This window comes from Pagrus major, chromosome 24 (genome assembly GCF_040436345.1).
Source record: "Pagrus major chromosome 24, Pma_NU_1.0".
Lineage (NCBI taxonomy): Eukaryota > Metazoa > Chordata > Actinopteri > Spariformes > Sparidae > Pagrus > Pagrus major.
Window position 1 is genome coordinate 3,612,364 of NC_133238.1, and position 144,179 is coordinate 3,756,542.

General features: G+C 39.3%; 6 protein-coding genes across 16 annotated transcripts in view; 3 read left to right on the top strand and 3 right to left on the bottom strand.

Moving 5' to 3' along the window:
- The first annotated feature begins 16,496 nt into the window (after window positions 1-16,496).
- Window positions 16,497-26,403, top strand: cep70 (centrosomal protein 70). Its single transcript, XM_073462463.1, has 17 exons — window positions 16,497-16,576; window positions 16,890-16,910; window positions 17,296-17,395; window positions 17,723-17,846; window positions 20,239-20,419; window positions 20,719-20,894; window positions 21,207-21,266; window positions 21,358-21,454; window positions 21,533-21,621; window positions 21,705-21,782; window positions 22,977-23,064; window positions 23,216-23,368; window positions 23,460-23,612; window positions 23,861-24,029; window positions 24,145-24,253; window positions 24,342-24,421; window positions 24,768-26,403. Exons 2-17 carry the CDS (start codon window positions 16,902-16,904, stop codon window positions 24,827-24,829), a joined length of 1,728 nt encoding a protein of 575 aa, XP_073318564.1. The 5' UTR covers window positions 16,497-16,576; window positions 16,890-16,901; the 3' UTR covers window positions 24,830-26,403.
- A 1,371-nt stretch (window positions 26,404-27,774) lies between these two features.
- LOC140992211 (ankyrin repeat domain-containing protein SOWAHC-like) lies at window positions 27,775-29,945 on the top strand. The gene has a single exon (XM_073462499.1). It carries the CDS (start codon window positions 27,897-27,899, stop codon window positions 29,712-29,714), a length of 1,818 nt encoding a protein of 605 aa, XP_073318600.1. The 5' UTR covers window positions 27,775-27,896; the 3' UTR covers window positions 29,715-29,945.
- Window positions 29,946-46,270: 16,325 nt separating this feature from the next.
- Window positions 46,271-118,990, bottom strand: LOC140992056 (voltage-dependent L-type calcium channel subunit beta-4-like). Of its 8 annotated transcripts, none has more exons than XM_073462286.1 (15): window positions 118,928-118,990; window positions 112,659-112,742; window positions 75,471-75,536; window positions 75,366-75,416; window positions 75,070-75,192; window positions 74,804-74,931; window positions 60,882-60,958; window positions 60,398-60,417; window positions 57,836-57,916; window positions 55,279-55,337; window positions 54,687-54,796; window positions 52,953-53,104; window positions 51,780-51,875; window positions 50,771-50,956; window positions 46,271-46,531 (listed from the first exon to the last, which is right to left on the bottom strand). In XM_073462286.1, exons 1-15 carry the CDS (start codon window positions 118,988-118,990, stop codon window positions 46,271-46,273), a joined length of 1,557 nt encoding a protein of 518 aa, XP_073318387.1. The 8 variants fall into 8 exon arrangements, with proteins under 8 accessions (XP_073318387.1, XP_073318385.1, XP_073318386.1 ...); XM_073462284.1 differs by having other exon boundaries at window positions 60,882-60,964; window positions 74,807-74,931; window positions 75,366-75,407; window positions 75,459-75,536; XM_073462285.1 differs by having other exon boundaries at window positions 75,366-75,407; window positions 75,459-75,536.
- Window positions 118,991-122,666: 3,676 nt separating this feature from the next.
- On the bottom strand, window positions 122,667-126,997 carry harbi1 (harbinger transposase derived 1). The gene is made up of 7 exons (XM_073462203.1): window positions 126,940-126,997; window positions 125,758-125,923; window positions 125,471-125,673; window positions 125,273-125,360; window positions 124,963-125,170; window positions 124,693-124,868; window positions 122,667-124,250 (listed from the first exon to the last, which is right to left on the bottom strand). The coding sequence occupies exons 1-7, from the start codon at window positions 126,957-126,959 to the stop codon at window positions 124,050-124,052; spliced, it is 1,062 nt and encodes a 353-aa protein (XP_073318304.1). The 5' UTR covers window positions 126,960-126,997; the 3' UTR covers window positions 122,667-124,049.
- Window positions 126,998-127,178: 181 nt separating this feature from the next.
- Window positions 127,179-139,378, top strand: atg13 (ATG13 autophagy related 13 homolog (S. cerevisiae)). 4 transcript variants are annotated; one of them, XM_073462349.1, is made up of 18 exons: window positions 127,248-127,329; window positions 128,152-128,232; window positions 128,691-128,771; window positions 128,929-129,048; window positions 129,329-129,375; window positions 129,621-129,761; window positions 130,029-130,069; window positions 130,277-130,373; window positions 130,889-130,996; window positions 132,132-132,225; window positions 132,415-132,513; window positions 133,464-133,547; window positions 135,522-135,631; window positions 135,801-135,942; window positions 136,120-136,197; window positions 136,336-136,443; window positions 136,912-137,040; window positions 137,143-137,303. In XM_073462349.1, exons 2-18 carry the CDS (start codon window positions 128,164-128,166, stop codon window positions 137,218-137,220), a joined length of 1,626 nt encoding a protein of 541 aa, XP_073318450.1. In that variant the 5' UTR covers window positions 127,248-127,329; window positions 128,152-128,163; the 3' UTR covers window positions 137,221-137,303. The 4 variants fall into 4 exon arrangements, with proteins under 4 accessions (XP_073318452.1, XP_073318451.1, XP_073318450.1 ...); XM_073462348.1 differs by having other exon boundaries at window positions 127,266-127,354; XM_073462351.1 differs by lacking the exon at window positions 132,415-132,513 and having other exon boundaries at window positions 127,179-127,329; window positions 137,143-139,378.
- A 2,590-nt stretch (window positions 139,379-141,968) lies between these two features.
- Window positions 141,969-144,179, bottom strand: part of kpnb3 (karyopherin (importin) beta 3) — a 21,302-nt gene continuing 19,091 nt past the window's right edge. Inside the window, exons 25-26 of the mRNA XM_073462347.1 lie at window positions 144,113-144,179; window positions 141,969-143,095 (exon numbers count right to left, since the gene is read on the bottom strand). The exon at window positions 144,113-144,179 is cut by the window's right edge and continues 75 nt beyond it. Coding sequence (XP_073318448.1) covers window positions 143,009-143,095; window positions 144,113-144,179 — 154 coding nt within the window. The 3' untranslated portion in view covers window positions 141,969-143,008. The remainder of the gene's footprint in view (window positions 143,096-144,112) is intronic.

Here is a 144,179-nt window from a genome sequence, read left to right on the forward strand (position 1 = left end):
GACTAAAAACTCACTCAATGAATGAAGCTTCTCTTACTGAGCCCACTGAAGATGCTGCATGGAGTGACAGGCCAGTTTTCCTCAGGGAGCAGGTCGCAATTGCCTTAGAGGTAGCCAATTTCAGGGGAGAGATATACGGGGCAAGAGGGTAGAAAGATGAGGCCAGAAGAGAACGAGATGCTGCGCTACAGAACTAGTCTAAGGAGTGATTGTCTGTGAATGCTGCTCAAGGAGAAGACAGTGCATGCAGGGCCATGACTGAGCACCACAGTGAAGTGAAGGCTACATCACTACCTTTGTTCAGTTCATCAAGTCACCACCTAAGGTTGATTGTCTACTGAGGACCAGCTTTTCCTGTGTCAAGCTACGCCAGAATACATCAGCTGCTTTGCTGAGCCAAAAACTGGACCAACGACAGTCTACCATCCATAACGTATTCCAACTGCAAAGATCACCTTTCTTATTCACTGGCCTGACAGGGAGTGCACGACACAAACCATACCACCAGTGATGAAGGCCAAAAATGTCCATTATTGATTGCTTTGATATCAGAATTGAACATCCAAAGGCCCTTAAAGCAGGTAAAGGCTCAAAAAACTTTATTTCTTATTTCTTATGAAAATCATTTCTAATTACATGACCAGGTTGTTTTTGAATGCTATGTTTTGTTTTAACTTTTTTCTACAGAGTAAAATCTTACTCCAATTAAAAGAAGTGGACTACAGTAAAACATTGTATTACATGTAGCTTGACAGAACAGCCAAGGGTTTAGAAATTCGTGAGGTCCAGATTTTTTCTTTTTCTATTTAAAAAAAAAACAACAACATTTATGGAGCTGTGTTTTTTTTATGGAGCTGTTATCTGTTAATACCTGTTACGACTCTGTTGTCTTATACTTTAGTGAAAAAGAAAACCACAGTCACGTTTTCCTCATCTCTGTTATACATTCAGTCTCTCCCACACAGTTAGCTCTCTTATTGAGAGATTACTATTACTATTACTTTGCAATAACAAGTAGGCCTACTCAAGTAGGTAGTGATCAAAATACACCGCCTGGCAAAAACAAAAGTCACCACCTGGATTTAACTAAGCAAATAGCATTCAAGCATTCAATAATTACTGCAGTGATTAATATGTTTCAGCTGACAACAAGTTATTTAACCCTTACTGATGCAGTGAGTTTCTTAAACAACCATGTTGGAATACAGTTACTCTGTTTCAGAAGGGTCAAATTATTGGCCTGCATCAAGCAAGGAAAACAATTAAGGAGATTGCTACATCTACTAAAGTTGGATTCAGAACTGTCTGACGCATTATTAAAACCTGGAACGATAGTGGTGAACCATCATATTCGAGGAAGAAATGTGGCCAGAAAAAAATCTTGAATGATCGTGAATGGAAGTCGCTTAAAAGTTTGATGAAATCAAATGGTAAAAAATCAACAGTGGAGAGCCTCTCCACATGCACAATGTGAAGAGAACTTGAGGGATTGGGACTAAACAGCTGTGTAGCATTAAGAAAACCAATTATCAGTGAGGCTAATCGAAAAAAAAGGCTTCAGTTTGCTATGGAGCATAAAGATTGGACTAGCAATGGAAAAAGGTCATGTGGTCTGATGAGTCCAGATTTACCCTGTTTCAGAGCAATGGGCGCAGCAGGGTAAGAAGAGAGGTGGATGAAGTGATGCACCCATAATGTGCGAATGCCTACTGTACAAGCCTGTGGGGGCAGTGTTATGATCTGGGGTTGATTCAGTTGGTCAGGTCTAGCTTCAGCAACGTTATGTGCCCAAAAAATGAGGTCAGCTGACTCCCTGAATATACTGAATGACCAGATTTTTCCATCAATGGGTTTTTTCTTCCAAGATGGCATGGGCATATTCCAAGATGACAATGCCACTATTCATCGGGCTCAAATTGTGAAAGAAGGGTTCAGGGAGCATGAGACATCATTTTCATACATAGATTGGCCACCAGAGTCCGGACCTTAACCCCACTGAGATTATTTGGGATGTGCTGGAGAAGACTTCAGCAGCAGCTGACTTTCTCATCATCTTGGCAAAAAATTAATGCAACTATAGACGGAAATAAGCTTATCAAAATGATGCCACGGTGCATGCATGAGTGTGTGGCTTTTTTTTGGCTAGATGTGAATCTGACTGATCTGATTATTTTAACCACAGGTGATCTTCGATGGGTAAAGGTAAACAGGTGAACAGACGTCTGTATTTATTTGTGATGAAATGACAAATTATCATCTGATTAGATCAAATGCCACAAATACATCAGGACAATATTCCCAGTTTGTATCTCTCAAGTGTGAATGAAATATTACATTATTATTAACATCTATTAGGTTATACTGATATTGTTTGCTTGTTGTCTCTTATATTATATTACGATCTGGAAAATAAATAAGCAAATTGTGTGTATGTGCATAATAGATCGTGTCTGTTATGCCAAAAAAATATATATTGTTATGTTTTAAGGTTACACGAGAGATGAGGACCCAAATGCAGACACACATTTGAGGCAGGAGTGGGGGAAACAAAAAGCGAGCTTTATTGACCAAAGCCGAAATACAAAACACAAGGAATACAGATAACCAAAATGAGTCACGAAGACAAAAACAAAGTAGCAACAAAAAGCTAACACAAAGTGCAAACAAAAGCAAAGTACAAATCAAAAGAGAAACAAGAAACCAAAACCAGAAACATACCAAATGGGAGAACACAAGGAGACACTGGAGGAAAACACTGGAGGCCTCACACGGGAAGACAGACCAAGACGGAGGATGACGGACAAAGACAGACACAGGCTAACACAGGCTAAGTCAGGCGAAGTCGGAAACGGGAACGGGACATCACGGATGGGAAACGAAATGTCACAGACAGAAACGGAACAAACTGATGAAGACATGAGGGAGAACAAAGACTATATACACGGACGCACTAACGAGGGGATCAGCAACAGGTGGAGTGAGGAAGGAAGAGGAACAGGTGAGGGAACGAACGGAAAAACACTAGAAGGAGGGAAAAACACACAAGAGGAACTGAAAAGCACAATGCGACACACAAGGCCGGGCCGGGACCCACTGGAGGCCGGCAGCAAAGGCTGGGACCCTCTGGAAACTTTAGACTCGGTTTAACGTTTACCTTCAGTTGAAGAGGTTTAACTTTTACAATGCCTTTTTGAGATGGATTAAGCAAAATAATCAAGGTCCAACTTGAAGAGACAGACTCAACCCACTTGAGTTTTATGATGATTGTAACGTGGGCTGGTGAAAGGGTAGGTTATGGTCAGCTTTAGTGCTGGTAGCTCTGGTTAGCTCAAAGACATAGCAGGCAACAAGTGGGGTTTTCCACACGGCACTTTTATTACACTGTACTGACCATGCCAGGTCTCTACGGCACTATTTATTACATGCATACATGCACGGACGAACACAGGCCGAGGATCCTACACCAAACACATTACAACATAAAATAAAATAACATAAAGGGGAGTCTTTACTCCGTGGGTGGTATCTTTACTCCTGGAGGAGCAGAAGTATACCTGGTCTTCTTCTTGGTACAGGGTACCTTCCCCATTAAACAAAAGGAGGCGGCACCTAGTGGCGTTACATTCAATAACTCTGACTGTTACATGATGATGATGATGAATTTTTGGTTCACCTGGTAATCTTTACCAACAATGCTCCAACACCTGGTGGCAATGAGATTTTATGCTACTAGTTGTTTTTAGAGGGTGGATGGGGACCTGTTTAGCCTACACAACTGAATTGGTTGCCAGATTGTCAGAGAAATTCTCAAATGTCCCTTCTTATTTTGATATATTCAAAAACCTTTGTTGGACACGGCAACCCCACGGCCGAAGGAATGAACTGGAGGAGTTGTTTTGATTCCGGCTGTGTATTGGTTTGTTTGGACACAGTTTGTGGTTTGTTGCTGCCGCTTGTCAATTGGTGACGGAAGTTGTTGTGATGTTGTGTTTTGTCCGTGGCTGGGTCCGCGTTAAATTGTTTGTCGGTGGCTGTGGGCCGGGTGCCGTGGATTCACGTGTTGCTGAAGGAAATAATGGGTTGTCTGCTTCGAACATGATTCATGATATTGCGGTGCTGTGGTATAAACTCTCTTGTGGCTGGATGCTTTAATTTGTTTATTGTGCTGTGATGACTGCTATGCTGTGAAACGCAAATATGAGTGAAATTGAGAATGGCTCTGATCAAGATGAAATTAAACCAAGTGCATCTGAAGACAGCATTTAAAGAAAGACCAACAATCCAAGAGACCGCTTGCACTTCCTCAAGCAGTACACCAGGGGCTGGCCAAGGGAACCGGTAAAAAGCTGTCAGCATATGGCCCGTGAAAGAGGTCATGCCCAGGCCAAAGCTCTATGACAACAGCATTTTGGGAATGAACAAAAAATTGCTTTAGTTTATATGGACAAGGTTCTTTCATGGCCATCAATAAAATCTGACAACACAACAGCTCTACAAGTATACAGTCTCTTCCTGAGAGGATGCTGTAATGCAATGGAAGAAGTCAAGTACATGGATGAGTTGGACATGCCTGCCAATATGCGATCAGTCATCAAGAAACTGCCATACAAGCTAAGGGACAGATGGAGAGCCGTAGCCTGAGTTACAGGAAAGGAACAATTGCAGGGCTACATTTGCAGATATCGTCTGCTTTATTGAAAAGCAAGTAAAACTTGCAACTGATCAGGTGTTTGGTGACATAAAGGATACTTCTGTGCCTCCAACAGGAAAAGAGACAGGAAGATCACAATCACAGCCTCACTATGGGGTGAAGAGGAGCAGCTTTGCAACTGCTTTTTCACCTGTGGAAAAAATGGAAACCTGAAATAGAATAAAGGAAAGTGGATCATCTGGTACAAAGACATGCTTGTTTTGTGATAAAGAACATACATTGGAGTTGTGCCCTCTATTGGAGAAGAGGACACACTATAATCAATAAAAAGTATCTTAAGTGATGTTTTAAACACTCTGGTTAAGAGTTGGAGCATTGAATGAGCCAAGTGGTCCAGGTTGCATGGAGGTGATGTAATCACCTGCCATAAATCATACAGCACAGGTCAATGGGACCCTGGACTCCGTTCAAGGCCTAAATTTCCATTTTAATTTTCTGCTCAGTGGAGTTGATGTATGTGGGGACACAGTGAGTAGCCAGGCTCTTCGCTCCCTTCTATCCATTATTTAATGACGACCTTTCCTTCCTGGATCTCTGAGAACTAGACTCACACATGAGGAGACAGGTGTGTGTACGACAGCGACACCAGACATTTCCCATCAAATGATGAAAATGTCAAGACAGCATGTAGGGTGAGATGTCGAATTCATTTAATATGCTGCAGCTTTGATGTTTATTCATGTTGGTTTGGAATAATGTGTTGAACTGTTCGGTGGTTGTGTGCATTGAGGATTCTACCACTGACTGATGACTTAAAAGGGCCATTACCAGCAGTTTTGTATGTTAAAGCTGAATAACTACAATTGCAACAACTACAATGCATGTCTCTTTGGTGAGAATGAAGGGAACACTGGGAGAGAGATGTTTTTTTTAACATTCACAACATGCTGTTATATTTATTAACCAACTGTCCTGAATTTGGTTCACAAGAAGCCATGGCTGTGTACAAAATCACACCCTCATTCACTAAAGCTACTGTTTTGCTTATCCAAAAATATGTATGTTTCTCAAACTTATGCAGAGAAGGGTGTTTTGGGTAGCCACAGGTCACAGAGGCTACGTACTGCATTAACTATGCATTGTTTGGATCTGCTCATCAATCAAACTGATTGGTGAGAAAAAACATAGATATTTCTTTAAAGGAAACAAGGGAGTTGTTCGTTTTAAGAGACTTGTTGTCATGATCCTGGTTCTTGTTGTTCTTGTGTTTCCTGCTTTATTTTGAAATTTTACCCTTGTGTCTCAAGTGTTGCTTTTCAGTTCCTCCATCTCTGTGGTTTTCCCTCCTTCCTGTGTTTTTCCGTTCCTTTCACTCCACCTGTATCTGATCCCCTTGTTATTGTGTCTGTATATAGTCTTTGTTCTCCCTCATGTCTTTGTCAGTTCGTCTTTGTTTGTTCCCCCAATCCTGCCTCCCGTGTGTTGTCTGCATTTGGGTCCTCACCTTGTTTAACCATAATTGTAACACTTATTTTTTCTTTTGTATATTTAATATTGCTCTTGATGAGAGCAAAACTTCCAGCAATCCTTGGTTATCGGCATTCATGCTATACAGTTATTGGTGTGCAGGCAGCAATGGATAATACACTATAATTCACAAGAGGAAAAGGCATTGGGGTTACAAATGTATTAAGGAACATATTAGTGTATGGGTACGCTCTGTTGTCTGTTGTTCCAGCTAGATTGTCACTGAAAATGTCCTGGAAAATGATTTCTAGAAAAAGATGGGAACCCTGGTTATACTTCACTACAAGTGCAAGTACAAATGACACAGCTGGTTTGAATGTTAATGATAATGTGGATCATTGTATGATTAACATCTGATATGAAGTGAAGTCAATTGTAAGATGTATTATGCAGACAATGATGTCTCATGTTTAATCTCTACAGTCTGCTTCAATTCACCAGCTCACCATTTGTGTCGCCAATTCCCCTTGCCTCCAAAATGTTCATACACATGGGTGACACCACGTTTCCACATACATAGGTGTACGGAGGCAAGTCAACCAGAAGTCCATTCATTCCTATGGCAAACGGTGTGATATCCAGTGTGCCTGTGAAGCACTTTTTTTTAACCCTTGTGGGTGAGGTGGAGGTTATAAAACACATTGTCATTCACTAGTCCTCTCGCAGTGCAAAGACAGTAAAAGACTGTGCATCCATCATGCAGCATTACGCATGAGTGGCACTGCAGTATTTATATTTTTACTAGAGATCAGACTGACTGCTTCACTTACCAAAATGATCTTGACCATCTGTGTTATAGGTTTGCTACGTAAACACTATTTATTAAGTTTTGTTACGTGAACTCGGCCTGCATTACAATTAGGGACTCATAATGAGGATATGGAGTGTTATGATTGTGTGAGAGCTGCTAATGGCTATAGTTTCAGACTTTGATAATTTATACAATCCATGCGTGTGTGGCCAAAATGGAGGGGAGAGAGAAAATTGCCTGACAACGCCACCTGGGGAATTGCACCCCAGTGTAGTGTCTGAGTGTTTCTTATACCTTCTGAGCTCTGAGTGACAGGACAGGATCAAATGCTTTCCTTTAAGTATATTTGGGAAGGAGACAATGGCTGTGTCCAAATTCAGGGGCTGCAGCCTTCAAGGACGCGGCCTTTGCGGCCCACGAGGGCCGGGTCCTTCGGAGAGACCTTGAAGGCCTCGTCCACCGCTGTTAAATGGGACGGTCCAGCCTTCGGAGTATTTCCTGGTTGCGTCACCAGGTGTTCATGCATTAAAGTCTGTTTTGGTTCAAATCTATCAAACGTGTACATTTATTTGTGTGTGTACAATGTGTCAAATCTGAATTGAATTATCAACATTACAAAATAAACATTAACCCATTGGTGAATAACAACTATGTTTACCATAGCATTACCAGCTTCACGTATTTTAACTGAAAGTTAAACTTTGGAGGTTTTATAGTCTCTTGAAGTTTAACATATCTGGCGTTGGATGTTCAAATGAGTAAAAACCGAGTATAAACCCATTACTTAAATTTAAATGTCATGTCTGCGCCAGTTGATGTCGCCATTTTCTCTTGCTTCCTCTTCTGTTTCGGGACTGAGCAGCGGTGCGCAAAGGATCTTGGGATATGTGAGGCCGCGAAGGACAGTAGCGGTGTGTCCTCCTAAACGAGGGTGGGGAAGGCTGCATGTGTGGGCTGCATGTGGAGCAGCCTTCGAATTTGGACAGCCTTCGCACAGCGTTGTGACGTAATTGGCCTTCAAATGCACCCTTCGTGGGCTGCAGCCCCTGAATTTGGACACAGCCACAGTAGAGGTCTCATGTTCAGGATAACAACACATTAGTTCTGTAGTGTGCTTCAGAGAATAGCTAAAGGAAGAGGCCCACACCAAGGACTGAGGAATTCAGAGGTTCAATGTATACATTTCCATCTAAGGATAGGAAGAGGTTCAGGGTTGATTTAATGTACACATTTCCATTTAAGTATATAGAGACTAACATCAACATAGTCACGCACACACCTCCATGTACACATATTCCCTTGAAAGAGAGATGTTATGCAGACCCATCCTTTTCTAATAGGATAGATGGGCCCTCAGTTCCCCAAAAAGGAAACAATTAGAGAAACAGGCGGACCTGAGCGAATAGACTCTAAAAAGACACACACACCAGAGAACGGGGGTGATTTTGGTTGATCTCCTAAGACTGATGGTCAGAGAGGAGTTCTGATAGAGCAGAGGGCAAAGTATTTTGGGCATCACTTTGCCAAGATTTGAGAATACCAGGGAGTGCACACTCTGGTTCGGACGCTGGCTTGAAATCTGTTTCAATAAAGATTGCTCTGTCAAATCCACCCAGCCTTGCCTCCGCAGAATCCTTTATCAACATACTACATGCCGACACCTTTCGAGGACGACAGCCCATACACTTCACCAGGAAATACACTAACCAGTACCCTTACTAACAGGTCACACAGATTCGTTACACCAATATATAAAGAGGACGGGAGACGACTTCCAAATATAACAAAGGTTTATTGATAAAAATAATTTACTATGTTTAAAAGAACACAAAGATGCCAAGTACACGGCCTGGGTGTCGACATAGTGAACCACTGTTAATTGCGGTAAAAAAAATAAATAAATAAATAAACAAAGGGCAAGAACAGGGCTAAGGCTTAGCTTGGCGGAGGGGGGGGGGGGGGACAACTCAAACCAAAGAAAACCACTACAAACCAAACCACCACGTGCCACGCCAAATTCAGGGGAGTGAGGGGGGAACCACCACCGGGGGAGTCTGCCGCACACTACACTAGCTGCTGTCCTGGAAAACAAAGAAACAAAAATATAATCCCGCTTGTGGTGGGACACTCAGATGGATTGTACAGTTAAAACAGGAGTCCTATACAGTCCCTCCAGAAAAACGCGATTATGCGATCGCATAATTCAACGCATAATCAGCCAGAGTCCGCACATTTATGCGGGCGCATTTTTTCAAAGACGCCGCACTTTGGCCGCATAAATCGCCGATTTCTGCGCAAAATGCGCGAAATATGCGGGGCTTGCATGATTTCATAGTCCCCAAACTTAACACCAAGACTCAGCTGTGGGCGGGGACCAGGAGTAGTGATAGTCCCATTAGGTAACAAGCAAACCCAACAGCTGGATATTAAACTAAATAAACAGAAAAAAAAAATTTAACCCAAACGAATAAACCAAATAAGCAAAAAGAAAGAAATTAATCAAATCAACAGGAGTTGTGGTGGGATGGAGAACCCGAAGCTGCGTGAGCACATGGCGGAATTACTGTGCAATTTAATCAGTTCATGTAGAACATGCAGCAGCAGCAGCAGCAGAAGACGGCCCAGTAGGGGCAAGCACAAATCGTGGCAGCGGCAGCTAGCTGTGGCACTTCCGGTGGCAACGTGAGGTGCCGCGGCAGCTGTTTGCTGTGGCAACTTCCGGTGGCATCCTCAGGTGCCACTGACTTGCCGCGGCATTTACCGACCTGCCACGGCAACTACAGCTGTTTGAAGCAGCTGCCACAGGATGAAGTGACTGTGGGGCTGTTAAATGATAGTTTTTAATAAAAAATAATGATAATAAAAAGTGATTTAACCATAAAGACTTGGCACATAAGAATGTAGCATTATCAGAGCACTAAATATTTGTTGAATTTATGAATGCCAAAATCACGGGGGATGTGTGTGTAGAAACTCTCTCTCTCCTGCCACGGACTTGCCACTGTCTGTAGGGATACCCAGTGGTTCTCAAAGTGGGGAATTCATTTCCTACTGTATAATTGGCAGCCGCTGTTTGCCGCGGATTTTACGGACCTGCCGTGACAACTACAGCTGATTGAGGCAGTTGCCACTCATCCGCCATGGCTTTTACTGACCTGCTGTTTGTAATCACTGTATCTGAAATCAATAGACAGACAAGAGTTTCAACCTTGTGCTATTCATTTTTTATTATCATACATAATATGATATACATGTTTTTCACTGTATTAAGTATAAAAAAATACAATAAAAATAATTTCTCTATTGTTTAAATTTTGACTGTTTTCTTTTAATCTTTTTATACTGTCACTATTAGTTTGTCTTTATCTCTCTGTTTTTGTGTAATGCCAACCAACACCCATTACCTGATATTTGCTGATGCATATACCGAGATAATAGCAAGTTACTAATGAGCAACGGCTTCATTTTGAGTCTACTATGTCTCACCCGCAATATTTAATCTCAATAAAATGTTAACAATTTTGAAAAACATTTCATTACCATAGTATAAATAATTTTAATAGGCCTACATTTTTCAGTTTATTGACAAAATAATGGGTTTTTTTTTAAATGGTTGCCAGATTTGTGTTTACTGTATATAACATTTCTGAGAAAGAGACGCCAGGAGATACGGAGCATCAAAGGCAAGCTGAAAGTACTAAATTGCTTCTTACTATTAAATGCAATACACAGCAACAACAAAGTTGTTCTGGTTTTAAGGCTTTGCCATCACAGCTGTTCAGTGGCCAGAGCCCACTTCACTTGCTCAAAGGCGACACCTGATGGCGGAAGTTGTACATAACGTTCACAATCACGAGAACATTAGTTTGACATTATGAACCTTCAAGCTTAGATAGACACCTGTATATGTTGGCAGATTAAGTATTTCATATGCAAGCTGAATCTGGGAGGTGAATGAAGTAGATGTTTTAAATACAGAATTTAACAACTGTAAGGTCTTGAATTACACAAATGTTGATTAAAACAGTATTCTGTTTAAAATTATGCACTGCAAATGCTCAATCATTTTGAGGCATTATTTGAGAACAGTACAAATATGTAGCCTACTATATACTTTGACCACACTGAATTTTTTGTTTTCTGCAGGAAAATATTCTTTTGAGGGATTGCATGACTGCAGCTGACTGGTGCAGCAAAGAAAATTTTCAAGGCAGACTCAAACTTCCTGCTGTCCTTTCAATGGACAAAGTGGAACAAGCGGAGATCCTCAGTTCACTGCAAAATTGGGGAAATGACCATGGTGACGAGGATTCTCCAGCTGAATTCTTCACTTTTGCCTTCGAAAAAAAGAGAGGACTATAACAAATTCTGTGCAAAACTTATGGATGCAGCAAACTACAAAGTTTTTTGCCAGATTTGAGGAAACAGAGGAAGAGGCTTAAAACAACATTAATAAAAAGAGTGAACAAAAAAAGCTAAAAATAGTGTCTGCTGTTGAGACTGACAGAACAAACAGGGAAAAAAAGTTACCCACACACACAAATCTCAACCCTAGGTTTTTTGATTATTAGGGTTCAGCAGCAAAATTCTATAGCCCCCCCCCCCCCCCACCTGCTGATTTTGGCATTCATAAATTCTAACAATATTTACAGCTCTGATTGTGCTACATTTGCACAGAGAGAGAGAGAGAGAGAGAGAGAGAGAGAGAGAGAGAGAGAGATCTTTCTCCAACACTGAGCGACCGCACCAGGGCTGGGGGCCGTGGATAGCCGTCCTTTGGGATGCCCAGCTGGCGGCCCACGTCACCGAGCCCCACACAGAGCGCAGGAGGAAGAGAAAAGACACAAACTGTGGCCTCAGCAGCTATAGCAGGACAGAGAGTAGGATAACTTAACATAAGGCTAATAAGCTAGCAGACGTTAGTTATAAAAGAGCAAGCTTACCCGAGCGAAGAGAGCTTAACACCCAGCCCAAAACACCGTCTCTGTGAGGGCAGAGAGCAGACGCCACACCTCAAAATCCCCACGAAGCTGCACACAAACAGCACGGCCGACACCGCTGTAAAGCGACAACATCACGGCAGCTGTCACGCCATGATGCGCTATAAAATTAGTAGTATAGCATAAAAGTATAGCAGCACCCATGCCTACCGTACAAATCACTGCTCGGTACTAACAACCGGAGCACCAGAAAGAGCCCTCGCCAGGTGAACGCCAGGCAACAGTGTGCGCACCAGTGAAAGCATGACCAATTAAGCAGGTGGCACCACTGCGCAATCAGGCCCAGGTGATGTTAACTGAGAGTGGAGGTGGAGCAGCACTCAACCTGCCACGCGGAGGAGGTTATGGTGTACCAGCTGAGGTATATACAGTATGTACCTATCACCCACCTACATTGCAGTATGACTAACCTTCCCAGACAACTTAACAACCATTAACACATGGGCTCACCTAGCCCTAGCAACCCACATAAAGGCCGGTTGGGTCAACGACCCATAAGTGGCCCTAATGTCTCTAAAAATCTGAGTTCACAGTGTCCTTGACGACTCTGTAAGGACACTCCCACACAGAGTTTAAAAGCCTGCAACTCCCCTCCAGTTAGTTAGAACTGAAGAAGCGGTGAGAGGTGAAACATCTTCAAGACACTGAAACAAGTCCAGTTGCTTACGATATAGTTAGAATTACCATGACCGGGATGACTGGGAACCTTCGTCAATATTTGTACAGTATTCATTCTTTAATGCTATTTGATGTTACTTCGGATTTCTACAACAGCAATGATCATTTCAACGGTTAAGTACCAAACAGTCCGCTGTGTTCCGGGGGTGAATGTGATGTTGAGACAGCTGATAAAATATTGATTCATTGTAAGATTTGAGTTGAGCTTTTGTCTTTTACAACTGAAAGGGGCTTATGGAATAAGTATACTTCACTACAAGCACAAATGACACTGCTGTTGATGTTTATGATAACATGGATCTATAATTAAAGTTTGATATTCAGTGAAATCAAGCGTGAGATGCATCATTAAGTGTAGAATAATGCCTTTCACATTAGATGTCTACAATCTGGCTTCTATTTACCTCCTCACCATCGGCTTCACCAATTCCCCTTGCCTTCAAAATGTACGTACACAAAGAGTCAAAGTTGCCGTAAAAGTATTTTTTAAATCCCAATATATGCACAGAAATTACACACATTTCAAACCCTATTTGTACCTGTATATAGTACATGTTAGTTAGATCATCTTTGTGTTAAATAAAAGATTTTTGTACCTTCATGTTGTCTATTTAATACTGTACAGGAGTGACTGTTGCCAACCTCTACTCTGTCAAGAACTCCAAAATCCTTCGACCATTACAGCTGTTGTGGTAATATTGGTTGTAGTAATTAAGTTAATCATTAATCAGAGTTACAAACAGCTTAGTACCTTTTCTGAGACTGATTTGGTGAATTGGCTATCTTTTCCCTTCTTTAAGGGTGGTGCCCCGAGGTGATCTAATGTAAAATTGGATCTTATTATTTCTCATAATTAATAATTATTCCTGATAATTGTTATTGATAGCCAAATTTAACCCAAAACTCCCCATTAATGTTGCACGAAGCACTACCGTTCCAGTTTGACATAGATGGATTCTTTCACTCCTCTTTCAAACCATCTGTCTTCTCTAGACAAGATGTTTACATTGTTGTCCTCAAAGGAATGATTTTCCTCCTTCAGATGTAAGTGGACAGCAGAGTCTTGACCTGAGGAGTTGGTCCTCCTGTGTTGTGCCATTCGTTTATGTAGAGGTTGTTTTGTCTGAGCCCCAATGTAACAAATCTGTGCAGTCCTGACTGCATTGAACAGCATAAACTACATTACTCTGTTTATGCCTGGGTGTTTTGTCCTTAGGATGGACAAGTTTCTGCCTCAGTGTGTTGGTAGGTTTAAAGTGAACTGGGATATGATGTTTATTGAAGGTCCTCTGAGTTTCTCAGATGTTCCTGCAACATAAGGAATGACCACGTTGTTATGTTTTCTCATCTCCTCCTCTCTGTCTGCTCTGGATCTTTTAGAGGTTTTGACAAAGGTCCAGTTTGGGTAACCACAGGTTTTAATACGTCTAAGTATACGTTCTTGTGAAATAATTATATTTAATACCTGATCCTAACCTACCACTGGATCCCCTGTATGGATGACCTCAACAGATTTTGTATTTATTTGAAAATGAAAGAGGGAAAATGAATGAAATATCTGTAGTTCAGTCAGTGTTATTATAAACATGAATATTAATAATATGCATATTGGCATACAAGTGTGATATTTAAAGGGTGACTTCACATTACATTTTCCACATTAAAGTCTGTTAACAGGTGTTGGGGAGTATGGTGCATATGTGAAAAAAGTGTTTTGTGGCTCCAGACGAAGCTGCAAGTAATCTGAAAAATTACCCCCAGTGATGTTACTCAGTAGCATTGTGGGTGATGAAGGCTGCAGGTTTTGAAAAAGCAATCCACTGGTCTAGCATTGAACTCTTGTACACTGTGTACAATTTAATGTGAAATTACCCTTTAATCCAACAGCCAATTTATTACATGACTTAATCAGCATGGTTTCTTTATCTGTTGAACAAAAGGCAGTTCAAGTCTCTTATGTGTCAAACTGGTGTGTGAGCCCTGGTGTGACTGTTGGGTGTCCTCTGATATCATTTGATGCTTTTACTGGCTTCCACTTTACTCTGCTGTGTACTCATTTGTCTCAGACATAGTCATTTGTTTAAATTCTTTGTATTAGAAGTGTATCGTCTGTCTTTTCCCAGTTTCAGACTGGTCAGTGATTTAAACACATTTGTTTTGGTGAGATGTTGGTTTAAAGGAGACAATGCTGCATTGTAAAGAAGTTCTGAGACATATCTGCCATCTTGTGGTTAATTATGTTCAGTACAGCAGCAGTGTTCCTGGGACCTGCTCTCTGTCTTTTTAACATTCACATGAAGGAAAATTTCATTTTTATTGAATGGATACATTATTGTATAAAGCAGAATGATAGTGCTTTTCTTTCAGTACTGCTAATTAGGCTAGTGTGGAGGACTGAAACTGCCAAACTTAACAATAACTAAACAAATAATTCAACAAATAAATTATCATGCAATTAAATGCAACAACAATTATATGAGAAATAAATGTAAGCATACATTAATGTATATAATGTGATTTATTTATTTATTTACTTTCACATTTAATTTTCTATTTTATTTATTCATTTATCTATTTTTAAGTTCATTTATTTCTATATTCTTTTCTGTTTGCATTTTGCAAGGTAATACATAAATAGATGCATAAATAAATGAATGAATTGATATGTTTTTATATTGATTGATTGACTGATAATGTATTATTTTCTTGGGGGAGTAACCCCAAACCCTCCACCAAAATCATGGACATAGGTCTTCAACAAAGCTAGGGCAAACACTGACTTAAGCTACCCCTACTTCTGCCTTAATGTGCAGAGACAGTCGTGACAGAAGAACAGATTTTGTTTGTTTTGCTCTAAACATTGAAAAATGATATTTGAAAAGTCAACAGCAATGTGTTTGAACAGAAGCAATCTCTCTCCGGAAGGAAAACAAAACGCCTAAAGGAAAGGAAAGATTTAATTTATTTTAAATCACACAGCAGCAATGCCATATGCCAACACAATTGTTTCACTTTTGGGGTATAATTTAGAGTTATACTGAAATCAAGGAGTAAACTTTTGTACAGGTAAGCTTAAGGTAAGCCAACAGGGAATGTTTGAAATGTCTGTAAATTGACAGAAGCTAGTTTATGTGTATGAATATGTGTGTATGTCCCTGCAGGACACTATCACACAGCACTGGGCAGCTCCTTCAGTGATAAACTGAAGGAGAGGTATCACAGGTCCTTCCTTCCTGCTGCTGTCAGACTCTACAACCAGCACTGCTTCCAGTAGACCTCACTGTGCACTGTGCAATAAAAACTATACATAACTCATTTCTCATTTTGGTTTGCACTAACTGGGCAATTTTCATACTCATATTTATTATTTATTAATAACAATACACTGCCCACACTGTTTATATTTGTACATATTATGTAGCCTATATACGAGTCTATTTCTATTTCTGCTCTAGCTCTTCTTCACACCTTTTTATTATATTGTTTATTTTTTACTATTATTATTGTTTAGTGTTATGTTGAACTGTCCTTTGGCTGCTGTGATGCACAAATTTCCCCGTTTGCGGGACTAACAAAGGAATTCTGAGTCTGATACTGATGATATGATACAGGTGTCTGGATGGGGAATAGAGAGAGAGAGAATCAGCTATAAAGTGAATTAGTGTCATAATGTACGATTAAAGCGGAGTGTGTGTAGTGTAATGTAGGACGGACAGAAAATGCAAAATGATTCTCTTGACTGTGATGTAAGTGGACATTTTGGGTCAGATCAGATCTGACCCATAACAGTAGTGCAAACACACCGATTGGTCAAAGAAGTCAACGAGCCTCATCCCATTGGTTTAGTACGATTACGTCACGGCGCCATTGTTTGAATTGCGGAAGAGGCTTGTCGCTCACAGTAAACACTATCTGCTGCTTTGTGTTATCGGAAAACTGGACAGCTGTCAACAGACACACAAACAATTGGTAACTTACCTAGTTATTACTGCCATGTCTGTCACTTTGTAAGTCCGCTAACAGGAACAAATACACAGCTAATACGTTGCAGCGTTACCTTGTTAGCTACAGAAGCTAACCGAGCCAAGTTGAAAATGCTAACTTGGATGCGTTAGTTTATTAATTTAGTGAAATGCAACTCTCGCTCAGTAGGTTCCTTGTATGCAGAATTAACCAGAATGATCACACATTTCCTGAAATGTATTATATCGGCGCCGAATTCAGTCATTGTCAGTCATACCATAGCTGTCTGAAGACTTACACTGTGTTTTATTTCCTGCAGTGTGGTGAAGCGATGGAACTGGTAAGTCTTCATTAACAAACTAGCATTATAATCATCTAGATGCTAGAGATGTATTAGAGGTGTGTGTGTGTGTGGAGGGGAGGTGTGTCTGACAGATCAGGGGGGAGTGGATCTCCTTTCATTCATTATTGAGGTGCTGTGGTGGCAGCTCTCAGCTGTAGGCACTGTGAAACCTGATCACTAGTGGGTTTGACAGGAGGAAGGTGATCAAGGACTTTTAAGTATGGACAGCAGGACAGCAAATTTTTTACAGTCAAGAAATAAGACATATGTGTATCTGTGGACTAATGGGCAGTTCCAGGTAGAGCTCAGATTTCTTCATCAGGTTCACATTGTTTGTGATGTTTGTTGAACTCATGTGATTTCATGTCCTTGTTTTCTGCAGCAGGAGCAGGTCGAATGGGATGATGTGAATAAACTCCTGCAACGTCATGGGTTTAAATCAGTGTATTTTGCAGATCCTGTCGAGAATAAAAACCTTTCTGGTAAGAAACAATGGTCAAATTTCTTAGCAACATAAAAGTACGTTTGAGTTAAATTAATGTGTCTGAAAAAAGTAAATCATGTTGTTTGATTGAATTGCTACATTGAGCAGAATATTAAAGTCTTTTTTTGTTTTAATACAAAATTAGTTAACTTTAGTAGCTTCTGTTGCCTCCTGCCGCCTAGTTTATTCTTGTCACGATGAAATTCCAGTTTGAAGAAACGTTAGAAAATGATTGCAGATGCTTTCTTTTTTCGGAGGGGTTTGCAGATATGTTGTTTTTGGGAATGTCCGGTATAAATACTCTCATGACTCCACGTGTTCTTAGACTTGGTTCTGCTGGACAAGAAGTCAGCTGGTGAGATCAGGACGACTCTGAGGATGATGCTGACAGACTCAGAGAGAAGACAGGCGCTCATCCAGGAGCTCATCAAGTCCAACAACCAACTCAAGTCAGTCAAACAATGATGTATTTACCACAGAAATTTAGATTTTATCCCAACAGTAAAGTATTACAGTAAGCATCAGCCTCATTGAATGACAGAAGAGTAAATGGGAGGTTTTTAGAGAGTTTGGATCTCTATGTAGATCTTGATGGATGCATGCAGAAAGCTACCTTATATTGTCTTAATTGTAGTGTAGGGCCGGGGAGATTTCCAGCAGTTGATAAACTGGGATTGAAATAGTGATAAATTAGAGTGCATGTGTTGATGTGCATGCAGCCTGCTGTGATGCGTCTGTTCTAGAAGCAGCAAGTGTAATGTAACCCAAAAATAAAGTAGTTAAAAAATGAAAGCATGACATTTTCTGGGCTTTTTTCGATATGCAAATACAAATTTCAAATCTTCCCATCCTGTGTTTTTATTTTATGGCAGAGAGGAGTGACAAAGCAAATAATGAAAATAAAAGAAAATATTGACCATTTAAGACTGAATACATTAAGGAAAACCAGATACCTTAACAAACTGGAGGGGAAACCAAACATCTTATTTCATCTGGAGGAGAGTTTTATTAAAAAAATGTAATAATTTTAAAATGCATTAGAGAGTGTGATGTGAAATACAAAAGTCCTACAATGGCAGTTAGTTTAGTTTGCTGCAGCAATATTAGGATGGCATTCAGAAACCAAATGTGGTTTCATACATGTTTATTTATTTTATCTGAATTAAGCCTAAAAATCCTAAAACAATCAAGTAACTGTACAGTTACAGTCACTGGTACTAGGACGTATTTCTTATCTGGATAAATTGTTGTATTATTTATTTATTTTTATTTTTTTAAACCTCAATTAGCTTTCCAGACTGGACGTCTCGACATAGTTTAGACATGTCACAATTAGAACAAAGTTAATCTATTAAACAACAGAAAACTGTATTGTCTCATGTCTCCATCCAACACCAAAGAAATCCACCACAAAAGAGATGATTGGAAATATAGTATATGGCAGTATGTAAGATTTATGTGTTCCTCCTACAGTGAAGACTCAGACTAAAGTAAAGCAGTGGGTGAACAGCTGAGGGTCTTGACAGCGTATAAATTCCTGCAGTGTGTATTACTGTGGGTCTGTATCTATTCAATAATGTATCTGCAGTGTGTGTCAACCACCTGTCCTCCTGTCATCTAATCTGATCAACACCACACGAGAAATGCTCCTCCTGAGTCCTACAGCTCAGTGCAGGTATGAAGTCTCAGCCTCAGGCTGGGTAGGTGCCAGCAGAGTGAGAAGTGATGACAGGGAAACCAGCTGACTGTAATACTGGTCATACATCTTAAATATTGTATTTTTATGCCTGCTGTGTTTCATCAATTGTATGAAATCAGATGTTACTAGCCTCAAATATATATCTATATTTCAGAAATGACTAAAAATGAGCATTTTCCTTATGTTTATTGTCTATTTAGTAATAACAGTTAACAATACTAAAAATAACAATTTCAATAACAAAGGTCTCAACAAAAGTAGAGTTTAAAAGGTATGGGTGTTGAGTGAAGGTGTCACAAATCTCCAAATCCATAATTCAATCAAATTTTTTTTATTTATTTTATTAGTTTAAACATTTTATTTCAACACTGACAGCTATTTTAGGGTTTGACTAGCTCAAATGATATTCACTAAAAATAAAGATTCCAGAGTTCAACCAAAATTACCAGCCTTCAGTGATTCAACAATGAACAAAAGATTCAGTTTGTTCAGTTTCTCAAATCTGTCCAGAGTGAACCCTCTTCACAAATATATTAATAAAGGATCTCTGAAAAGGAGAATAAACCAACATCTCTGATGCTGCAGGCTAAAGCTAAGCCAGATGTGTCATCTTTGAAGAGATTTCTTTTGTTCCAAAGGACTTGTCGGACACATGCAAATAGGTGGGCCGATATTGTGGAATCAGCAAGTCTGTTTTTGATTTTGATGATCAAAATTGAAATCTCGTTTTGACAGAATTTTCATTTAGAATTGAAACTGTGGCACCCTCAGTGTTGAGGCTGTGCTATTAAGCTGCATTATGGAAAACAATTTTGGAGCTTGAATCATAATAGGGACTTAAAGTCAGAATATCTCGGCCACTGCTGCTTCCATTTTGACGTCTTTTTTAATCTCTTTATATTTATGGAAGTGCATCACTAAATCTCAGGTGCATCCTTTTAGATTGCTTTATAGTGAAGGTGTGCATTAAATGCATGGTTAGTCTCTCTGACCTGTTCTTTGATCAGATATGTTCTGAAATCAGTCATCATGTTGGTCACCCCCAACCTTATCTGAGTTTTTGTAGAGCAAATGTTGTGTGTCTTACAGTGTGGTAAGCACTTTGCATTTTGAGATTGAACCTTCTCTGTGTGTGTCTCTAGAGAGGAGGCTCATGAGCACATGAGCAGAGCGGCTCAGCAGTCTCAGAGGGTCACAGAGCTGGAGGAGCTACTGGATGTGGTGAAGACCAAAGTCCAGGACCTGGAGGACCGCTACCTTGGCAAGGCTGTCCAACAGCACAGCCACACTCAACAACTGCAGCAGGAGAAACAGGAAGCGCAGGTATGTTAACAAACTACCACAACAAGCCACTTCGGGCTGAGATATGCTGCTCAGAGACCACACAGTTTTACATACATGAGTGATTATCTAATAATTTAGAAATGTGGGTAAATCACTGTTGTATTTTTACCATAGCTTTCAGAAAATCAACCCTGACAGATATTTTTCAGAAGATACAGATTTTTTAATTTTTTATAATGATGTAAAAAATAGGCTAATAGATTGTGTATATTTGTTATTAATCAGTTTCAGTCGGAAAATATTTTCTTCTGAGTGAGGAAAAAAAACCTATTTTCTAGAAAGTGTGTCAGGTTCTGGAGCAGAAGCTGTCCAAACAGAGGGAGGAAGCAGCTCAGCTTGAAAAAAAACTTTATTTCACCATCAAAGAAGAAGAGCGGCGATCGGCTCGACAGAGTCAGACGTTCCAACACATCTGCAACAAAGTGATCAAGCAGGAGTCTCCTGCAGACCAGCAGTAAGAACATGACTGACTCACAGAGGCAGCCACTGTCTTTTTATTCTTTTTATTAACTGAACGGTGTAAAACATGAGCACATTGTGATTTTCACTAAAATATTAATTAGCATATTTTGTGAGCTTCCATTAGGCTATGGCGATAGGGAATATAGAAACTTAGCAGCAGCCGTTGTGTGTTTCAATACAAAAAAAAAAAATCATATTTGAATCTAGACTTTCCACAGCTTTCCGTTGCATCTCGTGGTCTTCTTCAGACAGGAAATGATCTGTTAGTTGATGGCTCCATCTCTCCTGGTTCTTGTGTCTGCAGGGTGTTGGATGTGATCGACTTCTATGAGACTAAAATGGCTCAGCTGCTGGATGAGCTCAGGTAACACATGCCGCCCAAAAACTGTAGAGATGAAACCCCCAGATGAGCACTGTTACTTCTGTCTGCACTAAGCTGTTCATTTTCACTCCAGGTCTGTCAAAGAAGCAGAAAGATTTGAAATGGCTCATCAGACAAGACTCAAGAAGGCATCCAGCAATGTTGCTCCATCTTCTAAAACTCTTCTCAAGGTTACTGACAAACATTTAGTCATTTTCAGATTGTTCGTTCCGTAAAGCAGCAGTTGATACTCTTAAATTTCCTCCAAGGCGTACCAGGACCAGCTAAAGGGAAGCAAAAGTCAAATAGAAGAGCTAAAGAGGGAGGTGGAGTGCCTGAAGCAAGAGTTGGAGGCAAGGTTTGTGTGTGTGTTCATCCATCTTGGAACAAACACATGAGCTATCATATCAGTGTTCATGCTGACTGTGTTTCTGTGTGCAGGCCAACACTCAAAGACGTAAAGTTCTACAAACACAAACTCCGCTGTTTGGAGGGGTCGAACAAATGCAACAACACAAGGTAGGAACACTGATGATGGTCACTGTACCACAGGTGTGATGAGGACACTGACAGCAAAGTCCTCTCTGTGTATCTGATGCTTACGCTGCCTTCAGGTGTGTTAAAACCATTTAAACCGTCCACTGATGTTCTACTCATGACGTTGTGAGTGAAAATGTTCTCATAACTGGAAGTTCCCTTTTGTTTTTTTGTCCAAGATTAAAAATACAATTATCAGTTTTTAAGCAAACAAGGCTATATCTGTTTTTTTCTTTCTTTGCATGTCAAAAATAAGAACACACATATTCTTTCAAAGGCTGCCCTGTCGCATAGGACCAGGCTTCAGTAGGCAGTACAGCGAAGTACTGCAGGTAGCTAGCATAAGCATTAAAGAGTGAAGACGTACATTTTAGTTGCTGTGTTGCATTCTCCAAATTTATAATTCAATTTGACTTAAAATTTCATGGTCACAATACAATTCAATTTTTGATTTGATTTGATTTTTTTTTCAGCATTGCTGTGTCGTTGTCACAGTATCAAATCTGGATTTGTAAAGAGAAATAGATCTTTCATTCCCCTACAAATCTCACTGACATTTTCAAATTCTTCTTTAAAAACAAAGGCTATATGGTTTCAGTTGTGACAAAACCACCTCTATATTGTCAAATTTAAATAATTTATTTAAATGTCATAACAATATTTCACCGTGTGTGTACACCCACCCACACAGACACACTGCAAAGTGTTTTTTGCACGTGAATAAGTCAAGCTGTTGAAGTACCCTTCCACCATCTAGTGACTCTTTGACTGAAAAAGTGAAATTAAATGCTTATTTGGACGTTTTTTTGGAATTAGAATTGAAATTGTTACACCCTTACACTTAACTGAACCATTGCTTATTTTTCTTGTAGTCATAATTTCTGAAATGTTTTAATTAGTGTAACATTCTATTATCAGTCAGCAACATTAAAACAGTTAGAAATAAAGTGTTATTGAAGGATGGATCATCTGTCTTACAAGTGCTGATAAACTGTGGCAAGGGGGCGAAAGCCAGAAAGGTTGGGAACAACTGTCCTTAAGTCTTACTAAGCATGGTGGATAGATGTTCTGTCATCAACACTGAAGCTTGGCCCTTCAGTCACTATGTGACGGGAAGACTGCCACAGAAACCTCTGAGTTCTAATCTCCAGGTATCGATCTAACTTATCTCTGCAGATTGCCGAAAGAAGGCAAGACGACTGAGATCAGTGAGAACATCAGTGATCAAACCAGAGAAGCCAGTCTGTGTGCACACTATCATCATGTTAGTATATTGTTTGATTCCACAAGGTCTGTTAAGTTTTCTTAGCTCAGTATTTTCCATCTTCTTTCACCTGGGGTCTAGTCCTTGTTGTTTTCTCAAATCTAATTTCTTAACTAAACATTACTAACAGGATTTGTCTTCTGAATTCCAGCTGTTGAATGAGATCAGTTCTGTAGTGACCAATCCCAGAGCTCCGCTTCAACTGCACAGGCAGAAAAACTGCTCTGTTGGTTTGGAGCGGGCTGAGTTTCACACCCTGGTCCCCACACTGGAGGTGTGGGCCCAGCAGCTCCACTTAGTGAAGGTAAACACCACCTGCCTGCAGGCTTCAGTGTCCAAATCTTCTACACTTGCTCTACTTTCTCAACTAGATTTCTTGTATGGAATGTTGGCAGGCTCTGCAGCAGGGTTTAAATAAACTGACTAGCAGACTGATGCCCTGGCAGTCGATTGATAATGACCATGGTGCAGCAGAAGCAGTGAAAGTGGAAGACATGATGTTGCTGGTGGACACCATGCTGGAAAACATCTCGACTGATGATGAGAAGGTAGAACGCTGCAGTACTTTTGTACTACTTGCTTAAGGTAGTGTTTACATGATTGCATTTTTTATTTTGAATGGTGCCTTGAAGGTTGTACATGAAACCTGCCACTGTCTCATATATAAGTAATTAAAAGTCACGTCTATAATGTGTAATAGCAGTTTGATGTGGTCATGAAGCATTATGAATGCATTATAAAACACTATGAATGAATGACTATAGAAGTGTTGAAAGTGTTGCTGTGTGTGTTGCAGGTGCTCAGGAGACCAACTCGATACACTCTGGGCTCCATGGTGTCCCACTTCCAGAAGCTGTTTGACGTCACCTCCCTCAGCGGAGTGTACCCACGTATGAACGAGGTCTACACCAGGCTGGGAGAGATGACCAACACCATGAGGAACCTCCGAGACGTTCTGGAGATAGGTAACCCTCAGCTAGAAGCCAAACTTCATGTGTTCTTTATTTAAACAGCAGTCCAGCAGGAATGACAGGACACTGGACTAAAAATGTTGAGTTGGTGTTGGTGCTTTTGTGTCAGACAGCAGGGTTCCTCCTGCTGAGGTCGTGAATCAGGTGGCCAGACTGGTTTCCTCCACTGAACACACTGCTGGATTCCATCAGCTGCTAGGAGAGGCTGACATTGACAGGTACACACAAACACAACACAGATATATTGTTTGAATTATTTTAGTACAGAGATACAAAAACCCAAAAATGTCCTATCACTCTTTGCAGCATCATCGTCAAAGTGAAGCAGCATGACGAGTTCTTCCCTGCTTTCCATGCCCTCACCATGGACATTTTACAGACTCTAGGTATATGACACAATAAACACACCATGATAGCTGTGCCTTCTACTAATTTTGACTTGATTTGATCTATCAGCATTTTAGTACAAAAACAGGGCCACTTCCTGTTTTAGTCTGTCAGATTGATTGAAACACTGGTTCAGCCTGAGGGGAAGCTACGCCTTAAAACTCACCTAACAAGAATGGGTTTATTTTGGAGGGATCAGTTTCCATTGTAACTAAGGTCAGACTTATTTAAACCTCCTCTCTGAAAAAGAGTTACTGAAAGTGTGTGTGTGTGTGTGTGTGTGTGTGTGTGTGTGTGTGTGTGTGTGTGTGTGTGTGTGTGTGTGTGTGTGTGTGTGTTTTTCAGGAGTGAGTCACCTGGACGACATCCTTCCAGCTCTGAAGTCGTTGAAACAAACAGCACAGTGACACGTTGCTCTGACTGAACTGACTGCTGTGGGGTTTTTTTTATGTGATGATTGTGGAGTGATTTTGTTTCTGATTCAAACCGAATATTTGGTCAAAGCTTCACAATGAAGAGACCTTAACCTACCAGTGTACTTTGTCATGCTACTGTCCATGAATGAATATTTTACTTTACATTCATTGGCACAGACACATTCACCTGTCAACCAATCACTGCAGACAGTTAGTTCATTCATGACTTCTGATGTCATCCGTCGCAGTTTCTCAGCAGCTTTGTGAACAGATTTGAACATCTACCTGCCTTTTATAAATGCAGACTATCTGTATGGAGAATATGTTTTGTAATTTGGGTGAACTGACCCTTTAAACCGCCTACTTCAGTAGATTTAATAACCCTGTTTAATAAATCGTGCCTGCAGTGTGCTACTCTCTGAAATGATGAGGTGCTAACAGACCACCACCTGCATTCATCTGTACATGACAGCATTAGACCAGCTCACATTAAAAACATCATTTACTGAAGCCGGCTTTGTTTATTAAGACTTTCCTAACAGTACTGGTTCTCATTCATCTTAATACAGGATGAGGAAACATGCAGGGACTTACTTGCCTGTGTTATGTAATCCAACACAGTTAGCAACATGTCTACTGAGTTACTTAGTTTTTATTCCTCTTTAATCCCAGGCTGAGACAAGGCTGGTCTCCATGCTGAATTTAATAGGCCTTTATAATCACTGTTGTTGTGACTGTTTCATTTAAAGAACCAAATATGAAGAAACATATCACTGTCCTAATACAGACTGTCTGCACTGTGTATGCAGTCTTTATATTGGCCCCTCTCAACAAATTACAGCCTTTGAAGAGCAGAAGCATCCTCACCTCCTGCACCACCTGTTGACTTTGTCTCCTTTATTTGTCCAGAAATGTGTTTTAATTTGTTAATGTATCAGAGTCTGCTGACAAAGACTTCCTATCAAGAACTGGACTTGTTGTTCTGTGAAACAGTCAAGTGTTTCTTTACTGAGCCATGGAACCACACTGTGGTTTGAGGTTTGTCATGTTTATAGTGAAAAAATGTTTTGCTATGTTATAGTAAATTGTTTCAGTATGTGCAATAACTAATAATTGAATGAGGTCATGATGCTGGAAACACCTCCACTGATTTGTGTTTTGTTTGCCTTTCTGACATACATTATGGACAGTTTAGTCACTTATAAAATACTTATCAAGGTTAAAATATTCATTTAACTGTCATTCTACAACACAGTCTTGTGTAAGGAATTGTAAGGTGTAGTCCATTTAGCCTACACAAGAAATAAACCTGTTTTTTATTGAGTGTTAAGGATGAGCTGAGGAATGAAGCTGCTCTGTAGTCTGGTGGTAGACTGAGCTAGAAGTCTTGTCTTTTACAAAACTCAAGCTGGCTCACTATCTAAGCTAGCTACCTCTGATAGTTTGGAGTTTATGAAAATCATAAGATAAGTTTTTATAACAGTGAAAATTAAATAATTATCAATATATAAAATTAAGAAGAAGAGAAATGAAATGTAAAAAATAATTGAAGTAAAAAAAATTACAAAGCAATAGTGACTGATGTGATTAGTAGCAGCAATATACATAGATATGTATGTATATGTAAACAGTGTACACCAGAATCCTATATAATATGATTAAGTAATGATACTGTAGTAATGTATAAATATAATATAGTATATAATGTAATAAAACATTCCAGTGCAACATTTTGACTGTTCAATTACAGTTAACATTCAAAATATATTTTTACTATGAAATTATTAATCATATCAATAAAAACAGACACAATAAATTGGCTAATATAACTATGAATCCTGATTGTGACATAATTAGTATTTTTTATGAAATATTTTTTCATCCTGTTTTTTTGAAACCCTTCTTTTTTTGCAATGTTCATTTTTCCCCCAAATAATTGATTTATTTAGGGACACATTGGCATCAGTTCATTCATATCATAGCCATCACAGAAGTGGATCGTGCCTGCTGTTTGTCTTGACTTGCAGATAAAGATGAAAAGTGGCATTTTGAAATAAAACTTAAATAATTAATCATAAATTAAACTTAGAGCCAAATGAAACTGAACTGTGATTAACCGAGTTATATAAATGAGTTGAGCAAACATGTATATATATATATATATATATATATATATATATATATATATATATATATATATACATAGATATTCTGGTTTTCTCAGGCTATAGTTATTTTATACGATTCGTAAAATGTCTCATCTATTTACATTGGTATGTTACTTTGGTAAGTAAATAGATGAGGCCCCAGAAGACTGTTGACCATCAACCTCAGAACTCCTTGATAAATGTGTATTACTGAATACTTCACATGATCTGACACATCATGTCTTTCTCTTGAAATGACAGTGAAATATTAATCTACCTGTGCAGTTTTGGCTGACTCAGAGCGTTAATATTCCAGACACGTTCAGTCATGTTGTGCAACACAGCAACCAGTCCACATTCCCCATAACAAGCTGTACAGACATGGATCAGTAAAAATAACTCAGTGACCCAAAACAATCTTTTTTCTTACTTCTTAGTAACATCTTCACGTCCATTCTTAATTGATTTGTTCAAGTAGCAGCGTGCACTCTTCACAAACAGGTGGCGTGATGCTAAGCTAGTGAGGACCACTTTAAAAGCGACAAAAAATCAGAATGTGAATGTTTAAAAATGTATATTATAAAACTTTCTTCTTTTTTTCATTTTAGAAATGTATAGCGACAAGAATTTGAATCATTCAACCCCCCCACAGACTAAATGGTACGGTCCTGCCCGCGGTTGCTAGGAGGCAGTGAACGCCTGGACGCTAGAAATACAGCGCACAGAACAGCTCTGCCTCACACACCCGTCCTCACTCAGCAGTGATAACGGTTCTACCCGGCTCTCTCTGTACCAGAGGACCCGTCGGTGGATTATCGGTACGGGATCACACAGCTTTAGAGCCATTTACATGTTGTGTCATTCCTGTCATCTCACCGTCAGACTGAGCTGTCGGAGTTAAACTGTTGACAATGGCCGCCGACTTTACTCAAGAGGCGATTCTGGACTTCCTGAAGGAGAAAGGAGGCAGAGTGAAAAACACGGATTTAATTGAGCACTTTAAGGCCGTATTCCCGGAGGAGCGCGAGAAGAAGGCGGCTGTCCGGAACAGATTTAAAAACTACGTGGACAATGTTGCTTTTGTAAAAACTGAGAGTAGAGATAAATACGTCTGCCTGAAGAAAAAGTTTCTCGGTTCAGAAAAGGATCAACAGAACTCTAGTGTGAACAGTGACACTAATGGGACAGAAACGGAACCAGAACAAGTTTCAAATGAAGAAAAAGTGTTGTGCCGTTATCCGTCAGGAGCGCCCCGAGCAGACTGCAGGCAGGTCCGCGGTGATGACGCAGTGGAGGATCCAGCCCTGCCTCGCTCAGCAGGCGGTGTGCTGCAACAACCAACACCTGGCTCAGGTTACGGAAATGACAGCAAGGAGAGCGAAGTTCCGCCTGAATCCTCTCCCGCAACGAAGAAAACAGGCGACAAAAGGGAGAGTCACGAGTTTGTTTGTCTAGTTGAGGAGGTGGACAGCAACTCAGGTGAGATGGGAAACAGAGAAAGCTTTCGAAGAGAGAGTAGGGAGTCCAAGAAGGAGCAGGGTGGAAGAGCGCCTGACATACCAGATATTGCTGTGATTGAAGCCTCACCTCTCCCTGCAGAGGGATCTATGTTCACCCTGCCTGGGCCTGTACAAACTGGTACTACAGGACAGGTAGACACATCTGCGGCTGGACTGAATCCCAGAGACAGACAGGCTTTTTTGCTTGAAGGCCTTCAGGAAATGGAACAGAATAATGTGATCAGGCACCAGTCGAAAGGATCCCAGCACAGAACCAGACCGCTGCAGTCAGACAAAGGGGAGGACGAACACCTGTTGGATACACAGAGTTTGTCTGGGAGTGAAGGCTCCCCCAAAGGCAGCCGTAGACACTTCATCGAGGTCATGATGAACAGCTCCCCCCAGGTGAGGCGTAGCATGGTGTTATGCAGCTCAGTCAGCCTGTCCAACAGAAGTGACAGTGACTCACTGTCCTTGGTCTCCACCCTGGATGACGACAGGGCCTCTGTCACGCTGGACCCACTGGAACATGAGTGGATGATGTGTGCCTCGGATGGCGAGTGGGCAAGCTTGAGCCACCTCCTTACCACTGAGCCCAGCCTCGTCCTGAGGAAGGATTTTGTCACTGGTTTCACCTGCCTGCACTGGGCAGCCAAGCATGGCAAGCCTGAGCTGATAGCACTGATTATCAATTTTGCCAAACAGCACAACGTTCCCATCAGTGTTGATGTTCGATCCAACACCGGCTACACACCGCTGCACATAGCTGCCATGCACAACCACATGGAGGTGGTGAAGCTCCTCGTGGGGGCCTACAATGCAGATGTGGAACTCAGAGACTACAGTGGGAGGAAGGCCTGCCAGTACCTCACTGACAATGTGAGTGTGGACATACGGGACATCATAGGAGCGTACGAGCGTTCTGACTCAGAGAATGCAGACCGTAGAAAGGGTGGTCGCTGGAGGTTCTCTAAGGTTCTACAGTCTAACCTGAGGCCCAGCAGGCTCCTCAGCACCAGTGACAGTGACTCTATGGATGGGGAGGTTCGATACAGAGAGAAACCCGTCAGGAGGAAGTCATCATTCAGAGGGATGAAGCCCAAACTGGACAGGCTCCGCATGAGGACATCACAAATTGTCCACAGCGTGTCGTTCCGTGAAACAGAGGAGCTGCAGGGGTCACTGCGAGATTCCTTTAGGTCCAGACCCAAGACACATTTCTTTGGGTGAGATCAGTTCTCCCACAGGACAGGAAATGGTGTATGGGACATTTAAAACAGAAATGTGTCACAAGGATTGTAAAATTGTTCAGTTGGACTCAGTTTTGATTACAGTCTTCTGGGGGAAATGCTGGGTCCCTGTAAACAAATTAATCATATGGTTTAGACCTGCTCAATTTGGAAAGTGTCATGATGACTTGTTGTGAATCAGCGCTGTACAAATAAAGATTGACTGATTGACTTTGAGTCTCCACACCAACAATCTAATACGTTTCTGATTCTTATTTATGTGTTTCATGTATAATTGATGAATTTTCATATCATAGGGCTGTAGTTATTTTCATTATTTATCAATTTAGTTGTTTAGTCTAAAAAGTCAAACAATTGTGAAAACTCTTTCCCAGAGCCCAAAGTGAGGTCATCAAAATGCGTCTTTTGTCCAGCCAACAGTCCAACACCCAAAGACTCAAGCAGTAAATCGTCACATTTAAGAAGCCGGAACCAGCAGATCTTTGACAGTTTTGTTTGAAAAATGATTGAAACGATTAATCGATTATCAAATTAGTAGGCAACTAATTGTCTTTCTATCCAAATTGATTAATTGACTTATGGTTGCAGCAATGATCAGATGTGACTGTAGTACCTGTTTGTGGAGTTGTATTAGGCACTTTTCCTGTACTGTATACTTGGATCAGAGGATAAATATTTGTCCTGTACTGTCCTATTTGTACTGCAGAATGGTAGAGAGGCCCCGGCAGCTTGAGCCTCAGGAACATCAGTGATCATATGTAGATTTCTACAGGGTCCTTTAATGTTTACTACATTGGGTGAGTCACAATTTCAAACTGACTATGATAAAATAATGACTGCAATATGAACTTGATTATGTTGAAGCTGTTAAAAAAAAACAAAAAAACATTTGCATTTGCGATGTATAATGATGAACATGGAGGATTTAGAAAACTGCCAGAGTTAACTTAAAATATAGCAGGAAATGATTTTTAGCTGATTCAGAAGCTACATTATCTGTCTTAAAAGCATCACAACCACCCTCATTTGTATAGACACACAGCACACAAGCATCCTGTTCCATGCACACAGACTCACAAACCTACATGCACAGTCATTACATTGCACAGCACATGTATCAGAAGGGCCAGATAACAGGTTTGAGGAAGTATGGTGCGGTGAAAGTGATGAGGTAGAACAGTTGAGGTTTGAACATGTTTTCTGGACAAAGGAAGCCGCTGCTGTTTCTGTATCTCTTGTCTCATGCACGGAATGAGCTGTATGATGGACCGTGTCCACACGTGTCACTGGGTGGCATGGACGGATTTGGGCCCTGGGTTTGCTGGCACATGCAACTGACTGATTTCTGTCCTGTAAAACGGGACGCTGAACAGCAAAGAGGGTGATTATATAAGACAATATGTGATGTATATAAGACAATATTTGCAGGCTCTAGTTGAGTTTATTCCTATGTTGGAAGTTTCAGACACCTTGGTGAGTCAACAAGTGACAGCTGGACTCTCTGGCCACAAGGCTATTGTGAGTCTCCAGGTGTATTCCACGTTGCGTTGCAAGACAATTTGCAAAATTTACATCTCCCAAGTGGCTCAGTGTTGTTACAGTACGTGGATGGATCTACGGCCAGTCACGAGAAGCATGCAAAACCAACACCATCATGTTGCTAAAACATTTAGCTCACAATGAACACAAAGCTAGCTTATCTAAACTGCAGTTTGCTCAAACATGTATAACATATCTGGGACGTGATCACAGCAGAGGGCAAATCCCTCTTTCCCAAACGTATACAAAAGCTATACAATCTGTTCCATAACCAAAACCCAAAAAAACAAATGATGAGTTTTTTAGGAATGATGTCATATTGTAGACAATGGATTCCAAATTATTCCGAAAGAGAGGCACCCCTCTCTTCCATGATTCATGGTAAAAATCTCAGCGTGCATGACAAACTGACCAGGACTGACAAAGCAAGAAAAGCCTTCACTGACTTAAAAAGGCTCTTTACAGGCTGCTCTCAAGCTGTGACTGCCAAAACCTGACCTACTTTTCAATCAGTGTGTTGACCAAAAGACGGGTTTATGACATCTGTTTTTGACACAATCACATGGTGATAAACAAAGACCTGTTGCTTATTTTTTCAGCTAAACTTGATCCTGTTGCAGCTGGTCTCCTTTGTGCTGTTGCTGCAGCAGAAAAAGCTGTGGTTGCATCACATGACATCATCATCACAGTGTAAAGGTGTACCGTTCTAACTCTGCTACTTTGTTTCCTACACCTGCAGATGGTGAACCTTTTGACTGTATTGCTTCCATTAACCAAGTTTGCACACCCACACCTGATCTCACTGATTCTCCTCTTCTGAATGCAGAGATGGAACTTGTGGATGCTTCGGCGTCTTGCTGACCCTACACTTGTATGAGTATGGTGGGCTTTGCGGTGGTCACTCAACATGAGACCCTGCTCAGTGGCAAATTGCCTTCTCATTACTCTGCTTCAGCAGCTGAACTGGGTGCCATTACAAAAGCCTGTAAACTGGGTAAAGGGTAAAACTGTGAACATGTACACTGACCTATAGCCTACCATAAACTTGTGTCTGACCAGCTGGATGCCACTCTGCTACCAGCCTGAATCTCTGTCATGAAATATGATGCTTACACTAACAACCTTGAACACATTTCTACAGGCAGGTGCTGTAGTACACGAGAATGTCACCATTAGTGTAAAACTTGCTAAATGTTGTGATGAATCTGGTCTCTCCTGGGTTAAAGCACTTCCATTAGTGCTTTACCACAAGCGCATGCAAATCAGAAACGAACATGGTCTCAATCTCTTTAAAATCTTCTTCGGTAGATGCCCTCAGACAGGTGTAGGTTCAGGTAGACACCCTCCCCTTACCACAGGCATGTGAAGATGCTATATTGAGATATTGTGCCAACTTGTCTGTTACTCTGTCAACATTGCATTCACAGGTGAAAAGCTAAAGTTAAGGTGGCTTGGAAAGGCCACTTGGCTCCACGTCAGCCACTGCAAACGCATTCTGGAGTTGTATGACGACGAGGGGCCCTCCGCCTATCTCCGACCAAACCTGACGAGTGAGGGGCAACCAGGTGCCCTCCTCCAACAGTAGCAAACCAAGCTCCAACACAATGACGTGCAGAGTGAATCTCTGTGTCACCATCATGAGATCAGCGATGGACCCCAGAGCGAAACCATTGCATTCTGTATGCCAGAATGGTGTTTTTCAAATATACATAGGACAGAAGAAAATAAAAACAGAAATAACAAATAATCTTACAGTTACAAAATAAAGTAGATTGCATCTTCCAAGTCAAAGTAGGAGCTTTTATCAGATCCAAAGCCAGATGGATAGAAAGAAGAGAGAGAGGGGGAAAAGTCCAGAGAAAAAGTGTATTACAACATTACTTATAAGCAAAAAAGATTGCTTTGAACCCAATACAATAATTGAAGAAATGTCATCCTTTTACAAAGTATTATATACATTCTGTTTTTTCACCAATTGAATGTTCAAATTTCTTTAATATAGTCTGATATATATTGAAGCATTTCTAACCCTAGACTTTCAGAAAGCATTTGACATGATAGAACATCCATTCATAACCCAGGCGACACAACATTATTAATGGACCAAAATTATTCACAATTCACAGTGTAAATGAAGGTAAAATACTTGGAAATATGTAACCAAGAATCTATAAGGAAGAAATGTCTAGACTATAAAATATCAAATATTTAAAACTTTTATAAAATCTGTAAATCAACTAAACTTGAACTTATTTGGAATAATAAAACACATTATTGAAAGAAAAAAGGGGGGGGGGGATCTGTCTTGGTTAAAAACTATGAAGAAGGGCTATTGATTGTGAATATATGAATGTAAGAATAAAAAATAATCCTATTTAAAAATCCAAAGATAGTTTATGGCACATTTTTCCAGATGATTATTCCAGATGATTATTCAGTTCTATTGGAGGCTACATTTTCCTTCCTAATAACAGATTTTCCCATCATTTTCCTCCACTCAAAAGGACTCCACCTTATCATGAATATGACAACACTGAAGAGGGTTTTGACTCTTGTGTTTAAAGTGTTACTTTCCCCATGCTTGCTCATCCACACTAGAATGTCTGTGTTCTACAAAAACAGCTAACGCTAATTTTTGATTGGTCAGTTTATTATGTGTTTGCTTAAACATGTATATGTGCGCTCTCACTGATATTATGCAACACATTTTGTAAATACTAAATGACCATAGAATGGTCAAAGGGGAAGACGTAGTAGCAGAATTTATCATTTGCATTTAACCACACATATTGTTGTTACCTTGCATTACCTTGTGCTGTTTTATTTCACGTATTGACCTATAACCTCACGGTTTATTACACCTTTTAGCACTGTGAATTATGACCTAGCCTAAGTGTGAACTGTTTGACTTTCTTTTGAACAGTGACCTCGCTGAAAGTGTTTGTGCACAATAGCACTTTATGCTTGTCAGGTGTTGTGAGCACATCCAAGGCCGTCTGGCCAGCTGGATATTGTTTTGTGAAATCTCCCTTTATCAAAGTATCTCTGAGTGTGCTATAAACTGACTCTTTGTCAGTCTCTGCCAGGGTTTGCTTGGTGGATGAGGCTGGCATTTCAACTGAAATTGGTTAACTCTGTTTACTCTTTGCTTTAACCACTTTATTAAATTACACAAAGACAACCTTGTGTGAATCATCTATTATTTGTTCACTTCTAAATAAGAATTTCCACCACAGACACAAAGCAGCTAATCACTGTAGTTTTTAACACAATAAGTCTCCTCAGCACCACACTTATTAGGTGTTTAGTAGAGTGTTTCCCCTTTTAATGAGTTGTGTTTATCATACTAATGCTTCTTCACTACAGAAATGGCGCAGCTAGAACTTTCCAGTCATGTTCTGTATATATTGCTTATCTTTGGTCTATGTTCTACCACAAATGCACGAGATGTGAAAACATAGTGCAGATGGTGACCTCTGTGATGTGCCTCCCTTTATCCACACAAAGCTGACACTAAAGCCTCTTGACCTTGAGTTTCTAATCTGAGCCACTGCAGGCAGATTTCTGTGTCACGAGGTTGTGTTATGAGGCCAGGCCAGAAGCTTTAAGAGAGCTGTTCTGCTCTTGGGTAATTTTACTTTTCATATTTTCCACAACCAGAAATGTAATCTAGTGAATCATGTCACCAACATTAGAGGGTAAAATAGAGTTACAGCCATCTGGAGAGGGTTAAATCCAAGAAACTGGATCCTTTGGTTAAGTCCCTGCACGGCACTGAAGTGTATAAATTGTTTATTGAACAAGAATGTAACAGAATATACAATATTTTACAAGCTGTTTAATAAATGAGATCCATCCATGAGATGGTGGATGGGAACTAGACTGGAGAATAACATTATCAAAGCATCATAAAAGGACAATTTTAAAGCTAATATCACAAAATTTGACATCTGAATCTCATGATGCATGAACACATTCATTTAATCCACAACATGCTGCTTCATTTTAGAACTTGCTGTATAAGCTTTGCATGTCAAGCTGCATTAAGTTCTTAGCCAGAGGCCTGTGGAGACGAAGGCTGATTGTGTACATGTCAGGGAACACTTTATCAATGGTACATTTCCATGATGTCATGTATTCTGTGATGGTTAGTGGAGACCTCGGTATGTGTCTTGGTCACAGTTCTTTAAAAAACAGATTTATGGGATGGATGCTTATCAAAAATGTTGACATGAATATTGGCTGATGTTGTGCTCACTTCACACGAGGTACCATCATGTAGTGCTTCATGCAACATTAATAGGGAGTTTTGTGGTAAAATGTGGCTATCAATAATAATTAATGATTATTAGGGATAATTATTAATTATGATTAATAATAAGATCCAATTTACATTAGATCACCTCGGGGCACCACCCTTGAAGAAGGGAAAAGATAGCCAATTCACCAAAACAGTCTCAGAAAAGGTACTAAACTGTTTGTAACTCTGATCAGTAATTAATTTAATAACCACAACCAATATTACCACAACAGCTGTAATGGTCGATGGATTTTGGAGTTCTTGACAGAGTAGAGGTTGGCAACATTCACTCTTGTACAATATTAAATGGACAGCATGAAGGTTCAAAAGTCTTTTATTTAACACAAAGATGAAAACACACTAACATGTACTATATACAGGTGTGTGTGTGTGTGTGTGTGTGATGCCAGGTTAGAGAAGATGGTTAGTTGCATGCAAAGACCCTGAGTCTGTGTGAAGCATAATTCAACTAACGTCAAATATGCCGTGTAGCAAAGCAAACTATCAATAACCTGACCTGAGATCACAATAACACCAAAACAGTGAACTAACACATAGATTGAACACATGTACATTACATCAACCAGGGTTAAACAGTTCTGTGTTTAGCCGTGCTATGCTATGCTATCTAGGCCCAGTTCAACGTTACCAGTCTTTGAAGAAAAGGTGCTGGTGGTTGTAGGAGGAGGTTGGGATTCCAATATTGAACAATGCTGTTCTTGCTGTGCAACATCTGATGAAAGACAGCAGATGGAGGAAACTGTTCGCTCCTTTCCTTTGCAGGGATAGCAGCTCGGTGCTAACTTGCTTGGTGTTCCTCAGATTGTGGAGTTAGCTGGCAAGCTTTGCGTCGCAGCTGCTGGTGCTAACTGATCTGGAATACTAGCAGGATCTTGTGTCGCTGCAGTGAGGAGATGTTCTTTGGGCCTGCTGGAAATGTAGCTTGCAGCTCTCAACAGCTGTTAGGCCCAGAAGAATCCAGGAGAAGAGAACTTGAGGTCAGGCAGCCCCGTGGGGAGAGAGGTGGAGAAGAGAGGTAATAAAGGAAGGAGCTGGAGTTTTGACTATCTGGTCATAGGGGGGTCTGTCACCCTGACCAATAGTAGCTCTAAGCTGAATTTGCACCTAGGTGTGAAGACATTTTGAAATCCACAGTGAACGACTTCATCTGTGGGTCCCAACACTGATATACCAGTATCACATTCTTTAAAACTCAAACATCTGTATCGGTTTTATGACAGGCTATAATTAGGGTTCAGAACCCTATTGAAATTGTGCCGGTTTATTATTATTATTATTAGGGTTCAAGCCAGAAGGGCTTTCATCTTGAAATTGTGCCAGGTAAAAGCCCAGAGGGCAAAAAGCGTGGCTTAAAATAAATTGGCCATAGCTCATGACCCATTAATCCAATCATGATGAAACTTGGTAGATATCTTCAAGCCAAGGTCTACAAAAGCAAGTCTAGCAGAACACATAGGGGGCACTAAAAATACTAAAATCATGTTTCTTCAAATATGCTCGACATGATTTCACCATTTTCAGTATACATACTCTGGGGTTGAGTATTAACCAAAATCTGAAGTGCCTTTTGGATTGGTGTGAGTGGGAGTGGTTTTTCACTTAAAATTTAAAAAGTGGTTTCACCAACATAAAAACTAAAACATAAATGTGATTTCACCAACACAAACATCGAAACATCTTCAGGCTGACTTGGTTACACCATCATAACAATTGAAACATACCTTCAGGCTGAGGTTGGGAATAGGTCTACCAAGGCCCCACAAATACCACATTTTTCCACCTCAGAACCTGGTGAACAGAATTTTACAAATTTCACCAAATCTCGCTCATTGAACTAGACAACTAGAAATGGTGTGCAAATGCTTCTCAACATATAATCAGCCAAATCTGCCACAAGTCAGTCCAATTGACTTGAAATTTGACACATAGGTCCAGGTGATGGAACTCTACAAAAAATCGCCTTGGAGCATATAGGTCTGCCATATTGGATTTGTGCTAATTAGCATTAGGTCAAAAACCTACTTTTTCAATTTTGACTTAATCAACACTAAATTTGGTATACAGCATTGTGGGACTGATCATGCTCATTTGTTGCCCCAATGCTAGCTAAACCAAGAGAAAGAAAATTCCCTATAGTTCCCTATCGTAAGTTTACCATTTTCTTTCTGCTTTTGTGAGAACATGGCTAGCATCCTGTTACTGAGTTAGCACAGCACCAACAGCTGAACCTGAAGCGTCTGTATGGAGGGTGAATGGCAATGTAAAAACAGGAAATGCAACTACTGTAGGGTTTGAGAGAGCATGTTTCAGGTATGTGAATGCATCTTGACACTGAGTCCATTGGAAGATTGCATTGTTTTTCCATGAGAGCATGCAGTGGGACACTGTGATGTATGTACAATATGGCTTAATGTGTCTTATTACTGTACTCTAAAATAAAGTGCAACTGGTCACCCTGTCCCAAACATTCAGATTATTGCTCAGTAGTCACACATACCCCGTAATAATAGAATAGGTACAGTAGTTTAAAAAATAAGGTCATTGTAAAATCCCGAATTGTTACCCCCTTATTTTCACATCTTGTTCCCCAGTACCTACATATATATATTGATATATACACCTGTACTACACCGATAGTAGAAAAGATTCCCTATGCCTCCAGAGTACTTACACTGTAAGTTTCAGGCTGTAATTTAAAGAATTTCATGTTTTCACTGTAAAGTCTGTGTAAAGTAGCTTAACAATGACTAACACAAATGGAGTGGAGTACAAAAGTTCCATAGGTTGGAAATCACACTCATCCAACAGCAACTGATATGGGAAGTTCAGATGGATTGAATAGAGTAAAGAACAAGATGCAATGTTTTGTAAGGCGTGGAGACATTTTCAGGAGATGCACACACACTTTTATAAGAGATGGCTACAAAACTGGAAATGCCTTGGAGAGGCCTGCGACAAACATGAGCCCAGCAAGCCACATGCTGTTATGCAAACTAAGCTGGTGTCATACAGGGACAACCACGGACAGCAAAGCACTGGGACGGTGTTGAACCAACTGCACACAGCGACACGCTAGCTTCTTCTTTGACATTGTTAATCAAATACACAGCTTCTTCACTGGGGCCCAGCAGCACTCTCAGTTTATGGTGATATGGTGATCCAAGGAGAGGCAGAGCAGCTGTGGCACACTGACCTCCCTCCCTCTCTGGCTCTGGCTTGTTAAACAGAGCAGTTTATGAGCCAGACTTACTGTGTGAGTAGGTGAGCAGGTGTAGCTGAATAAAGCCATAATAATTGTATTATTATTTTATTATTATTAATTTAATTATTAATTATTTTTAATTCCCTATTTTTGATCTAAGCACAGAATTGATTGAACGAAAAACAAAGTGTTATTTGTTTTTGTATCACATTCACAAACAAATGATGAAATAACACATAATTTTTTCATTTTCTTATTTTGGATTCTCAATTGAATATCACGTAACACCCAAACAGTGAAGAAACCACATAGATTCAGCACATGTGCATTATATCAACCAAAGTTCAACAGCCCAGCTGAACATTACCAATCTTTGTAGAAAAGGGTGCTGGTGGTTCCTTAGCTGTTGTTAAAACTTAAAAAGTTTTTCATGAAATTACTAGTTAAAAATGTTTGAACTACAAAATAAATATTAAGTTAAAAATCCACATCCAACCTAAGTAGTAATTTATGTCAACCTGAGGACAGATAGGAGGGTGTGTGGATCCACACACACACATCTGCAGTCAGCAACAGCAGGAAAATTTGAACATGTCACCCTGCTGTGGACTCACAGTTATAAATGCCAGGTGTCTTCTGCTTCTATTAGGTGTACTAATTAAAGGAATGCCAAAACTAAGCAACAGCACATTACATTTCATAGGTAAAAAGTTGTTTAACAATATACTTCAATATACTTTACTATGAACATGTTGAATTTAATAGCATAAAGGTGGGTGACTGTCCTGAAACAAAGTTAAGCTAACTTGCAAGCAGGGAAAATAAAAAAGATAAACATTTTCCTTAAAATCATATTATGTTGTTTAATAGCCTATATTTTTCATGAACTTTCTGAACCATGCCCGCATGCTCTACCTAACAAGCCCAGAGATACTCTGACAGTCGAGAGTGGCTCTGGAGGATGAGTGACCCCAACAGGAGAAGCAGAGGACCGGGGCAGAGGCCAAAGAGGTTGGTGTGGTTGATCCATAATAACGCAGCTCAGGAAAAATGGAAGTGAAAAAAGTATTGTGAGGGAACGCAAAACATATTGCAAGGTAACACAAAAGTAGAATCTGTAAAGTGGCCTAAGAATGAATAACAAATTACTGTGTTCTACAACTTACAACAAATGTGGGCCAGGGGCATACAGTGGGGAACCAATGGTCGCTTTCCTTCTTTCTACCTCCCTAGTTCTGGCACCCTTGCTCGGACCACACCCATCTTTGATCTCAGTGTTAATTTTGATATTAACTACACACCTGTAAGTTTCATGACTGTCAAAAATCGGTCCACAGACACACACACACGGACACACAGACACACAGACACACACACACACACACACACACACACACACACATTACCAATATTAGAAACAAGTAAAAATACTGTTGACATTAGAATGACTCACTTACTAGCTTTGCCTTGAACATAATCACCTCCAATTTCATGTATTTTTCTTTAATTTCTTTTAATAAATTAGAGTGGTATATTCTGCATGCAATACCGCATTAACCGTTTAGGTTTTCATCTTTCACAGAAAAAAAAAATAAACACAAAAATCCCTTAAAAGTCCAGATGAAGCTGCTTGGAAAAGGGTGGTTGGAGAAGCCACAGCATGAAGCGATGTACACAGTTTGCGGTTGCATAGTACAGTACATGAAGTTCCTTTTAAAACAGCATGCCGTTTTGTATTGCACATTACTGAAACTTTGTATACTGGACCTTGCTGTTGTTCCGACTGTCCCGCATGGGTCTTCATTTTTATTTCAGCACATGTACACAGCAAATAGCATTTCTCAAAGACATTATGTACATTTGTTATAAAAATAATCAACAGCAAATATTCATCTATTACTTTTCTACTGGAATAAATATTTGTTCATTTGCTTCTTTTTGTTTGTTTTTTTCCTCTTTTATTTTACAGTTTACCAAAGAAAGTCCTCCCCATAAGTTCTGACTTTTGTGGTCACCTTGAGATTTAATCCATGACAAAAAAAACAAGTAATGAGTTTCAGTGTGAGATAAAAATTTGGCCACAGGTAAAGGTCAAACAAAAGTAAAAGAAAAGTTTGTTTTTTTAGGTCTGTGAGTGAGCTTGGTGCTACTCTGCTCTGATCTAATTCCACAACTCAAATAGGCAAACCTCTCTCAACATTCTCAAAGAGAGGGACGCTGGTCTGGATATCCCTTCTGATTGTCTCAAACAGCCCTACTCAACATGGTTTGATTTAGAATGGAAAATGGCTCCCTGTTCAATCAACCAATGGGGTGTATGCTGTGGGGCAGAATGAGACAGATAAGTGTGCCTGTAAAAACAGCAGCTTTATGCAAAAACATTTTTGCTTTTTTCATTTGCCGTCTTGATGTTTCAATCCAATAATACCCAGAGCGCAACAAAGAGACGGGGAATGTGGACAAAGATATCAACTGATTCTTGAAATAATCTGTGCCCTTAAACTAGATTCACATTGTAGGAACAGTTGCTCAAAACTCACCTCAGTTTTTTGCTTATTCTTTTGTGCTATACAAGTTTTTCAAAATATTTTTTCCCCCTTCGTCCAGATCATTACAAAGTGATCTTCAAGAGAAAGTACCCTAAACATGTGCTCAGTAGTACAGAGGTGACCACCTCTCTTTTTAAAGTTTTATTTTAATTTTAGGCCTTTCCAAGCAGGTCCTTTCAAGACATCTATGTATGTATGTATGTATGAATGTGTGTGTGTGTGTATATATATATATATATATATATATATATATATATATATATATATATATATATATATATATATATATATATATATAATTTATGTCTAAAGTCTTACTAGCAACCCCAGTACATTCAAACTTGACAGTTCTATACCTCTTGATTTACGCTCAGAAGTCGTGTCCTATATGTAGTCTCAGAGAATATAAGGGCGTGGTGGTCGGGGTGGTAGATGGTAGATGGTGGTACACCTCCGACTTTCATATGGGAGAGCAGAGTTCTTGTAGTTCTATATCACAAACCTACAATTAAGGCTTTCTTTTTTTAAAATCGTAACTACAATCTTTCACTAACTTTGATCAAATGACCAATTTTGGGAAATACTAAAGATGGCTAAAGCCAGCTGCTGGTTAGCTTAGCTTAGCATTAAGTCTGGAAATGTGTGGAAACAGTTAGCCTGGCTCTGTACAAAGGTAATGAAATCTACCGACGAGGGTACGTACATAAAACCTTTATATCTCCATTATTTTGATCCATAAATACTACTAATAATACTACTTTTACCCTAATAACTTCCTGAAGTCTGCTGGTTGCCTGGCGACCACTAGAGGTGAAAATTTTGCGATTCTAAGATGCATCATGCGGACTTGGTAGATTTTGGAGCAGAGCAAAGACAGAGCATAATCTGGAGTTTGCATCCTATGTTGATTGTTGATTTTCTGGCCCCAGCTGGACAATAAAGTTGTGGAGTGACATCGCAATGCCGCTCACTGGTATTAAATTGTGGCTGAACATAATGCTAACCTTGCTCATGTTAGAAGATATGTCAGAGAGGGGCAGATATCTGCAGTGAGTGATTAAAAAAAAACACCCAGTATTTTGGAAGCTAACATATGGGCACATTTTGGATTTTGTGAACCTGTCTTAGAGCTGCTATTTGAAGACAATATTTTTGTAGACTACAAGCACGCATGTCATGCACCACAGATGGATTTAGGTGTTGTGTTTGTGATGTTTATGTACTGAGGTGGCTCACACAGATACTGGTATTGAAAAGATGCAGTTTTTTTTAATCTTGTCAGCTGTTGTAGTCTGATTTTTTTTAAGAATGTTATGAATAAAAAGGTATATATAAGAATTATTTTGCTGCTTGTATTAATTGATGAAAAAGTAGCCATGCGCAGTGATCTAGGCAAATTGCGTATGCGCTACACTGAGATGCAACAAGATGAGGATCGTGCATTCGTATCAAATGGTGAGGCCTGTGAAGATTCATACCTACCTTTAAGATTCATTAAAGCAATCATTTCAAAAAAAAATCTAAAACTTTTGTCATTAAACAAAATCAAAGGTTTTGCAGAATTGTCCAATTTCAATGTTCTTGTCCAGTGATAGGATTGATTTGAAGAATAACCATACCTAGGTTAATAATCCCACCTGCACTGCCATCTACTGGTTCCTGAATGTTCTGACCACAACCTGTACAGTGCAACACACTTTACAATGCACTATTGAGCAATGCCACACTACAAGTTAGCTGTGGTCCAACAAAACATACAACAAACCACAGTAGTTTGTCCTCAAAACTAGGTACAGTTGTTTTTTAACATACAATACTGTGAGTGAGTTTCTACTTATTTATGATATAACATTTAAAGAAGTTTGTATTAAAAAATAAAAAATCCCCCTAAAAGCAGCATCTCCAAATCTATCTTTTGAAGTTTTACGTTTGTTATTAGAAATCTTAAATCTTCAGATAGTTACTCTGTATAGATTTAAAGACAAAAAAACATCACACATTGTATTTTAGGGAATTGATCCTCTTTTGAGCCAGATTTATTTTCTAAGCATTTTGTTAGATGTTCATTCATTTGTATGGCACCAAGCTAATGGGGTGCTGCAGCAGTTACTACTGTACATAATTTTAGTCAGATAAGAGGTCTAAATGATAAAAGTAGCTTTAACATTTGTCTTAACATGCCAAAGTAAATTCTTCTGACAAATACAATCTCTTATACTGTACATATCTGATATCATTCAGCAAATCATGAAAGCAACCGTTTGTTTCATTGTGATTTCTATTCCTTTAAAGATAGATATCCCCGGCAGTGTGTTTTTGGTGCGTATTTCTTGGTTGAGGCCAGAATGTGGTGGGACAACAAAATATTAAATATACTAAGAAATATTTTTTATGAAAATGACATGGCTATAACTTAATGTATGGTCTCATTTCTTAGCTTGTGCATATTATAGATTTGAGAATTGTCTATTGACTAAATATAATCTATTTGTCCATTTGCTTTCAATAATTATGGCTCAATTCATTTAATTTTGAGTCTTATCAGGTTATTTATTAATGTATGTTTGATCTGCTATACAAATAAAGAAAATAACATGTTTGGTCCAAAAAAAAACAAACATTTGAACACTTTATGGCATTGGAAAGGATCTCTGTACTCTAGTTAAAGAAAACTAACAAGCTTTCTGAACTGAACATAAGGTTGTTCATCATGACACAGTACATTGTCCTTCTCACCTCTCAATAATCAAAGACACACTGCCAGAGAACACATGAAACAAATGACACACTTTACTAAGTTTTTTTCATCCAAAAAGATCTCCCTGTCAAATCCACGGAAGCCAAAAGAAGCCAAAAAGTGGTATCAGTTCATTATCTCAAGATGACAAACTGTTCAGATAACAACTTATGTTTTTGTGGTTTTCATAATTACTAATTCTGTTCTTTTCAATTTAATGATCTACTTACCCTAATAAATAGATAGATTAAATGAAAATTTAAAGTGTTTTTTCAGTCTTAAAATTGACTGGGTAGAACTGTTTGCCATCTGGAGATGAGATGTCATTATCACAAGATAACTTGATATCTTAAAAAATAAGATATGTACAGTATATGAGGATTATAACAAGTCTTAAAAACAATAAACTGACCACAGCAAATGTTTCCATAAAATACGTAACATGTGGGTTAGGTAAGTTTTTGTTATCTGAACCTTTTATCACATTTTATCAGTGAAACAGTTATTTCAGTGCACTTTCTAACTTAAAACATAACTCTGAATTACTAGAAGCTGTTATCATGTAGTGGCTCCACTTTTGAGTCATGCAACCCAGTCAAACTCTTTAAAACATTCAGAATGACTGAAACCGACACTTTAAGTTTCCTGTTAGGCATTTTAGTATACTGAGTTACAATTCTCTGGGATTCAGAGTCATTCATTTGTAATTTAGGTCATCTTCATCTTTGCTTGTCTTTTTTTCCTTTTTTGGGAGAAAGTTGCCCTAAACTTCTACAAACAACTGGATTATAGTAGTGTCTTATGTTTAGAGGAATCATGCTCTGCAGTCAGGACAACATGCCAGCTACGCAGAGAATGAACATGATGCAACTGATTCTGCAATGTCACATTTTTAATGCTTTAATCGCATAAGACCACAGGAAGGACATTTGATGGCCATGAACTAATTGTAAGACTTAACCAACATTTGTACTTTTGTTTTAACGCTATACAACTTTCATTGCAATGCTAATAAATGCCAAACAACCAGTAGCTTCAGTAGCAGATGCTCTTTTAGATCTATTAAATTGAAAAAACTCATGCCAGTCCTATTCTTCAGGCTGGCAGGGTAAGAAATATCAGACAGAACATCCCAAACTGCTCAAAAGGTTTTCCCAGCATTGTTTTTTTTTACATTGGCCCATATCTCATGAATATCAAATGGCACCTCATGTAGTATTTTGCTATTGTATTTCATTATACTGTCCAGACCATCACAACTATTGCCTTCTCTAAGTCTAAGTGCTAGCTGTTCAGAACAGAAGCAGTATTGCCTTTTCCTATAGTTTAACTGAGATCTGATCCCAGCATCATCAGAATCTGCTCTGCTTATGACGGTGAAGGTCTTCACCAAAATTAAATCCTAAAGCTATGCTACAGAAAAGCTGGCCTTGCTGAAAGTGACTTTCAAATAGCAAAATATTTTGGGAATGTGAAGCACCACTTTTTGAAACTAGCAGCCGGATATCATCTGCACACGCACACAAACCCACCACCTATCCACACAATTAGGTGATCTAGAAAATTGGACCTCCCTATCTACACCTCATCACTGGAAAATCCTGAATGCTCGGTACAAAATATCAATGATGTGGATGCGGAGGTTGATCATCTACCAGCATGCAATAAGCTAAATGGTGAGAGGATTTATACATGGCCCAGGGTACGGGTCAGCCGCCTTCAACAGTCAGTGGATTTCCTTCTGACTTGGTGCAATGTCCCAGGCACTTAGAAGCCCATACACCATCACCATCTGACCATTATCCATAATTAGCCTGTTGACACAGGCAACAAGCACTGTCTGCGCTGCACATCTGCTGAGCGTTGTGTTAGTACAATCCCAAAGATCCCACAAACATAAATGTAAGGAATTTATTCTACAGCATTAGTTAATGTTGGCATCCTGGACCTCTTGATACTTGCGTTGTTAATTGGCAGGGGTTGCCCTGGCAGCTTGATTAAAAACAAAAACCTGAACACAATTTTGTTGGACTTTTAAAGAACAAAACAACCAGTTCAACAAAACAAATCAACAAATCAATGTGAACCAAAAGAAAAAAGTACAATTTGGGACTGTTTTGGATCTGTTGCAGCGTTCATTGTGGGTGGAAACTGGGAAATCCTGGCCCTGGTGATGATACAAGTGGGCTCAGAGCCGATGTCGGGAGTCATGGCTGTAGCTGCCTGGTGAACTGCGATTGCGATGTGGCTTGTATGCATCCTGATAGGGGTCCTGGTAGTCCTGGTAGGGGTCCTGCTGCTCCCGGCTATGTTGTGAGCCAGAAGACATGCGGTTGCGTCCCTTGTGTGCCCGCTCATTGTGGTAGTTTTCGTCTGATGTCATCAGGTTGCGTCGTTCGTTCGGGGTAGAATGGTCTCCTGTGTGGTTGCTTTGTCGCATTCTTTGGCTCTGCTAATCATATGGAAATACCAAGGACACAGTTAAGGATATAGACCACATAGCAGTCTATAAACTGTTGACAGGTTTTCTATAAGTGTTTATCTTGCTATTATTAACACTTATATAGTCTCATTAATGTTAATAAGCATCTTAAAAGGGTGTATGAAGGCCTTATTATCTATTAACAAATGCTTCCTACAACAAGAGTAACTAAAGTAACTAAAACTAAAACCCCAAACCACTATTTTCAGCTCAAAAACAATGTATATTGGTGTTTATTAGTGTTGTTGATTGACTCAGGTCCATATCTCAATATTTAGTGCATTTGAATTCGACTTAATGTGTTATAAATATGTATAGCGACTGCACGTTGAAGGTTGAAACCTGGCTATTGCAATTTAATTTTGCTATTAGCGGATCGCAGGTGACTGGTCTCATCACCAGCCACCCTTCCCCTCCATCCCCGCCCCCCTCTAATAAAACTAACGCAGATTGTGGGAGAGGAGTATCAGCGAAGAAGTGATTGAGTAGTTAGACAAAAATACCTATGATAACAGCCAAGTTGCCAGGATAAAATATTGGCAGTTAACGTTTCTGCAAACCACTGACACATTCACACCATACTGTCATATTACATTCGGCCTACATATTTATGACCTGACTTTCATAGTGAGAGGGTTAGGGTGTTTTTGACCAGCAGTCATGGCATCTCCATCTCCGTGTTTTGTGGCAACAAACTTGCTTATATGCTAGCTAAGTATCTTGTATGTATGTGTGTGTGTATTATGTGTATATGTGTGTACCAGCTGTGGGAGGCTGCATAGAGGAGTAAATATTAATATAATAATAATACTAATAAACTTTTTGTATAGCACATAATTTACAAAGTGTTTTACAGGTGAAAAATATAAATAGCACAAGGTACAAACAAGATTAAAAAAAAAACAAGATAAAAAAACAACACACCATAAATAAAATTGATTGATTTTATAATAAAACCACGTAAAATAACAGTAAGGCAAGAGGGACAGAAGCCATACCAACAAGAGATTTACTATAAAAAAGCCTTCCTATAAAAGTAAGTTTGAGGCAAGATTTAAAAGAGATAGCCTAACTGACTTCGCAAGCCTAAATTATTTAGGCAGGGAGTTCCAAAGTTGTGGAGCTCTAATGAAAAACGCCTGGTTTCCTTTTGTAGCAAGTAGGACTGAGGGGACAGTTAAGACGGTCTTGCCTGAGGATCGAAGGCTGCATCTCAGCTCATATGGCACAAGTAAATCAATGATGTAGGCAGGAGCAAGGCCATGTAGAGCTTTAAAAGTAACTAGTAAAAGTTTAAAATCAACTCTGTATTGGTAGCCAATGAAGCATTGCAAGGATTGCAGTACTATGGTCATATGTCTTAGAATCTGTTAAAAGTGTGGCAGCAGAGAGAGAGATGGTCTTGTGGCTGACCCCGAATACAGGGAGGTGCCCAGACGTGATGAAATAAAAGCATGGATGACTTTTACAAGGTCTGACTGGGATACAAAATTGTTACATTTTTGCAATGTTCCTGATTTGGAGAAAACATGATTGTACTACCTTGCATACCGCTCCCCGCCCATAAAGAGGTATTTTATTGAATTTCCAGGGTAGAGACACTTTAGTCAAACCTCTGGGATTTGGCTATTCTTCGGTATAAAGCAATACCCAATTGGCTAGCACAGACTGCTTATCGCAGCTTGACTGAATGTAGGAATTCATTCAAATATTTTCTAAAGGAATAATCCATTATTTTGGGAAATACATTTATGCCACTTTTACACCAAAAATAGCATGTATACGTGGGATTTTTAAACACGGGTAAACCCACTAATGATCGCCCATTAACTTGTTTTTACATTGCCAGTGGACGAGTCTGCCTTTCTGTTTTTTTTTCCTTTGTGTGTCACGTTCGTCATAACAAATGTACCAGAAAAACAGGGAACAGTAGAAACCAGCAGGTCATGTCCCTGATTCGGAAGTTAAGGAGCTATAAAGCTCGCTTCTTTTATATATTATATTGCCAGTAGCCTTAACTTCAACGCACGTTCACCTGGTTGTTGTTTTTAAAGACAGCCAAGCTGTAGGTGATAAATACCTGTGACTGCTGCAGGGTCAATTGACAAAGGAGTCAATCCTGATAATATACATTTACATTGCAGACAAAAGCTAAATGTTAACACATGTAACTGGGTTTCTCAGACAGTGTGAAGGGGTTTTATTCACTTTCTTGCTGAGATTTAGATTAGAAGATGAGGAAGTGAGCTCAATATAAAGACTGGGAAGATGGATGGATGTATGGATGGATGTATGGATATCCTTTATTGATCCCGAGGAAAATTTAGCCATCTAGTAGCTTAAAGGTCACAGATACACACAAGCATATAAAAACACAAATGGAAATAGGAATATAAAAGAGAAACAAGATATATAACACTGCAATGAAGTCTTGTCACCAGATCTACTACAAAGAACTGTCATTACAATATGTAAACTGAAGTAATTAACTGTAAGGTGAACAGTGCAAGTATTGCAAGTAAAGTGATAAAGTTAACAACAGCGCAAGAATAATTACTACTACGGATTACCTAAATTAAATTCAATATGAGATATAATATTAACAAGTGACAATAACAACTACAGGTGGAAAGAGCTAGCCTCTCAGCAAGAAAGCTAATGAGCATAAAGTACATCCCAAAATACTGAACCTGATTTATTTTAGTAACTGTGTAACTTCTGATCAAGAAGGCAAGAACTTGAATTTGTTGAATATTTTGGCATTTTTTTCCCCAGGCCAGCTTTCACTGGTTGTCCACAGAAGGGCTGCATGATTCTTGCTAAAATGTGAATCATGATTTTTCTCCGAAAGACTTAAGATCATGATTCATTTATTGCACTCTTAAACACGAAAGACGACAACAACGCTGAACTTAAACACAACTTATATCAAAGTGCTGGACTGGGTACTTGAGGTACATGGTGATGCACTGTATAATAGTGCTGTCAATCTTCCTTTAATATCACATTCAAATTTAATTCCTTTATTTTTTCTATATTCGCAATTACATTCAAATTTTTTATGCTCAAATTTAGGCAATTAGAAATATTTATAATGTACCTCTTATGTGCAGTGTACCTCTTATGTACAGGGTTATGCAATGCCAATGCCACTATCAATGTGTGGTTGTTATACGTTCTGTCCACTAGAAGGCATTCACACATCACCAATGACTTTAAACTGATAGCTTTCTTGCCGATTCCAGCAGATTCCCCTGCCAGTTTGACTCACAAGCATCACTACTTCATGACTCTGAGTGGTGGCATCCAGATGAATAAAGGTAAAGTGAACAGAAGTTAACAAACTGGTGGTGAAGAAGAAACTAACAGAGGGATAATGGTGGACAGCGGGTAAAAGCAAGTTATCTTTAAGTCAAAAGTCTGGACCCACTTCAGCTTTGAAACACTGATGGGACAAATAAAATCAGTAAAGACTGTGCAACATGCAAGAACTGTCTGGTAAATCAATGTAACATACAGGGGCAACACAATGAACATGCAAATCGTCATCCTGATCTTGTCGCGAAGGTTGGCACTGAAATGTTCCTAGGTTTAGTTGGTTATGCATGTTAATTTAATTTATTTTAACGTGTCATTATATTTTTTTAACACGTCGTTTCTACATTTTGCCTTTTGATGGGTATTTAGTTCTTCAGTTAGACAGATACCGTGATGCATCATTAGATGACTGTCTGTGTCTGATGCCATTGTTATAGTGGACAGTGGACAGTGTATGGTGAATTGTATAATTTCATGAGTTACTCTGTGATTCCCACCCCTAGTCATTGCAGATACAACTGCTCATTTAAACTGACGAAATGGAAGAACTCAAAAAAAATTCTCCATCACTTAAAAAATAAGTATTTGGTTCTCAAGAAGCAACAGAAACTCAAGGATTCAGACATGGTGTGGAACTGCTTTAAGTCTAACAAATTGTTCCTCTTATTTTGCATCATTCAATCAAATACACTGTAGAGTTAGGAGGTTTGACAGATCCCTAACTGAAAAATAAAATATTCTGCCGAGGACAGTGGGCCAGTTTGTCAGCAGCCACAAGCTGCACATTCAAGTGCTTCCTGGGTTTCTTTCTTATTATCATATTATTTCTTTAATAACTACCCATAATAATTTCATCATTTCCATAAGGGAAGGCTTGTGGATGTGTACCTGCAGTCCAGAGATGGTGGTGGGGTAGGGGGTGAGGTTGGTAGGGCCCAGGTTGCGTCCCAGCAGAGGGTTTAGGGGCGTTGCCATAGAGGTATGGGTTGCTTTCCAGTAGGCCTCGAGGTATTCAGCGAGATGCTCGCAGGCGTCTTCCAGTTGGTTTTCGTCCAGTATGATGTCAAACATTTCCTGTAAGCAGCAGATGATCAGAGAGAGGACAGTAGGTATGAAGCTCAAGATGAAAATGAGATGAAACACAACACATGGCACTGTATGTGAAGTAACATTGGAAAGCATGTTATAATATATATAATACAGTATTGTATTGTACAAAAAGAAGCTAGTGAAAATGTATATATATGTATATGTATATATATATATATATATATATATATATATATATATATATATATATATATATATATATATATAGTGAAAACACGGAACACAGGTGAATTGTTTATCCAAAAATACATTTACAAAGTAGTGGTGTTTTGGTATTAAGATACAAAAAATAATTTCATTTGAGTTCAGGAGATGTGTCTCTGAGTGCAAGAACATATTTATGAACAAGTTGCTTCATGTTTGTGGGTGACATGGCCTTGAAATAATATTGCAGTGTCTTTAGGCTATATCAAGAGACATCATTCATGTTGATATTTTGAAATCTCCTCAAACGCCCTTCATAAATGCTAAGACTGGGCGACAAAACCAAATATCAAAAGATATTTGAGTAAGTACCTTGACATCGATATTGCTAAATAATCATCAGCAATGATTGAGTGGGTAAAACCAAGTATTAGAACAAGTAGAACAGTCCGGTAGGTTCTGAAAATTATATCAGTTTTCTGTAATGTAGCCTTTAAATTCAGGAAATAGACAGCACTTCTGTCATATCACAATATGACGACATCCAAAATCTAAGACAATAAATAGTCTCACATCATTGTAATGATTAAATGTCAATATATTGCCCAACCCTACTAGCCATTATATTAGGAAGGCCACTTACTGGAGGGCACTGGGCCAGTTTGTCAGCTGCTACAAGCTGCACATTCAGGTGTTTGCTCTGGGACTTCCCTCTGGACTTGACTAGCCTCTGCAGAACCTGGACAGGATAGGAAAGTACATTATGCTCCAGTTACAATGATGCAAAAGTATCTAGCCTTGGGTGCACATGTCTTCGGTCACCTGGCACCAGAATGAAGGATTCTAGTTCACAATGGGAAGTGGGTGACAATGTTTTCTGTTACACATAGAACTGAGGATGTTATTGTGTGTGCAAGGATTTAATAGTGCTAGTCATAGGTTTGTCAATATAAATATACACAAGTACCAGTTTGCACAGTAAAGTAAACATGCGTTTTGCTGCAGACTGCTCTTACAGGTCAGAATCAGGGTTGGAGGTATCACCAAAAACACTAAGCTTTCCTGGTCAACTGTAGCAAAGCGAGCATTTTGCATGCGAGTAGGGTGTGGTGTAAAACAAATGTGACCAGAATATGACAAGTGCACCATTTCGAAGACACATCTTTGCTGATCTCTGTAGCATTTGGAGGGTGAGATCATTCGCACGCCACACCCAAACTACTACTCTAATCATTGCTGTATTCCCAGTGTGGAGAGAAGAACTGAAGCAGATCTAATCTTCCATGCAAAGGTGCCACTGTGAAGATTACTTGGTGCAAGAGCCTCTACTGACTTCACACACTAAATTAAAAAGCCTTGCATGTGGTTTTTAAGTACAGCATTTCATGCTGGTTTTGTAGGGTACATCCATTGTGCTTGTGCTGAGCTGCTACACCAGTAGAAGGTTAATAATATTAACCTTACATAGAAACAGTTACCTTTAACATGTCTACGTGTTCTTGTTGTTTTTCTTCACCATCTGAATGACTGCATGGGACAGTAGCTGTGGGGATTATATCACACACTTAATTTTCTTACGCTTTGTTTTGTTTTGTCCAGGCTTGACATTATGAATAGACTGATTGCTCCTATTAACCCACTAAAAAAAAAGGTAGAACCCATAAAAACAAATAAAACCAGCAGTTGCTTTAGTATTTGCCATCAAAAATAAATTTCTGGCAAACCTCCTACTGAGCCTGTCACAGAGAATTAAACTTATCTTATTGCTTTGAGATGTGTTTTTCTTGTTTTGCTGTGCCCTCCCGGCTTTCAGTACCTTTGGCGAGGAGACTTTAACGTGAACTATAATGGGGGCCAGGGAGGTCTTGAGGAGCTGGGCTGGGTGGTTTATGGTGTCAGCATCCAGCACCACCAGCTGTAAGGAGCGGGCCAACTCAAAGATCCTCTCAATCTCACTTTGCACCTCGGCTGATGAGAAAAGAAGCAATACACAAAACAAATGCATTCATTTTTAATTTGCACAGCTCTCCATTAACAATCAAAATAATTTACATAGATTCAGTACTCATGAGGGAAATTCTTAAATGGTGAAGTGGAAAGAACTTCTAGAAAGGTTTAAGATTGTACTTGAATTTTTTCATATTACATGATATGATATGATATGATATGATATGATATATTTTATTATATTACATTTTTTATATTATATCATAATTTGTCTATGTCCATTATCAATATTAAGAAGTGTATGTGACAGAAGCAGGATATTTTACAATTTAAAAATAAACCTGACTGTCTCAAATCTTGTCAGTGCAGTAAAACAGCAAATTTGATGGGAATTTAATAATTCAAAATGAATACAAGCATCTTTTTCAGCATTATAATCTCTATGAAAAGAGTTTTCATATTGGCACATATCAGGCAACATATACACCAATACCGATATACAGTATCTGTGATAGGCCAATAACTGATATCAGTCTAATAATAACCAATCATGAACCTACTTAAACTGCAGCACCATATAATCATAGTTATAAACACTTATGATACTCATAAAGCGTTATAGCAATAATCATAACTCACTTGTAATAATGAGTTATGATAAACATTTGTTTATATTATAAACATAAATGTAATGGATTGTAAAATTTGAGTAATCCATTAATTGCATGTGAGTACCTGTTAAAATAAATACATTTCACAGTGTTTTGTATGCTATTCTTGCATTAATTTAATCTAACAATGACCATTTATAGTAACCTATAACAAAGGGATTTCATTACTTTCTTTAAAGCACCTAATGGCCACTTACAGTAACTTATATATAATCACATTATACTGCATTATAATAGTGGATTTAATGTGTTTAATATGATTATAATGTATAACAACTGTAGTGAGTTATCAGCAATTATGAAGTATTGATACTTCACCTTTTAAATCATTATAAAATGCTTTATAATATGTCAAGTGTCATAGTGCTCTAAAAAATATCAAAATATAGATGAATATCAATGCCTAATATTTGAAACTGTTTCATTACTCAATTTCAACAGTATCAATACTGATACTGGCTGTGAGTCGTCACACACACACACCACTGCAGTGCCTATACAGATCTGCCTCCTCACACCCAAGCCTAAATGCTAAATGTTTTTTTTATGCCCACAGATGTACTGTTTTGGTTCAGTCTCATGGCTCTCATCAGCGCTGCTTCCAAACAACAGACAGACAAAGGGGGTAAGAAGCATGATTTAAAATGAATGCTAATATTGCTGCTATTGTTGCTACGTGGGTGTGTAACTAGCCAATTGCATGCTAACACATTACCAATAGAACATAAAACATGATGACATGCCAATGACATTCTGCTGCCCCAAGGTTTTAACATGTTGTACTTTATGTAAGAATATGTTAGGACTTTACACAGGCCTTTCTAAACTTTCATTTAATTATATTCTAAAAATTAGGAAAGTTGGTTGAATTAGCTCCAGTAAAAGTTTTCTCCATGTGTGCCAATAATGTATAAAAGTAGTTACATTCTTACCTAAACTGGAACGAGTGTTGGATCTTTCTATGATGGCCCTCTTACTGGGATTGTTGAGAACAGACCTCTTGGCTAGTGATATATCTGCCGTCACTCGTGTGATAGATATCCTGCAGAATGATGAGAAATAATAAACATTTTAAAACATGAAAACAGATTCAGACAGAGAAAATGTAATATGTCCATTATATGAACAAAATACATCACCACACTCAGGATGCATGCTACCAAGTAGGCTTCTAGCCTTGAGTATCTCCTTGTGGTTGGCCAAATACAATAATAGTTTCTAAATATCTGCTATTTAAAACAACAATTTTTGCACATTCCTTTTAGGCCTCCTACTCAATTATGGCAGGGTGTGTGAGGTTAAATGACAAATTAGGTATATGGCTACACCGATCTTCAGAACCTCATGGATTGCCACTCGGCTTTATTCAAAATAGGATATTGTGACCTGTAGTATTTCTGATTTCCTCGGGAGCGGTGGAGGTAATTTAAACTTGCTAAAATGCAGCAGTGAGATGCATCATTTTCCCAATACCAAAATATGGTAATTTCATGGCACAATAATTAATTGCCACATTTGTCTTACCTGCCATCAAATCTGTGCTTGAGGAAGTCGAACAGTGCTTTCTGCATCATGTCTGTTACCTGCATAGAAAAACATAAGGATGTAAAGAAATAGTTACGTTTTGAATTTGTCTTTGTTATTTTTTTATGGTTATAGGGTTGTTCTGAAGAACAATTAATCTTGTCTTCATGATAAAAATTTTCACATGACTGTATTAAAAATGTTATTCATGGCTTTAAAATCACAGTTTTATTCAATCCTGATTTTGGGACATATTTTAGTGTTATCTGTCTTATAGTTGTTTGTCTATATGAACTGTTATTGCTGTGCGTTTTGGTGGCTAGGCCTAGTAAAAATGACTATCATTTTATGTAATGAAATCTTTGTTGAATACATTTTAAGTCATACATAAAGTATTTAACAAAATGTTGGAAAACACAGGCCTACTTGGGCACCAGCCTCTTCATATGCTGATAACTGTTATATTTACTTATGTTGGAAATGTTAGTAGGCTTATTTAATCTATTGGAAATTAATGATTGTAAAATCATTTTCAAAGGAGCACACCGGTAAGGAGTGTTTCATAGTAACACTGTTGCATATTTAAATTATTTACTTTTACCAAATATCTTCATGTTTTGATCACTTTAATTTCTGCAGTTATGGAGTTATTGCATTGGGTGGGAGATGTGCATGTATCTTTTATGAGATCAGACACAAACATTATCAATGCATGATCTAAACTGTAGCGCTTTACAGAATTGTTTATCTGTATCAGATTGCAGTATTAGTGGACACATTAAATTAACTACACACTCCATAATATTTTACACAATTTAAATATTCTAAAACTCAAATATAGGAAAATAACATTCCTATAATAAGTTTAAAACAATATTGTTATATTAACAATGAAATATCCGTGTGTAATGTAAAGAGAATTATTATTAAATGTTGCCATTCCTCTCAGCTCTATGGAGCATTTCAGCATCTATCAGTAAATTATTTTGGTTTCTCACAGGTCTCATCAGCTTTGTTTTGAGGCAGCTGTTTTGAAAATGTTATCCCTCCTGCCCTGCACCATATGACAGATTAACAAAAACTGATAGCTAGCTAGCCAATGAATACATTGGAGCATTTAGCAGCTAACATGGCAGATATTCCCCTCAGGGATTGGTGGGGACCAAAGAGAGCTATAAGAACACAATATGGTGATTATGCCTAGATCAATGTTGTGATTACAGCTTGTTATAAAATCAATTATTGCAGCTTTAAAATCATAGATTGAATAATGATGCAACCTTTTTCTAGAATTGTTGGAATTGTCTGTGGCAGCAATCAATATTAAAAGCCCAAAATATTAGGGATATGTTGCTGATATTGGTATAAAATGCACAGAATGTAATATCTGTGATTCAGGGTCTCTGAGTTAAAGAAGTGACAAAAAGACATAGCTTAATGATGCTGTGAAATAGCATAGGAGTTGTTGTTTTTATTGTTAAACAACAACCATTGACGATGAAAATCTATCTGACGTGACTCAGGGAGAAAAGTTCATGGACAAGGTAATGTTTTAGGTTAAGTCACATTCACTGACTTCCATACTTATCTTGCCATCGTCACAGCGACCAGAAGCCCACAGTTATCTTGAATAAAATAACAGAATTGTCTTGGTTTGAACATTTTTGGAAACATTTGGGATTATGTTAGTACACAACTCTTTTGTAGTGTTTTTCCTGTGTTTTTGCCTGTATGTGGTTGAGGTGTTTTTTGCAGAGGCTGGCCATGGATATCCTCGTGGCTGGAGCCCCTGTTCCTCACACACCTGCAGCTCATCTACTCATCAGTCTCAGTTTAAGAATAGTGGTCTTCTGTCCACTTGCTGCCAGATTGTATCCACTTGTTCACTCCCAGTGCCACAACCTCAGCTTCCACCGCCCAGTACCGTGAGCCCCAGCTGCACCACCAGCCTTGCCTCCCACCTGAACCACCACCAGCTACCTTATCTCCTGAGCAATTCATTAAATTCCTTTTATCCATTTCCCCTGTCTCGTTGACCGCTTTTGGGTCCTAAGTCAAACTCCAAACTGTAACATCCACATCTTAATTGTCTCCTACATTTAGAAATCCAAATCTAACGTGTCTGCATCAGTTTATCTACACCTCCTCCAATGAGGATTAAAAGCTCTTGCCTTGCTCTCATCATCTGTGTACATCATGACAACTATAGCAATTTTTTTCTAATATTTTGTTATTCCTTGTACAGAATACATTTAGAAATGGTTATGGTAGCAATCAGACATTTACTTTTCAAATAAATCTTCCAATTACACATATTTTTACCTGACCTCTGTTTTTTGTTTTTTTGTCAGTCTGGCTAAGTGGGTGCTGACATATCACAATTACTGTAGCTGCGCCAACAGCAAACATTTTTTTAGGGGATTCAAGGAAATCCTTTCTAATTTTGTGTCATTTAAGGATGCTGCATCCGTGCTATTAATGGTGTTTAAATAAATACACTAAAAAAGTTTCAAAAGTAAAAGCATGTTTTTGATTTTCTTTCCAACCAAAAGCTCACCTCATAACCCTTGAGCGATGGTCCCACCAGCACTACAGGCCTCATGGAGGGAACCACGTCATATGGGGGGATGTGCTCCGTCTGTTAACACGAACACATTTCATCAGTGGCAGTAGACTCATCACAAACTAGACAGTTACAGTAGACAGCTGCAATGGACTGCTGAGTCAGCTGGCCTTGAATTACAATCAGATGTGTTAAATGGTGTCTTGTCGTGGTGAGGCATGTAGCAAACGATACGGTAACTTGTCAAAATGTAATGAAAACAACATGAGAAAAATGAATATTGATGTAATTATTATTCCTGCAAAATATTTTGACAGAGGTTGTTATATTTTTCTGATAATGAATCACATAAACATATAGTATCTATATTTTCAATCAATCAAGGAATTAATACATGTTCTGGCAAGTTACTTCCTTCGAAGCTTTTGTTGTATTTTCCAGCACATTTAAAGGAACAAGTTATTTAATCTTGACCAACTAATACATTCTCATTTGCTACATAGATGGATGGATATGATGGCACTGAAAAATACACTGAAAAAACTACAGTCTAACCAGTCAAACACAATACCAGACCAAGCATCACAATAAGAAGTAACACCATGACACTCTACCATGCCAAAGTGGTAATACTGGACATATTTATGTAAACCGATTCATTAACATACTTTAACTTACTTTAACTTTTAGATCCAAACATGAATAACTTATAGCAAAAAACAACTTAATTATTTGCCAAGGAGATTATGTTTTTGCCCATGTCCATTTGTTGGTTGGTTGGTCAGCAGGATTACACAAAAACTACATTTACATTACATTTACATTTACATTTAGGGCGTTTAGCAGATGCTTTTGACTTACAATAAGTACATTTGTCACAAGAAAGAATCCACAACATATCACTGTCGATAAAGTAAGAATGAAAAAATAGAAACAATTTTCAAGCCCTCATCTGAGCAAAGTAGCTGCTATTAATCAAGGATACCTTAAGTTCATAAGTGCTATGATTGAAGTGCTAAGGGCAAGAACATACAAGTGCATATACGTTTTTTTTTTTTTGGAGTCATGCTATGCGGGGTCGAGGTGAAGTCTGAACAAGTGAGTCTTGAGTCTTTTGCGGAAGATGGCGAGTGACTCTGCTGTCCTGACATTGGTCAGGAGTTCGTTCCACCAATGAAGGCGCCAGAACAGAGAAGAGTCGGGACTTCGCTGAGCGACCTTTGTTTGCTCTCAGCGATGGCCAGCCAGCTGATGTAGTGGAGCGAAGTGCTCGCTATGAAGTACTACTGAACAGATTTCCATAAAACTTAGATGGAGAATGGGTCTTGGCCAAGAATATATCCTATTGACTTTTGGTGGGAAAAAGGACAGATCCAGGAATTATTTTCTTTAATGTTGCTAGATAGGGAGTTTTTCCAACATTTTCATAAATTTCTCAAGGAATAATACATGGATCTTGATGAAAAAATCAGGCGTATCTAGGTCACTAGTATCTACGAGTGAGTACACTGATGCGGATCTGAGATCTGGATATGGGTGGTTCAAAATTTAGAGTGATGCAGGGCTATCAAGTTCGATATTGAGTTATTGAGATATTGAGGCTTGATTGAGTTAAGGGACTGTAGGGCCTTGGCAGAGGTATTCCCTCTACTGAGTGCCACTCTAGTTGTAATTAAGGACTTGGATTTTTTACCTGAAACTCTGAATCAACACCACATAAATAGATCACATAGATGTTTTTGAAGTAAATTATTTCTATGCTGTAAACTGAATGGTATTTCACGTTAAACGTTTAGTGTTAAGTGTAGGATTCATTTGCTTTCTTTGCTTCCATAGTGGCTAAAGGAAACTTTTTTGTCATGAACAGTCATACTTTAAAGGGAAGCATTTACTCCATGGACTTCTAGCACCACCCTCAGGAAACACATTTTTGTCTCACTTGTGGCAAGGCTAAAAGATAGCAGACATGATGTTAGTATGTCACTTTTTCTGCCCCTAATTACACAATCACATTTTGGCAAATCAACTTCTTCTCTTTTTTGAGTTGTAGGATGTGATTGATATTGAAACCACCTAAACTAGGTCGGTTAACTCAACTTTGCATTAACACCGGAAATTGGGTAAAACGCTAGCCTGGCTTTGTCCAAAGAAAATATGCCTACCAAAGCTCACTAACTGGCATGTTTGTGGTAGGCAGATTTGTTTTGCCTGTGGACTGCCAGACTTGCTTTATCCCCTGTTTTTGCTCCTGTAATAGTACATTTTAGTACATAGTACATGTATAAAACAAGTTGTAAAATACCTACTTCTTTCCCCAAAACATTCTCAAAAGTACTGTGTGTAAAGGAAGTTGCAGTTATCACACTGGCCACTATGGCACGTTGGCATCACAGAAATGGTGATGATTTGGCACTGTATACTTCAATAGGGCTGAAGTATTATGTGCCCTGGGATGTGATATGAGGATTCATCCTGTAGTTCCTGTCCTGTTTTATGATGGTAGTAACACGAGTCTAGTGTATTGTGAATGAGTGGGTTTTACCGTCACCAACTTACCACTTTCTGTTTCTGCTTTCCTGTAGGAGGGGAGAGAAAACAGTGACAGCATCGTCAGGATCTGCTGCAAGGGGAGGCATCGCCATAATATCTCAGAGACATTCAAACATGCTTCATACAGCATAATTCTTAGCAATTGAAACCTATCAAGGATAACTGGCATTATAAACATATAGAAAGTATTTCTATTGTCCTATGGTTATATTCACAAAGTCACATGAGTGCAGTTCAGGGGGGTTCATTGTCTTGTCGTTGGGTTCACACTGTGGTAAGCCCCAGTCTCAGAGCGCCTGCAGTCCTCAACTGGAGGAAGAGGAGGATCATGGGATAATGTACCAACAACTCTACGCAGTGAACTTATGCTCTATGCAGAGACATGGGAAGGCTTTAGAGGCTTATTCTCTCTATGTTGAGATTCTGGAGGCTTGGCTCTAAGTTGGCAGCTGGCTATTATTGGCCCTCTCCCCCTGTCTGATGTTCTCACCTGCCGAGGATATGAGGGGTCGGATAGAGGCTGATACCTCATCCTCTACACTGGAAGAAGAGTTCCCTCCAGACTTACTGGAAAAGACAAGAGGGGATAAAGAAAGACAGAAACACATCAAGGTATTAATGTGGAAAATGACAGAAAAGTAAAATAAATATAAAATAATACATTAAATTGCTAAGACTTTTAAAGTTCAAGTTCAATTCAGTGGAAAGAGGAAAGGTGCAAAACATGGGAGAAAAAAGTTGATCAGCAAAAGAGTACATTTGTGTTACAAGTTATGAAAGACCACAAAAAGGTAGGAAAAACATAGTGCTTCAACTCAGTCTGTGTATATCAGCTACCAACTGCAAAATGTTCACATCTGATTCATTGTAATTATTATTTTGTTGGGTGATTTAATCTTCCATTTGACATCACAAATTGCATTGGTGTCAACACAGGGTAGAGAGGCAGCAACTCCTCTGATGTCAGCACTCGGTGGCCATATAAGTAAATATTTTCAGTTACATTCACAGGTACATGAAGACCTTCTGTCTGTAATTATAAAGTCTAGGGCTGGGATATCATGTCGTCGTCATCACTTACGTCAATAAATCAATTTGCATGAAGTGCATCGCAAGAAAGTAAATCATGCTTTATTTGCATGCTTTATACTTTATATAGCAAGCAAGCAATTAAAACAAATGATCTAATTAATAACAAGCTTTATGATTAATTAGTCAAAAATATTCTCACATACCAATATATACTGTAAGCATTTCAAATGTAAAAATTCCTTGCTGTATAGATTGCTCCTGTCAACAGTTCCATCTGGGCATTTTTTGAAGCACCCACCCCTGTGTGTGTGATATATTCCCTGACAATGTATTATAATTTTTGACAAATATCTTAATTTTGTGTTAAACTTAACGAAAAAAATTGAGCTGTTCCTGAAATGGAATGGACTACAGTAGAATCTGGGGATTTTATGTCATCCACCAAGCTTGGCCCCTGGTGTTTCAAGAGTGGCGTGGCTCCTTTAAAGAATAGGGCAGTTTATATTAAGTGAGTTGAGAGTGAGCAGATGGAAAGTTTAGCAGTGAAGTTGTGGCAGTAAATGTACAGTACACGATACAGTTTGCCCATGAATAAACTCTGCAGCTCCTTAATAAACAAGTAGACGTCATGTTTGAGTGACAGCTATGGCTATCGCTATGAGGGGAATGTGTTCAGTGACGTCAAGTCAAGGAGTGTCATAGAGCATGATTGATATGCATTATCTTTTTTAACACATTATTTTTTCTGTAATGAATTCATCAAAATTAACACATGATATTGACAGCCCTACTTTATATTTATAAGCTTATTATATTCATAAGCTTGATTTATACTTCTGCGTGCATAGATGCATGCTCTCCACCAGACATGTCAAACTCAAGGCCACATCCGGCCCGTGGTACAATTATATCCGGCCCGCGATAAAATATCACATGTCCATCATATCTGGCTCACCGGTATATAAGACGCACACCATTGATACTACAAGTCCCAGAATGCACTGCAACAGCGTGCATGCCTAGACCAGCAAGCCCACCTGCACCTTCCCCCCACTTTATTGTCCATCCAAGGTCAGAAGTCAACGGCGCTCATCACTTTTAAATGCAATTAAACAAGCCACCCAAAGAAATGGCCAAACAAAAAGTGGACTATGAAAACAGGGGGTTTCAAGACAGGTGGGAGGCAGAGTATCTGTTTACAGACATTAGCGGTAAACCAGTTTGCCTTGTTTGTGGAGCTGGCGTGGCCATAATTATAGAATATAACATAAGACGGCACCATGAGACAAAACCAGGACAAATACAAGCACGTGGACAGACAGCAGAAGGACTCTAGTGTCACAGCAGACTATGTTCACAAAGGCAAAATCACAAAGTGAGGCTGCCGTGAAAGCTAGTTTTGTTGTGGCCGAAGAAATTGCTGAGTCAGCCCGGCCTTTTACTGAGGAGGAGTTTGTAAAGCGGTGCATGATTAAAGTATGCGACGTCATGTGTCAAGACAAAAAGCAAGCGTTTTCAAATATAAGCTTAAGCAGAAATACTGTTGCTGATCTTGTGTGTGAGCTTGCCACCAATTTACAAGAACAGTTGATGAAAAAAGGGAAAAGACTTCATTGCATATTCCCTTGCTGTGGATGAGAGCGCTGATATGACTGATACTGCACAGCTGTCAATCTTCATCCTTGGAGTAGACTCCAGTTTATGCATTACAGAGGAACTTTTGGGAATTAAATCAATGCATGGCACAACCACGGGAAAAGACAAAGATCTTTGAGGAAGTATGTAAATGTGTGAATGAAATGAAACTGCCCTGGGACAAACTGACGGGACTGACGACAGAGGGAGCGCCTGCGATGTGTGGTGCAAAGAATGGATTAGTGGGGAGGATGTGGGAGAAGATGCAGCAGGAGAAATGTGCAGGTGACCTGACAGTTTATCACCACATCATACACCGGTAAGCGCTGTGTGGAAAAGCTCTCAAAATGGAACATGTAATAAGCACCGTAACACTTACGGTTAACTTTATAAGAGCTAAAGGCTTAAATCAGCGCCAATTTCAGTCTTTTCTTGAAGAGATAGATTCTGAACGTGGCACTGTGCCCTATCACACAGAGGTGCAATGGCTAGGTCGAGCGGAAGTGCTTAATAGATTTTTTGAATTGCATGAGGAAATCTGCCAGTTTTTGGAAAGCAAAGGGAAAGACACCACAGAGCTCCGGGAGGAAAAGTGGCGATGTGAGCTGGTGTTTTTGTGCGACATAACGACTAAACCTCCAGCTTCAGGGACAAGGACGTGTGATCACAGACATGTATGATGCAATGAGAGCTTTCCAAGCAAAGCTGCGCCTGTGGGAGACTCAGATGCAGCAAGGAAACGTCAGTCACTTTCCGTGTTGCCAAACACACCGCTCTGCCGACAGCGCAATTTGCTGATAAACTGAGCGCACTTGGCACAGAGTTCATGGGGCGATTTTCCGACTTTGCAGCTCAGAAAATTTAAATTTGAACTGTTCAGCAATCCATTTGCAGTTGATGTAGAAAGAACACCTATAAACCTCCAAATGGAGCTGATAGACCTCCAGTGTAATAATATACTCAAGGCAAAGTATGACTCTGTGGGCGCTGCACAGTTTCCAAGCTTCATCCCTGAAACGATGCCTCTACTCTATCTACATGCTGCTCAAATGCTCTGCATGTTTGGAAGCACATACCTATGTGAGCAGCTTTTCTCTGTGATGAAGATGAACAAAAACCCCCAAAGGAGTCGTCTCACTGATGCACACCTTCACACCATCTTGAGGGTTTCCACAGCCCAAAACCTAACCCCAAACATGAACTGGCATCCAAGAAAAGGTGCAAAAGCATCTGGCTCTAGCACATAAATATGTTTTCCTTCTGCACTTGCATCCAATAGCCTGTTTATCCTGTTGACTCTGTTTGGCCCTCGACATAGTCCTGTTTTTTAATGTTGGCCCTCTCTGTGATTGAGTTTGACACCCCTGCTCTACACCATAGCCTACACCATAGCCTGATGTGCATCTCCCCTGACATGTAACTGCACGTCACAGCGACACAGGCTACATGACTTTGATTGGTCTGCTTGGTAGCATTGCACTTTCCAGCTTCTCCTCTGGTGCTTAGTGGTGGTGTTTACACAGAGGATTGTGACCTGTAGTTTCCCCAGTAAACACACCGTCCTCTTCAGCTGTTGCAGTCCCTCCTGACCTTGGGCTATGCTTATCCACCCCTCTCTTCGCTGCTGGAGAGCTTCTGGGTGAAAGCAAATGGACAGGCTAGATATCTGAAGGGCCAGCTGCCCCTCCATGAGCGGCTTGGTAGCAAACGCTGCCGAAAACCAAGTAACATTCAAGCTTGGTGTGTATAGAAAGGCAGCCCTCCCTGCAGACACCCAGCTTACCACTCAGTGAGTTGAAGGGGTCTGTGTGTTTAAAGGGGAAAGTACAGCCAGCAATCTGTTCACAACTACCAGCAACACAGACGCCAGTGCACATGTATATTAAGTCGTGTTTACTTTCTGTCCACACCAGAGCATAATATATTAGACTTATCAACAAGTGGAATGTCTTTCTGTTAGTACTGACTTGCTAATGTCAAATGTTTCTTCATCACCACAATGTTAAAAGTAATTTATGCACCACTGCTGCTGTTACTATAACGTTACACCATGCTTTATTTAAAGTTGTTGTTCGGCCGATTTATATCTTCTGTTTATTTTAACGGCCATGTATGAGAAACAAAAATGGCTTAAAATAACCTTACAGTCTGTTGTACAGTCTGTGACTGTTGTTTCAGCCCATTTGTTTCAATTATTTTCCTTGCCCCACACTGATGCAGAAATACATTTACCAGTGATTATAACTACATATTACTCCAGTGATAAAATAAACCCATGTGATCATTTTAAATTTACGATCAAGAACTTAAGTAAAAATACAGATTCTCTAGTTCAGGGAAGGGGTTGCTATGACAGTTGATTGTGTATGTCATAGCAGTGTGTCACAGCAATTCTTTTGATTTTGTGCACAAAGTATTGGGAATCATCTGCCTAACCAGCTAGGTCACATTACCTCTGCTATGGTGGTTCTATTTCACACAGTGCAAATACATACAAAGTCAATGCAAAGCCAGGCAATGCAAATTACATGATGCAAATAGGTGAAAATATTCAACTTGAGCAAAAACATTGCATATGTCACAGGGCTTTCCAGAGTGTTTTGTGAGGAGGCCTGACCAGACACAGGGGCAGACCTGGAGAGCTCTGTAGGAATAAACGACCGGTGTCACGTTGGATTCTGCTCTGATCCAAAGCCATTTATTGGCGGAAGAAGAGTTTATTTTTACTAACTTTTGGGATTAAAAAAATGGGTTTATCTTCACTCTCACTTCAACCTGTCTGCTGCAAGGAGTAAGAGAATTGCTGACCTCCACTGTAGGGTATTTATTTGTTTGTAATTTGCTGTAATAAAAAAGAAACTGGAGCGTGATTACAAAAGAACTGGAGTCTTTGGTGAGTGCTGTATTCAATCAGAGGCTGAAACTAACATATATACACACACACTCATACCCTTGGTGCCTGCCATCGCTCACTAACATACGGCTAATGTACAGTAGGTTATTTCTGCTGTTTAGGGCGAATAACAACAAATGTTCCCCATGGCAAAAGTCATGCAAGTTGAATGTTTGCTCTGAGTCTTTGATTTCAGGTGCCCAGTTCTTAAAGACTGTTAGGCTGTCTGATAAGGTGTATCCTCCACATGTGTTCATGACTGACACCTGGGCTGAGCAGCACGTGGTGAAATATGCCAAATGTAAGGCTGAGTTCCATACAGAAGTTGGAAATCCCAAATTCTCAGCTGATCATTTACAGTTACAGAAGACCGTAATCCAGGAGTTAAAAGCAACCATGAGATTTTCATTTGGATGATATAAAATTTGCTCCCTATGCAGTAACTGTCAACTGATGACAACAGCTGAGCTCTCAACAGAATTGTTAGCAAAGACTGTAACGAACAGTATTAACTTCATTAAGAGAACTCCAGTCAATTTAGCCCATTTCTTCTAAAACATGCATCTTTGAACACAGCACTTGCAACAAATACTATAATAATGGCTGAAACATTTCAGGTTTAACTATGAACTGATAATGTGGTTTCCTCAAGCCATACTGGCTGTATGTGGATGGATTTCTAGTCTTTCATGACAGAAAACAGTGTTATTTTACACACAAAGAAAATTGAAGAAAATAAAAATAACTAAAGAGAAAATAATAAAAAGAAGGGTTTTTCCAGAATTTCAGACTTTCTGGCATTTCTGGAATTCAGCATATCTCATAGAGGGTTACTATTTTTTGTTACAGGGAAAATGTAGTCCTGTAGTCCAAATCTGGTTCAAACGTCTCTTCCTTTCTGCCAGACATGGTGACAAAAAGCCACAGAAGCCAAGCTAATAAGTGAAGCGCTGAAGAACTCTAGTCTAGTAAGATTAGTATTAAACTCTGCTTTGAGGCATGAGGAAGTGCAAGTGAGCTACTGTAAAAAAAAAAATTTTAAAAACTCTGGCTGACAGAACCTTCAAGAGACGCACAAGGAAACTAGGGGGTTGATAGGACTACTAATTACAGCTATTGAAACTGTTGCACTGGTACAGTCTACATCAAAGTAAGATTCAAAATTTGAGAGCTTATCAAGGAGTTACTGGACAGAATCTACTTTATCTGATTAACTAATTCTGTGGTCTTTATCAGTCCCACCCAGGTCTACTCAGGAACAGTATAGATAGATACCAAAAATGTTATTGGTAACAAAACAGAGCCTCCATAGTGTAAATGAATAGACGTGCTGAGGTCAAGAGTCCAAATTCCCATAGTGCAAATTATTTTCAAACTATGGCTGCAAATAAAGGTCATTCTCCTTTTTTATGTTAATCAGATGATTATTTTCTCCATTGATCTGGTCGATAGAATGTGAAAAATGTGAAAAAAAAGACTGACATAAATAATCGATTGTCAGAACTGTGGTTGATTTTAGGGGTTTTGCCTTGCTGCCAGATAAATTATTGTCATTCCTAGTATTACTGAGTTTTAGTTTGAGGTTGTTTTTTTCCCCTCAAAACTGTCAAAATGAAAGAGACCAGTTCTCACAAATACTAGAATATCCAATAATCAGCTTATAAACACCTCACAAAGTATACGTTTTGTTTTACTGTACAATTTAAACTCCAATTTAGATCATTAAACCTCCCAAACTTTCACAAAACAATACAGAGGACATGACCTCATTGCGCCCAATGGTGGCCATTGCCCTGTACAAAATCAAACAATTGGTGGCATATTTGGCCATTTTTCAGACAGTCAAAACATTCACAACTCACATGGAATTACATGATGAGCGAAAAAAGTTTTCATAACTTAAAATACTATGCAGGGTTTTTCTAAAAACAATGAAAAATAGAAACAAGACTAGACTATAAAAAATAGAAACTAGACGAGACTACAAGAAAAATATCCCTCTAAATCATCAATTTTGACCCACGAGAAGTGTCTGTATCTTGGAGACCTTGCTCTCTACATGTATTCTCTTATTTTCTTAGTATTTTGCTGTAGGGCTGTGTGATATGGCTTTAAAATAATATTATAATTTTTTAGGCTATATCACAATATGAGATTTTGAAGACTCCTCAACAGCATTTCATAAATTGAGCATGATATTTTTGAATGCAAGTATTAGAAGTAGAACAGTCTGGCAAGTTCAGAAAACAACATCTCTTTAGGGTAATGCAGCCTTTGGAACCAGGAAAAGACAACACTTCACCATCTATCACAATATGATGATATCCAAAATCTATGAGGATATACAGTATTCTAATATCACAAGGATATAATATTGATATTGTGCCAAGCCTATCTTGCTGTGTTTGGGACATTTCTACACATCAACCCTTGGGCAATGGTGGTGGACCCCAGCCAATAACAGTGCACAGGGCGTGAGTTTGTGACTCTATATAAATGTTGTAACCAGGTTATATTATTCTGCCCATCTCTCCCCTCTACTCTGAGTCACACACACACACACACACACACACACACACACACACACACACACACACACACACACACACACTGTATTAAATTCTGGAGGGTTGTATGGAAGTGTGGGAGTGTTTATTTTTGCTTTAGAACGTAACCGCTGTAAAAAAAAAAAAAAAAAATCAGAAAATTATGTTTTTTTTCTCTGATTCACTGCTTTTCTGTCATTAACACTGCTCCCCCATCCACTCTGTAGCTTTTTCGTCCACTGTTGCTCTCTTTCCCTCTGTCTCAACCACTGAGTCGGGGAGGGGGGGTCAACCTTAAATTGTGTGTATACCAACAGCAACAAACAAATCCTGCATAGTACACTTTTAGTAGTGGGGGTAAAACTGTAAAACAATAGCTACATAAAATAATAGCATGATGAAAATAAATGCAATGAAAAAATTGTTACATAAAGGGTCAAGTTCAGCCAGCGAGCCTGTTCAACTAATCCTAAGGGCTGCTTATTACTGGCACGCAAGCAACATAGAAAATAATATTTAGCCAGGGTAATCTATTTCCTAACTTTGGGTGATTTGAAATTGATCTTGTATGTAGTGCTGCACATATAAAACTGTAAACCAACTCCTCTGTATAGAAAAGAGTTTTACATCGCTAAAGTGCCTTTTATAGTTCGTTGCACAGTTGGCAGTATAGCATAAGGGTTGCCAAACTTTTACCTTTGAGGGTCCAAACTGAAGTCAAATGGTGAGACACGGGCCAAACACCTAATGTATTGTATTATTCAAATTGACTGACTTCCTGCACGAAGTGTAATTCTGCCCACTATGCTCAGATTATGAAAATGTTTTAAAAGTTGGAATGCATTTTTACCTCACATAAAATGTAACAGAATTAACAGGGATCTATATAATTTATTGTAATTAAAAGAAAGAACATTTCTGACAGGCAAAATCACAACTTATGGTGGTCAACTTTGGCCCAGATGCTTCACTTTGGGCAGCCCTGGTATGGCACATTCCCAATTATTTTAAAGAATAATGTACAGCAATAACCTCTAATATTCATTGTCTTTCATAAAGTAATACTGTAAACACTGCATGAAAAGTGGGACTTTTGACAGTAGGCGGCACTGTAAATTTCTGCGAAAGTTTAGATTAATGGCTGTTTAGAGGAATTTGTAGGCAACACAGAAAACTGCCAGGAACTGCCTGGAACTGACATGGATTTTCAATCTCTGGCATTTGAAAAGCTTGACAGTTGACGCCCCAGCCCCTTGGCCTAAGTTGGGCATTGACATGTAAATGAAAATGCTGACATCTTTACAAATGGAAATCAGGCTAGTAGGGGGAGAGGTTTCAACTTTTTCTAGAAGGTACTAGCTCCATTTTAAAAAAACCTCTGATACAAATAGATTAAGCTTAGTATAAATGTAGACCCATACACTGTAGCAAATTTATTTGGTTGTTCAAAAGCTTGTGTGTGGGGGCACGATGCAGGGGGAAAAACTGATATTTAGGTTTCTGAAAGCAACCAGATTGATTGCAAGACTGTAATAGAATAGAACCGTAGTGAACGACTGAAGCCAGAGGGCGGCAGTAATGCAACTTTAGGAAACCAGCTGTTGTAAAACACCAAAGAAGAAGATGCATTTCCTGTTACTTGCCCTGCATAGAGAGCCACTTCCAGTGAACCTCATTAACGATGTAACTAACGCTAACGCTTTGGCAATATTGTAAAACAGTCATGCCAATAAAGCTTGTTGAATTTAATTTAATTGAATTGTATTTCACCCTCTCATCCCACCCATTATTGATCAGGATGATACTTTTTATGACCCTTCCTGCCTGATCCACGGACTGAGATCCACGCACCCACACAGGGACGCACAGCAGCGCTCCTCCTCAGTCAAACAGAGTTGTTGATGGGACAGAGAATTGTGAAATGAAGGGGTCCAGCAGCCGAGGATCACATCCCTTTCTCCCAGCGAAGTGCCACTGGTTGATGTCAGTGTCACTGTTATTGTCACCTGGGTCTTACAGGGAATGGGAGATGACACTCGGACTGGTTTGATTTATCTTCCACCCAAAACACACCCATGCCCAATTCAGAATCTAAATACCACCCCTTTGCGCCGTGTGCCTCACTTTGCACCCAGGTTATCCGGTGGACTTGGACATGCCCTAAAGGAACTAGCACTTTGCGCTTTAGACCATACCCTAAAGACTATCTAAATAGGACCCATGAAGATGTTTGTGAATTAAAGAGATTATTTCTCAAGTCAATTAAGTTGCTGTTTATTGTTAAGATAGTAAAATATCATCTAGTTTTGTGTGAAACTGCTCAGTGAACTACATCGTCTAGAGCTCAACATACATCACTAACACCAACATGGCCGCCACACAGAAAAAGTATTTACAAATGTGAAAATCACAATGAAACTGGTCATATTGAAAACTGCAGTAATGTGACAGCGTAGTTGTGGCCTAGACGAGGTTACTGTCACGACTGTTAGGTGTATGGGTGGGTATTTTCAGTCTTATATTTCATTCATTCAGTCGACCAACTGCGACTTCCTCAAGTTGAAAAATGATCTTTTAAATAGACAAATATTATTTGTATAAATGGACATACGATTGGGTAGGGACACAATATCCAGGAAGTAATAAACTGTCCCCTGCAATAATTTGGTACACAAATGGTTAGGCTGATAGGCTGGCTCATGAATGTGGGCTGGCCTTAGTAGCTAGCTACATCCTGGTTTTATTTATTTGCACCAAAGCTGTTCTGTGCACCTGGGGATAAATAACATCAGAAGTACGTTTTATATTGATTCAGTCAGGCACAGTAGCCTATATTTGTGACGTGCTCTATCAAAACCAGTCGGATGTCGCAACGGCACATTTCTAGATAAACGTGTATAGAATTTTTTTCCTCTCGCTCTTTCTGCCTTTCTGGTGCCAGCGGATACCTAGAAACCTCCCGGCAGGGCAAGCTTTGCTAACGCCTTGCAATTCCACATCTGTGATGTCCTCTGACCCCACTAATATCAAAACCAAACCTACGCCCTTGTCTGTATACTTCATGGCACAGTTCAAACGGGATCAAAAAAGGATTTGTCTCTCTCCATTCACTTACATACTTATTTTTTCCAAAATAAGGTCCCATGAGGGAAACCAGAAAGGGCGTGACTTTGGCTCTCTATTACATGTGGAGAGGGCCTGCACTTGACTAGGCAGAGTGTTTTGGTTATTTTTAAATTCTGTATTTGCTGTTTTTGAGTAACATAATTTCTACCTCAACAATGCATGGACTGTGTCTCCACTTTACCCAGTTTCGAGGAGATGAAGAGGAAAAGAGGGGGGTACAATCCCAGATCCCAATCCCAGTTGCGGTAATAACATTTTAGCCATTGCTAACTGCTTAGCTAAAGAGAGAAGCCATGCTAACTGCTAATAGGCTTGTTCAAGATCAGCCAGTCCTGTGCAGAATCAATCAGCAGCAATCGCCGCACAATGCAGGCCAGCATACATCTCAACCAAAGTCTGAAACAATGGGAAAACATCTCATGACAGAAAGCTGCCTCAAGCACTAATAGCCCTGCTAAAGGCAGTTAAAAATAATCTAGGTTTTCCTGTCAGCCCGAGTCACTGTATAAACTTTACGCTGCCGAACCAGTACAGTAGGCAAAGCTTCATTTAGAGAAACGGGAAATAGGAAACAGAGCTCTAAAAGTGTCAAGAAGCCATAGCTAACACAGATGAACACTCTTCTCTTAATAGGGTTGATTCACTGTTGGAAGCCCTTTTCAGAGAGCAATCAAGAATTATGAGGAAAAACTACTTTCAAAACCTCTCACCGCACAATGCATGCCAGTTAGATTTGTGTCTGACTTGATCCCGACTTGCTCTGATGTCATGCACCTGTGGGAAACAGTAATCTCACGGGATCAAGGCGGCTGCAGTTTCTCGAGCCAGGCGCTGCAGTTGCTGTCCACCGACTGCAAACACCTGGCTGTCCCCTGATCTAACAGCTGATTGGTTTACACGTTGACTCAACTATATGATGTTTTATAGACACCTCTTATTTTTGCTCAATTGGAGAAATGTGTATCTTATTTGTCTGATTTTAAAGGTTTAGGCTAAGTTAATACATGCTTTGGATTATGTGGAGACTAAATAGCCTACATTCATATTATAAACAGCACACAAAATTCTGCCTGTGAAAGTATTTGACAACACAACAATGTCTGGTAAATGGAATGTGAGGATTCAGATGTGAAGCCCTGGCAGTACAAATATCTGACGGATCAATAATGAAAACTATTGTCTCGCATTTCTTTCTTTAGTAGTTGACAATTAATGTTTTTAATTTATTTGCGTGGCCATGAGAGGGACAGGTCTGCTCAGATGATTAATAAACAGCAGCAAACTGATATGATACTGATTTAGATGCAAATGTATGTAAAATTGAGGAAAATCTGAAAACAGATATCACATATCGCTTGTGTAGCACTGCGTGCAAACTGATATATGGTATGATGACATTTTAAGAAATGGGAATCGATCTAACGGGATGAGGATGTTTTTGTGACTTCCTGTACAGACTGAAGGCTGCTGGAAAACTGTCCGACTTGATGGCAGCTTTTTGGCTCTGCCCCCTGCTGCGTCTGCATGCACTCGTCCACTCTCCAGCTGAGGCACAGTTCATCTCGAACGAGCCTAATGTTAAAAGCAGACTTGAACAGTGTGTAAACAACTGTGGGATTAGTGAAAAAATCACTTGAAGAGGGGGAGAGCTGTGAGTGCTTGAGCAGAACTAAGTTTAAACTAAGTAAGTTTGAACGTACAGTAATAAGCTGGTGTCAGGAAGAATATAGCAAAATTAACTGGGCAGTGAAAATGACAATTACACTGAAACAACCGACACAGGTCACACCTTTCTCTGGGCAGAGGTGATTTCTATGGGCCATGTAATGTGGTTGTTTTTATTTAGTTGGAATTGAAACACTTGTGTTCTCATGTGCTAGTGAACCAGAAAATACAGTAACTTTGCAGTCTCAGGGGTACATACTGTATGTGGTCCGATATATGCTTTATATATGCTTTATTTGTTTACTTAAGTGACTTTGTCTTGTATTTTAAAGAAAACCGTCCTTCGACTTGACAGTTCAGAAGGTTAAGATTACAAAGTAGACTACATGCTTCTTGCTGGATAAAAGTACATTTATACATTGTCTGATTTGCTCAATGTAGATGATGATGTCCCTCTATGTAGGTCATTTTTTACTGTGATGATAATAATAATAATAATAATAATAATAATAATAATAATAATAATAATAATAATAATAACAATACAATTATTATTAGTATTATTATTATTATCATTATTATTATTGTTGTTGTTATTATTATTATTTGTCTTTTACTGTGGATCTTTTACAGTGAATTAGCAAAGCTATTTCCTGGAGGGACATCACGATTGATATGATGTCTGATGAGGCGGATGGCACTTTTGACAGGATGTCTGGGTAGATCATGTGGCACTCATTCTTTCTAACCAGGAGCAAACAAAAGAATGTCCAACAAAAAAAAATTGTCAAAAGATGGGTGGGAGTGAGGTTTTATTCATTTGATTAAAAATTTTCATCTCACAATTTTTACTATGAAATTAGAATCTGAAATAGGCTACTTTTATATTTCTCCCTATATGGTCAAGGGGAGAAATTGGATCATGTTACAGTTGCTTCGTGGTGAAGTGGGAGAGTGTAGAGATCAGTTTGGAATTGGGCCTTAATGTACACAGGCCAAGAGCGGGAGACGCAGACAGAGGTGAGAGCACAGTGTGGAGCTGCTGTTGACTGCAACTATTGCAAACTTAAAATCTCCTCTTTTCTTTTTTGTTTTTGTTTTTACATTTGCTTTTTTTAAAGTGTTGTTATTTTTACAATAAAGCTTGTACTTACAATATGTTGCAAATGTTTTTTTTCCCATTTAATATTCTCAAATATATACACATATATATATATATATATATGTATATATGTATACACACACACACACACACACACACACACACACATATATATATATTGTTTTCAGTAACTGCAGCATTTTGAAATTGTACACATAGCTTAAAATTAACAAAATTCATGATGATTGTTGGGTAAAGTCCCAACAGTCAATGGCACAGCAGACGTGGCCGTTAATTGCAGGGAATTAGTGAAGTTTTGTGGGCATTCACAGGAACAAAAATTTGTTTTCATGCAGTGTTTACTTTACTTAATGAGACAAACAGTGAGATGACTGTGTTTTTCTGTTACTTACCCTTGGACTCGTCCTCTCTTTTGTTCCTGCTGCAGCCGGATGTTCTCTAGCTTCAGAGGGCTGGGGATGAAGCCAATCTCACAGCCCTCTTTCACTAACCGTCCGATCCACCAGTCATTGTTGAACTTCTGAGGACAGTGACATAAAAAAGGAGTTAGGAAAAATGGAAATTAAGTAAGTTGATGTTTTGCAGATTTTTGTATCAAAAAACATTCAGAGAGAAGTATATAGTAGGTGTTGTGTTTAATCAAAAAGTACACATGTACCTCTTTTATGTGGAGGAAATCCTTAGCATCAAAGGAGATGGCTGTGGCTGGTACTGGAACATCCTCATCCAGTGCACCACAATAGCTGACATTGGTCCTTACAGCAAATGCAACAGGTTTAGTCTGGAGGATTGAAACACAAACTCAGTGAGTAATAGACAATATACATATGCAACTATTACAAATCAGTTCAAATTCATTTTACTGACTTAATGGCTTGAGAAAACATTAACAATAACATCTGTATATCAACAGCCACAGATGAATTTGGCCAAGTAGCGTCACTGGTTGGCTACCTTGGCTCTCTCCAGTTGAATGGTGGCCTGCTGCTCCCTCTCCTGGCGGCTCTGTCCCGGTCCTTGGCTCTGGCTTGGGCTCTGGCTCTGGACCTGGGCCTGCACCTCCCGCTCCTCCTCCAGAGAGACATCTGAGTCTGATGGTCTGCTAGTATATGAATCAGCTGAGCCCTGCAAACAAAAATCCCACAGTAGGTTAGTGGAACTGTACAGCAGCGATACAAACTGGCAATGTTAGCATTATCATCTGTCAATATAGAGTACAGACTATCAATCGTGTGGGGGGTATTGGAGGAATTTGGTCTCAACCAAAGTCTGAAACAATGGGAAAACTTCTCATGACAGAAAGCTGCCTCAAGCACTAATAGCCCTGCTAAAGGCAGTTAAAAATAATCTAGGTTTTCCTGTCAGCCAGAGTCGCTGTATAAATTTTAGGAAACAGAGCTCTAAAAGTGTCAAGAAGCCGTAGCTAACACAGATGACCCTAATAGGGTTGATTCACTGTTGGAAGCCCTTTTCAGAGAGCAATCAAGAATTATGAGGAAAAACTAACCTCTCCATACAGTGAGACACTGTTCCAATATCACACCTGAAGCCAGAAAAGGTGTAGGCAGATGCACCCAAATGACCAAATATGTTTGATTTGAGAGAGAGAGAAAAAAAACACCTATAGGCTCTGAGGTTTAGACAGACATACGATGACGTTGGACATGTTGGCCAAACAATTTATAATTGGAAAGCAAATGAGGTCCACTTTAAAAAGAATCATGTGACCAAGTTTCGTGGCTCATACCAACTTGCATTGGGAGTGCCAATTCCAGAGTGATGGCTTGGCACTCTGAATGTAGAACAGGTGAAATGGATGATGTAGAAAAGAGCAGACAGCCAGGAGCATCTCAGGCAAAGTGGAATTTCCATTCCTGTGCTATCAGCAGTTTGTATGACCACACAGCCAATTTCACACTATCAGACAATTCTGCATGGTGATAGATTTGATCCCTGCTCCCAGAAACAGGCAGATGGATTTTGTTTGGACCAGGAGTTTCATTTTTCTTTAATTTGTGTCATACAAACATTCCAAATGGTTATGAAACGTGACACTGCCACATCGGTGCAATCTATGGTAAGTCAACATTCTGATTTACTAAGTCTAATTATGGGATCACAAAGCAAAATTATGAGATAAATCAAACATCTGGCTTAGTAAAAATTTTGACTCATTTTTAAACTTGGTTGTACTTTTTCTTTTTTTCTTTTCTTGGCAGAAGTGGGCTTCCATAGAGTGATTCAGGTATCACTCTAGTGAACTTTTTATACTACCCCTGTATTCCCTTCTAAAACAATTGACCACTCATTGAAAGACATGGTAAAGTACTAGTTATTTTGTATTTTAGTTTATCTGGTCACACAATGCAGGTGTTCTTAGCATGAACACTTTAAAAATCATACACTTGTGGGTTTTAGATGTTTTCCTGCTAACCATAACAGACAGTGACCCCTGTTCTGCTGCATTTTGATGAAAAGGTGCAGGTAACTGAAAGCATGATGATATATGGATAAAAAAAACTGTACATACTGAAGGGAGATGAGTTTGAAATTTATTCTGTTTAATCAGTATATTTGCTCATATTTCAGTGAGAAATGTGTTGTTAATGTGAACATGACATTTTCGCATTAAAACACAACCAGTGGTTGCACCTTCTGCAGAACCAATAGAGTCCCAATCAATACTTGAATTCTGGCTTTATTTTTGGAGAATTTAGAGTATTTAACAAACGATGCAAGTATGCCATGATCACTGTAACGGCTTTAGAAGTCAGTCAGTTGGATTCTTAATGTTGCTGCTACATGGAAGTCGTTGATCATGTCTTTGAAGGCTGACACTCATTTGTCAGCTTTTTCAATTAACTGATGTTCCTCCATCTCTATTACAAAGTTTGACCACCTCCTCTGCCATTTGAGCTTGGTGGCACCAAATAGAAACATGAAAAATGATTTCAATGATCAGCAGCAAGATTTCACACCAAAAGAAAACAACATCAAGGTATTAGGCTTTTCTGAATGAATAATGGACATTAACTAAACAGTAACCTAGTGGTTAAGTTTCTTTCAAGCCACTCAGTAAAATGTTACAGTTTAAAAAATCACGACACAGTTTATGTTTGGTATGATTACAGAAGCAGGGATAGCAGCAGGACTTATCTGTACTTTTGAATTGGACAAATACTGTAAATGAACTGGTACTTTTTTCATTCAATTATCTCCCCAGTTTGCTCAATAAGCCCAGTGAGCATTTTTCTGTTTAAAAGACGTTTAAAAAATGTCTATTGTCACCACTGAAAAGATGTTCACAACTGGTTCAAAAGTGAATGTTTTTTCACTGGCTATTTGAAGACAATAATCAAATGTGCAAAGAAATTTGAATGAGTTTTCTTTTAGTCAGACTCCAAGATAGATGATAAAATATGTTTTTGAAGCAATAAGAACCATATTGACATGAACAAGGGACGAACCAGCAATCTTCTGAATGGCTGGCAAGCACTGCTACGGATAATATGGGTGACGTCTCCCGTTTACCTCTTCTCTGTGAAGTTTGCCTCATAACTTATGATGTGGAGTGGTCACAGCTGTAACGCTCAATGCGCATATGCGGAGTAAGCGGTATGTCTTATTTTCCATAACTGCTTTGCATGTTTGCTCAGCATGTCCTGAAGCTTTTTGTTAGCTAGAAATTAACACATTTTCAAAATAATGACACAAATTTGTATTTTGTGACCCATTAATGTTGTAACCACACAGTTGAAAAGACCATAACAAGAGGTCTTAGACATTCAGAACAGAAATCACCCAGGTTTCAACCAGAAATCCCAGTTTGTACTCAGGGAGGTAATCTTACACACTGTCAGGGATTCTAATTATTTCAGTGCTTTGACACATGCCTGACGTGCAGCAGTTCATTCTGCCACACTGTTAGAATTCCAGTAATGCAACATTTTTTGCTGGGGCATAGCTGGACCAAGTGCTTCTTTCTGCTGTGTGAATCTAAACAATCAGCCACTAATGATGATTCAATTAAGAAAGACCATTAGTCTTAAAAAGATCAATCAAGCTAGTCATCACAGCTAAGCACTTTTTGTTTTTTACAAGTCTGCAGTAGCAGGGCCTGACTTCAGCACACTCCTCATCTTGAGTGTGTGCATCCAATCAAAAACTGGCACATTTGGGAAACTTAAATGGTTTCTTAACTCTAGGAATCTAACTGGATTTGTATGATTTCCAAGAATGAACAGATCAAGGAGTAACAGATACATCACTGTGACAGGAAAAATGGCAAATGTTTCTGCTGGGATATTCAGGATTTCTTCAGTTGTTTTCATAAAGGGTCATTCCACCAATTTAATAATTGGTAATAGTAATTACTCGAGATTGTGAAAACTGTTGTATAATGTCTTCTGTGGCTCTGGAGGAGCTTTGTGAAGTCCAAGAAAGTAACCCCTGGTGATGTCACATTGATGTCATCAGGGGTTGTCATCAGTCCCAACATTAAAACCACTGACAGGTGAAGTGACTAACGTTGTTCATCTCGTTACAATGCAATGTTCTGATGGGAAACCTTGGGTCCTGACATTCATGTGGATGCCACTTGACATGTACCACTCACCCAAACACAGATTTAGAACACATAAACAACCTCCTGACAACAGTACTCCCCGATGGCAGTGCCACCCCAGTAGGACAATGTGCCCTGCCAGACCACAAAAACTTATCGGGAATGACCCAAGGGACGTGACAAAGAATCCAAGGCATTGATCCGATCCCCAAATTCCCCACACCCCAATCTGATAAGCATCTGTGGAATGTGCAGGAGCAAGCCCGATCCATGGAGGCCCCACTCCCCAGCCCACAGGACCCATAGGATCCACTGTCAATGTCCCAATGCAAGACACCACAGGACACCCCTAGAAGTCTTGTTTCTCTGCCTCAGTGTGTTTCAGCTGTTTTGGCGACACAAGGAGAACTTGCACAATATTTGTGTTTGTTATCCAGTCCTAGCATTATGAGGTGCTTATGAAGCACTATATTGTGTATCATGACATGAAATATTATCCAGCCCTGGCTCACAGGTCCACCAACTTCATGAAAATAAGTACTTTTACAATACTGCTTAATACAACACATTCCTGTTTATGATACTACATACACACATGCAAATAATTTGACCATACAATAGTTAATGTATTTTTTCACAAGACCATTTGGCCTTCAGTCCTTCACTCCCACATTAATAAGTCATTCATGTATCCGTATAGTAGCTTTGAGGTTGCACTGTAGCATCCGAGCTATTGTCCAATGGAGTCGCTTCAGCATGTGACTCATCAACATCAGAATCCACTTAATGACATCACGATGCATGTTTCTCTGAGCGTCAGCAGAGCCTATACAACACGCAAGACATTCTCGGCTGCATTTTTTTTTTTTTTTTTTTTTAAAGAAATGTGACACCTGAGAATTTATCATTTGAGTGTGGCCTTAGGGGAGAAATGGGGAATTAACATCTTTCCATCTGGCTCTTGGAATCACGGCTCGGGCCATCAATGAGAGTGTGATGAACGCTAAATGGCTCCTACTGGCTCCATTCTTTACAGATTAAGAGGCAGATATCAGGAATACATACAGAACAACACACCACACGCACATACTAACAAATACATACAGAACTGTGTGAATGTAACACATAAGAAGCCATCTGCCTACACCCTTCACACACACACACCAACACCCACCTACCCAGCCCCCTTCCAGCCAAGCATAGCCCACGATCACGCTACTGTGTACTGTTGGCTAACCCATCAAAGGCCTCCCGTGTGTGTGTGTGTGTGTGTGTGTGTGTGTGTGTGTGTGTGTGTGTGTGTGTGTACAGCTGAGCCAATAAACAAAAAGCAAAAAAGCGCATAAGCAGATTCACACACGCATCCAAGCACTCACCGCCTCCGAGTCTTCAAATCCATGTAGGTACAAATTGTCATACATGGAGGTTTGATATTCCAACCAGCGCCTCTAGAAGAATGAGGGGGGGGAATGAGAGTGGAGGCGGAGGATGAAGGAGGAAGGATGGGGCACCACAGAGAAAAAAAAGGATGGATGGGGGGATGACGACAATCCCTTCTCTCCCCAGCAGAGAAGAATAATTTATTTTAAAAAAATCTCCCCTCCCGTTGGATCACGCCTGGTCCGCCTGGCCCGTCCCTTGATGGATGCGGCTTCTTCCTGATCCCACAGTGCTGCTGGCTGCCTCACATTATAGGATGGAGAGGTTCTCCCTGGAGGTAGCCCAATCCTGGCATTTCATTTCATCAGGCTTACACACACAGAGAGAGAGAGAGAGCGAGAGCGAGAGACACACGAATATACATATACATAACGAGGAGCCGAGGTAGCTGCAGCAGCAGAGCAGTGGATCCTTCCTCAATATCCAAGCCTGATGACAGAGCCAATGTGCAAGGAGCTGATTGGCTGGCTGCTTGTCCACTCAGCTTGGATGAGCGCTCTCCTCTCCTCTCCTCTGTTTTTATTTTATTTATTTTTAAGTGTGGGGCGGTAGCGGGGATCGGGGGACGGTGGAGTGAAAGAGGGGAGCAGCACCCTCTGCTTACCGCTCACTCTCACTGTTTCTTTATTTTCCACAGGGAGCAGAAATAAACATTGAAATTCAAATAAACATATTATCTGTCTGACTTGACTCATGCAGGAATGTTCATGGACAAGGTCATTTATGAAAGTTTTATTCAAATTGAATTTATAAAACGTTCGCCGACTTCCTTCCTGACTATGACACATGTTGAGATGTTTAGCCAGAAGTTATAGCAACAGGTGACCAAATGAAACGATCATTATTTTGAGTAAAATCACAGATTACTCTAGGTTTGAATATTGTGGGAAATAATTGGGAAAATGAATGCACAGCGTGTAAATTATACTTCCCAATATGAAATGCTAAATGCTGTTTCAAAGTTGTCAGCCAAAATTGTACTGGAGAAATACTGAATCCTTCATAGTGCTGGGAAAATTAAGGGAATCGCACTGTAGCATTACTGGCAGTAACTCTACATAGATGAGGGGTTTTAGTGTCATGTCTGGCACTGGAGGTCAGTGGAAAAGATGATGAATTAAAGAAGGGCTCGGGATACAGTGTCAATTGTTTTATTAACCAAAAATCACGAGGAAACAGATAGAAAAAAAAAGTGATCCTTTAAATCAGATAGAATTTGAGGTTTTCCAGGGCCCACTTTATGTCACAAGTTCTTGCACCTTGCCTTGTTGGGGTCATATAACTACACGGCCCAGCAAATAGCCCAGGCACTTGGCCTAGGGCACATTTTTTGGGCTGAACAGTCAAACCACCTTGCTGAAACCGCTGCAGAATTTCTCTCAGATGTGGTCCTCTCTTGTGAGGCTAAAAATGACGATGTCATCCAGGTAGGCAGCTGCAAAGGGTTCTGTTCCCTCCAAGAGGCCCTGAAGAGTTCTAAAGGTAGTTTACTGTCAGGCTTCTGGAGCAAAAGGCACTTGTTGATAGTGTTGCAGGCTCTCTGCGAATTACACTTGACTCTATTGGCCCTCTCTATTGATCTTTGTATTCCTATAACACTCAACAGTAATGGCTTTATGGGCTAAATTCTACTATTAGAGACAAAATTCATCATCTTCTGACCTTAGATGGTACCAATTTAGCCTCTAACACAGAAACCTTAGAAACAGCTGTAAAACCAGATATATAGTATCTAGAATTCATTTCTACCATTGACCTTCACCAGCAACTTCAATAATCTCTTTATCTAAACTACCAAAGTGTCTGTTAGACCCAATCCCAACTTAATTGCTTAAAGAAGTTCTACCTTTACTTAGCATTTCTATACTTGACATGATCAATCTGTCCCTATTAACAGGATATGTACCACAGTCCTTTAAAGTAGCTGTAATTAAACCCCTTCCTTAATAGCCGACACTTGATCCAGAGGTTTTAGCCAAAGATAGATCCATATCTAACCCTTTCTTTTTGTCTAAGATTCTTGAGAAAACAGTTGCCAATTATCTATGTGACTTTCTTTATATGAGAATTTCTAATCAGGTTTTAGAGTGTATCATAGCCAGTGGCAGTCCTAGCTTGAATGACGCCCAGGGCGTCATGCATAATCAGCACCTGCTCTTATACCCAGACCTTCCCTCTGCACAGTGCCAGATTATTGTTGCCAGCTCTAGTGGTACTTGATCGCTCTCTGTGTCTCTAGAGTTTATGTATTTGGAAAGCTTTCTTTTGTTGACTCGCCAGTGCTTTAATCCTGCCTTCCTCCTCTTCCAGTGTGGCCAGACCATTCCTGTGGACCAGCTCCTCTACCACTCCTCTACTTGAGTCCTATTTATCAGACCGATCTCAGTTTGTACAAGTCCTCACTGCATACCAAAGTTAGTCATGGAGTTCCACAAGGTTCTGTACTCAGACCAAAGTTAAACTCTGGATGACCTGCAAGTTGATCTGCTTCTAAACTCAGACAAAACAGAAGTTATTGTGCTGAGCCCTAAACATCTTAGAGACACATTATCTAATAATATAGCTACTTGGGACAGCATTACTCTGGCCTCCTGCATCACAGCTAGGAATCCTTGACCAGGATTTGTCCTTTAACTCCCACATGAAGCAAATTTCAAGGACTGCCTTCTTCCACCAGCGGAACATTGCAAAAATCACGAACATCCTGTCGCAAAAAGATGCAGAGATATTAGTCCACACTTTTGTTACCTCAGGGTTGGATAATCGTAATTCCCTTTTATCAAGCTGCCCCAATAATTCTCTAAAGACTCTCCAGCTGATCCAGAATGCTGCTGCAGCTGTATTGACATGACAAGTCATATTAGAGAACATATTTCTCCCATATTAGCCTCTCTGCACTGGCTTCCTGTAAAATCCAGAATAGAATTTAAAATCCTCCTCCTCACATACAAAGTCCTTACTGGTCAGGCACCGGCATATTTTCAAGAACTTACAGTACCCTATTAGCCCACTCAAATGCTGCGCTCACAGGATGCAGGGTGACTTGTGGTTCCTAGAGTCTCCAAAAGTAGAATGGGAGGCAGCGCCTTTAGCCATCAAGCTCCTTTCCAGTGGAACCATCTTCCAGTGTCGGTTCAGGAGGCGGACACTTGCTCTACGTTTAACAGTTGGCTTAAAGCATTTCTTTTTGATAAAGTTTATAGTTAGGGCCAACACAGGTTATAAGCTATGCTGCCACAGGTTTAGACTGCTGGGGAATTTTCCATGATGCACTGAGCTCCTCTCTCTTTCTCTCTGTCTGCACATATTCATGTCTCATTAATGCATGTGACTGACTTGGTTCCTTCCTGGAGTCTCTGTGCTCTCTCGTCTCACAGGTTCCTGTGGATGATGGTTGACCATGCTGCTGTGGTCCTGCTTGACTTCTACTATCATCATCATCATCATTATTATTATTGCAAGTAGTAGTAGTAGTAATAATAGTAGTACTTATATATTCTAAGTGCTATATATATTGCCTATGATATAGCACTTAGAATAACCATGACCTGGATGAGTGACAACCTTCATCAACATAGTACTAATATACTTATAGTATAATAATACTTATATGTCTATTAGTAACACAGTCATGTGTCATTATGGACTCTGTGCTGTATGATTTGTGGGAGCTCCTGCGGCTAATGCACCTGCCGCCCATCTACTGATCAGTGCCAGCTCAAAAGACCTGGTCTTCTCTTCTCTGGTTGCCAGATCGTTTTTCACTCCACATTGTGATATTGATGGCTTCACTGTCTATGTTACCTCTAGCAACCCCTCTTGTGATTTAACTTGTTCTTTCTGAGACTAACATTTACCTCTTTTCGCCATTCCTAGAGCCTGCTTAAACCAAGCTCCAGCACCTCCACCACCCTGCCGCCCAGCCTCTCTTGACTCAGTCACCAGCCAAGCCATCTCACAGGAGTATGGTTTAGACTTTGGAAAGTGTCATGAGATGACTTTTGTTGTTGTGAATTGACACTATACAAATATTGATTGATTGATCTTTCCTTGAGGAGACTGACATGGTAGATCTGTTTCTTCCTCTGATGGTGTGGCATGTCAAGCTTGTACATAGCAGGACCAATCTTTCTGAGAACTTTAAATGCCCCATGCCACTTGGCTAGCAGCTTGTTGTCTGTGGTGTAGTGATGCACGGGTCGACCCATAACCCGAGGGAGCCACCAACTGACCGGTAGCTATGGTGGGTTGAGTCAACTTACAAGAAAAGAATCAGGGCAGTGCCAGGAAGAGGTCCTCGCCTTCTGGAGAGATCGCTGTTGCACAAACCCTCTCCTCTCCATGCTGGCTTGAGTGCGGCTTTGCATAACGCAGCAAGCATATCCAGCGAAGGTTCATTCAGCTCAGCTTGCTGTGTGCTCGGTGCTCGAAATAGGTAAAATCCTGGAACTGTGGACCGTTCTTTTTCTACACAAACACTTGGCTAAAACACTGTGAGTAGACAGACACATAACTATTTGGTCATTGTTCACCGTTACGATGGGAAGAATGCCTTATTCTTTTGTTTGTGAGAAAGAGAAACGAGAGGCAGAGTCTGTGTTCAGACAAGACAAGTTTAAACTTGTTGAAATGTTCAAACTTCTTTTGCTGCCATTCAACAATAAATACCACCACTTGGAACAATTTATTTATTTGTATTTATTGAGCCTAGACCTTTCCACTACTCTGAGTGAGGGAGAAAGAGTTGTGATGGTTCCCTGGTGTGTCACTTATCCTGTTCTGTCTCTATTATGCAGCCGGTAGCCTGCCTGGGAGGTGAAGCGATCCCATAGTTTGAATCACCTGGGCCTGGCGCGTTCACTATAAAAGCCTGACATCTCATGGTCGTGGGTCTAAAAATAAATAAATAAATAAAAGTAAATAAATTACCTTGTTTTTAGTCTGCTTTGCTTCACTCACAGATGATTTTCTGTGCACAAAGAGCAACAAATTAAAATAGCAGAACATTATGATATTGACATTGGTAACAAACGTTTGAAAGAGATAGCAAAGGTAATTTTGAAATCAAATTTGTTTGAAAAGAAAGTTTTGACTGATTATCTCTGTTTTTATCCTGGTGTCGCATTGTCTCCACCTTTAATGTCAATAGGTTTAAAATTTGGTCAGAAAAAGACTTGTTACAGCTCACAAAACTCATGTTACAGCTTGAGCATGACAAATCTTAGTTAAACAAGTTGGAGCTTGAAAAGGAATTGACTGTTGAGATGATGTGCCAGCAGATTAAACGGCCAAATTATAAATGGAGGAGGAGTTTTTTAAGCAGAAGAGAAAATGGTGGAAAGAGGAAGGAGAAATATTCTCCAAACGCTGAATGAGAGTGCATAAATGAAATGCTCCAGTTTAGATAATGTAGGAATAACGTTTGTGGTTGATCTCATAAGAGTTGCGCCTCTTCATTAAGATAAAAGTTTCTATCTCTTCCTTGCTCAGAGTTGCTCTAAGAAGTTTCCTAAATCACTCACTCCTTGCTAGAACTTTATGGGGTAAGGTAGTAGCTCTCTGAGAGAATTCTCAGAATGTTTGTGAATACAGGCCTTGGTGTAAGGTCTGGGATAGAAAAGCAGTGCCATGGTCTGTCACTATCTCTTGGGTAATTCCTACCCCTGGAAAAGATTTGTAAGAGGACAGGAGTTGTGGCCCTTGCAGTAATTTGCCTCAGAGGGAAAGTTTCTGGGTAGCGAGTGGCATAGTCACATAATACTTAGTATGTACCGTAACCCTGACCTAGACCTCTCCAGTGGACCTAAAATGTCCATGCCAATCCTGGAAAATAGGACATCAATTATTGACATTGGCTGCAATGGACTTTCTTGTGACTGGCCACCTCACTCAATGTACAACCCTGGCCAAAGGAATTTACTGGCAATGTGATCAATGATTTTAACACTGCCATCAGAACTAACATCTCTCAAGCTTTGTGGCAGTACAAGGTGTTCAGTGGCTCCCCATTCTGGCTGATTGTTAAACAATCCATTTCGTAAAACAAATAACCCACCCCTGTTAGGGAGGGGGCTACCCTTGTGCTCACCCCATCTATCTCAGTGACCTTGCTAAAGGCAGTCTCTAGAGTGGTATCCTCCCTGTGTAGCTGGCTAAGATCCCCAGGGACCTCCCATCAACTGTCTCCCGCCGACTGCTCTGGCTCTCGGGTCTGTGGCGGCTGCTGCTTTATGGCTTGAACACACTACACGACTTTCAAGACATCAGATAACTATCCTGTTCAAACTACACAACTTTCTGCCTTGTAGTCAGGAGTCCTTCACACTACATGACTGATCAGCAACAGGGACTCACACACTACAAGATCACCCATGCAAGGCATGACACAGGAATGACAGTCCAAGTTATCTGTGTGCTGATTTACAGTGAAAAAAAAAACAGGAAGAAAAAGAAAATGATTCGGGTGAGAGGCTGGTTTATGATGCACAGACAGGATAAATACGTACTGAAAATGTAAACTGCCCACTGGTATTGTGCTTCTGCAAGTATTCACAGTTACATATATTGAAACACTTGTGTGTGTATATGTATTCTGAAACAAGTTATTATTGCAATTATTATTAAGATGTTATCTCGCCAGCTCCATACAAACAAATGCAAGATGAGACGTGGTTTAGACAGCTGCTGCAGATGATAGCGAAGGAGCAAGGGAGCGAGAGAGAAAGAAGAGGATTGTCTGCTTTCATTGGCTGTAGCCATTTCTGGTTCCCTGATCCATCTGCAACTCAGCCAGATATTTAGCCAGATATCCAGCAGACATCTGCAACACGATGGCAAGCTGTCCCCAAACAGTTCACGCATACCGACCGGTGACCGCCATTCCTGGGAGCGCGTGCTGACCTGCCTCTGATCTAGGGCTTTTGTACGCAAGCTCCAAAACTGTCCAGGACAGCAAGATTGGGGCAAAAATCTAGTAGTGTGAACCAGAAACTTCTTCATCCTTATTAGCTGCCTACTTTTTTAACCTTGCCATTGCTTTCACTAGGGAGCTCTACCTGGCTGAAGGGCAGCTGCCCTAACCAGTTTCAGTGGGCAATGGGCACATCTCTGGCTTTGGCTGGTGTTACCACCATGTTAACTGGTTACTGTCCTGCAATAACCTAGATAGGATCTGTATAGCTTGGCCTAGCAGCCCTGGGTGACGCAAACCTGGGACTACCCCAACCTCCAAAAAGTAGGGCTGACCTTGCACTTAAAGATAAACATGCACTGTGAGATAAGCACATTTGTCACCATGCACACAACAAACATCTACCTCCCTATCACCAATCTGCTGCTGCTGAACTAGATAGGGCATGACCAACGTCTGTGTGCTGGCTGAGTCTGACAATGCAGTGGCAGGCGTGCTATTAACAGGAACAGTTGCAATTTGCATTTCACCCCTGACTTCCTGAACACTTTATTTCTTTTGAGTGGGTCTGGGAACACAACACATAGGGCTCTATCTTACGCTTGGCGCAAAGTGGCACACCACCTCCAAGCAGGTCATGGTGACATCTCGCAACTGCAGCCAACCCGTAACAAGCACCCATCTCTCGCTAAAATCCATACTCAATTCATGTCCGTGCAGGAAAATTAAGAGAGAGACGTTTTTAAAAGTCTGTGTTGAGCTCTCAGTACTTTTGTTGCTTCTAAATGAATCTTTAGTTTCTCTCGTCCTGTTTGTACTTTAAAACATCTGCTGTGTTTTAATGTTTCTCGTTTTCCCTTTCAGCTGTTTCAGGAGTCATGATGAGTTACTGCTGGTGAAAACACAACATTTTCTGTATTGCTGCTTCATAATAAAAGCTTTTAAATGACAGAGGGCTTTTATTGTGAAGAAGTTATAGAAAATGAAACGTGTTTGTAACTGAATATTTTGTTAGCCGTGATTCTTCGATAGTACTGCAGGGATTGGGACTTGTGTGTCATTGGTTTAAGACACACCTTCAAGCAGGTAGCCCAGTTGTGATGGAAATGCAAAATCCTGGCCGCGCCGGGCCAGGTCAAGCCGAGTAGAGCGATGTAATTGAAAAACGTCATAGGATGCGCATACACGCTCTGATTTGAGTGGCTGCTTTCAGTTATTTTAAACATTTCTGTGAACACAGTAGTGTCAGCAAATATCGTGGCACATTTAATCACCAAAAGCTGTAGTTATAAACTATGATGACGTCTGCTTCACGCCAAACTATTTTATTGTATGAATCTGGACTATGTGTGCATGACCTTTCAGTGTGTAGAGGAACACAGGACATTAAATACCACAAAATACTGACCGATCCTGTTGGGGAGTCTCAAGTTTTAAATAATCAATAAAGGTTATCGGCTGTTCCTCGTGCGCAAATGCGCATGTTAATGTAGAGATAGACATCATTTCTGGATGATACTTTTTATGACCTGTCCCGCCTGATCCACAGACTGAGATCCATGCACACACAGAGGGACACGCAGCAGTCCTCCTCCTCAATTAAATATCAGTGTATTTTTTCATATACAGTCAAACAGAATCTGCTCTCCTCACTAGGATTTTGACCACCCCCCAAACCCCACAGAGTTACCCTTGAGTGTGGTAAGTCGGAAAACTTTTGTTCCTGTGACAGGAAGGTCATTCAGAGGATTGTGTTCTTCACCCACACTCTCTCTTCAGGTGATAAAGTGCAGAGGACCTGCTCCAGTATCAGGTCCTCTCCCACTTCTTTGACTGTCTTTTGTGCTGTTTTCACGCATTTCTTTTAGAGGTCTTTAAGTTGGTGGTAAAGCTCCCTGGGAGTCTCCCCCGAACGGACATCTATTGCATGTCTGTATGTCCTGGGAGAGGGATCCCTCCTCTCCCCTCCTCGTTTTTCCTCACTCGAATCGAGGATCTAAGGACAGAGGATGTCATTCACTGTACAGATTTTAAAGCCCACTGAGGCAATGTGATTGTGATATTGGGCTTTATAAATAAGATTAATTTGATTTTATTTAATCAAAGCCTCTTAATCAAGACTGCGAGGACCGCTATCATTTCCACCTGCAGTCTGGTCCTCCATGGCCCCCTGGTTGCTTAGAAGAGGCCCTGGGTCATACTGTAAGGTAAGGTTCACAAATAATGACAATCCCCCAGGCAGGCCCATTGTGGCCTCTAATGGAACCCTCATGGAACCAGCATCACAGTTTATAGACTGTTATTTAAAACCCTCTGTTTAAAAACTGCCTTCATATGTTTGGGACACTAAGGATTTTTTCAAAAAAAATTCATGGGGTCAATGACACTGTTTGGGATTACATGGTTACTTTTGACATAGAAGGGCTATGCACGAATATTGATCACTCCGACGGCCTCAGAGCAGTTAATTTATTAGATAGAGAGGGACAGATACATGTACTTGTTTAATTGTTGAACTGACTGAGTAGATTTTGAATAACAATGTGTTTCTTTTTCAGGAGAGACTGACATCATCAGTGACAAGTGTTGTAAAGCGCTTTGAGCGGTCAGTAGACTGGAAAAGCACTATAGAAATGCAAGTCCATTTACCATCTAACAAATATTTTAAAGATGAGATCCACTTCCAAAATTTGACAATTTATAGAGGGGATGACCATAAATTACACACTACACTCTTTAGAAAACCTACTGACCGTGATTCTCTACTGCATTATAACCCCCATCACCTTATGGTTATATCGCATAAAGGCAATAGGCAAGATTATGAAGAATCTGCGACACCGATTTTCATGTGCAAATATATGACAAACCGTTTTTTGAGCAAAGCATACAAAAATGTAACTATCTCTATGGCTCGACCTAAAGCAGCATCCATTGAACATCATCCCATTTTACAAAAATCAAACAGACAGAAAAAAAGACACTCTCCCAGTATACATTCTGTCACATGTTTCAGTAATTAGGCTCAGCAGATCAAGCTGATCATTCAGTCAAATTGGGATATTCTCAGGAGTAATCCTTACTTGAAGGACACTTTTCAACATCCTTACTCGACTTACTTATAGTTATCTTCCAGGTAGGAGGGGAGTCCACTAGCTCAAGAGACCTGTTGGGACTTTTAAATGCATGCAAACTACTTATAATCATTGTTTGAATATTATAAAAAAGTATTATATTATTAAAAGTAAAGTATTTCTGATTCTGATTCTGATATCCTGCAACAGAAATAATTTGTAGATTGCAAGTCAAGGGAGGTATATAAAAATCAACAGTTTGTTAATCGTGACTCCACATACATTGTGCTCTGCCTCATCTTTACATATGATTGTGTTTACATTGGGCGTACTAAAAGGTGTTTGAAAGATAGAGTTGCGGAACATAAATATGCCATAAAAACTAATAATTTAAGTTACCCAATGGGATGCCGTTTCTACAAATGTCATAAAGACAAGGATAGGTTTTTGAAAGTGGAGGGTATTGAGCATATGGAGAAGTCTAATACAGGAGGTGATTGGCTGAGCAATTTGCTTCTGAGAGAGACTTATTGGACCTTTAAATTTGATGCTTTGATATATATCAGTGACGGAAAGAAATCCCATCCATAACTGGTAGTAAGGTCCAATCCCAATGGCCCCCTGAAGCCTTAAGTCCTGTTACGTGTTTGAGAATCTGCAGGGGGCGATGGTCTGATAGAAATGGGACAGCACTTTGTGACATTTCACTGGTTTAGGACTTTTTATTTTATATTTTAAAATTCATAGCCTTATAAGATAAACAAAACCAGGAGTACAAATTAGTACAAATAAAAACATATGACAAAAGCTTTTTCTTTTCTTTTCCTTTTTTTAATAAACTGAAGGATTGAAATACAGAGTCAGTCCAAGGAGAACATATCAGATGTTGGTTAAGGATTTTTTTCAGGTTTTCTGGTTTTCTTGGTTAAAATCTGTTTGTGAAGAAAAAAAGGTTGCGTAAAGAATAATGAAAGAGTCATTTAAATGTGAGTAATGTTTCAAGGTGAGGGAATTGGGGCATGTGAAATTGTATGTTAGAATGGACCTTTTCACACATTATGGAGTATTACTGCTGCTGGAGGAGCAAGGAGAAATGCGCACCAGCTGACCGCTCTGTGTGTTATCTTGTGGTATTAATAATGATTTAAAATAACGATCAAATAATAATTCGATGACTCAACATGTAGCTCGCTAACGTCACTATACAGCTGCGAGTATGAGGAATATTATAGGCCAAGTTTATTGCCTGTGGTTTGTATGCTGAGAAGAAGAGCCTCATGGAAATTATATTTTAAAAATCGTCATTGTATAAACAAACGAAATTCGTTAAAGCAAGTCATTTGGTGTTTTCAAAGTCACTCTATGAAGCTGAGGCGGATTATTCTGTTGCTGCTGCTGGTGTGAGGCTGTGAACCATCTGTAATTCTTTGGTTACAGTTTTCATCAGGTAGGTTCGTCTCCTCTCCTCCTCTGGAACAGGCTCGGTGGTCAGAGAGATGTCCTGCTGCAGGTTTACCACCAGGTGGACTCACTGGGTACTTCTCATGTCTCTTAAATTGTTTCCACGTTTCCCTCACTTGCGTCCATTCCTTGCGTCTTAGTCCCGCCCACCGAGGGTTCGGGGAGACACGCGAGTGGTCTCCCCGCTGGTGTGCCGCGTGCGTAATTGCGCACAGCTCTGTTTATGGAGAAACGCACTTGTATCGTTTTTTATAGTGCAGGTAATGTGATGTTTTCCTCATTAATAAGATGTATTATTTCACCCACCAGCAGCCCATCTGATATTAATCACAATGTTCAGTTTCATGACCTGGACCGCCTAATCCACAGATTTCCCGCGGTGTCCATGGATACAGGCCTACCTGTGATCCGCGCATCATAACTGTAAAAAAAATCAAACGTGTGTCTGCAGTTTAAAGTATAATCAGTTCAGACATTTACGTGTGTAGCCCCGTCTAAAATACGTAATTTCAGACTAATAAATTCGTTAAAATGTCATTTCAGACTGACAAATGTTTACAAATAAATAAGATCAGATGTTCATAAAAAGAGATCAAATGTTACATTAAAATGGGTTCATATAAGTGTTAAAAACAGTTCATTATGGATTAAAAACAGCTTTAACAGAGTAATAAATCCTTGTCATTGTGTTAATAAAGTTCATGAAACAACCTAACCTCAGGGCATTAACTTGTCCATCTATAGTTTTTGTTAATTGCATTGGTTGTTACGATCTTGTCAGCCCTATTGCAAAAGGGGAATTCATAACAAACTCGTAGATTGACATTAATGAGAGATAACTCACAGAGGAGCCACAAGTTTAAAGCTGCAGGCAGTAATGAAGTCCAGTACTGTGGTGGATGTAGTTTACCAAAGAGTAACAGACATTAAGAAGCACGTATAAGGTAAATGCTTTTGTGTGTATGTTTTGTACTTCAGCAAGATGTAGTATGATAAAATGGAGATGCTAAGGTTGATTAGTGCATCAGCACGTTAGCAGTATTAGCATCTATTGCAATGTAGTAGCAGCTAATGTTACCTTGTGTTGTTAGTATGTGCTAATGTTACCAGCTAGTTTAACGCTCACAGACTTGGTATGAGAAGTAAATGAGCTTGTGGATGAATTGATGAGACTAAGAGAACTGTTAATGTACACAGTGGACCAGGCTCTTTGGACCCGCTGGACGAGTAAAAGTCCCACTCAGCTATCACTTTGGACTGTCACTGGACTGTTGCCGCCAGCCTGTAACCTCACTGACTGACTGTTCGCCTTGTCATCCATCGCCCTGCTCTTCACTTTTCACCCATGCTGCAGATAAGAACTGAGGGGTTCGTGAGTAAAAACTAACCAGTGCGTGTGCATTTTATTTTCTTGGCTTGCAGTAGCAAGAACCGCCATCTGTTTTTGGTCACAACGCTCCAAAGCCACCACTCAGGCCGGCAACTGTTGGGGTTTAAAGGACACTATTTTAATGTGGTTGCATATTGAGTGAGTGTGTGTGGGGGTGTGCATTTGAGAACAAGTTCATAACTCAAATCTGAACTTAAAGGATACCTATTGGTGAAACCTGATTTGAAATGAAGTGTGTTTTTTGTTTTGTCATGTGTTTAAATCGTACTGCAACATAAGTAGTACTACAACGCCCTTAACTAATAGGTTAACCATATAGCTACATGGGACGGGTGCGACACGTGATTAAAGTTATAGTAAATATAGTTTAGACCTACACTTGGAAATTAGATTGTGATGAACTTGATTAATGGATGGCTTAAAATTAAGATATGATTTATTTTGCAGTTAGTACTGTGCATTATTTCAGCTGCTGTCTGTGTCCTACATTATAACCAATCCTATCCTTTATACCTGTTTAAATATCTTTGAAGCGGACGGCAAACACTTTTGCTGGATGATCACTTTATTTTTTCAAAAGGCTGATCTCTGGAGAAACTAACAGCTGGATCTGCATCTGCTTTGCTGTCTGGTTTTGTGGTTTGTACGAGTTCAGTTCTGTTTCGTGATCACAGTTGTATCAGGCTTTGGAAATGTCGGGATGTGATGCTCCTGCAGATATCCTGATTATTCATTTTCATGCAAAGAAAGCTTCTGTTATACACATTAAACTTATTCTGGATTGTTTTTGTGAACCCACAACCTTAAAGTTCAAACTGTGCCTGTGATTTCCTGTCTGTTACCTGTTTAACAAACAGCTGCACATGAAGAACAAGCTGCAGTCTGATTTATACAGTGTACTGTGTATTTATACTATGTGCTGCGTGTTTCTACCTTGTATTTCTACTGTGTGTTGTTTATGTCTATTGTGTATTTCTACTTTGTACAGTGTATTTCTACTGTGTACTGTGCATTTCGACTGTGTTTTTCCACTGTGTATTTCTGTTGTGTGTTTCTACTGTGTATTTCTACTGTGTACTGTGCATTTCTACTGTGTACTGTGCATTTCTACTGCATTTTTCTACTGTGTATTTCTGTTGTGTGTTTCTACTGTGTATTTTTACCGTGTGTTGTGTGTTTCTACTGTGTATTTCTACTGTATGCTGTGTTTTTCTACTGTGTATTATTACGATGTGTTGTGTGTTTCTACTGTGTATTTTTACTGTGTATTTCTACTGTATATTTCCACTGTGTATTTCTACTGTGTATTTCTACTGTGTATTTCTACTGCGTACAGTGTATTTCTACTGTGTATTTCTGTTGTGTTTTTCGACTGTGTATTTCTGCTGTGTATTTCTACTGTGTACTGTGCATTTCTACTGTGTTTTTCTACTGTGTATTTCTGTTGTGTGTTTCTACTGTGTATTTTTACCATGTGTTGTGTGTTTCTACTGTGTATTTCTACTGTATACTGTGTTTTTCTACTGTGTATTTCTGCTGTGTATTATTACCGTGTGTTGTGTGTTTCTACTGTGTGCTGTGTATTTCCACTGTGTATTTCTACTATATATTTCTACTGTGTATTGCTACTGTATATTTCTACTGTGTATTTCTACTGTGTGCTATGTATTTCTACTGTGTATTTCTACTGTATATTTCCACTGTGTATTTCTACTGTGTGCTGTGTATTTCCACTGTGTATTTCTACTGTATATTTCTACTGTATATTTCCACTGTGTATTTCTACTGTATATTTCCACTGTGTATTTCTACTGTATATTTCTACTGTGTGCTGTGTATTTCTACTGTATATTTCTACCGTATATTTCCACTGTGTATTTCTACTGTATATTTCCACGGTGTATTTCTACTGTGTATTTCTACTGTGTACAGTGTATTTCTACTGTGTATTTCTGTTGTGTTTTTCGACTGTGTATTTCTGCTGTGTATTTCTACTGTGTACTGTGCATTTCTACTGTGTTTTTCTACTGTGTATTTCTGTTGTGTGTTTCTACTGTGTATTTTTACCGTGTGTTGTGTGTTTCTACTGTGTATTTCTACTGTATACTGTGTTTTTCGACTGTGTATTTCTGCTGTGTATTATAACCGTGTGTTGTGTGTTTCTACTATGTGCTGTGTATTTCCACTGTGTATTTCTACTGTATATTTCTACTGTGTATTTCTACTGTATATTTCTACTGTGTATTTTTATTGTATGTTTCTACAGTGTATTCCTACTGTATATTTCCACTGTGTATTTTTACTGTGTATTTCTACTGTGTGCTGTGTATTTCTACTGTATATTTCTACTGTGTATTTCTACTGTGTGCTGTGTATTTCTACTGTATATTTCTATTGTATATTTCCACTGTGTATTTCTACTGTATATTTCTACTGTGTATTGCTACTGTATATTTCTACTGTGTATTTCTACTGTGTGCTGTGTATTTCTACTGTATATTTCCACTGTGTATTTCTACTGTGTGCTGTGTATTTCTACTGTGTGCTGTGTATTTCTACTGTGTATTTCTACTGTGTGCTGTGTATTTCCACTGTGTATTTCTACTGTATATTTCCACTGTGTATTTCTACTGTGTGCTGTGTATTTCTACTGTGTATTTCTACTGTGTGCTGTGTATTTCCACTGTGTATTTCTACTGTATATTTCTACTGTATATTGCTACTGTATATTTCTACTGTTTATTTCTACCGTATATTTCCACTGTGTATTTCTACTGTCTGTTTCTACTGTGTATTGCTACTGTATATTTCTACTGTGTATTTCTACTGTGTGCTGTGTATTTCTACTGTATATTTCTACTCTGTATTGCTACTGTATATTTCTACTGTTTATTTCTACCGTATATTTCCACTGTGTATTTCTACTGTCTGTTTCTACTGTGTATTTCTATTGTGTATTTCTACTGTGTGCTGTGTGTTTCTATTGTGTATTTCTACTGTGTGCTGTGCATTTCTACTGTGTTTTTCTACTGTATATTTCTACTGTGTATTTCTACTGTATATTTCTACTGTGTATTTCTACTGTATGTTTCTACAGTGTATTCCTACTGTATATTTCCACTGTGTATTTTTACTGTGTATTTCTACTGTGTGCTGTGTATTTCTACTGTATATTTCTACTGTGTGTTTCTACTGTGTGCTGTGTATTGCTACTGTATATTTCTATTGTATATTTCCACTGTGTATTTCTACTGTATATTTCTACTGTGTATTGCTACTGTATATTTCTACTGTGTATTTCTACTGTGTGCTGTGTATTTCTACTGTGTATTTCTACTGTATATTTCCACTGTGTATTTCTACTGTGTGTTTCTACTGTGTGTTGTGTATTTCCACTGTGTATTTCTACTGTATATTTTTACTCTGTATTGCTACTGTATATTTCTACTGTTTATTTTTACCGTATATTTCCACTGTGTATTTCTACTGTCTGTTTCTACTGTGTATTTCTATTGTGTATTTCTACTGTGTGCTGTGTGTTTCTATTGTGTATTTCTACTGTGCTGTGCATTTCTACTGTTTTTCTACTGTATATTTCTACTGTATATTTCTACTGTGTATTTCTACTGTATGTTTCTACAGTATATTCCTACTGTATATTTCCAATGTGTATTTTTACTGTGTATTTCTACTGTGTGCTGTGTATTTCTACTGTATATTTCTACTGTGTATTTCTACTGTGTGCTGTGTATTTCTACTGTATATTTCTATTGTATATTTCCACTGTGTATTTCTACTGTATATTTCTACTGTATATTTCCACTGTGTATTTCTACTGTATATTTCTACTGCGTATTGCTACTGTATATTTCTACTGTGTATTTGTACTGTGTGCTGTGTATTTCTACTGTGTATTTCTACTGTATATTTCCACTGTGTATTTCTACTGTGTGCTGTGTATTTCTACTGTGTATTTCTACTGTGTGCTGTGTATTTCCACTGTATATTTCTACTGCGTATTTCTACTGAGTGTTGTGTATTTCTACTGTGTATTTCTACTGTATATTTCCACTGTGTATTTCTACTGTGTGTTGTGTGTTTCTACTGTGTATTTCTATTGTGTATTTCTACTGTGTGCAGTGTGTTTCTATTGTGTATTTATACTGTGTGCTGTGTATTTCTACCGTATATTTCCACTGTGTATTTCTACTGTGTGTTGTGTGTTTCTACTGTGTATTTCTATTGTGTATTTCTACTGTGTGCAGTGTGTTTCTATTGTGTATTTATACTGTGTGCTGTGTATTTCTACCGTATATTTCCACTGTGTATTTCTACTGTGTGTTTCTACTGTGTGCAGTGTGTTTCTATTGTGTATTTCTACTGTGTACCGTGTATTTCTAGTGTGTATTTCTACTGTGTGCTGTGTATTTCGACTGTATATTTCTACTGTTTATTTCCACTGTGTATTTCTACTGTGTATTTCTACTGTGTGCTGTGTATTTCTACCGTGTATTTCTACTGTATATTTCTACTGTGTATTTCTACTGAGTGCTTTGTATTTCTACTTTGTATTTCTACTGTGTGCTGTGTATTTCTACTGTGTATTTCTACTGAGTGCTGTGTATTTCTACTGTATATTTCCACTGTGTATTGCTACTGTATATTTCTACTGTGTATTGCTACTGTATATTTCTACTGTGTATTTCTACTGTATATTTCTACAGGGTGGTCTCAAGGGTGTTTGGGATGCCTTGCTCCACTGTCCACTGGATCGTCCACCGAGTTACTGGGGAGGTGGTGGCCATTCGCCACAAGGTCATCTACCTCCCAAGGCCGCTGAAGACCTGGCGGCAGTAACTCGTGGGTTTGCAGGGCTGGCAAGACACAGAGCTTTTTTAAAAGCTGCTGGAGCGATCGATGGCTGCCATGTTAGTATCAAGCCACCAAGCGGCCCTGATGGTCACTGCTACAAGAACAGGAAACTGCTCATCTCCATCATCCTGCAGGCAGTTTGTGACCATCAGGGCTGCTTTGTAGACACGTACGATCTAGTCAGCCCTGCAAACCCTGTTGATGGACGACGTGGTGGACAGTGGAGACTACACCCCCAAACACCCTGAATACCACCCCAGATGATGTCCCACTGACACCAGGGTCTTTATTGTGGCATCCCATCCAGCCCAGCAGCACTGCCAGGGACTCCTGCTCAGCCTATTGTAAATGATTTGGTTGATAATTGTTTAATGTTTAATGTTTTTATGTTTAAGTTTAAATTAAGGGATGCATTAAAGTCTGTTTTGGTTCAAATCTATCAAACGTGTACATTCATTTGTGTGTTACAAAAATTAACAACAAAATGTCTCAAATCTAAATTGAATTATCAACATTGACCCATTGGTGAATAACAACTATATTTAGTATGCTGAAGGTGCAATATGGGACAGAAAGTGAAAGAAGAAAGGTTTGATGTTTTGACTTGTAAATATTATGTTCATATTATAAACACTGTGAATACTAAATGGAAAAGACAACATGTGACAAGTGACAATAATTTAATTAATGAAATAAATAACATGTAAACAATGATTGAAGTGAACAAATAGAACTCATAAATGAACAAAATTAATGAACAGTGATGACCAAACAAAAAAAATTCAGCGATCAGCCCTCCTCTCAAGCAGAGAGAACAGCCTGTCCATTCTCTCTCTGCTCTCTCGCTCCCTCCTCTCCTCTGCCTCCCTCTGCAGCCTCATATCCTCCCTGATGAGCTCAAGGAGTTCATCCTCCTTCCTCCTCTTTCTACTGGGCCCTGGCTGGCTCTCTGCCTCATCCTCCTGGTCACCAGGGTCAACAGCCTGGTCAACCGTGGCACTTGGCCCTGGTGTGTCCTCAGGCGTGGAGGCAATTAGGACAGGGGGGGCAATGGAAGCCCTCTGTCCTAAAACCTCATCCATGAGGACAAACCAGGGCCAAGTAGCAGCGGTGGAGTTCCTGCTGACCCCCTCTCCTGTCCCTGGATATTTGCAATCCTAAGGCAGTGGAAATCAATCACATCAGCAATTTTCAACAAAGTATTTATTGACTTGCATGGGTAAAACAAATAAAATGTAGTTTCCACATCATCATTCACACCTGCACCTACTTTGTATTTTTTTTTTAGATTGTCCCATTTTTTTTTTGCCTGTTGGGGCTCGACCTCCCCTGCAGGCCCATTTTTTCCAGAATTGTTCTAAACACAGAGAGAAGCAAGAGAAAAGGTAAACACAGGATCACATTAACACAGGGATGCAAAGATTTACAAAAAGTGACATCAGGACACTGACAAATGGGCTATTTATTATTGCCTTACCTCGATCCAACAGTGGCCGAATGCTTCACCCCTGTAAATAAGTGGTCGTTCTGACCACTGACCCTGATGAACTCCTCTGTTTGCTCCTTGCTCCCTAAAACAAAATGAAAAGTAAAACACGTGTTGTGTTATGCCAACAGACAAAAGGTTTCTAATATAGCAAAAATATAATAATAATAATGATGATGATAATCCTAAACTTAGCTCTTTATTCAATCCAAATATTTAACTAGACTTTACAGTTTTACAGTCTAGAAATAAAGCAGGGATCACAGCCTAATCTAAAATTGTTCATCTTGGTCCATTTATGTACATGAAGTAAAAATAGTCTTGTCACAATAAGATATAAGTCAACCTCTGAACGTCTAATATTTTGTAAGTGAAGGCTTTTAAGGCTTTACTTCCAACCGCATAATGCTAATGTAGGCCGTATGCTAATGCATTACCAGTGTCACATATTTTAACTGAAAGTTAAAATTTGGAGGTTTTCCAAGTCCCCTTAAGTTTAACGTATCTGGCGTTGGATGTTCAAATGAGTAAAAACCGAGTATAAACCCAATACTTGCATTTAAATGTCATGTCCACGCCACTTGATGTCGCCATTGTTCTCTTTTCCCTCTTCTTTTTCAGGACTGAGCAGCGGCGCGCAAAGAATCTTGGGATATGTGAGGCAGCGAAGGATAGTAGCAGTGCGTCCTTCAAAAAGAGGGTAAAGAAGGCTGCATTTGTGGGGTGCATTTGAAGGAGCCTTCGAATTTGGACAGCCTTCGCACTGCGTTGTGTAATTGACGTAATTGGCCTTCAAATGCGCCCTTCGAAGGATGCAGCCCCTGAATTTGTACACAGCTAGTATATTTCCACTGTGTATTTCTACTGTGTATTTCTTCTGTGTGCTGTGTATTTCTATTGTAAATTTCTACTGTGTGCTGTATATTCCCACTGTGTATTTCTACTGTGTGCTGTGTATTTCTACTGTATATTTCTACTGTGTATTTCTACTGTATGTTTCTACTGTGTATTTCTACTTTATATTTCTACTGTATATTTCCACTGTGTATTTCTACTGTGTGCTGTGTGTTTCTACTGTACATTTCTACTGTATATTTCCACTGTGTATTTCTACTGTGTGCTGTGTGTTTCTACTGTACATTTCTACTGTGTATGTCTACTGTGTATTTCTACTGTGTATTTCTACTGTCTGCTGTGTATTTCTACTGTATATTTCTACTGTATATTTCCACTGTATATTCCCACTGTATATTTCTGCTGTGTATTACAACTGTATATTTCTACTGTATATTTCTACTGTGTATTACAACTGTATATTTCTACTGTGTATTTCTACTGTGTGCTGTGTATTTCTATTGTATATTTCTACTGTGTGCTGTGTATTTCTACTCTATATTTCTACTGTGTGCTGTGTATTTCTACTCTATATTTCTACTGTGTATTTCTCCTCTGTGCCATGTATTTCTACTGTGTATTTCTACTGTGTGCTGTGTATTTCTACTGTGTATTTCTACTGTGTGCTGTGTATTTCTACTGTATGTTTCTACTGTGTATTTCTACCATGTATGTCTACTGTATATTTCTACTGTCTATTTCTACTGTGTGCTGTGTATTTCTACTGTATATTTCTATTGTGTACTTCTACTGTGTATTTCTACTGTATATTTCTACTGTGTATTTCTACTGTGTGCTGTGTATTTCTACTGTATATTTCTACCGTGTATTTCTACTGTATATTTCTACTGTGTATTTCTACTGTGTGCTGTGTATTTCTACTGTATATTTCTACTGTGTGCTGTGTATTTCCACTGTGTATTTGTACTGTGTGCTGTGTATTTCTACTGTATATTTCTACTGTGTATTTCTACTGTATGTTTCTACTGTGTATTTCTACTTTATATTTCTACTGTATATTTCCACTGTGTATTTCTACTGTGTGCTGTGTGTTTCTACTGTACATTTCTACTGTATATTTCCACTGTGTATTTCTACTGTGTGCTGTGTGTTTCTACTGTACATTTCTACTGTGTATGTCTACTGTGTATTTCTACTGTGTGCTGTGTATTTCTACTGTGTATTTCTACTGTCTGCTGTGTATTTCTACTGTATATTTCTACTGTATATTTCCACTGTATATTTCTGCTGTGTATTACAACTGTATATTTCTACTGTATATTTCTACTGTGTATTACAACTGTATATTTCTACTGTGTATTTCTACTGTGTGCTGTGTATTTCTATTGTATATTTCTACTGTGTGCTGTGTATTTCTACTCTATATTTCTACTGTGTGCTGTGTATTTCTACTCTATATTTCTACTGTGTATTTCTCCTCTGTGCCATGTATTTCTACTGTGTATTTCTACTGTGTGCTGTGTATTTCTACTGTGTATTTCTACTGTGTGCTGTATATTTCTACTGTGTGCTGTGTATTTCCACTGTGTATTTGTACTGTGTGCTGTGTATTTCTACTGTATATTTCTACTGTGTATTTCTACTGTATGTTTCTACTGTGTATTTCTACTTTATATTTCTACTGTATATTTCCACTGTGTATTTCTACTGTGTGCTGTGTGTTTCTACTGTACATTTCTACTGTATATTTCCACTGTGTATTTCTACTGTGTGCTGTGTGTTTCTACTGTACATTTCTACTGTGTATGTCTACTGTGTATTTCTACTGTGTGCTGTGTATTTCTACTGTGTATTTCTACTGTCTGCTGTGTATTTCTACTGTATATTTCTACTGTATATTTCCACTGTATATTTCTGCTGTGTATTACAACTGTATATTTCTACTGTATATTTCTACTGTGTATTACAACTGTATATTTCTACTGTGTATTTCTACTGTGTGCTGTGTATTTCTATTGTATATTTCTACTGTGTGCTGTGTATTTCTACTCTATATTTCTACTGTGTGCTGTGTATTTCTACTCTATATTTCTACTGTGTATTTCTCCTCTGTGCCATGTATTTCTACTGTGTATTTCTACTGTGTGCTGTGTATTTCTACTGTGTATTTCTACTGTGTGCTGTGTATTTCTACTGTATGTTTCTACTGTGTATTTCTACCATGTATGTCTACTGTATATTTCTACTGTCTATTTCTACTGTGTGCTGTGTATTTCTACTGTATATTTCTATTGTGTACTTCTACTGTGTATTTCTACTGTATATTTCTACTGTGTATTTCTACTGTGTGCTGTGTATTTCTACTGTATATTTCTACCGTGTATTTCTACTGTATATTTCTACTGTGTATTTCTACTGTGTGCTGTGTATTTCTACTGTATATTTCTACTGTGTGCTGTGTATTTCCACTGTGTATTTGTACTGTGTGCTGTGTATGTCTACTGTGTATTTCTACTGTGTGCTCTGTATTTCTACTGTATATTTCTATTGTGTATTTCTGTTGTGTTTTTCTATTTTGGGTTGTGTATTTCTACTGTGTATTTCTACTGTGTGCTGTGTATTTCTACTGTATATTTCTACTGTGTGTATTTCTACTGTGTATTTCTACTGTGTGCTGTGTATGTCTACTGTATATTTATACTGTGTGCTGTGTATTTCTACTGTCTATTTCTATTGTGTATTTCTATTTTGTGTTGTGTATTTCTACTGTCTGCTGTGTATTTCTACTGTATATTTCTACTGTATATTTCCACTGTGTATTTCTACTGTGTATTTCTACTGTGTACTTCTACTGTATATTTCTACTGTGTGCTTTGTGTTTCTACTGTCTATTTCTACTGTTTGCTGTCTATTTCTACTGTGTGTTGTGTGTTTCTACTGTCTATTTCTACTGCGTGATGTGTATTTCTACCGTCTATTTATAAGTGTAATGTGTATTTCCACTGTGTGATGTGTCTACACGGAGGCACAGTTTCAACTGACAGAATGCTCTCATATATTTGTTCATTATTTGCCTCTGCATTCAGTGATATTCTGATTGTGAAATCATCATTTAATAATCCAGAATGTGATTATGGTGCCTTCTGGACACTGGAAACTATTTTTGGGCTAAATGTTTCTAAAACTGAAATGATGTAACATAAGAAACCCGAAGCCCAGGAATGATCAGCCTGATGTGTTTAAAACAGACCATGAAAAGAAAAACTTTTCTAATAAATGAAGAAAGTTGTTTGTGGTCCTTTTGTTCTCCAACAGTCAGGCTGACACATTTTAACTCAGTGGTGAAACAGAAAACAAACAATATAAAACGATCTGCTGCTATTAATAACTAAGGGGGGGTGTTGGCTGGTAAAAGACTTCCGTGAAGGCAGCTCCGGTGTGTCCTCGCTCATCGATCCTCACTCCTCCATAGTGCACAAATAAGAGAATTTGGATGGCCTGCAAGATGGGGGAGGGGCCGAGGGAGAGTGGCGGTAGCATGACCGGGCTGTGAATAGACAGGCCATTGCTACGTTGTGAGATCAAGACAAAAAGTACAAAGTAATCATCAAACTGATGGAGGAAGGGGCTTCATTCGGTGAGTGGAACCCAGTTCAGCACTTAATAAATTGATCGGGGAAATTAAGAGTGCGAAAATTCTTCGGAATGGGTTCTTTGCAGGGACAGTGTCCAAGAAGGTAAGGCTAAATAAGATTGAAGGTAAAAGAGTGCAAGAAACACTTGTAACAAATGCAAATAAAGTCAGAGGCGTAATCTTGGGAATACCCACAAAAGTATCTGTTGGTCAAATTAAAGAGAATGTGGTAGGTGCAAAGGTGGAAGAGGCAAAATGCCTAAAAACCAGTCGTAATGGCAACAAGTGTGACAGCAGTAATGCTGGACTTTGATGAAGAGAGAATGCCATCCAAAATCTATATTGAGTATCAGGCCCTGCATCCCCTGCCATTGAGGTGCCTCAAATACCAAAAGTATGGACATGTTGCTGCAGTATGCAAAGGCAGACAGACATGTGGAAGATGTGGCGGTGAGCATGACTATGGAAAGTGTGAAAGAGGAGCTTAAGTGTTTAATTAAACTATGTGTGGGAACAGTGCTGCTTCCCAAGGTTTCCCAAGGGATTACCCTACGCAGAAGCAGCCAAGAGAGTACTGGCGCAACAAGATAAAGATGGCACTAAAGTAGTGAGTGTTGAAAACAACAAAGTGAGACTGTGTGACGGCTGCAGCAAAGTTAAGCAGGATACTCTGATCGTGGGGAGAATTTAATTGCTACTGTTCATGGTTGATGTTATAAACTGCTCTGCGCAAACAGACAAGAAAAATGAAAAAATCTAAATCATAGTTAAAGCTGCAGAAAAGTATCTCGGCGTCAAAGACCTGGGGTGGGAAACAGTTGAGGAAATGTTGAGTGGAGGGATATCCAGCTTATAGCCACAATCATGGGGTGGTGGTTCCTCATGGGATTATTTATCCTACAGTGGAATGCAAGGAGCCTTATAGCTAACAGTCAGGAAGTAAAAATATATGTATCAGAATTACAAGATAAACCTAATGTAATATGCATACAAGAGACTTGGTTGAGACCACAGTGATTCAGGGTCATACAGCAATTAGGAATGATAGGGAAACTGGAAGAGGTGGGGGTGTAGCAACATTTGTGCGGGATGGGATGAGGTTTACACTTGGGTCTGTTGAGAACATGGGTCTGTAGTTCTCAAGATCTGGACAGGGACAGGTGAGTTAAAAATAGTCAACTATTATAATCCATGCAATAGATTGAGCATTGACACATCAGAGGTTGTGGGTGGGGAAACACAGGGTAAAGAGGTGTGGTGTGGGGACTTCAATGGGCATTGCACATTATGGGGGTGTGATAGAACAGATGTGAACGGCTTAGTTATAGAAGAATTCATAGAGGATAGCGGTTTAGTATGTGTGAATGATGGAAGAGGCACCAGGTATAATAATACTCTAAACACAGAAAGTGCAATCGACTTGACTCTGGTATCAAATGGAATTGCAGGCATCACAACATGGGAGGTGTTTAATAAGTCACCATTGGGGAGTGATCATTATCCAATTAGAACTAAGGTGGGAGCGGAAGTGCAGCAAGAGGAGGAAATAAGGATACCAAGATGGAAATTAGACAAAGCTAATTGGGATACTGTTCAGATATTAAATAAGATAAGCTGTGAATGGCTGAGAAGAGAAGATATAGTAGAAGGGGATGAGTTCAATAAAGGGTTGGTTGCAGCCATAATACAATCAGCTGAAGAAACAATACCAAACGGTGTAGGATGAAGAAGGAAAAAAAGTGTACCATTGTGGGTACGGGAATTGTAGAGATGCTATTAAAAGAAGGAATAGGGCTTTTAGACAGTTAAAAAAAACATCATTCATTAATACTTTTTTGGAGACAATATTGCAATACTATATTAAGAGACACAATTGGTGGATCAGAAGGATGAGTGGAATCAAAATTGACATATCAATCTCAGTATTAGCAAGCAATAAGAAAGTAGCGATCAGCAATAAAAAAAAGGCAGAATTCCTGGCGGAAACATGGGTGAAGGTTCATAGCTCATCAAATCTGTCAGCTAACACCAGGCTCTGTAGGTACAACACTCTTTTGGAGAACCCAGGTGTGAATGTAAGGAAAGCCAGAACAACAAAATGCTTAGATCTGCCATTCAGTTTGACAGAATTAAAGAGGGCAATTTTAAATTCACGACAATCATCACCAGGGAAATATGGTATTTGTTATAGTATGTTAGCTCACATGGAAGACAGTGCACAGTATTAGCGTTATTCAATAAAAATTTGGGACGCGGAAAATTCCAGCAACTTGGAAACAATCAATCATCGTGCCTATCTTAAACCCATTAGACCCATCAGATCCTTCAAGTTATAAACTAATAGCACTTACCTCACAATTAGGAAGAACTATGGAACTACTACGATAACTGAAAGATTAACAATTTATCTTGAAAGCAAAGAACTTTTCTCTCCTTTTCAGAGCGGATTTCGAAAAGGAAGAAATAAAATGGACCCCATCTTATGCTTGAAAGCTAATGAAAAAGCATATGACATATTATGGAAGGAAGGTCTGTTGTGTCACGGTTCTACTGTGGCAGCCTGGTTGTTTTTGTTCTGCCTGCTGTGTTTTTTTCCCCCACGTCTACCTTTTCCCCCTCACCTGCTCCTTTCCCTGTGTGTGTGTCTGTGGGTGTGGCGGCAGCAGCAGCAGCAGAGCGACACACCTGCTTCTCATCTACTCATCATTCCTCCGGCTATATTACCCTGACCTCTCCACCACTTCGGTGCCAGATTATTCTGTCCTGTTTGGTGACTACACTGTGCCACAGATTTAGTTGTTTCTCGAAACTCTAAGTATTCCATGTTCCTGTGTTTTTGCTCTTCTGCTAATGCTCTTGTTTTGTTGGCCTCTTCTGCAGAAACATTAAGTGCCTCTCTGCTCTGTTTCCTGCTTACCAGCCCATCTGCGTTCTTCCACGCCAGCTCCTGAAAACCCTGCCTGCCTTCCGGTTGCTACCTGCCAGCCTGGTCATCTCACCCACATTACCTCCTGAACTCACTATTGCAAATAAACCTTTTGCTCCCTGAAGTCTGTCTCCAGTCTCTGCATTATGGTCTACTGAAAAACCCCAACTTAAAATGTTGATTAAATTTGAAGAGTTAGGAGTTGGTGGCAGGTTATATAACTGGTATTGGACTTTCTATTTGGAAGGACAATAGAGGTAAGGGTAGGGACAGAGCATTCTAAAGTTCATCAAGTACAGAATAGAACCCTACAGGGTAGTGTCTGCAGTCCAGTGTTGTTTAATATTATGATTAATGATGTGTTTGAGCATATTGATAGAGGGATAGGGAAATCGTTATTTGCAGATGACGGGGCCTTATGGATAAGCGGGCGTAATTTAAAGTATTTACAAAACAAAATGCAGTCGTTAAAGTGGAGGATTGGGCAAGTAAATGGGCTTTAAAACTATCTGAAGCAAAGTCACAAGTTATATGTTTTTCTAAACATCACAATTAAATGCATTTAAAACTATACATATATGTACGGTTTTGTATATTATGTGTAATATTCGCATGTGTTTTTTCGTTCATCTGTGGACGTACATGTTGTCTGCCGCGCTAGACACCAACCAGCTGGGTTAGCGGCGTCTGGTTGTCTTTTTTCTCTTCTTTTAAACTTTCAAACTCACGTGAGCGTCTTCGCCGGCTCCGCCATTGTTTGTTGTTCTTTCTTTGTGTTTTCTCTCTGGTCACTGTTTCTACTGCTGGATTACTTCACGTTTCATGTGAAAGATTTAATCTAACATTGCACGACTTGTTGTGCACCCTCCCCCAAGAGAATAAAAGAAAATGGCCACAAAACCTACCTCAGGTGCTCTATGCTTTTAACACCATGGGACACCAATCTACTGGTTATTTGCCATACAAGCTCATGTTTGGTCAGATGACCCAGCTGCCCATGGATTTTTTTGTTGGATGTATCTCAGGAAGAACCTATGTCCAGGTCAACACAGGATTGGGTGGATGAACACCAAAATCATCTCAGTTCAGTCTATCTTTGTGTGAAGGAGCAGCTCCAGCAGGCTGCAGAGTGGAGAAATAGACACTACCAGCCAACAGCAACTTCCCTTCTCGAAAAGTCACCCCACAGGATGTCCCAAAATTCAGGATTCCTTGGACCCAGTTGTGGTTGTGAATAACCTGGATGACGAAGGAAGAGTCTACAAAATATGCCCCAGAGATGGTGCTGGTCCAGAACAGAATCATAAAAGGTCAGAGCTCAGAGTGTTGCCAACTGTTACCAAAGCATGCCTATGACACAAAAGCAACCTTTACCTGACCCTGGCCGGACAGACGACCCACCTCGACAGTCAAATTATAACATGGGTGATGATGACAGTGACTCAGAGGGAGTTGTAATCACCATCGAGCCCGACCAGTTGAGACTTCAGGCCCCCTCCTCCACTGTCCCTGAGCCAGCTAGTCAAACCATGAGCACCGAATTAAATAGTCCTGGCACCCCACCATCGACTTTAGATCATCAACAGGAGAGCCTAACATAGTCAAAGGCGGCCCAAAAGAAGCACAGCAATGCATCACACTAATCCCTTTCACTTTCCAAAGTCAGTAAATTTAACCCTTGCTACCTCAGCTAGAAACTCACAGCTGCCCCACACTGCGAATAACCAAGTAGTTCAAACAGTGTTTAGAACGTGGCTGTAATTTGTCACCTTTTAAAATGGGGGCCACTGTAACGGGGATGCCTTTAGGACTCTTAACTCTGCAGGACACGGAAGGGCAGGCACAGTGTGAAGGGACGCCAGGCATTACTTAAAGACATTATTATACCATGTCCCTGAAGAGCACATAGTAAGCATTACTAAATAGGTAGTAGTGTAACGGTGGTGTTAATGTGCCTGATATTCCCTGTGTGTTGTGATTCTTAACGTGTTTTGCCCTATGGAGTAAAATATATTGGTAGCACCTAAATTTCCCCCAGTGTATCTTTGCTATCTATATCAAGTGACTATATCAGTGTCTAGCTAACTGCACAACTCATTGTTTTAATATTGCTATCATGTAGCTTTAGGACCCCCTTTTTACAAATGTTTTTTTTATTTTTAACCCTCTACAATTCTATGAATAAATTGTTTCTCGTGAGTCCTCAGCCTCTCGTCCTGTTCTTTCTGGACGGTACCTGTTTAAGTGTTAAATCAGATTGGGAATTAACTAATTTATTGGCTCTTTATTATAATATTATAATTTAGGAGTTGTTAGTCTTTTAATGTCCCCTTATTCTCCCTGCCAAACTTTTTCCTGCATCTAGCTTCTGTTGTTAGCTTCTGGCATCACAGGTATTCTCTAATTGACCATGTGGACACCACATGTTGTCCATTCAGTGTAGTTCACTGGCTAAACAGTGGGTGGGGCCAACATACCCTAAAACCCAATTAAACTCTGAAAAACAAGTCATTTTCAAAAAAAACAAAACAACAACAACAACAAAAAAAACAGCATTAATATCTCTGGAAAACAGCACATAAATGACAATATGATAAAATACAGCTGAACTAATATAAAGTGTCATTAAGAAGTTATAATTGTTGGCAAACACTGTACATTTTTCTGCGGCAGTTACAGTGCCTACTTGGAACTGTGAAGGCCGTTGTAGAAGAGAGAGTAGATGAGCTCTGAGCCCATAGTGCTGAACGTTGTGGCCAGAAACCTCATCATAATGGACTACCGGCGGTGTTTCCCCTTGTGGTGCCCTGTGGTGGCTGGGTGACAAGTTTTACCGGAGACTCTCTTCAGCTGTTTGGCGAGGGAAGCCTGCCAGCAGACTTTTCCAGTAGAGGCAGCTTAGTGGTGGGTCGTGTAGGTGGTAGAAGTGCAGAAAAACAAAAAACAAGGAAAAGAGAAATACCAAAACCCAACAGAAGCAAAAAGCAGTAAACGCTAAACAGCACAAAAAAAGAAAACCCCCCGTTTTCCAGTTGATTTTATCCTTGGAGGACTGTGGTTTTGGTCATTTCACTAATTTCACTCTGTCCTCTCCTTTCTTTATCTGAGGGTTAGGGATTAGACAGACGGTGAAAAGGCCAGAAACTCTCAGAAACTTTACATTTTTAAAACATGAAGTTTTATGTGCAAAAAAAATCATATATATGTCATCCATATGACCCATTAAAATATTTTACATAATCTAGATGTGAAACTGGCAGTGAAAGGGAGACGGAACAATAAATTAATCCATGATTTACTCTTTTGGGGCAATTTATCATGCAGAAACATATTATCATTATGCATCAGACTATCATTTCTGACACTACTTCTAAATAAATGGAGATTCCACAACAATTCCTTTACTAATTGATATAAATATATCTTTGTAACTAAGTCTAAATACGTATTATTACTGGAAATAATTAACCATACATGATCAGTAGATGGCAGTATTGTAACATGTTAGAAATCCAATATAAAGCTCAAATTAATAACTCAAGGGTGGAAAGTGTTAGAAAAATGGAATGTTCTACACTTGGTAACTATGTAACTTTGTAATTCATTTGCCATTATGCTCATCACATTCAGTCAAAAGTCTTGTTCAGAGGTTGCTGCAAGGATAGAAGAATTGGTTTCAAGTCACTGTTGCTACACAGGCAGATTTTTGATCCCAGTCTAATGTGCCAGGTTCCCAGAGTTGGGAAAGGGGGTTTCCAGGAGAATCACCTGTGTGTATGATGGGTCCAGTAAGAGAATGGTAATTAACACTGTAGTGTTAGGGACAAGATTTTGTTTGTAGTTCGGCAGCATACAGATACAACAATCCATGCAGACAGCAAAAAAGGTGGAACACATTCCCTGAAATGCAGTTGAAATGTTGGTGGTTGGTTGCACAGGGAAGGAGGAGGAGCTGGAATTGTTTCAACTTAGAAAATTGCAGTTTGATTTAAATGTATTTCTTTGAAAAAAATGCTTCATGTTCCACAGATTCAATGTTGGATATACCAATAATATGCCCTTTAAAATAAGAAGATGCTGTAAATGTAGTTCTTATTTGCAAAACAATTTAAAGAAGTGGTATTTCTCATTACTGATCAATGGGATAGTTATAATGAGGTCACTGGATACACAACTCTCTTTCTGTGCCTCATTTTGTGTCTGCAGAGATTCTGATGCATGAAGGAGTAGCACAGAGAGCAAAATAAATGAGAACATCTTGTCATTACAAAATCTTTAGCAGCACATTGACCCAGTAGAGACTGAATTGTGTCTCATACATACGTGAACATATTTATTGCCCTGGTGCGATCTTTCGTGAACCTCGTGCATAGCACGGGTCACTTTTTGAGCAGATGATAACAGACAGCGTAACTGCAGCAGGTAGACTGGTTGTTTATTCAAAGCTGCTGCTGTGCACTGTAACTGTTATAATGTATTTTCTACTGTGAATATTTTTGTAACTGAAAATGTAGAAGTAGTAGAAGTAGAAGCTCCTGAAATACTGTCCTCGATTATACTCCCAACTGACTCTGTGTGCAAGAGTTTTGACACGTCACACGTCACACATCACATATAAATTAATATAGATTTATAATTTGTGAGTTCTGTCCCTGTGGTGTAACTCGTAGCCTAATTTCTTGTTTTGAGTGTGTAGGTCAGGTGCAGTACAGCCCCTCGGCCCTGGCACACGAGTAAATGACAGGACTGTACGTGTGCATTTCATTACATGTGCAGTATAGTCATTATTAGCTGTGTGGTCAGGCCTCTGTTACCATAGTGTTAGAAGACGTCAGTCGAAACCAGCGTTCAGTGTTTTTTCTTTAAGCAAGTGATCATCCAAGTGCTCCTGAGCCTGCCACCAGTGTCTGCTTTTGTTGCAGTCCGATACAGCGGCCTACGAGCTGCAGCCCCGGCGTAATACACACCCACCCTTTCGACCTCTGTCCCGCTCTATTACAAATGCAATTTTCAAAAGGCCACAGCCCAAACACAGCAAGTCCTATTGCAAAACAGTAAGGTGACATCTTTTTCAAATTTAACTCAATCAGCATCAGATTTGGTATACAGCATCATGGGTCAGAGATATACATTTCTATCATAAACGAGTACGATCGGTCAAAACACATGGCTTGCTATCAGTCAAAATATTCTCACAAAGGGCAGGGCTTAGAATAAACTAGCCATAGCTCAATTACAACTGGTCCAATCATCATAAAACTATAGAAATCTTCAGGCATGACCCATAGGGAACACCGCAAATGCCACAAACACATATCTGAAAATCAGGTGGACATAATTTCACCATTTTCAGGTCAGGTGTGCACATCTAAATCTGCATATATACATATATATATGAATGACATCATTCATAAGGACTGTAGAACCTTGTTACCATCTCAGCAGGAAACCACCTGATGCATGATGCAACATACAGTATGTTATATGTAATAATCTCGAAAGAGAAGCAATGTATGGATCAAATCCTTAAATCGAATAAAAAGTCAGAAAAGTTGGTGACAATCCATACTAATACAGCCAGTAACATTCACTGATTTCTCTTCTACATACTATGCCTCTGTTTGCATTCCAGTACCTGTCTGAGGATAAAGCTGGTGGAGGTGGTGCTGCCATCAGACCTCTTGAGACGGCTCCTCCTGGAATAAGTCCCTCGATTCACCTGTATGGGAAAGACAAGATCTTAACCAGCAGAAATACTTTTATCTATATGTCTTCAAGTTTTCATCATGACCATCTGTTACATCCGTATGTTTTATGATTTTATTATGCGAGTAAAACATTCAGTAAAGCCACGACTAATACTCAGTACAAGGCAACATTTATGCACATCCACTTTAGACATCTGACTGACGTTCTTTTCCACATGGACTTAAATGGTTCTGATGTCAACAGTACAATAAAGTCAACTTTATAATAATAATAACAATAATAATAATAATAATAATAAACTTTATTTATGTAGCACTTTTTAAAAACAGAGTTTTACAAAGTGCTTTGACAAAGACAAAGCAAAATTGTAGAGGACAAACAGATTCGAGAGAAGTAATTGAAGAACAAAAGTAAAGAATAAGAAAAAGAATAAGGGGGGGGGGGGGGGGGGGAGATATGGGTTACCTAAACAAAACAATTAGATCAATATAGTCAACTCAAACGGTAGGAGCAAATGTAAAAGGACGACATCACATAAAAGCAAGTCTATAAAAATGGGTTTTAAGAAGTGATTTAAAAGAAGTTACCAATCCTGCGAGCCTTATCTCCTCAGGCAGGGCGTTCTAAAGCCGAGGGGCCCTGATGGCGAAGGCCCGATCACCTTTGGTTTTTAACCTCGACTTCGGAACGGTTAGAAGGGCCCCGCCCGAGGCTCTAAGGCTGTGCGCTGGCTCATAAGGAATTAAAATGTCTTATGTAGCTCGGGGCCAGCCCCAAAAGTGCTTTAAAAGTGATCAGTAAAATCTTAAAATCAATTCTAAAACGGACGGGGAGCCAATGAAGGGAAGCTAGGACTGGGGAAATGTGATGTCGTCTGTTAAAACCGGTTAGAAGCCTAGCTGCTGAATTTTGTACTAGTTGGAGGCGAGAGAGTGATTTTTGGTTGATACCGGAGAGAAGGGAGTTACAGTAGTCTAACCTGGAAAAGATGAAGGCATGAATGATTTTTTCCAGGTTGGGGCATGAGAGCATATGTTTGATTTTAGAAATGGATCTTAATTGGTAAAAACAGGCCTGGACCAGTTTGCGGACGTGCGGGATGAAAGTGAGCTCTGAATCAAATTGGACACCAAGATTTTGTGCAGTGGGTTTTATGTTGGCGGACAGGGGACCAAGGGCTTGCTGAAGAAGGCTGGTATGGTTTGGGGGGCTGAACAGTATGATTTCAGTTTTCGAGCTATTGAGTTGTAAGAAATTTAAAGCCATCCAATGTTTGATATCTGTAAGACAGTCTAAGACAGCAGCTAGGCTTCCTGGGTCACCGGGCCTCAGCGGTAGGTATATTTGTGTTGTCTGCATAGCAGTGGAAGGAAACATTATGTTGTCTGATAATCTGGCTGAGTGGGAGCATATAAATAGAAAATAAAATCGGACCTAAAATCGGACCTAAAATAGAACCCACAGGTGATGGGCGTTGTGGTTGAAGAGTAATTACCTGTGGTGACCAACAAGGTTCTATCTAAAAGGTAAGCAGTACCCTTGATGCCAACCCAGGTTTTCAGGCGGTCTAGTAAAATGGCATGATCGACAGTGTCAAAAGCTGCACTTAGATCTAAAAGGATTAAAATTGCGCTCTCTCCCCTGTCGGCTGCTAAAAGAAGGTCATTTGTGACCTTGAGGAGGGCAGTTTCTGTGCTGTGTAGAGCTCTAAAACCAGACTGGAACTTCTCAAAGATATTATTGTGGGACATAAAAGTTAAAAGTTGAGTAGAAACTACTTTCTCTAAAACCTTGGATAAAAATGGCAGCTTAGAGATTGGCCAAAAATTGTTAAGAACCGAAGGGTCAAGGTTTGGTTTCTTTAAAAGAGGTTGGACCACAGCATGTTTAAAGGAGGGTGGAAAACTTTTTAGGGAGCTGTTAATAATTAATAAAATACTGGGTCCAACAGTGTCAATAACCTCTTTAAGAAACTTGGTGAGGATAAAATCAAGGCTGCAAGTAGTTGGTTTCATGTGTGATATGAGTTTAGTTAAAAAGGGCAATAAAACTCGTTCAAAACAGCTAAAATGACTATGGATGTCCCTACTGGTCTGTAAAATTTGGTCCAGGGGGGTAATGTTTTGCCTGATATTGTTGACTCTGTTTTTGAAATAGTTTAAAAAGTCCTCACACCTTTCTTGAGAGTCATCAATAAAAGGAGGGGGGGTGATTACTGACTCTATGACTTTAAATACAATTCTGGGGTTGGAGTGATTTGCTCAAATTAAGTTGGAGAAGAAGGTTGTTCTTGCTTCCTTAACTGCGTTTTGGTAGCTTAGCATGGCATCTTTCCAAGTCTCATAAAACACGTGTAAGCCTGTCTTTTTCCATCTCCTTTTATTTCTCCTGCAGTCTCTTTTCAGCGGTTATTTAGCAGCCAACCATGAATTCCACAGCACCCAGAAGACTCATGTGACACAACCAAATGTATCTTATACTGTATGTATCTGCATGACATTTGATCACATTTGCCTTATACTACCTATACTAATCTACTTTTTTCTGCTCCTCCTGACTTTCTTTCTTTCTTTTCTTCTTCCAAAAGGTCCAAATATACCAGCAGAGTCGATCTCCAGGGATCTAAATTAATTATCTGCCAGTTATTTGCCCCATTTCTGCTCAAGTCTCCAGAGTTAATGACAATGTCACCGTTAAAAAGTCAGAACCTACTTCCTTGAATTCATAAAACAGGGCCATTAATCTGGGTCACCATCGCTCTTCTGTCTCTCAATTCAAGCCAACAGCCAAAAGCAACAAATAGACAAGAAAGGATAATAGTTAGCTAGGTCAATAAATATCCTGCTATTAATATCAGCCTGTAGCCTCCAATGATCAATTAAGCTGAAGAAAAATGAGTTATCAGGTATCTAACTGGGGCTGATACATTTCCTTCTCTTTATAGAACCTGTGACAAAATATGATAATTAAATGAGGTGTTGACACATGAAACAACATTAACTCCTTGAAATAAAAAATGTTATTATCTGTTATATTTAGTATAAACTGTGAACCACCAAGCAGCATTTTATTTCAATAAAATGGGGTGACTGTGGTTCAGGAGCTAGAGAGTGTGGCACACTAATCAGAAGGTCAGTGGTTCAATCCTCTGATCCTCCGGCTGCATGTCAAAGTACCCTCAAACGTGATATTGAACCCGAAAAGCCCCCATTGGTATTTTGCCAAAAATCCTGGTTGGTACATTGCATGGCAGTCTCTGCTGTCAGTGTATGAATGTGTGTGTGAATGGGTGAAAGTGCTTTGAGTGGTCAGTAGGCTGCAAAAAAAACAAGCCCATTTAGGATTTTAAATGTTACATTTTTACAGCTGATTATTGTCACTGAAGCCCACCATGGGGCTGCTTCTGAGGAAGGAGACTGTCACTATTGAACCAACTGTAACAATAATAATAAAAATAATAATAATAATAACCTATTTAAATAATATACATGGACGGGGAGACCAGGGCTGGTTTACAGGATTTTAAGAGCCTGATGTATACACAGGTACCAGGAGAGTACTGTATTTCAGTTCAAATGAAATGTGAGATTATAAATGAAAACATCTTACAAAGAGTAATGGGTGTTTTTTTATGTATAGTATTAGGGCTGTTTACGATTAGCAATATAACCAAGTGTAATTTTTAGGTAAAGGTAAAATCTGTGACAAACAGCATTATAATGAAGGATTGTAGTGCTGCAGAGATGCCCTGGCCAACAAACTTTGTTCACCAGATGTGTGAAAGCCCAGTAAATGTCAGATCATCCTGGTGTCATGAAAAAATTAGCAGATAGGATGACATATTCATGCTTGACATTGAATTTGTCCAAAACAGTTAGGATGTATTAGGAAGCAATTCCCCTCCTCCTGAAATCATTGTGAAAGGACAGAGGGTACAGATTGTTCAGCACGTTAAATATCTAGGTGTGATTATGGACAGCAATCTAACCTTAAAAAAAAAAAAAATTCAAAAACCATAAAACATAACCTTTCTCATTTTAGATTCATAAGAAATCAAATGAGTACAGATGCAGCAAAGATGTACATGCATGCCAAGATATTTTCACATTTCTCACTATACAGTCTGGTCGTTAGTAGTAGTACAAGTACTACATTATTACAGCCTCTTCTTAGTCTATATAAGCAAATGTTAAAAATCATGAATAAAAAAACAACTCTCATCATTATTGCAATATAGTCAGAAATTTGAATCTCGTTTATTGCAAATGTTGGTTTATAAGATCACCCACAATTTAGCACCACAACTGCTTAAACAGTTTGTAACAAGGCAGGCTCAAGAACAAGCCTAGAGGGGACTGTCATGTTGCTTTCAGAAAAACAACATTTGGTCAAAGCTGCTTCTCAGTAAATGCAGGTGGGATGTGGAACTCTTTACCACTGAGCATCAGAGTAAAGAGTGCAGTACTTTTAAACATTTAAAAGTATGTCTGAAAACATGGCTAAAGGACAACCAGGTCTGTAGACATTAACTTAAAAGACAGCGAATAGAGCTAGTACTAGCACTGAATGTGTTCTGTCTGGTTCTTTTGGTTTTGTCTTATTCGCTTGTTTTTACCGATTGTATTAACTGTAAGGTTTTTGGTTTACTATAATTGAACCCTATTATCTGTAACCTGTACAGCAGTGGCAGTCTCCACCCAGGGACCACAGATAGAAAATAGCTTTTAGCTACATCTGATACAATATACGTATTGTGCATTGTCCCTGTGTTTTTTCTGTGAAAATGACAATCGCGATGAACAAATGCTTATTCCCACTAATTGTGAATCATATCACAATAACTTTAAAAATAATCACAATGGATTTTGGATCTTATCATGCAGCCCTATGCATGATAACCTATTAAGTTTATATGGTTCAGTGTTGCATATGCCAGAGATTTCTTTTTAATAATGAGGTGAAGTAGTATGTATATATGTATGTAAGTATCATGTCACTGATTGAATAAATGACTCAGAAGACTGAGACAGTCTTGTTTTTTAGGTTGAAAATGCACACATGTTTACTTTACTTTACATGTCTACACATTCCTTCGGTTATGAAATTGCACAACATAAATCCATAAAATATTTACAATCAACCAAATCACCAGAATAATTGTTGTACATTTACCAGTACATTTCACAGATAAGTAAAGCCTTTAGATTTCTTTATGTTACAGCTTTAGGTTTCTTTGGGTCCAATTTTCAATTTTTCTCACAATGCTGTGCTTATGCGCTGGTGAGGTTAAGGCAAAAAACATCATGTTTTGGCTCAAACTATCCATTTTGATTGCCACAAACACGGCAATGTGGAAACAGGAAGTGTCCTGAGGCCTCATTAAAAATATCCATTGACGTCATGATTACACATGTTGGAACACCATGCCCTTCATCAGATATATCTAGTGGTTTCACACTTACAAATGTTGTAATGCAGACTTGAACTATGATCACAAGCGTAATAACCTTCTCGCCTGTAACTCCACCACCACCAGTCCATCTCCTGAAATGAATTTCAGGTAATAAACGTGTAATGTGAACCTGATATGACACATTTTATGGAAATGTAAATACGGTAGCTCACCAGAAATGTTTGCAGAAACGTTTACTGCTCACATTTTATCCTGGTGACCAGGGCAGTCACAATAAAATAATTTCTTGAATTACAGCATGTGAGTCCAGCTGCTGTTTTACACGTCAAACTGTAATTTTACATATTTATCAATGAGGCGAATGAAGAATTACAACAGAATTGAGGAGTAGTCTTCACATCACGGGATGAACTTCCTCAACCTTACATTTTAGTAGTAGCCTATTTTTATTCAAATGAAAGCTGTTGATTAAGCTAATTAATTTTATTATTTTAATAGCCTACTTAGGCTTACAAAGTTAGGAAAAGTGTTTCTCTGCTTGACAATGCAAATTTTACACCCATTATAAAGTGTCAAAGTGTCCCTCCCTGCTCCTCTGTAGGCAAATTGTGTCCATGATCAAAAGTAGATATTTGCAACAGAAGTTATGAGAGTTTGTGATTGAAACAATGAATGAAACAACTCCAACCCCTGCTAAGAATCCTTGCACGTTGTTACAGTGTTTTTATTTATTTGTTATTTTTTTAGTTTCATTTTTTAAGGAGGTAAAATAAATGACATACCTGAAATATGGGCGCTTGGATGCCCTCGCCAATCTTGTTCCGTATATAAATGTGTCGGGACATTTCGGCCAGGACATCGGTCCAGAGGGCTGGCTGCTCCGGTCCAGCCCAGCGGAGGGGTGGCGGGTTCCGGGCTGCGTGCTCCAGCTTCACGCCACACAGCAGAACATGAGCGCTGGCTGCTCTGTAGACTGTCCGCCTCGAGACTGGTTGTCAGTCTGGTCCCGCTGCGCGCACTGGGAGACTGAGCATGCACACTGCTGATGCTCGCGCCACTCAGATGTCTCTCACTGATGGAAGGAACTATTTTAGACCGGGGGGCTAAATTTAGTCTGAAGAGTAGGCTAACTGTCTGAAAGATGCACACATACGTTTAAACGCGTAATAGCTACACTGGATATATATTGCAGATATCCGTAATTTAATTCTTCCTGTCAAAAAGAACATTTAGATATCCAGTGACATTTTTCCTATCCACAATTTTCATTTCAGATATCCACAAGTTCAGTCTTCCTAAGACTAATGACATTCATAGTTTATAGTTTATCATTACATATGTGTAGTACAATACGAATGAGGAGTCATAATTTTACTTTCAGATATCCCTTATTGATTTCTGCTTATCAGTTATTCCTGTTCTAGATATCTTTAGTTCCCTTGAATTTAAGATATCTTCAGACCTTTTTAGATATCTTAAATTAAGTTTTGACTATTCAGAATGACTTAATCTTGACCTGAAATTATTACCAGTCAAAAAATTGTACATATCTCAGACGAGAAATAATAGTTAATATTTGATTGTAGATATCTGTTATCAAGTTATACATACAGTATCTTGAAATTGATTTTGATTGGAGACAGCCTCTCTCAAGTTGGAGATATCTTGAACTTTGATTCTGTCTAGTCAATGGAATAATAGATGACCTGAATTAGAATTTTGACGAAGTGAAATAATGTTGCATATTTCTGTAATGATAACAGAAACTGCTGCGAAATAAGCTTTTTCAAGCATGTTTCCTACTAAGAAACTTTCATAGTGTTTCGCTGCAAAATAAGCATTTTTTGCCCTGTATAGAAGATTAAGCTGCATTTCAGTGGAAAAAAAAGTTTTCCAAGGAAGATATTAAGGCACACATGGTTTCAATTGAGTTCCACTTCATTTTGTGTCAAAAGTCCTTTATTCCCATTTTGAACGTTTCACTGCGAAATAAGCGTCTTTTTGCACAGTATGCTAAATATCAGAAACAAGTATTTCCAGCAAGTTTCCTACCAAGGAATGTTTGAATTTGGATAATTGTTATGGCAAACATGATGAACATTGATTATGTTTCAAGTCTTTTGTGGTCAAATCTCACTTATGGCCATTTGGAGCATCTCTCAGCGAAACAAGCATCTTTTTGCACAGTAAAGTAAATTAAGCTCTATTTCAGTGAAAATTGGTAGATACAGTGCATGTGAAATATATTCACTTCATTCAGAATTCACTTTTTCCACATTTTGTCATGTTACAGCCTTATTCCAAAATGGATTAAATTCATTATTTTCCTCAAAAGTCTACACAAAATACCCCATAATGACAACATGAAAGAAGTTTGTTTGAAATTGTTGCAACTTTATTAAAAATAAAAAATGAAAAAATCACATGTACATACAGTAAGTATTCACAGCCTTTGCCATGACACTCAACATTGAGCTCAGGTGCACCCTGTTTCCACTGATCATCCTTGAGATGTTTCTACAACTTGACTGGAGTCCACCTGTGGTAAATTGAGTTGATTGGACATGATTTGGAGAGGCACACACCTGTCTATATAAGGTCCCACAGTTGACAGTGCATGTCAGAGCACAAACCAAGCCATGAAGTCCAAGGAATTATCTGTAGACCTCCGAGACAGGATGGTATCGAGGCACAGAGTACAGAAAAATTTCTGCAGCATTGAAGGATGGAAGAAGTTTGGAACCACCAGGACTCTTCCTAGAGCTGGCCGCCCGGCCAAACTGAGCAATCGAGGGAGAAGGGCCTTAGTCAGGGAGGTGACCAAGAACCCGATGGTCACTCTGACAGAGCTCCAGCCTCTCTGTGGAGAGAGGAGAACCTTCCAGAAGGACAACCATCTCTGTAGCACTCCACCAATCAGGCCTGTATGGTAGAGTGGCCAGACGGAAGTCACTCCTCAGTAAAAGGCACATGATAGCCCACAGTGGAGACCATGTTTGCCATCATATTGACCCTACTTTACACGGTTCTTGGCAGAAATTTTTACTTGAAAAAGCTCAAGTCACTGAAACACAGCTTTTGTCGCTTATGTTGCAGAGAAAATCTCAAAATTGACTTCCCTGACTTGGACATCACATATGAAGTGGACCTTAATGGAAACCATGTTTCCCATTATATTTATCAATCAATAAATTGACGCATGTCTTTGCCAGAAAATTGCTTTTTAGAGTGTCTGTCTCTGAAATACAGCTGAATTAAAAATAAGGGTTTGAAAGTGCTCATCTTCCAGAGAAATAAATGAAAATGGGCATTCCTGACTTGTACACAAAATATGAAGTGGAACTCAACTGAACCCATATTTGGTATTATATATATTTCAAACAGGAGAGACTCATAATTTCTTTGCGTGAACAAGAAGATGTATTGCCATTTATACAAAGAGAATGAGGAAGTCTGTGGTGGTTAGACTCTATCATTATGAAGTATATTTTTGGGGAGGTGATGAGGCTGTGCATAGAATAGGAAACACTCCGATGCAGACTAGACACTGGTGGTGGTGATGGAGGAAGCAGGATCCTGGAGATTTGATGACGGGGAGTTGAATTTGGTGAGTAGAACCTAGCCACTGGATGAAGAGCTGGAGGAGGGTCGCGCGAATGCCAGAAATTACAACTGACAGCAGAGGAGAGCAGTTTAAAGTTTGACAGCAGAGACATGATTGGCTGATAGTGTTTGTGACATAATCTGGTTTGTTAAATGTCTCCATTTAACCAATCAGAGAGAGAATATATGAAGAAACACCCATGTGAGGTGAATGGAGGGAGCAGGGAGAGAGGTGAATGAAAAGAGAGTCTTCCTGATTGAATTTGAGCTGAGCTTCATAACTTTATACTTCTCTTGGCAGTAACCTGCTTGAACAAACTTCAATTACTGACATGCAGCATTATTTATAATAAGGGGCAAAAATGTGCTTGTTACAGAGTGAGGAGCACTTCTGATGACCTCTGGTCAATTTTGAACTGTTTTCAAATGCTTTAAGTCAGACATGGGAGTTCCTTTGATCTTTTTTGCAAAGTGGACATCTGTTATTTTAACAAAAAATGTGAAATGGTTTGAAAACAATATCCTGATTGAATATTGATATATACCAATTTTCACTGAAATAGATCTTAATTTACTTGTGCAAAAAGACACTTCTTTCGCTGAGATGCTCACAATGGTCATAAGTGAGTTTTGAAACACAATTGAAACCATGTTTGCCATAATATTGATATAACTTCAAACATTCCTTGGTAGGAATCTTGCTGGAAATACTTTTTCACTGAAATATAACTTAATTTAGTGCACTGTCCAGGCGCCTCACTTATTTTGACATTTGACTTAATTGACATGACTGTCTTCTACACAAAACATGAAGTGGAACATAATTGAAACCATGTTTGTCATAATATTTATCCAACTTCAAACATTCCTGGGTAGAAAACTTACTTGAAAAAAACTTTTTTCACTGAAATACAGGTGGCCAATTCTTACATATTGCACCTTTAATGTAGATAATATTTTGTCATAAATGCATCCTATAACCTTAAACCAAGCAGTGGAGGAAACATTGAAAACTGTGTGTGAGAGAGTGTGTATATATTGATGAAGTCAATCAGGGGACTAATACATTGCAGGAAGTAAAACACCACTAGCTTTGTTATCATCACAATTTAAAGGAACACCAGGACATTTACAACAAGTCAATATTTCTTCACCACATGATCATGACCATTATCATCCTTGAAACATTTGTTTTAACTGTCATGATATTCCTTCAAATGAAGCTATGAAAACAGACATTTCACTGCCCAGTCCACATCCCTGAAGAAATAGTCAAACACAGAATTTGATCCCCAAAACATCACCATGAACACAGATTTTCTTACTCGTCTCTTTATCTATTTCATTTTGTGTCCCTCATGCTAAGCGAACACAAAAACATCATGTATGTGACTGCAGCCCATTGCACAAACATCCTGTCATTCTCACCTTTAACAGTCCTAATGCACCGATGTACATAAATAATGACACATGGTGTGCAGTTGTTGTAAATAAGGGCCTTGTTTTTGTATTGTGACATAGTCCAAGGTTTTAACCTGTGGAATTCATGTGGAAAAGGAGAATGGGAGAAAATCAGCCGATATTTTGGGAAAGGAAGATGGAAAGTGGGAGAGATTTTAAAAAAAGAGGGTGACTTTTTTCACTTGTAATGAAACCTTGACAACACAGCAGCTGCACACAGTTTGAGTAGTTGTAAAAGACCAGGAGGTGCTTGATTATTCCAACCTTGATTATTCCTTCCAAACTTTCCAGGGAGTTACTTGAAATGTGTTTTGGTAAAATGTTGTCTTGGTTTGTTGTATAGCATCTTGCATGTTTACTCCATATATAACTATGTTATCTTAGTGTAGTTTGTAGAGTAGAAACCAGCAAAATATAAAAAAACTGCATCAGCAACACTGTGTCTGTGCAATTTCTTGATTTAAATGTGGCCTTTATGTCAAGCATTGGTTGGTTCTGGTCCCAGTCTTAAAGGTCCCATATTGTAGGAAGTACGATTTCCTTCCCCTTTCTGATTATAAGGCAGGGCTAGGTTATGTATTGTGAAGGTATCCAGCCTGTATTCTGAGCCTTCATATGAGCTGTCAGGACTTCTGTAAGGTTGTAATGTCACAACTATACAGCCACACCCCCAGCATGGTAGTTGGGGCAAAAACACAGACAGAGCTGATGTGAAAATACAGTTTTTCAACATTAAAGCATTTAAAAATTAACCATGAAATCAGCATAATATGAAACCTTTAATTCACTCTTGACCCCCTTTGACAACAACAAAGGAGAACTCCAGAGTTCGCCAACATCTCAGCTGAAGTGTTTGAGTATAAGCTGTTTTCGGAGCTCCTCTGCCTGGCTGTCGCGGTCCTCAGGCCTTTGCTCGAGGCTCTCGGGCTGCTCCAGAGGGTCTGTTCTCTCCAGAGTCCAGGCGTCTAATCCAGACTGCAGGGAGGCGTTGTGGAGAACACAGCAGGCCAGCAGGATGGACGAACTCCTCTCTGGAGAATACTGTGGAAAGCAGGGCAGAGATGGCAACAGAGACGGATGACACTGCTGTTAGTCCGATGCTGGTTTAATTCTATCAGACAAAAATACCATTCCGTTTATTATTCCATTTATAGTCTCAAAAAGCAAAATATAACTTTCATATTAGGTTTTTTGGAAGGGTGAGGTTAGCTAAGCTTTTACACATCTGATCATGTTGAGGAATCAGTTTGCAAGACAGTCATAATCAGTCTGCCCTGAGAATATAATAATAAAGATAGTTATACATGAATGAATGTCAAATCATTTCTGTAGGAAAAAAAGACAATAAGTCATCTTTTTCTTTCTTTTTAAAGTTAAGTTTAGGGATTTTCTGAACAGGATAAAATCAAATAGAATGATACACATTAGTATAGAATATGATAGATTACAATATGGAGGGCTAGAGAAGGATAGAATAGAATACCTGTAGGTATCCTTTTGTGCCGTCCAAACATCTGAATCTGGTCTGAATGGCTCTGAAGGTTCTGTCCACTATCTCGTGTGTAGTAGTATGGGCCAGATTGTATCTAATCTCTGCAGGGGATGTTGGGCAGTCGACCGGGGTCATCAACCACTTCCTCAGCGGATAGCGACAGTCACCTAAGAAACAGAAAACAGAAAAGGGGTTTATTCCTTTTTTTGACATTTTCAGACTCAGCAAAATGATGTAGGCAGTGTGAAGTCCCTGTCTCACCCAGCAACCAGCCTTCCTCTGTGTCCAGCAGCTGTTTGTGGAGAGCAGATTTTTCTAGAACATCTGTGTCTTTGAGTCCACCTGGCCAGTGGGTTTCTGCACTGAGTAACAACCCTCTGGCATCACAGACCAGCTGACAGCCCACAGAGTGAAAGCCCTTCTTGTTCACATATGATGAGTCTTCACTGTTTGGAGCTTTGATGGTGACCTGCAGGTGAAGGGAAAAGGATAAGGAAAAGGACTGATCAGCTAGGCTGGTACCTGCAAACTATAGTCTTCAAAAATGTTAATAATATGTATTATTATGAACCTGAACACAATCCAGCACCCCCAGAACCCCTGGGAATCCTGCCACCCTCTGAAACTCCTGGAAGGACTGCTCTCTGCTGGAGGGGTCTCTGTTTGGGAAACATTATTGCTGTAACTGTATTTTTTCTTCCTTGTCTTATTGTTTTTAATATGCAGCGTGATATGATAACAAAAGATACCCAGAAGCATGGTATTATACCTGTTAAACGTGATGAACTGGGGAGCTTTCTCCACCAGGGCCCTGGTCACATTGGATACACATCTTGACATTGACGCCTGGCTGATCCCTATAGTATCTCCCATAGATGTCTGAAATGAGCCAGATGTGTAGAAGCCCAAAGCAGCCAACACCTGAACCTCAGGACTGATGGCTCTGGACCGCTGGGTACGTCTACAGAGAGCCTAACACAGAAATTCATAGTACAGAGAACCTGTAGATTTGTAGACACACACGTTTTAAGGGATAGGTAGCTGGCGCATACTCACCTCTCTGAGTAATTCCACCAGATACAGGATAAACTCTCTGGGGAAGCCAAATTGTGTGAGTAGGAAATTGTCTGAGACAGAGTCCAGGTTAAAGCGGTCCAGGGTCTTGTGGCCTCGGCCATGTAAGAGTAGATCACAGTCCAAGATGGCTATAGGAATCGCCATGCTGTGAGTAATAATACACTTACATTAATACATAATATAAATTCATCACAAGCTTCTTTTTATATTCTTATTTAACAATTATAGTAGCATATGTCTACACTTTATATATACAAAGATTCCATTCTCTTCCACAAATACTGTGGATGTGCTTGTATGACTTTGACAACCTATTAATGCTGTAACCCAAATACTTTGTATACATTGCTCTATTAGATAGATAGACAGATAGACAGATAGATAGACAGATAGATAGATAACTTTATTAATCCCCGAGGGGAAATTAGGTTATCATAGCAGCTGGTACATTCACGTACAAATACAATCAAAATAGGACAAATATAGAAACACTAAAGTACTATATACAATATACAAAAACAATAAAATACTTTATACAAAATATAAAATATAAAATAAGATAAATGAAAATGCTGAGGTAAATAAAATCAAATGCTGAGGTATGGAGGAGTAAAGGTAAGTGGAACATAAGGTGCAGGAGCATTAGGTGCAGTTTTATTGACAGTAATAATAATTTAAAGCGCAAAAGTCTGCTGGCACCAGGTAGGAATGATTCCCTGTGCTGTTCCTTTAGGCAGCAGGTTGAGTGAGTCTGTAGCTGAAGCTGCTCTTAAGCTTGTCCAGAGTTTTGTGGAGGGGGTGAGAGACATTGTCCATGATAGCCAGCAGTTTTGCCAGCATCCTGTCCTCCGCCACCTCCTCCAGGTATTAGATTTAGTTTAGTTCTCTTTTATAATTATATATTTCCCATAGTGAGTGTTACTGTTTTGTTTTATTTTTCAGAATGCCTATACAGCCCTCGCTGACTGAACAATTGTAGAAAGTTATTATTAGCATGGAAAACCTGTCCACAGGTCTATCTGCATCAGTCAAGCCTACGTGCTAATTAGCTAGCTAGCTACCTTGCATTTGAGCTTTAACGAGTAGCTTTATGGCTGCTATTATTATTGTTATCATTGTTGTTGTCGTTGTTGTCGTTATTATAAAGGAAAACGCTATTACCTTTGGAAGTCATGCAGCATTTCTCGACCAAAACAATCCTGATGAATACCCAACTTGCCACGCGCATTCGCACATTCGACACCAGAAATGGTGCTATGCGTTTGTTTTATAAATTATAGTTTGGTGCACACATGGTCAAATTTGTCTTGTATTTTATTGTTAAACGTGTAAGGTCAAGTATTATTTTGACTGTACATTTTACAGGCATAAAAAATGAACGAAAGTGCCTTTGTGAAAGTGCCTCTATCTAAATATGTCGACATGGAGAAAATAAACAGTGAAGTCGCACAGCCGCTGTTGACGTTGTATACATCTGTATTGGGCGTGTAAATGTTTGTGAAACTCGGCCTTGCATGTCATCGTTAGTAATTAATTTGTGTTTCATAGAAGGTACGCTGTTGAGAGACAAGCTAATGTAAGTTTTACTGTTTTGTGATTACGCGAAAGTGCGTGGTATTTAGCTATCTAGCTAACATTAGCCATAGGCTAATCATTGTTGAGTGAGTCACCTTTCCATTGCCTCCCATTTGAGAAGCATAAACGTTAAGTTATTGTCTATAAAACTGCGCTATTGTACGTTTTTAATTTACCTGGCTGTATAGTGTAATATATGAGGTGACTGTCAGTGTCTAGTTTATTATGACCTCCAAACCTTATTCGGAACATTCATGTAAACATGGAGGCCTCACTTGCTAACTAGTAGCACAAACAGTTGTCATATGGGGTTTAAAATCAATTGTGATATACGGAATTTATTTTCTGTTAATGTAGAAGGGACATTCTCGTTATATTGTAACGTTACATTGCTTCCAGTTAGCAATTGTTAAATTGGTATTTAGCAAAACATTGTTTTTATGTAGTCAAAATAGTTTGTTATGGCAAAATTGAGCTTAATTATAATAATAATTGACATCTGTATTTTGTTTAAGACACGTAGGAGTAAATGTATTGTGGTTGAAAGTCCCTTTTTCGCGGCAGGTTTTTTTTTTTTGACAATTTGGGTTTTATTGGCAAAATAAATCTGTGTTCATAATGTTAAACTGCTGAAAACATTCCTCAACTGGAATAATAATCTTATTCTTTTGGTTGAATGGCAAGCTGAAATAATAATTACTCAAATTACTGCTACTAAACGTGTTTACAGCTTGAATGGATCAGAATCACAGTGGGGAGTAGTGCTCATCTCCAATCGGTTATTTTGTTTTATTGCAGGGTCGTGACAACATGGACAGTGGCCTGAGTCCCCAGGATAAAAAAGACTTGGACAAGTTCATTAAGTTCTTTGCCTTGAAGGTAAATAGCCAGTATGCTAATGTTTCCAGACTTGGTTGTAGCATTGGCAATTGTAGCTCTCTGAAGGGATATTTTCTTCTTCTTAAAAGGTTGATTCATAAAAAACATCTTCTCAACCTTTTTGATATGATGTGCCATTTTTCATTTTTTTATTTGCCATGCCATATTAACATTCAATTAAAGCATGACACCACATAAAAGTTTCAATCTCCAGTGGATCTATAATTTTATTTCATCAATATATGCAACATTCATGAAGCAACATTTTTAATTTTTGTTTTGTTGTGTGATACGTATCACAGATATTTCTGCCTCTACACCAATTCAATGGAGATATATTTTATTTTTGGTGCAAACTGAAAATTATGTCTAAAAATATTCAACAGCAAATATGTCTTTCCACAAGTAATGTTACTCTGGATATGGCTGTCAAAACAGTTTTGGTTGGTTTCTTGTAGACTGTCCAGGTGATTGTCCAGGCTCGTCTTGGAGAGAAGATCTGCACTCGATCGTCCTCATCACCTACCGGCTCCGATTGGGTAAAATAATTAAGTCATTCTTTTAATATTTGCTGTTGTAATGATTGATTGGATTTACAGTTCAAAATAGATCTTCACATCGATATGTCTATATGGTTTACATTATTGGTTTCTTCTTTAAAGAATATATCATTTAGTTTATCATTTTTTCTTCTAGTTTAATTTGGCCATCAAAGACATTCCTGAGGTGACTCATGAAGCCAAGAGGGCACTGGCTGGCCAACTCCCAGGCATTGGGCGCTCCATGTGTGTCGAGATCTCCCTGAAGACATCAGAGGTAAAATATTCCTCATAATTTTCTTCTTTTGTAAAAATGACTCTTTAGCCAGAGAACCTCAAACCATGCAGAAAATGTAACAGAAGCTCTGTTGAAATATGGGTTAACCAGTAATGACTGCAGCTATCTGCTTTATAAACTACAGTATGAGAGGACGGTGAGGTCTTTGTTGCTGTATGAGTCTGAAACATACACTGTAAACAGTCACTCATTACTCTTGTATGTTTAAAAACATTATTATAATAATAACAATTTTTGCTTTCCTGTCTTTCTCACCCAGGGTGACTCAATGGAGCTAGAGACTTGGTGCCTAGAGATGAATGAAAAGTGAGTGGATTTATTTGTGTTTTTAATTGTTTCACTGTGCAAATGGTCAAGGGTGGATAAGCCTGGAGGACCGCAAATCCTTACCTGAGCTAATGGACCCCTACACTGTCCTGTAGTGGTTGTTTCATCATCTGAAGCACATGTGATCAATGCTTCTCTGTGCCATATTGTTGCTGTGGGCTTCACTGAATTACCACCACCTGCTGAACTATAATGAGTCGATGTGTTGTCTGTCTCTACTGTAGGTGTGATAAGGACATCAAGGTGTCATATACAGTCTACAATCGTCTGTCTGTCCTTCTGAAGTCTCTGCTGGCTATTACCAGAGTAACACCGGCCTATAAACTGTCTAGAAAGCAGGGACACGACTACGTAATATTATACAGGTGAGTGGAATCCACCTGTTGGGTAAACGGCTGGTTTAATGTTTTCATCTATTTCCTGTGTGTCTGCACACAGCTGAACTGGTTTCATTTGAGCTGTTTTTGCCTGTTAACAGTCAGTCAACTTAAGCTCCTTCTTTATCAGGTCTACAGTTTTTAAAATCTGGAAAATGTTGCCTTGGTTTTCATTCTAAATACTTGAATAGTCTGTTAACATTCAGTTAATGTATGACACATGTTGGCATCTGTTTCTGCCTCTCTCATGTCCAGGATTTACTTTGGGGAAGTCCAGCTGAGTGGATTAGGAGAAGGTAACTGTAAACTAAAAAAATGTTTTTCCCCTATGGGGCTCGTTACATAAAGAAATACCCGAAACTGGCCAGGAACCAAATGAAATAACTTTCACTTTTGATAATCTTGGATGCAAGTCACATCTAAACATTAAATCAAACAAAAAATACTGTACAAATATACTCTACAGCCTTTGTAATAGTAATAGGTTGTTGTTTGTTTTGAAGGGTTTCAGACAGTACGTGTTGGTGTCGTTGGCACCCCTGTTGGCACAGTCACACTTTCATGTGCTTACCGCACCAACCTGGCGTTCATGTCCAACAGGTAATTAACACACTTCATGAGAAACAACACAGTCTTCTTATTTTAATTGGAAACCTATTTAATTCTAATTTTTGACCCTTTTATGTAAGGCTGCAACTACCGATTAATTTTATCTAACTTTATCGATTAGTTGTTTTATCTATAGAAATGTCAGAAAATGTCGATCAGTGTTTTCCAATGCTCAATGATGCCCTCAAATGTTTTTTTTTTTGTCCCCAGCCCAAAGATACTCAGTTACTGTCATCAAGGAGGATAGAAAGCAGAAAACAGTCACGTTTAAGAAGCTGGAACCAGAGAATTTAAAATATGACTCGGACCAATTAAGCGATTATCAAAATAGTTGGCAGTAAATTTGATGGATAACAACTAATTGATTAATCAGTTATTTGTTGCAGCAACTCTACTTTTATGAATTTGAAGGTATTAACATTGTGGTTCATTGCTTCACAGCTCTGTGGTCGAGACAAGTCGAAAATAAGAATAACTAGTCAACTGTTGATCTGTGTCTTCTGCAGACAGTTTGAGCGGTCTGCTCCTATCATGGGGATCATTGTGGATCACTTTGTGGATCCTCCCTGCGGCAGCCAACGTCCTGCAAACATGGGACAGCCCTGCAACTACAGGTAGCTATGCAAAGCTCTGGAGATGACATCAAACATTCATTTTGAAATTAAAATGCTATACTTATCGACACAACTTCATTCAAAGTCTTACAACCAGCAAATACACAGATATGTAGCTGCTGCTGCTGCTCTGGCCCCTCACAAACAATTGAAGGCCAAGACACACTGAAAGCCATAATTGATGTGCCTCAATTGAGATGTGCTATTTAACGCTCTTATTGTGCACTGCAGGAATCAGATTTGAAGTGCCAACACCATAGAATAAGCTATTGTTGTACTGTTGCTCTTTTGGGGAAAAGTTGCTATTTATATGTATTACTCATATTCCTCTATAGTGACCTCAGTGTCCGCAAGGATCCCCCCCAAAAAACATACACGTGCGTGTATGCATAACCACCTAACCCCTCTGTCTTTAGATCACTAATAGTCTCCTAGCTCCACCTGTCTCCTCACACTCCCCACAGAGAATTATTACATTTACCTCAGTACTACGGAATAAATACTTATAATAGCTGATATTGGTTGTGACTGATGAGAGATTTCATAGCCGTGTGTCCTCACAGGGCGCAGCGGTGCATGTCAGCTGTGATATCTCTTCCTCTCTGTGTCCCTCCCACTTTCTCTCCTTATGTTTTTTCCATCTCTCCAAACGGGCACCGTGGCTGCAGAAAAGCAGCTTACTTACTGAGTCTTCATCTGATGCTCCAAAATACAAGCGTCAAGGCAGTTTTACGTGCCTCAAAATGCTTTTGATGAATGTTTGGCCATTTAAAACAATAGATGTGCTTCAAAATGCGCACATCAGATGCTTTCAGTGCTTATGGCCCTTAAGAGCTTTTGGTGATGTAATTCATCCTTTGGAGGTCACACATGATGCATCAGTTTTTGGGTCTGCATTTTGAAGCATGTTTCATTTTCAACTCCATTTAGTACAAAGACCCTTCCTGAGATCTTTTTCTCTCCATAATATATAAAACAAAAACAGTGTATATAGGTTTTAAAGACTAAATCTAAAGGGAGATTCTGTTTAGTTTATAACATTTCTGCCTTCCTACTGGAGCTTTTAGCATCCAGAACGGTGTCAAAGACATGAATGATTTAAATTACAACATGTGTTTTGTGTGTATGCGTCCAGAGCTCCAGATGACGAGGACGGAGGACCATTTGTAGGGGTTCAGGATTCACAGGAGGTCTGCACTACCTCCTTCTCCACCTCCCCTCCCTCTCAGGTAAGAGGACACACTCACCTGCTCTTTTTTACTGTCTCTTTATCCTGTGGCCCTCTTCATTTTCATACCTATTTTTCATTTCAATTTTTTCTTCTCTCTTTGTCTGTCTTCTTTCCTGTTTTCTTTTATTCTATGTTTATGTGTGTGTGTGTGTGTGTGTATGTGCGTGTGCATTTTGCATTATCTCAGTGTGTGTGTACTCTGAGTCCTTCGCCCTCAAAGCTGTCTAAGCCCGTCCCCCTGGACAATGTGCAGCTCCCATTGGCTCCTGGACTTGTCACTCACACTGTGAGTTTATACTGGCCACTGAGAGTGCGACTGTGTGTGAGACACCTTCAACTGAACAGCACTGTTGATCACTCAGATCTCTAATTTGTTTTGGGTTGTGTGTTGCTTCTTGTTGTATCCAGGTTTTGTAGAAAGTCTCAAAAGTTTGGAAAATGCTTTATTTACAACATAATGTTTTCAAGGTTAGGAATATGCTTGAATTTGAACATACTGCAGGAGAGAATGTCAACATAATCTGGTGATTCATCTCCATAATCACTCATGTAATTGAAAATTCTTTTATTATTTTAAATGAAAGGATCCTGTCGTCACATTTGTTGTCCACTGGTGTTAAAAATTGCATGCAATCATGATCAAAACATACAGTCAAACTTAACATGAAAAGCTGGTTTAAAAACAAAACAAAATGATAATGACATTTATTGCTGTGGGTATAAAGTCAATTGTAAACTTTGTTTTTCACAATCTCATTAAAATTTAGATGTGATAATAATCAGATGAAATCAATTTTATTTTTATAGCCCAAAATCCCAATCACATTGCCTCAGTGGGCTTTGCGATCGCTACAGTGAACATCCTCTGTCCTTAGACTCTCGATTTGCGTAAGCAAAACCATCCCAATAATAAAGGCTTTGAGAGTCTGGAAATTTTTGATTTAGTAACCTGGAAACCTGGAAAGTGCATGAATTTTACGCTAAAAAAGCTGTTTGAACCCTGTTTGCCAGTTGCATCAGGGAACATTTTTTAACATCATCCTTTTTTATTGTGTTCCACCTGTTTCATCAAAATGTTTATTGTTTCCATAACATGTACCACAGTAGTAATCTTAGTAATCAATAATCTTTGACCCATCTCAAGAGCACTGATGTTCTAACAGAACAGTGTTAAACCTAAAAAGCCTCCATGTTTTGTGGTTAACATTTCCTCTTCTTCCTTCTGTTTCTTTGTAGCTGTATACTTCCAGGTTATCATACCAGCCTCCAGCTCCAGCCGGGGCTGCTGAGCTTTGTCATCCTGTTGCCAATCCAAACCAGGTGATACACCAGTCAGTTCACTTCCAGATCCACAGTACAGCCATATACCCTGATACATACAAGTATACCTGTGATATGTTGACCAACAAGTATTAAAAAAAAATGCAGCCTAGGGACCATGATTTTTTTTTTGTTTTAGTCTTTTAAAGACGATATTTCATAATGGGTAAAATTCTCTATCACAGTGTTTGTCATTTAATTGTCATTTTAATTATAATTTGTCATTTTTGGAAAAATCAACTGAGAAACTTTTAGTAAATCAGCCATTCCCAAATTTAGGATTGACGTGACCCAATTTGAAATTGGAAAATCTTCTGGGGCCCAAACTTTAAATCACAACTGTGATCCCGTTATTGATGAGATATAAGATACGTGCCGATGTTGTGGCAAAGTCTATTCCCTGGTTGAATAATGTTGCCCTCCTTTTTGAACTGTGCTTCCTGCAATGTCACCTACTGACCTTAACCTGCATCCAGTGTTGCACAAATATCAATGAGTCTTCCAACACAACACCAGATTAAAAATAAGTCAGATACAGAAAGAATGACACAGAATTTAACTGCCTTGTTTGATCAGTCCTGATATCTTTAATATTAAATATTTAAACATAAATATTGTTTGGTCATTTTGAATTTAAGTAAAGCTTCCCCTTGCTGTCGTCGCCAAACTGTTAGTGTCATTGCCTGTATTCACTATTTGGTACTAGAGAACACTCACTAATAACATGTTATGTTCAAGTACTGTATATCAAGGGTAGACCACACCATGAAAATGTAGAAATCAAGTGATTATCATAATGAAAAGATTACTTCATTTGGCCAGTAGGTGGCGCAATGACTATAACTCTATGACTCTGGTCATCATGGTGTGTGTGAAACTGTAGGTGTAGGTGAAACTTGCCATCAGAACTGCTCTTAAGGGGGAGACAGCGAGCCATTTTCCCTGCCTATGGCCAAGAACCATAAAACATGTACATTTTCACGAGGTATGGTTGGTGCTTGGACCCTAATTACAAAATTGAACATTAAAAACCTTTTATCATTCATTGTAAACTAACTTGTCACTACCCGATCTAAGTCGCTGCCTACTGTGTAGTGCATGCATGAGCAGGTCCACCATCTTGTCCACCATCCTGTCCACCTGCTGTCCAAATATCTGGACTAATTGCTCCTTTGGCAAAACTGTGACGTGAACTGAATTGAAAAAATGCTACATCATGGCCAACATCAGTCCAAACAGCCAGAGTCTTCTTGTTGTCTGCGCTCTGAAGTAGGAATTCACGTCCGGCTTCTCAGCAGTCTTCTGTCTCGCTGCCTGCAGCCTTTTCTCAAGTAAAGCTAGTTTCCTTGTTGTAGTAAAGTGTAGCAATTGTGTGGTCGAGCAAAAGAGAGTGTGCTGAAGCATAACGACTAAGTGGTAGAGCAATAGTAAGCGAGCAGCTGAAAAGAGATGATGAAAGCAAAGTGGAGCAGAGGAAAAAAAAGGTTTGCAGTTTGTATAAATTGTTAATCTGCCAGTAATGTAGAGTACAGGTCACAGTGTCAGTTAATAAATGCAGCAGCTTTTTAGAGTTAAGACAAGTCTCCCCTGTTGTTTTCCAACTGCTGGAAAAGTGAAAACGCCTGCCAGTAACAACTGATTGGACTTGGACTGATTATGGACAGTTTAAAAACACCTAACCTTGCACCTACGTTACCCACAATACAGCTTAGCGACTACGTGAAATCACTGGGGACAATTTATTAGATTACATGCATTTTCCATACAAGGCTTTATACGATTTCTTTTCACATATGCAACAGTTTTCCTTGAGCCCTGTAAACACACTTTAATGTGTAAAGTGTAATCCTTATCCTATTGGTCACAAGAGCAATTTATCAATAGGATAATCAAGCTTGTCTTTTAGAACTAGATTTTTAAAAATCTGTTTTAGTTATCTAGTCTTTTTAACTCTGCTCTGTTATTCTTCCTCAGATGTTGCATGGTGGGAAAGAAGGCGGGGTTGTATTGGTTCCTACCCACCCAGTTCATGGAGTTGATGCCCATCTTACAGTAGAACACGCCCCTATCACACCTGGCAGCATGTAATTCTCTCCTGACAGCAAGTTTGAATATGAATATCTAAACTTGGTGTGATGTTTTATGATTATTTTTTTCTTTTGGCCAATGATTTTATCCCTGACTAAAACCTCTAAGACTTTTGTCTTCAGGTATGAATTTAAACTTGATGCAACTTCCTGTCTCTCCTTCCAGTGGTGATGATGACAGCCTGTCACAGAGTGGAGACGGAAGGAGGGATGAGGGCAGGAGGAGCGTTTCTCCCTCTGACCCTGTGGAGTCTCTTAATGCGTTCACAAGGAAAATTGGAGCCTTTGTGAATAAACCCAGCACACAGGTAAATCACACATGTCACGCACACAGGAGTGTTTGTTCCTTCCTGCTACAGTAATCCTTGCAATTGTTAAGTGACATTCAATAAAATGTCTACAAACCCAAAATGATCAGAATAGAGGAAAAGAGGAGCTAGGTTCAGCTTTTGTCACTTAAATGAATCTTTTGTGTGTATGTGTAGATAACAGCAGCCAGTCTGGACCTGCCCTTTGCTGCATTTGCTCCTCGAGGCCTGGACTCTGAGGAAAATGACCCCATGGTAACTGTCCTCATACAGCAGAATACTTTGGTTTGTCTTGAAATGAATTGACAATAATGTTTGGTCTCGCACATAAAGACGTTTTAGGCTGACACAAGTTTTCTCCAGTTGGGATAGTATCTGTATGTGTGTGTTCAGGTGCAACCACCAGACTCTCCTCCTTGCCCGTCACCCCTGCAGGCCAGCCTCCACTCTCAGGGCTCAGAAGGATCCGGGCCGCAGGATGACTTTGTCATGGTCGACTTTGTACGTGATATTTGCTCTATTCTCTTTTGCCCACTCTCTACTGTACATGTTTTCCACTAAGCATTTTAAACATACTACAAGTACTGTAACTTTAAACAGGTTATGAAACACTCTCAATTTAATATTGATGCCTCTATATGACCTACATAAGCAAACAAGACCATCAGTGAGAAGATTGGCTATTTCTGTGTGGTTGTTAGAGTTATTCATAAGGCCTGCCACTGGGTCGATTTGTGACTTTTGTTCAAAATAAAGATTCCAAAGTTCAACAAAAATACCACCCTTCAGGGACTTAACTTTAAACACCAAAAGATAGAAATGTAGTTTAATACAAAGTTCTGTTTCTCAAATCTGTCCCGGGTAAACCCTCTATCCAGAGAAATCATAAAGGAGTTTACATGTGTATAAAAATGTAAAATAACTTTGTGAAAGTGTACACAATGTCTCTCCGTCTGCCTCTGTGTTTAGCGTCCAGCCTTCTCTAAAGACGACTTGTTGCCGATGGATCTGGGCACTTTTTACAGAGAGTTTCAAAACCCTCCTCAGCTGGCCAGTCTCTCACTACACATCAGCTCCCAGTCAATGGCCGATGACCTGGTAAACTGCTTCTTTTAATTTGAAAAATCTTAACTTCTCACGTTAAAAAAACAGTTCTGCAACTATGTTCATAGTAACAGTGATTTGTACTCTCTTGTGCAGGACTCACTGCCAGAGAAACTGGCTGTTTATGAGAAAAACATTGACGAGTTTGATGCTTTTGTGGACATGCTCCAATAAAGGAGGAGTGAAGAAAAAGGCTAAAAGGAGAAGACTACATGTGAGAAAAGACTAAATGGATGATGGGAAACGGAAAAAAATGGAAGGGAGAAGCAGCTTGGAGGCTCTGTGGTCATTTGTTCTGTGAGAAGCACTCAGACTAAATCACCATGTTGTAATGTGACATTTCCTCGCTTACCTTACTACCCAGCACGTTCACCTCGCTTACCAGCTTGTACAGATGGTCCTCTCCACTGTAAATACTGTATCATCTTCTGACACTGGCATACACCCATCTGGTCTCGTGGTGTTAATTCAAACTAAAAATCTTTATTTTCTATTTGGCACAAATCTGCTCTTGTCATTAAGTGTTTAATCATGAAATCAGATGACCGTGGGGTCACAGCCATGCAACTCTGAACCTTGTAGCTCACTATAATTCATCCGCCCTCCTTCTCTCTAAAGGGTTCCCCAACATTATGACTGATGAAACCTATAGGGGAAAGATCAGTGATGTGACTCTGAAATCAAACCAACACTTGATATGTAATGGGCTTTGACAAAAGCTTCAAAACTCAAAACTTTTAAAAGCTGGTCTTGGCAAATAAATTGCACTTAGCCTTCCAGTGGACACTTGTCCTTTGGAAATAAGTGTTGTAATTCGGAAATGTCCTGCTTTACATTTCACAATTGACAGACCTTGTATCAAAAGCACTGCTCAAAGGCGACAGGGAAGTGACAAGCCTCTCATTCTTTGACCCTAGCCAGGTGTCTCCCAGCTGGTCTGGGGACTTAAACTGGTAACTCCAATTTCAGAAAATGGCCCTAACTGGAATTAAAAAGGAACAACTCACCCAGAAATGGAAATTCATACATTATCTACTCACCCCAATGCCAGTGGAAAGTCACGTTAAGTTTTGCTGTGAAGCTTCAGAAATGTTTTGTGGACTACAAAACAGTTGAAGCATTTAAAATCTAAAAATAAATAAAATGGCTCCATACAGCTAGTCTGGCATAATCCAAGTCTCTGGTAGCACCCAAATAAGAGATTGATTTGAAAAGATCGACGTGCAGTTGAGCTTTAACACCCATTTTTGACAGGATGTGTGCTGAAGTTTTTAGCTCAGTCTTTACCGTTTTATTTATTTTTAAAAAAAAAGAAAAAGATATGAATAATGTCTTTTCAAATCAATTTGGGATCATGGGGCTTCCAGAGACTTGGATTATTGTGCCGGACGAGCTGTATGGAGTAATTTAATGGGTTGTTCTGGGACGTTTTAAAACAAGTCAGTTGTTTACGAAAATGCTGCAGCGATGTTTTGCTGTGGAGCGCCAGAAATGTTTTGTGGACTACCAAAGTTAACCCGAAAATGAAAATTCAGTCATTATCTATTCACTCGCTTGTAGATTAAAGGAACAGTTCACCCAACTTTCAAAGTGAATTAAACACTATCCTTATCTGTACAGAGAAAAGTTTTTCATGAAGTGACTTGTTGTGGAAATATACTCAGTTGACAGTTTATATAATACCCCCAGCTGAAACTGGAAACAATGGAATCAGATGATTTTGTTGCATGCAGTTAGAACTTATTTCAGGACTGCCGTATTACACCGTGTCCTACCTTTGTGAAGTGTTTTTATTTAATTTCCAACTCAGAATGACAACAAACTTCAACAGCCTTCAAACATGAACATGATTCTATTATTTTTCAATAGCACTACATGCTACAACCTCCAAAATTGACCATAAACACTTCTGTGAAAAACTTTATGAAGACAGGATTTGCTGCAAGTCTGCTGTATTAGATAGTTTTAGCTACCTTATAGACTGACAACTGAGTGCATTTCCTCTAGGCTATAAACATGCATATGTATATTTTAGGGGTTTTGTTAAGGTTAGATATGTCTACATGATGCACCAGGGTCACCATCCATGACTTTTTGTGTTTAGTTGAAAGCTTTTCTTTGCTGTTAGTCTCAATGTTCCTAATAAAGCATGGCTGCGCTGCTCAAACAACTCATGTCTGGCAACAAATACCAAGGGGCCACATGTATAAACCATGCATACAGCATTTCACATACATAAACTGGTAGCCATAATTTCCCTGGGGTAGTGATTTAAATTTGAACCTGGATTATTTGTAAAGCTTGTTTGAATAAAAGCACCACTAATAAATCATTGATCAATCGTTTGACTATTAGTACTAGCATGATGATGGCATATGGTTGAGGGTTGGGTTGAGCTTAGACATCACAGAACAGAATTATGGGTGGTGTTCAGGTTAATGTTCCCGTCAGGGATTTCTGCCAAGAAAGCTTTTCTAATAAGGTTGACGATTAGAAAGTATTTTTACACAAACCTCACCGAATGGACAAAAGAAACCCACCTGAAATTAACTTGAAATGTGTAAATTATGACTTATTTTCAGACAGGACATAAAACCTGTATTAAGGTTTAATAACAATAAGCATTGATGGTGCCAGTAGTGAGTTTTTTATGCTATATATTTTTAAGCTAATGACCTGTTGAGCTACTTAAAAGATGCTTACATATTGTAGCTTATTTCTTCAATTTTAAACCCATGTCCATTTGTTAGTTGGTCTGTCAAGAGGATCACACAAAACTACTGAGTGGATTTTCAGAAAACTGGATCAAGGATGGGTCTTGGCCCAGAACAGACCCCATTACCTTTTGGTGCTGATCCAGATAAAAGGGAAGGATCCAGAAATTTATCACTTTCTCTAAACATTGCATGATAGGTTGAGGATTTTTTTGACATACCAGACACCTAAATATGCCAGATTTTTCCCCCTAAAGATCCATGCCTTATTCCCAGAGAAATTGATGAACAATGTGTGTACAATATGATGCATATCCTAAATCTGGTGATTTTAAATTATGGTTAAGCAGATATTGGTCATTCAAAATGTAAAGTGATACTGGGCTACAGTTTTGGATTAGGCTTGATTAAATCAAAAGACTGTTGGGTCTTGGCAGAGGTATGCACTCAGCTGAGTACCATTATAGTTGAGCAAGTGTAAAAATGTCTATTATAAACATGTTGAAGGTTCTCTGTCATCCAGGTCATGATAATTGTAGGTGCTGTATTGTAGACAACTGGACTTGTTTCAGTTTCTTGAAGACGATTCACCTCTCATCCAGGAGGCTTCTTAAGTTCTAACTAACTGGAGGGGAGCTGCAGGCTTTTACACTGTGTGGGAGTTAGAGTAGTTAGGGCCACTTGTGGGTTGTCGACTTAAACGGCCTTCATGTGGTTTGCTAGTGCCAGGGAGGGAACTCAGTACTGCATTGTAGGTGGGTGATAAGTAATGTCGCAGGTCACCTCCTCTGTTCAAAGACAGATTGTTTTGAAGGAGTAGTAAAAGAATCCATCTATGTCAAACTGGAACGACCGTCTTCTTTGGACAAGATGTTTACATTGTTGTCCTCAAAGGAATGATTTTTCTCCTTCAGATGTTTATGGAGAGGTTGTTTTGTCTCCCCAACATACAAATCTGTGCAGTCCTGACTGCATTGAACAGCATAAACTACATTACTCTGTTTATGCCTGGGTGTTTGGTCCTTAGGATGGACAAGTTTCTGCCTCAGTGTGTTGGTAGGTTTAAAGTCAACTGGGATATGATGTTTATTGAGCATCCATGTAGAGGTTGGCCACTATTAGCACGACTGTACCATGGGCTCACTGGTGTCCCTGTCTGTAGAAACCGTCACTGTACTGGAAGTAGGTGGTCGTCAGACAGACGTCACGTAAGGCTCAAATGTGGTTGGGGGTGAAGTTGGTTCTGCTGGACAGTAGGCTGTACTGTAGCAGGCGTTTCTTCACCATCCTAAAATCATAACACTCAACACCACATCAAAAACTCACCGGATTTTGCCAACAAGGTGAGAGAAATAACACTAGACCCAGATGAAACAATGCATCTTCTGATGTTGCATCCCTTTTTACATGTGTTCCCACTCAAGAAGCGAATAAGATGGTGAAGAAACGCCTGCTACAGGACAGGACTCTGTCCAGCAGAACCAACTTAACCCCAGACCACATTTGGGCCTACTTATCACCCACCTACAGTGCAGTACTGAGTTCTCTCCCCAGACAGCTTAACCATTCACACCTGGGCTCACCTAGCCCTAGCAACCCACATGAAGGCCGGTTAAGTCAATGACCCACAAGTGGCCCTGACGACTCTGAAACTCAGAGCTCACACGTCCTTGACGACTCTGTAAGGACACTCCCACACAGTTTAAAAGCCTGCACCTAGAACTCTATTGTAAAAAATGCTAATCAGTGTCCCAGAGCCCAAAGTGACATCTTCAAATTGCTTCTCTTGTCTAACAAACAGTCCAAAACCCAAAGACTCTTCATTTACTATCATAAATGACAAAGGCAAGCAGAAAATCCTCCATTTAAGAAGCCAAGACAAGCAAAAGTTTGACATTTTTCCTTTAGGTCTTTTTTGTTTGTTTTAAATGATTAAATCAATCATCAAAATAGTTTGCAATTAATTTTCTTTGCATCAACAATCGATTGATCATTTCAACTCTGCTAGACACATTTTTGATGTTTGGAAAGATCCAGACTATTGGTTTCCCCCCACACTTTGACTCTTTATGGTAAGCCAACAATCTCTTGAGTCTAGCTTGATAAAGAAAAACAGATGTGAGAGCATTAATCTTTTAATCCAACTCCTGTGCAAAACAGCTATACCCTTTGGTTAGTAATTCAAATGAAAAAAAATGTTTCTCAGAATTCTCAAATGGAATTTTATTGTTGGTAGTTTCTGGAATTCCATCACATACCTGCAGGACTGCAAAGGGTCAAAACCAGAAAGTTAAGAGTATGGTAGCACGCACTTTACAAATACTCTACAATTCACTTCCCTCAACAGTTCTTTCTTCAACTTGTCACTCACTATATGGCCATGACCAACTACAGATTATTGCTCTTTTCTGAGAGCCCCTTACACTGCTACCTTCAGGGCTAAGAACCGTTCAGCAAACATTTCATTTCCTTTCAACAGCTATCTGGAAGGCTATGGAGGAAAGCTGCTTAAATCAATGTCAACTCTCTTAGACAACGAAGATGTAAATTTACTAGCTATCTATATTTTCTAGAGTTAGCCACTTAACATGCCATTCCTTTTGAAACATACCCTCTGAGTCAGACAGAGGCCAATTCCCCCCAGGTAACACTGGGAACACTGAACGAGAAAAGAAAAAAAGTAAAAATATATTTATAAAAAAAAAAAATTCACAGGAGACGGGCAGCGATCACCCAGTGTGCATTTCCACCTCACTCAATTGCTCAGTCCATTAGAATGTCCTGTCCCCATTACCCACATGATGGCCCTTTGAGCCTGACTGTCCAATGAGTTTGCGTTGGGGGACTAGGAGAATGAGTCCCTCTGGATGCGAAGTCAAACATCAGGGAATGGTTGGAAACAAGACATCCAGATAAAGGACATGGAACTGTGAGAAGATGGGGATGACTGACACTTTACTCTCATTCCCATTTCCTTGGATACAGGGTTAAGTCTTTGAGGTGGATGGCCAATGTCCTCCATTGTCATAAATATCCAACCTGCTCCCCCAGTCAGCTGAATATAAGTGGACTTATATAATAGTAGGGTGGGGGGGTGGTGGTGGTGGTGGTGGTGGGGGTGAAGCCGGCGTCCTTACACACTACAAATCAGAGCAGGAGGAAGAAGAGGGAGTGTATGGAGGAGATCCAGGAACTCAACTTTTCTTCATGGGCTTTTTAATAGAGTGGGGAGGTGATGGGGCCGAGGCTCAGGCAGTATTAAGTAGGTCCTGTATGGCTTTCTGCTGCGTCTCGTTCAGTGTTGATACACACTGTGTCCATAATCCTGCTGACACCTAGGGACAAGACAAAAGGGTAAACCTCTAAACCACTTCATACAGTTAAAGACTGATTTATGGCAGGCCACTCAACAGAAATGTATTTTCTATTCTAAAACACAATGCAAACATGGTTCTTGCTTCTGCCTCATCTTTGGTCTGAACATGGCTTTAAAAGCAAAGACATGCGACTTCTTGCAATTTGTCAGAGTTGTGAATAAGAGGCAGGCGGAGAGCAAAGGCACGTCAAGTGTGTGTGTGTTCTGACTTATGCCACTTTTGGGGACAACACCAGAGTCAAGTCTGCATTTGCATTAAAATACTTAGTAGCCCAAGTCTGCGGTCTTCCCCTGCAGACTTTTGCAGTTTTCCTGCAGAATTGGGCCACTTTTGAAGTGTTGAAGGTTAGACATATTTTCATGCAAATGCAGTCTTGACCCTGGTATTTGTCCCCTAAAAGTCAGACCATACACAACCCTGCTCGCTGTGTCTAAACAAGGCAGTCTGACTCTCGCGTGGCCAGACTGGCTATCCAAAACAAAAAAACAGAGAAGCTCAATAATAATAAAACGCACAGAGAGAGTCTGACATCGCTCTCTGCTCAGGACATCTTTACTAAACTATATATTTACATAGCAAATAACTGTTGTTCATTCAAACTGATGAGGTTTTCCCCTTTCCTCTGTCCAAAACTGCCATTTCAAGTTTGTAACCCATTTAAAAATGTGCAATATGTAAGACTTTTAGTTAGAAACATTCAGATGTTAAATAAACCCATCAACAGAATGTGAAGAACCAACTAGCCCATTAACTGAGTAAACACTAAAACTGCCCCAATGCTCTGAGCTCCTAGTCTGCAATGCTAGCTCAGCAGCTAGTGATGAAATTCAATATTACCCGTCTTCAACTCGTAGCAATTTTTTCATCTTATTTTTTTTATTTATTTATTTTAAAAATCGGCACAACCCTTGGACAGCCCTAGCTGGAATCCAAATCCAGATGTAGTTTCATGGCACAATGACAGTGATGGCTCACCTGTACTTGACGGATGACATTTGCCAGCCGTTTGCTGCAAGCATCTTCACTCTTGACTGATTCATTT

What these genes read in the sequence shown, in the direction of transcription:
- cep70 (XM_073462463.1), top strand. An exon ending in AAGTCCAACAACCAACTCAA is followed by an intron (nt 17,847 to 20,238) that starts GTCAGTCAAACA and finishes GTGTGTCTCTAG; the next exon opens with AGAGGAGGCTCATGAGCACA. An exon ending in TCTCGACTGATGATGAGAAG is followed by an intron (nt 23,613 to 23,860) that starts GTAGAACGCTGC and finishes TGTGTGTTGCAG; the next exon opens with GTGCTCAGGAGACCAACTCG.
- LOC140992211 (XM_073462499.1), top strand. Translation starts at nt 27,897, where the DNA reads ATGGCCGCCGACTTTACTCAAGAGGCGATTCTGGACTTCCTGAAGGAG.
- LOC140992056 (XM_073462283.1), bottom strand. Translation starts at nt 118,990, where the DNA reads ATGTCCCGACACATTTATATACGGAACAAGATTGGCGAGGGCATCCAA. An exon ending in TTCAACTGGAGAGAGCCAAG is followed by an intron (nt 75,193 to 75,365) that starts GTAGCCAACCAG and finishes TCAATCCTCCAG; the next exon opens with ACTAAACCTGTTGCATTTGC. An exon ending in CATCGCTCAAGGGTTATGAG is followed by an intron (nt 55,338 to 57,835) that starts GTGAGCTTTTGG and finishes TTTTCTATGCAG; the next exon opens with GTAACAGACATGATGCAGAA.
- harbi1 (XM_073462203.1), bottom strand. Translation starts at nt 126,959, where the DNA reads ATGCTGCATGACTTCCAAAG. An exon ending in CAGTTCATCACGTTTAACAG is followed by an intron (nt 125,361 to 125,470) that starts GTATAATACCAT and finishes TTTCCCAAACAG; the next exon opens with AGACCCCTCCAGCAGAGAGC. An exon ending in GCACAAAAGGATACCTACAG is followed by an intron (nt 124,251 to 124,692) that starts GTATTCTATTCT and finishes TGCTTTCCACAG; the next exon opens with TATTCTCCAGAGAGGAGTTC.
- atg13 (XM_073462349.1), top strand. Translation starts at nt 128,164, where the DNA reads ATGGACAGTGGCCTGAGTCCCCAGGATAAAAAAGACTTGGACAAGTTC. An exon ending in CTGAGGAAAATGACCCCATG is followed by an intron (nt 136,198 to 136,335) that starts GTAACTGTCCTC and finishes GTGTGTGTTCAG; the next exon opens with GTGCAACCACCAGACTCTCC. An exon ending in ACTTTGTCATGGTCGACTTT is followed by an intron (nt 136,444 to 136,911) that starts GTACGTGATATT and finishes CTCTGTGTTTAG; the next exon opens with CGTCCAGCCTTCTCTAAAGA.